This window comes from Sarcophilus harrisii, chromosome 2 (genome assembly GCF_902635505.1).
Source record: "Sarcophilus harrisii chromosome 2, mSarHar1.11, whole genome shotgun sequence".
Lineage (NCBI taxonomy): Eukaryota > Metazoa > Chordata > Mammalia > Dasyuromorphia > Dasyuridae > Sarcophilus > Sarcophilus harrisii.
The window spans coordinates 232329168-232451063 of record NC_045427.1 but is presented as its reverse complement, the minus strand read 5'-3'; the positions used below and the strand labels follow the sequence as shown (position 1 = coordinate 232451063).

The 121896-nt window shown below is 35.4% G+C and overlaps 3 protein-coding genes across 7 annotated transcripts; 1 reads left to right on the top strand and 2 right to left on the bottom strand.

Annotated features, from left to right (window-relative positions):
- Positions 1-1903: 1903 nt before the first annotated feature.
- On the bottom strand, positions 1904-13165 carry CSTF1 (cleavage stimulation factor subunit 1). Of its 3 annotated transcripts, none has more exons than XM_003757671.4 (6): positions 13061-13165; positions 10242-10432; positions 9473-9750; positions 8895-9092; positions 7629-8019; positions 1904-3897 (listed from the first exon to the last, which is right to left on the bottom strand). In XM_003757671.4, the coding sequence occupies exons 2-6, from the start codon at positions 10408-10410 to the stop codon at positions 3638-3640; spliced, it is 1296 nt and encodes a 431-aa protein (XP_003757719.1). In that variant the 5' UTR covers positions 10411-10432; positions 13061-13165; the 3' UTR covers positions 1904-3637. The 3 variants fall into 3 exon arrangements, with proteins under 3 accessions (XP_003757719.1, XP_023350275.1, XP_012395141.1); XM_023494507.2 differs by lacking the exon at positions 13061-13165 and adding an exon at positions 12793-13051; XM_012539687.3 differs by lacking the exon at positions 13061-13165 and adding an exon at positions 11542-11580.
- Positions 13166-13292: 127 nt separating this feature from the next.
- Positions 13293-33248, top strand: AURKA (aurora kinase A). 3 transcript variants are annotated; one of them, XM_003757672.3, is made up of 9 exons: positions 13293-13682; positions 18094-18143; positions 19364-19640; positions 20166-20220; positions 21374-21565; positions 23998-24136; positions 27174-27322; positions 28794-28968; positions 32147-33248. In XM_003757672.3, the coding sequence occupies exons 2-9, from the start codon at positions 18099-18101 to the stop codon at positions 32330-32332; spliced, it is 1218 nt and encodes a 405-aa protein (XP_003757720.1). In that variant the 5' UTR covers positions 13293-13682; positions 18094-18098; the 3' UTR covers positions 32333-33248. The 3 variants fall into 3 exon arrangements, with proteins under 3 accessions (XP_003757720.1, XP_031807519.1, XP_031807520.1); XM_031951659.1 differs by lacking the exon at positions 13293-13682 and adding an exon at positions 13733-14019; XM_031951660.1 differs by lacking the exon at positions 13293-13682 and adding an exon at positions 16417-17202.
- An 11832-nt stretch (positions 33249-45080) lies between these two features.
- Positions 45081-60187, bottom strand: FAM210B (family with sequence similarity 210 member B). Its single transcript, XM_031951657.1, has 3 exons — positions 59647-60187; positions 47113-47285; positions 45081-45698 (listed from the first exon to the last, which is right to left on the bottom strand). The coding sequence occupies exons 1-3, from the start codon at positions 59866-59868 to the stop codon at positions 45482-45484; spliced, it is 612 nt and encodes a 203-aa protein (XP_031807517.1). The 5' UTR covers positions 59869-60187; the 3' UTR covers positions 45081-45481.
- Positions 60188-121896: the final 61709 nt, after the last annotated feature.

Genomic DNA, 121896 nt, shown 5'->3' with positions numbered 1-121896 from the left:
CTACAAGAAATGCTTCAGAGGAAAAAGCGCTTTCCCACAAGATCAATTAAAATACTTAGAAGAGATTAAATAAAGGTTCAAAAAAAGAACTAAAAATGATTTTATCCATGAAAGTGTTAGAAGAAACAATTGGAAAGAAAATCAAGATGCTGGTGGAAAATAGATAAGAATTATAGAAAAAAGAACTGGAACAAGAATTAACAGTCTGACACAAGAAGTAGAAAACAAAGTAAAGTTATCAAAAGTATCTAACCTAAAAAACAGGTCAGCAAGAAATATTAAGAATCATTAGACTACTTGAAAGATATGACATCCTCTTCCTACCTGCAAAAAGAACCTGAACATGCTATTTAAGGAAATTATATTGTGGGGTGGGGGTAGGGAGGAAGAGAACTATAAAGATCTAGAAACAAAGGATCTCCTGGTTACCTCCTAAAAGAAATACCAAAATAAAAACTTGCAGGAATATTATAGCCCAAATCCAGAGTTGTCAGGTCAAAACAAAAACAAAAACCTTAAGTATTATCTCTGTGGTAGCTATGCCCCTTCTCTTGATGCTTGTTTGAGTAGATAAGGATCCTTCAGTCATTGTTGTGAAATTTAGATTTCTTAATCTAATCCCATGGATGAGAGAATAAAAAAGTAATAGTAAAGGTTTATAAAACAATGGCTGGGGAAAGGGAAGGATGGGATTAAGGCAGATATGAAAGAAGAGTACAGAAAGGATGAATGTGGAAACATAGGAAAATGATGGGGGAAAGGGGGGAGGAAACACAGAGCAGGAAAAAAAAAACAGTTTAAATTTCCTGTCATTTTTCACCTATCAAAAAGATGAGAGTAAAGGAGTGGAAAAAAGTTTTCTGTAAAAGCAAGCATTTAATATTAAAAAAACAAAAACAATAACAACAAAACCCAGAAAACTCCAAACCCCAAACAAACCAAGAGAAAGATTAAGAGCATAGTTGGTGGGTTGTCTGTAAAGAGGTAGAAGGCATAAAGAAAGAAGACATTTAAAAACACATTAAGGAGTGTTAGGTGGAAAGCAATATAACCAAATATTCCTCTGCTGAAATTTCCAAAAGCCTCTATGATATAAGTATGACACTGAGTTTTTGGAAGTTATTCTAATTGGATATAAATTGTGATAGGTTCTATACTAAACTGGTGAGAGTTCAGTGTAGGCTTGAGTTATGTGCAACAAAATAGCCTAGCTAACCTCAAAGACTTATTTCTAAAAGTTTGGTCACAATAACCATAAACTCATCTAAAGTATGGAAGAACTTTGTCATCAGTAGAATTTCCCAGCATGGTTTATTATATACATAATAGAGCTGAAAAAGACCATAGGGACTGTCTAGGTAATGTCTTCATTTTATAGAGAACTGAGACTTGATATTATATTTATATAACTTTTCAATATAACATCTCTGGCAAATAAGAAAGATTACAATTCCCATTCACTTCTCCATATTCCCAACCCAAATGCTCTAGCAAAAATATCTATGTTTGGGGCCAGTCTCCTCTACACTTAAAATTTGATACACACATGTAGGTACTAATAATACATATCTAACAAAAATAGTTAAAGTATTAAACAAATCTAGCTTCTACAATATTGGCCAATTGAATTTCTTCAAGGAACTGAGTTCAAAACGGAATCATACAAATGAAACTTATTCTTAGTCTTAAAAAATGTAATATGACAGTAATATCTTGGTTGCATATTATTCAATAGTTGAATGTTAGTATTATGTGGTATAAATCATGATGACACATGCCATAAAATAACTCCTGGTAGTTGTATGACTTCAGAGCATTAATATATTTTAAACTCTTCAGTGAATCTGTATATTTAAAAATATTTTGTGATCAGATTCAACAAAGCACATGAAGCTTCGAGAAGTGCAGACATACGAATCATTTTAATTCAAGAAATTGTATAATTTATGAACCTGAACATTCAAATAAACTTGTTAGATGTTCAATGTGATCATCCAGTTCAAGTATTTATGCCTTAAGAAGTGCAAAAATGAAGATAAATTACATCTTCTCCTTAAAAAATCACCTTGTAAAGCAAAATTTTAAAAATAATTCAGTAGTTCTGGATTCTGATTTTTTTTGCAATATATTTGCTTCAAATCCTTCAGAATATCTATTGATAATAGCTAATTTACATATTTACACACCAAGATTTAAAACAAAACCTTGAGTTATTGAGTTTGAGGACAGAAGGTAGTTTCTTAATGTGTAATCTTTGGGAACTCTATGCCAATCCAAAAACAAGACCTCTGTGATTTTATTGCAACCCTCTATTAGAAATGCTTTAAAACAAAACAGTTTTGTTTGAAATGATTCTCATATGAGCACTTTAGTAGTCTAGAAGTACTACCATATCCAACAAAACTGAATTTAAAACAAAAAGCTATAACATGTTAAATTTATGTAGGGACTTTGTTCTCAAGTTTTAAGTCCTATAAGGTTGTTTGCCTATATTTGTAAAATGCTTTTTGGTCAAAAGCACTTTTCTATGTCCCCACTTTGGTATGTGTCACTTAATATTTGGGACAACCTAAACTGAAGCAATTACTTGGAAGACAGAATAGTGAGGTCAAGATTAGTCTTTTATCTTGTTAATAAAGTTAACTAAATTCAGTAGAAATTATCTTCAAAAGGTTTCAAGAAAAAGAGAGTTGGTTAACTGCACAAATCTTTAAAGATAGGAGGTAGGTATTATGTGCCTCTATGATGAAGATAGTTAAGGTTCATTTGAAAAACAACTGAAAAATATCATTTAAAGGTTTCATGAGGAAGACCAATCAACATTTGTAATTTACAGAGATTAATATAATCTCTAATGCCTAACTTTTACTGTATTCCAGATATTAAAAACATGTTGACATTACAACTTGTAGTCCATGGTCACATACTATAGCCTTATTAAAGATACTACAAAGAAAAGCAAAAACTGCAGATAAAAATTTCACATGGATGGTATTGTTAAAATCTATCTTGGACAAAAATTCGTTGTAATGAAGTAAAAAATGTAACGCTTAGGTATTGCAGATCTGAGTTTTATTACTGGACAATATTTTTCGGTAGAATTGCTATTTTTAAAAGAGGTCTTAAATATGGCACAATTATTTGTTCTCAGAAATGCAGGACCACCAGCGCACCAATGCAGCTAACAAAGTTGTTTTTTCCCTAAAGTAATTCAATGTAACGGGATAATAGTGCATTAGATGACAATTAGGCCAAAAGAAAATTCTTGATGACAGATTTTTCAAGAACTAGAAAAAATGTAAAAATTTTTCCTTATAAAAAGGATTAATTATTGTGAGCAAATGATAAGTACTGTACTTAGTGATGATCACACTGTAATAATCAGTGAATGTGGAACAACTGCATATATATATATATATCAGCATTTCCAACTTTTTCCACCATGATTCTAAATCAAGGTAAAAAAAAATTTTGTACAAATTCAGGAAGGTTCTAGTGTTGGCACCACGATTGCCATAAGATGGTACAATGAATTAAGAAATACTTTAAAAAGTTATATATATATATATATATACTATGTAAAGTAACAGGGCAAATTGGGGAGCAGGAGAGAAAAGAATATTCAAAGAAGGAATCTCTAATCTGTGGTTGATCTCCGATACCAAAAGCGAGCACGGAAGTCATCACTGCAAGTCATGAAGCCAGGGTTGGTGGGAGAATGTACTATACAACGAACAATATTGTTGTGCCCCAGGGAAAGTAAATTTCTTCGTTCAGCTGTTCTCGAGTCCCAGCAGCAAAGACTAATTGTCCTTTCATCAGGAAGTAATACATAATCTTCTGTGTGGTTAAAGACTGCTTGAGTTCTGTGTACTTGTCGTCCACTCAAGCCAGCACCTGTAAAATATTAGACTGTTAAGCTTCTGAAGATGTGTTAAGTTGCCATGAAATAACTTCATACATGATCAAAGCACTAAAGCACTTTAATTCCATAAAAGCTCATCATTTCAAAATTATACATTAGAGTTAATCAGCTCTTTCAATTTCAACTGGCTATTTCAAATATTCTCATAGGGCAAAAGAGTTCAATTACACCCCTACCACCAAAAAATTAGCTATTCATTGTAAAACAACAAACTTTCTTTTAATGATATATAATGATATGATAAACATACATAATCAGAATGCACAATACTAATAATGTACTATAAAAAGAATTGGCCAATTTAAGAAATACTGCACCCTGCTGGCTGAAAAAACTCATGAATAAATACCCAATAAATAAAATGGTCTCAGTACTTTGAAAATATAAAGGATTTTAATGATTATATGGTCATCTATAAAATGAGGATCACAGGATAAATGATTACCAACAACTCAACTAAGAGCCCTATGCAGAAATAGGGCACATTTCTGTGCCCTGCACATATTTTATTAGAAAATAAGCAGAATTAAATACTAAATACTACACTATTATGTGATACAGATGCTAGATGATTATTTCCACTATTCCTCCCCTATTGGTTATTTTGTGATTCAATTCTTTTGAATTATTCTAATTACTTTGTGTTATTTATATCAGTTATTTAATGGTTACTCATACTTTCAGTAAATTTAAGATCATATTTCAATACTTCATGTACTTTCTGGCTTCTGATTGATCCATTATATTTTATAGAAAAGAATAAAAACACTACCAAGTTTTTAAAATGAGTGATGTCATCTTAGACTGAGCAGAATTCAATTCTAATAATGTGTCATAATGGAAAGAGCATTAGCACTGGAGTTAAAAGGATCTAGATTCAAATCCAACTTCTGTTCTGACAGTACACTCTTAACTTTGGGCAATCGCAACCACCTTGGATTTGTTTCCTTAACTTAAAAGAGGAGGCTGGACTAAATCTCTGAAGGGTACCTTGCAGCTCTAAAACTATAATTCTATATGTAATCCTCCCCTCCCTGCCTTTTAACATTAATTTTTTTTCCCTAATGATTTTTTTTTTATTAAAGCTTTTTATTTACAAAACATATGCATGGGTAATTTTCCCACACTGATCCTTGCAAAACCTTCTGTTCCAAATTTTTCCCTCCTTCCCTAGATGGCAGGTAGACCAATACATGTTAAATTTGTTACAATATATTAATATTCATTTCTTAAAAGCTCCATATTCCTTCCTTCCTTCTATACCCTTAACCCTTCCCCTATCCATTGAGATGGTGAACAATATGATATCGATGCAAAATAATGTAATATATATTTCCATATTGATTGTGGGATGGAGGGGAGCAAGGAAAATAAAGTGGTAAACAAAAAGCAAGCGTCAATCTGAGAATTCATTAGGTTCTCTATCTGGAGATGGCGCATTTTTCACTGGTTCTTTGGAACTGTCTTGGATCATTATCTTAATCAGAGTAGTTAGATGATCTAATCAATGGTATTACGGGGTAAAGTGTGCTCCAGTCTAGTTTTGCTATGTTCTAGTTGTGTGGCCTTAGGCAAATCACTTCTGTTTTCTCACTTATACAATGGATATCAATACAACCAGCATGCTCATTATCATCTCTATTATTTAATATTATACTAGATCTATTAGCTGTAGCAACAAAAGAAAAAGAAATTATAGGAATTGGAATTGGCAATAAGGAAGCAAAACTATCACTCTTTGCAGATGCTATGATGATATACTTAGAAAATCCTAGAGAATCAACTAAAAAATTATTTGAAATTATTAACAAATTTTACAAAGTTGCAAGATATAAAAATATTTGGGAGTCTACCTGCCAAGACAAACCCAGAAACTAAATGAACACAACTATAAAGCACTTTTCACACAGATAGATCAACACCTGGAAAAAATATTAATTGCTCATGGACAGGCTGAGCCAATATAATAAAAATGACAGTCCCATCTAATTTATTTATTCAGTGCAATATTAATGAAACTACAGCTGAAAAAAATGACAAAATTAAGCTGGAAGAACCAAAGCTCAAGGATATCAAGGGAATTACTAAGGGAAAAAAATATAAAAAGAGGAGATCTAGCCCCACCAGATCTCAAAACTACATTATAAAGAAGTACTTATCTGATACTAAGAAAGGTGAATCAGGGTACTAGATTAGGTGCAAATTATATTATAGCAAATGACCATAGTAATCTAGTATATGATAAACCCAAAGTTCTAAACTTGTGGAAAAAAACACTTATTTGAAAAAACTAATGGGAAAACTGGGAAACAATATGGCAGAAATTAGGGAATGACCATCATCTCACACCACATACCAAGAAAAGTTCAAAATGAGTACATAATTTACACATAAAGGATATCACCATTAGGAAATTAAGAGAGCATGGAACACTTTCTGTCAGATGTATACACAAGAGAAGAATTTAGGACCAAAGAAAATAAGAGGTCATTACAAAATGTAAAATAAGTAATTTTGATTATATAAAATTAAATCCCCCCCCCCCACAAAACAAAATCATTGTAACCTAAATTGTAAGAAAAGCAGAAAATGGGGGAAATTTTTTTTTTATTTTTTAACAAATCTCTTTGATAAAAGGCAAATATATAGAGAACTGAGTCAAATTTATAAGTCATTTCCCAATTGACAGTCAAAAGATATGAACAGGCAGTTTTCAAAGAAATCAAAGTTACCTATAACCACAAAAAAAATGCTCTAAATCATTACAGAACTGCAAATTAAAACTTTGAGGTGCCACCTGACACCTATCAAATTGGCTAAAATGACAGAAAAGGAAAATGTTGGACATTGGAGGGGAAGTGGGAAAACTGGGACACTAACACACTGCTGGTGGAATTATGAATTGATCCAATTATTCTGGAGAGTGATTTGGAACCAAGCCCCCAAACCTACAAAACTGTACCTTTTGATCCAGCAATACCACTACTAGGTCTATACTCCAAAGACACAAGAAGGGGGGGAAAAAACCTATGTGTTAAAAAAATGTGTGATGGCTAAGAACTATTAAGTGAAGTTAATGTCCATCTATTGGAGGAATGGCTAAACAAGCTGTTTATGTATGATAGCAATGGAATATTTATTGTGTAGAAGAAACAACCAGTAGGATGATCTCAGAAAAACCTAGGAAGCTTTACAAGAACTGATACAAAGTGAACAGAACCAGAAAAACAATTTTATACAGTAATAGCAATATTGTTTGATGAAGAATTGTGAATAATTTGGTTATTTTCAGCAATAGAATCCAAAACAATGCCAAAGAACTAATGATGAAGCATACCATCTGCTTCCAAAGAACTGATATTTGAATTCAAACTGAAGCATACTATTTTTCACTCTTTTTTCCTTTTATTTGAATCATCACTAATGACTAATATAGAAATGTTTTACATGATTGCACATGTATAACATATATTTAACTGCATCTCAGGGAGGGGAGGAAGAGAGTGAGGGAGAGAGGAATAGAATCTGGAATGCAAGATTTTAAATAAATGTTAAAAAGTTTGAAAAAATAAAACGGACATAATACTTCTATCAGGAAACTCACAGGGTTGCTGTGTAGCTCAAGCAAAATAATATGAAAGTATTTTGAAACATTAAAACACATGACAAACATATGGTAGTGATATTATGTATTTGCACATACCTGTATATCTGACTAATGTTCGTCCTGTTGAAATCTCCCATAGTTTAGCTACAGAGTCCTTTCCACTTGAAAGAATGTATTTTGAATTTTTGGAAAAAATTGCAGAGCAGACTTCAGCACCATCATGTGCTTTCTCAAAAGTAGTAATACAACGATTTGAGACACCATCCCATAATTTGATGCAGCCATCTTTACTACCAGTCACATACATGTTGGCACTAGGATTATAATTAACCGAACATATTGCATCAGTGTGTTGATCTTGAGGGTTGCAAGACACAAAACATTGAAATGTATTGATATCATAAAGCCGAAGGGTTGGATGTTGGGTTCCAACAAGTATGAAGTCTCCAGAAGGATGAAATGAGATTGAACGTAACATTTCAGCTTCCTATTAAAGAGAACATTAGACTTATGTGACTAGGTGGCACACAAATGTTAATTATGGGAAATATGTTGCTTTAGAACGAAACTTATTAAACAATTTCTCCCAAGCACTACTGTAGGCAAAGGACTATCCAATTGAGTAAAATTAGGTTGGTAGATATAAAGTATCTTTGGTACAAGATAGTCAAATGTTATGACAGTGAAAAGTGGAATAAGCTTCAAACCTTGACATTCCCACTTAACTAGCTGTGTGATCTTTGACAAGTTATTTCACCTCTCAACTTGTTTCCTTAACCATAAAATAATGAAGTTGGATTAATTTTCTAGGTCCTTTCCAACTCTTAAGTGTATATTCCAAATCTACTTGTTTCCTTACTTGGTCCCATTACTTCCCAAAATTTAAATAGAGTATTGATCACTTTGAAAAGAATTATTGAGTAAACATTATGTTATTTACCTCTTATAATCAATTTCCTGATTAGTCATAAACTGATGTCACCTTTCAGAAAAAGTTTGCTGGTTTCAAATGAACCTATTTTCTGGTCTCTTTGTAGCGAGGAACCCAATTTATAGTTAAGTTTATATAGTACACAGAAGGTGAGTTGAGATGATGGTGATAGAAATAGTATTTTTAAAATGCTAAGGTTCCAGCCTTTCAAAAAATTTTTTTCTTAAGGCTAATTACTGTTCTTATCAATATGAGAAAGTGAAATGCAAATGAATTTCTTTGATATTTTGCTGAACCTGGGTTATAAGGTTGGACACTATGGATGGCTTTTAATTATCTAATCACTTGAGGGGGAAAAAGGACGCCTCTGTCATCAGTGTACTTAATATTTAAATATATGCACCCAAAACAAGTATCAAACATTTTTCAACCTGAATGTATTTGAAGGCTCTTTTGGCAGATGGTTTGGAATAATCAAACAACTTAAGAGTATAGTCCCTTGAACCTGATGCTAGAATTTGCTCCGTTGGGTGGAAAGCTAGACATGTAACTTCATCCACATGATCATATAGAGTTCTGATGACAGGATGATTTTCCATATTCTGCTGGGCAGTCTCATTCATCATTACCTAGAGGCAAAGGGGGAAAAAAAATCATCCAGAAAAGCAGAATGTGTGTGTGTGTGTATATACACATACACAAAGACATATTTAAACAAATTATACAATCTTAAAACATATCTGTGAGGCAATATGATGCAATGTTTATGAATGGCCTTATTTTTATTGGCTTTAGAAGTTAGGAAAACTGGGTTCAAGCTATGTAATCTCAGTAGCAGCAGGGAAGGTATCAGTCTATTTTAGTAAAGGACTTTTAGTAAAAAAAAATTCCTACTATTATAGAATCCTTATATAAATGAAGTAACAACTTTTAGCCAAAAAATAAAAAAAAACATTATTTAAAATGTCTTAAATTATGGCTCCATCTGGTAAAAATATTATGACCATACCTCTATTGGCATAGCACTTTTTGCTAACATTCTTTCTGTATCTAGTATCTTTATTGAAGCATCAGCAGATCCAGTAGCTATTAACTGTCCATCTCTGCTGTAAGTAGCCACACGGCATGGTCCTTTATGAGATGTGACATAGCAAGTTTCGTATTCTGAAGCCTCTGGGGACATGGTCTGAACATCTGCATCAAATTCCAGGTCAATTCCTGTGCCTGGAGCAACTGTATCTGAGCGTCCAATTGCATACTGAACAGCACTATCATCATTTTCCATTCCTGAAAGAGAATATTGAGGGGAAAACATTTATTTCAAAATTTTAAACCTATAGGCTCCCAAACTGCAGGAATAAAAAGGACTATTGGCTGACAACTTAAGGAAATAAGGATAAAAAGAAAACCAAAAATGACAATTAACACACCTGGAGTGAAATTATTTTTTCCTTCTCTAGAGCTCTTCTCTGATATTCTTAGTGACAATGCCCAGTTAATAGTGGGTAGGAGACATTTAGAGCTCAAAATGTCTGCCACCATGATAGTAATACTCTTGAGAAGTGCTTTGCTTTTCTCTAGCCCGTTTTCTTTTGTCCCTTGTTTGGGAATCAGTTACAATGATCACCATCAAATCAAGTTTTAAAAAAGCTACAGGAACTCAGTTTCCACAATATTCTTCGAGAAGTGATATTCTCTTATACCCATTACATAGTTAGAGCAATAAATATACATTCAAATGCACATCTAAAAAACCCACACTCCAATTTGCAAGATACCTAATTTGATGAGATGAAGGAGCTGTTCAGAGGGTGCACACACAGATTGAGGCTTGATTTCATTGATGAGACCATTAGCAATGTTGATATACCCATCATAGAGCAGTTGGCTGATGATCAGTTTATAGAGTTGCTGGCGATCTTTTAAGCTCACTTTTGTCCTGTACATTTTGGTGACAATCACCTTTCACCTGCAAATGAAAAAAGCCAGAAACTGAAAACAAACAAAACACCCCCCCAAAACCAAAATATGATCTTTATTTGTTTCATATACTTAGTTTGTTTTTCTAAATTAAGATAAGCCCTTACACCATTTAAGTAAAGATGAATAACTTCTGTAGTATTGGGTACTTTACTCATCTCAAGGTAATGATAGTTAAAGAGCAGGGATTCCCAAAAAATCAAACTAAACCAAAATCAAAACCTCACCAAACTCTGAAAATTACATTTCAATGTAATTCTTTTCCTTTGTAATCTTTTTTTCCCCCATTTAAAAACATTATTTTGAGAAGTCCTAAAGCTTCACCATACTGCTAACAGGGACTATGACAGAAAATAAGGTTAAGATCCCCCGTTACAGTTACACAGAACAATAGGGAGTTTTGCCTATCCCCTAGGGCAAAGTGTTTACAGGTAGGAAAGCAGTCAGGTTAAGGTACTACTAAGGGGAAGTAAAAAGATATATGAAAGTGGCCACTTTCAGGCAGGAGACCATCTGGGAAAGGCAAAAAAAGATGACATGGGATCATCTCAGACTAGAGGAAAATGGAAAAGACTTTTAGAGGATGAAACAAGGAAGGAGAATAAGTTGACATGGGTTTTAATCTATTAAGAGGGAGAACAAGCTTATTTCTGGGTGGTATTTGGACGGTTTTGCTCATTACTTCTTACTAGTAAGAAAATTATGGCAGGTTTAGGAGTTTTGATTTTGACAACCCTAAGTTGGTATATTTAGAGAGGAAACATTAGATGGCCAGGATCCTAAGATCGTTTAGATCAGAGAATTAAGGCTGGTAGGGATCATAATCATAAGCCTAGAGCTGGAAAAAAAAAATCAAAGGCCATCTAGACCAACTCCCTCATTTTACAGATAAGGAAACTGAGGCCATGGAAAGATTAAGTTACTTGTCCAAGGTCCAGAAGTGACATACAATGGACAAAATAGGGATTTGACAGTCTGAATTCAAATCTACCATTTTTTGTCCTGTGCTAAATTAATTTGGGGTCAGCTAGGTGGTGCAATGGATAGTCTTGGCCTGAAGTCATCTTCCTGAGTGCAATTCTGGCCTCAGACACTTACTGGCTTTGTGACTCTGGACAAGTCACTTAACCCTGTTTGCTTCAGTTTCCTCATCTGTAAAATGAGCTGGAGAAGGAAATGGGAAACCACTCCAGCATCTTTGCCAAGAAAACTCCAAATGAAGTCATGAAGAGTTGGACAGGACTGAAAAAAAAAATGACTGAACAACAAGAAAGCCGAGTTAGGAAGGACCTTTGACAAATGCATCTCAACATAATTATTTTTCTTTGAAATCTTATTTTACCCATTTAAAAACATTATCATGAGAAGTCATAAGCTTCCCTTTGCAGACAAGGAAACATGGCTCTTTTCTGGACCAGCATCATGATTCTCTTTCCTCTCTTGGGTCAGGGTATCTTAAGCCACAGGAAATCACACACCTTACAGGTTACTGTCACAAACTAGTAAGATCTAAGTTCCTTGATAGTGGGACTTTTGTGTTTGTACACTTAGCACAGAGTAAGAATTTAATAGACATCTGTCAGACAACTTTTAAGACCATGGCCCAGAGAGAGGAAAGTAACCTTGGCAAAGGGCTCAGAGGCACCAAGGAGCAGAACTCCTAATTCCCATGTAGGATTTCTATCCCCAGTTCCTTCCCAGTACACAGCGAATATCTGCCAGGCATGATAATGGTAGTGATGGGTAAGAAGGAACTTCAATTCAAATATTAAAATCATAACACACGCCTCCTGTTAACTAAACCGGAGCTTCTTAAAATTTTTCTACTCCTGGACACCTTTTCGCCTGAGAAATTTTTACAAATATATAATTATAATAAGTTGGTTTATAAATCAAACGTTTACTGGTAACAAAATATAAAGAAATTTATTTCTAAAAAATTATCTAGTCTGCACATAAATTTACCATTTATTAAAGGCTAAAACAAACTTGCATACTAATGAAATGGATATACTTGTTTACTTTTACAAAAAGAATTAAATCTTGTCGGAAAATGTGTTACTTTCTTTTACTGTTGCCAAATTTCTCGAGACCCTCACATACGGTTATGGGGTCGCGACCCACAGTTTACCAAACTTTGGACTAAACTACTTCCCTGGGTACGGGCGGGGGAGTCAACGTTAAGTACGGCGAACCTGCATCTGTCGGGATGCGCCAGGGGCCCGACAACAGACGAAGGTTGGGGTGGTTGGTATTTGTTTGGGGCCGCAAGTGAGGCAGGAAGGCGCGACCGTGCCGGGTCCCGGGCAGCTGCCTCCCTAATCTGGCCAAACCCGTAGCAGCCCCTACCTTTCCGCTCTGCGGCCCCCTCGTGTGACCCGTCTCGGAACCACTCTGGAGGACACCGCGGGGGGCCGGTTTCGGGCCTCTCTGGACTCGGGCCTCGGCCCGGACCCTCTCACACACCCGGCCACCCCGGGCCCGGCACGCCCCCTCGTTCGGTTCCCACTTCCAGACAGCGCACGTACGACTCCAGACCCTTTCTCCGGCATCCTGGACCCCCCATACCCCGGCGTTGCAGAAGTTGCGACTCCGGCTCGCGGCTAGGTGCTCATACCTGGTCTCCGGAAACTGGTCCGCCGCCGCCTGGCTAAAGTAGCGCCAAGAACTGAGCTTGTAAAATGGTGGCAAAAGGCTCGAACGAGCCTCCTAGCACCACCCCCACGGCGCATGCGTGCAGGCCGGAGTTCGTGCGCCTCGATACCTATAGGACAAGCCGGGCCGAGTCCCACCCTTTTCCTTTCCTCCGCTTAGGCTGCCATTTTTGGTCCTGGCATGTTTGGTCGTGGTTCGTGACATTGCTCCGGGTTCATCCCGTTAGCAACCGTGGGGACGTTCGGGAGTAAATATTTCCCCATTTAGAGCTCACTAGCAGTCACAATGTTGGAGAGTATGGGAAACCCAGAATCACAGCATGTTAATTAGAAAACTTAGTGATATTGTACCTGGGAACCCTAATGCGTTTATTATACGCCTGCGCAGCGTCTCGGACGTCTATCCGAGGTGGACCAACTCGTGGCCAATAGGAGGAGACGTTTTCGGGACCGCGTCCAATCAGCGCTCGTTCTGCATTGGACGTAAATGTGTATTTAAAAGAGGGACTATTTGAATTCAAACGGTAGAAATTGTCTTATTTCTCCGGCAACCTTCTGAACGGACCAGGCTTAAGGAAGAGGGAGGTTTGTAGCCTCCAGGAGTTTACTCTTTCTGGGGAAAAGTATTTGTTGAGGGAACTGGGATGCATGGAAGAGGAGCGCAGGGTTAGGGAGCCGCGTGGATTTGGGGAAGAGCGTCGGGCCCTTTGAGAGGCTAAAGGCTGGGCTCGGCACAAGGCCTTACGGGCCTTGGGAGCTGTTTTTCTTGAGCGTTTAAAGTGGTGAATCTCCTAAGGCCCTTCTTGTGAGGACGGTGCCGGGAAGGGAGTGTTTAGGGGTGTATGTAAGGGGAGGTGATGGAATTCTATCGAGCATTTATTCAATCCCTGCACTGGGCAAGAAATGACGGGCACCCGGAAAGGTGGGGGAAGGGGTTAAAGCCAAACCCACGGTTTTGCTTTCCAGAATTTATTAGGGTGGGATGAAGACAAGGCTTTCTAGGACTATAAAAGAAAGCAGATGTGCTTCTGGGAAATAGAAGGACTTTTATAAGATAACTTCTTACATATGGGTATCTTATATCCATCGGAAGTTGGCCTTGGTCATACATTATTCCATTTTCATTTTTACCGACCTTGTTCATCAAGTCTACAGATAATCCAATTAACGTTTATTGTGCAAGGCCTTATTTTGGATGTTGAGATGGGGAAAGGGGAGCGCAGAAAAATAACTCTAGGATCCTACCTAGTTTACCACTGTTTGGTTGGTTCTCATTTATTAATACCACATAACACTAGATATTTGAAGCTTTTCAGGCAATTGCTTTATGTGCATTTTATGATTGGGAGGCAAAATACATGTTGCAGTGAATAGAATATCCAAGAACGAGGAGGCTTTGTTTTGACTGTTGCCACTGCCGTTTACTAACTATATGACCAAGGGGAAGACCCTTAATTTTTCTGGGTCTCGATTGGTTTATCTTTAAAATGATGAGATTAAGGTCATTGTCCTCAGAGTTAATTCAGATGAATTCAAATTCTAAAATTTGTTTCTCAAAGCTATTTTGGAGAAATTGGGAGGAAATGGCAGCATTCTGAAATAGAAGATGGATTTGAATATAACAATGTAATTTTTCTTCTTTTATGACAATTAGTAATAATAAATGTTTGACATTTATTATTTATAAGGTACTTTGCATTTAAAATAGATACAGGATTCCATTAGAGTAAGTAAGCGCCTCTATTCTTCCAGTTTACCAGTTCTGTAACCTTGTTGTTATTCCTCTACTTAACATTTTCTATCTCCTCAACAAAAAATTGCCAAATATTGCCATTTTTCTCTTTGTATCATCTCTTGCATTTAAATTTTTCTAAATCAACCACTAGATTAATTCAGTTCCTCATTAACTCTCACTTACATAATTGTAATGGTTTCCTGATTATTACTGACAAGTTTCAGTGCTGCCTTGATTCTTTGTGACCCCATTTGGGAATTTCTTGGCAAAGATGCTGGAGTACTTTGCCATTTCTTCTCTAGCTCTTTTTGCAGATAAGGAAATTGAGGCAAACTGGGTGAAGTGATTTGCCTGGGGTTACACAGCTAGTAATTGTCTGAGGCTGAATTTGAATTCAGGGAGATGCATCTTCCAACTCCACTTTGACACCTGGCTGCCCCAATAATTTCCTATTTACTATGCCTTAAATCCCTCCCCACTCCTGTCATCTAAACCCCTGCCAAAGTAAGTTTTCTTTTCATTTAAGTACAAATCTGCAAATCATATTACTGTTTTACTTGGTCAACTCCAATAACTCTCTATTTGATTTCTAGGAACAAATACAAAGTTTCACTTTTAAAACTTTATAACCATGCCTCAGGATTATCTTTCTAGTCTCATTTGATGTTACTTCCTCTTCCCTCCTCCCCCCTACTCTGGAACCCAACCAAATTAGATTTTGCCACACTTGAAAATCCACATGTTGGTTCCATCTCTGCTTTTATAATTTACTGCCCCTCTGAAATTTACTCCCTTCTTAAGATGCAGCTCAATAACTACTTTCTACATAAAGCCATTTCTACCATCCAGCTTCAAATGTCTTGTTCCCAAACTACTTTGTATATAACTATTTGCATTCCCTTTATATATTTGTATTTTATGAACTTCCTCCTAGAATATAAGCTTCTTGGGAATGGTTATTATGCCATTTTTTTCTATCCCTACTGCTTTGCAGAGTGACTAACCCCTCTCATGATTTCACAGCTGGTGTCATAAAGTGTATTTGAAATTAGGTCTTTCGTGACACAAATCTAGTTGCCTATAGTAATTTACTGAATCTCAAAACTAATTTCTTGGCTCTAGGTTTATTTATTTATTTTTTTGCTAATGTCCATTGTGCCAAACTTACTTTTAAAAAAATTTTTATTTTGATTAACAAAAATTTATTTGTTTTTCATGCCACCTCCAAGATTTCAATGCCACACTTAAGCTGATAATTTTAGAAAAAACAATTCAGATGATAAAAGGCATACATTTTGTGCTTAGTAGGCCTCTAAAATTAAAGAACAGATGTAGCATAGTAGAAAGAGCACTGCATTTGGAACTTGTTTTATGCTCCAGCTTATCCTTGTGTAACCTTAGAATTATTTAACCTTTCTAAGTCTCAATTTCTCTATTTGTAAAATGGGGATGATATTTGTAATGCTTCATTCACAAAGTTTGAGGAGCATATCAAATAATATATGCAAATACTTTATTAATTTCATAGCTCTTCTGTCCATGGAAAATTGATCAGAAAAGCTGATTTCCTAAATCCAGTAATTTGCAAGTTGAGCAAGTATTTGTTCTAAACACATACTAAATAGGTTTTTAATTTAAAGATAATGTTTGAACTTATCTTTGCTGCAAACTATCAAAGTAATATAAAATTTGTGTTAATATAGAGTCATCTTTCAGGTTTATAAGTACTATTTAGGAAAAATAAACTTGACAAATATGGACCATAAAGTGATATTAAAGGATGACTATTCCCTATTTGTGAAATATCAGATATACATGGTATTGGTCTCATGGGTTATAGTGGTAGGACCTAGCATTTTGTGTATTTATATATTTTAAGCAAATGGTGCCTAAAATACAATATTATTAAGTAGTCCTGAAAATAATAAATTCTTGCAAATAATTCTTGTTCTCTCTAAAATTTGGCTTTCACTCCTACCACTATAATGAAACTATATTTTTTAGAGATCTCCATTTACTAAGTCATTTCTCAAACCTCTTAACCTCTTCTTTGTACAATATTTGGCAATCTTAAAGTCTTAAAAGTTTTCTTCCTATACTCTAATACTACCAGCCAAGTTTTTCTTCCTCGGCTTAGTTTTCTTTGCATCCTTTTCTAGTTCCAACTGTATAACTCTTTAACTGTTTGATGAATGTTTCTGTATGGCTGAAACCTAAACTTATTTTGTAATTATTACCTCTATCCATGCATTTTTATAGTGTGAGATTCTTTTCCATCTTCCCCCTAAGGGAATGATCCAGTTTTAGATAGTCTAAATTTCTTGATTGTTCCACAAAGTATCCTGGTTTGTTCCTGCCATCCAGTATAAGGTAAACCCTCTTCTTCCTCCTCTCTTCATGTCTGTATTTCAGGGAGCATCATTAAAGATCCACAGTGATCTTTCTTTTAATTCCTATAGTTTTTATTGTCATAACTTGATAGATATTTAATCATATGCTTACTTTCATGCTTAAGTCCTAACTGCCCACATCCACACATTAAAATTATATTTAACATATATCAACTTCCATTCCATTTACTTTGTTATCTAAGGAGTAGTAGTAGCCTTTTTCTTTATCTGTAAAATGAGAGAATTGTTCTAGATGATCTTTAAAGTCTTGTAGAGCTCTATGAAGTCTATAATTCTAGAATGAAGTAAGAATGAAAATGGAAAAAAATTGAAGATGTACTTGTTCCTAGAAAATATAATTCTGTGTGAAGTAATTAAATTTGGGCATGGGTGAGTGAAGATGTACTTTTAAAATATTAAGATACCTGAAGGAATCCTTAAAATACCTGTATAAAAGGGAAAGTTTCTTCATCATTTACAACTTGAATGTATTTGAAATGATTCCTTATACTCCTAATGGTTTTTACACAACACATACTATCAATGGAATAATTGAGCAACACTATGGTGACTAGTTTTGATTACAACCTTTTTATAAAATTGCATTGTAAATTTAAAATCTGCCACTGTACTATAAAAATTAACTTTTATCATGAAATTATAAAAATAAGCTGTACCATTGCATATTTTATCTCCTTGGGAAATGCTTTTTACACAGTATTCCCTTATGAAGGAGACACATAAAAACTCATATATGTGAGTATAGTGTTGTCATCTCCACTCCTCCCTCCCCTTGATTTGTAAGGCATAGTATATGCTGTGTTTTATATCTCTTCTGTCTCTAAACTTTGACTAAAACTTTCCCCCTCAGGCAACATGGACAAATCTAAAGAAAACAGTGTTTCAGGACCTAGCAACAAGGTAAAACTTTATTAGAACATCAAAACTTTTGCAGTAGCAGTTATGAAACCTCTAGCCACAAAATGATACATAGTAGTGATTCTATTTTGAGCTCTTTCACTTACTAATTCCATTTTAATTGAACTATCTATAGGTTCCTAAAGTTGGAAGTGGTTTTATTTGTCATTGCTTGTGCAGGTCAGCAGATTGGAGGAAAATGTGATGAAGGGTAGAATAGTAGCTTTTCAAGAATAACTTGAACAGTAACTTCTACCCCTTGCTCCCACCCCACCACACCTCATTTTCTTTTAATAATATTTGTAGATTTTATTTTGATTGTTTCCATCTACTGTGCTTCTGGAAATAATATAAATTTGAGAGATCTAAGGAATTCCCAATACAATTCCATTTTCTATGTAATATGATATTTACATGTTCATTAGAGGAAGAACCCTGCATAAGTTCTTATGAACAAACTACATCAATGAAAGGAGAAAAAAGTAATGTATAGTTAATTTTTTAAAACAAGTAAATGAAGTATTAGTCTTAATTTAGATTTAAAAATATGACCCATTTATGTTTTTTTTTTCTTTTTACAATAGAATATGTGTTTGTGTTTATATGTATTCTTGAAATCAGTTCAGGGATAGCAGCTTTTTACAGTATGCAAAGCTAAATTTCTACATAGGAAATTAGAATCATAGAATTTTTAAGTTGGAAATGACTTTTACAGGGTTATTAAACTAATTAATTCCTTGATGGCAGAATTGGGACCAGAACACGGGTCTCCTAATTCATAGGGCAGTATTTTTTTACTATATCATGAATCACCCAGTCTGCAGACAGGGCCAAGAGGATGATAATTACTATCTGATTTCCAAAAAATTTTATTCCTAATCATTTATTTCTCTGGTTAAATTGGAGAAAACTTGAAGCACCATTTTAACATCACAAATGACATTAATTGCTTATTCTCTAATTAGAGCCTCAATTTTTTTCACATAATCAATTTTTACATATACTTCATATTAACCAAAGGAAAACTAAGGGATTTTTTAAAACATCTTTTTCCTATAAAAACAAATTTAAAATATCCAAAATGCAATAGTATACTATCTGTCCTGACAGGACACTTAGTAACAGTGGTATCATTCTCTGCAGAAATTTTTGTTAAATCTGATATGTCTAATTGTCTTAAGTGCATAATTTTAAACTTTCCTTTTCCTTTCTTTACATTAAAGACAACAATTCTACTTGGAGAAGGTCCAAAACGTGTGCCTGTAACTCAGCATATTTCTTCCCAGAATCGGTTACCTGCAAGCAGTGGGCAAGCTCAACGAGTCTTACGTCCTTCAAATACTCTTCTAGTTTCTTCTCAGACACAAAAGAATGTCTCTAGTCACAAAGCAGTTCAGACTCAACAGTCACAGAAGTTACAGCCAGCAGCGGTAATTCCTCCTACATCAAGACCACCAAATAACACTCAAAACACTGAGCAGTCTCAGACAGCAGTGTCTGGTATGTAAAATATTCTTTCTGGTATGTCACAATATTCTTGATTTCTATATTTCCCTATGGCAATTTGTTGTGGAGGAAGTGGTTATAGACATGATTAAAAATTTGTTTTTTAGGGCTAGATTATTTATATATATCTATAACATTCTCTTATCTTTTCCCCCCTTTCCTCAAATCTAGTAACTTTGCTAGAAATCACTTAAATTGGATGACTTTTAAAAAAAATCTCCTAGCTTTATACAGTTAGAAATATAGGCCTGATAATGAAAAGATTCAAGAGCAAAATAGCTTACTCTCTAAATATCCCATGACGCGGATGTTGATCCTAAGATATAGTAGTGGTTTTTCTAAGGCTTTAACTTTGTATTTCTCCTGAACTTCCTTTTTTTCCCTCTGAGGCTCTAACTTTGTTCCTATTGATCCCATTAATCTTAAAAATTCTACATGTAACGAGTAGCAAAAAAAAATTTTAATCTATTAAATTTTTTTTTTTAATGTATTGACTTTTAAAAATTGTTTTATAAATAGCAAGTGCTCCTGGAAAGGGAGAAACACCAAAGCAGAAAAACGAGGAAACAAAAAAGTAAGATTTACTTTTTTTTTTTTTTTTTTTTTTTTTTTTAGGCTAAATGAGTACTGCTGGGGTAATCCATTTTTCTTTAAATGTCTGTTAGTGAATTTGGGGAAGATAATTATTATAATTTGTTTACAAACATAGGTGGCCATCCTATAGGAAATAGGAACTAAATAATGTATAATTTTTTTTATCAAAAAACTATTTAGCTATGATCCAAAATTGTTTTTCCTTCAATAAAGAGTGTGTGTGTGTGTGTGTGTGTGTGTGTGTGTGTGTGTGTGTGAGAGAGAGAGAGAGAGAGAGAGAGAGAGGGAGAGGGAGAGGGAGAAGCAGGGAGGGAGGAGAGAGGGAGGAAAGAGGGTCACAACTGAGTGGAAGATGGATTAGGGAAGAGAGAGACCAGTTAGAGGACATAATTAGAATTAGATTAGTGGAGGTGGGAATGCTTTGGGCCTGAATTACAATTGTAGTTATGTGAATGGAGCAAAAGAGACATAAAAGAGATGTTGTAGAGATAGAAAAGAAAAGATTTGACTACAAAAGGGATATAAGGAGTAAGCACATATCAAAAACATCATGGGACAGCCACAGCTACTTTGGTTAAGTAACTCCTGGGCCTTGATTTCCTCATTTATCAAATACAAAAGTTGGACATTTCAATGACCACTTCTTTCCTCCAGCTCTAAATGGCATAGTTATTTAAGTTAACTTTGGCAATTCTTGCATTATATGATAAACACTGGACTGTGAGAGTCCAGTGCTGAATTCTATCCTTGATTCTGTCAATGACTAGCTGTATAACATTAGCCGAGTTGTTTACCCTCATTTCTAAAAGTTAGGGGTTGGATTCTTTCATGAGGCTCTTTCTAGGTCTCTGATTAAAGCTTTTTAGCTTCTGGCATTAATATAATTATTAGAGTAATTATAAGTACTTGGAAGCTAGAGAAGAATCAATTCTTCTTCTTTGATGTTCATAAGTGGCAATTATTGTTAAAAATCCCTGTTGCTTATGGCAGGCAGGGTTGATAAATAATTTGCCCCTTTAAGATAGTGATATTTTTCATAATGTATAAAATGCATCATGTATGTGCATACCACTTATTTGTAAGAAAGGAGTTTTGTTTCTCTAAATTGAAATATATTTAAATACTCTTTGTAGAAGGCAGTGGGCATTGGATGACTTTGAAATTGGTCGCCCTTTGGGAAAAGGAAAGTTTGGAAATGTTTACTTGGCACGAGAGAAGCAGAGCAAGTTTATCCTGGCTCTTAAAGTACTCTTTAAGGCCCAACTGGAAAAAGCAGGAGTTGAACATCAACTGAGGCGAGAAGTAGAAATACAGTCTCATCTTAGGTAAGTGTTGTAGAATATTGGTAAGAAAAGGAGAGTAAAAAAAATTAATGCATATTCTGTCTTATTCATGGCTCACTAAAAGTTATGGCATGCCTTGACTTATTAAATTACTATTTCTAAAAGTCATGTATAAATCACATTTGTACCTATAGGACTAAGGAATTCACTGAAAATAAAGTGAAGATACTCTTTGATAATGTAAATAATATTGTATGGTCAAGTAGCAACTAGGTATAAAGCAATATTTCCCACTGTATAACATGATGAAGTTCCAGAAAGGCCTGTGACTTAGACATAATGGGTTAAATAAACAAATTAGAGGAAGAATGAAAAAAATTACCTTTCAGATCTATTGTCCCAAATAAACAAAGCAAAGAGAGGATAATAGGAAGGTAAAATGGAAAATTTTAATTGCATGAAATTAAATTTTTTTGCATAAATTAGTACATCTAGAATTAGAAGAGAAGCAAATAACTAGGGGAAAAACCATTACAGCAAATTTCTCTGATAGTGGCCTTCATTTCTAACTAATTCAGATTTGTAAAAAATAAGAGCCATTCCCCAGTTGCTGAGTGGTCAGAGGATATGAAAGGACGGTTTTTGGCCAAACTGTCAGTAGTCTTGTAAAAAATAGAGAAAATGAAAACAAACAACTCTGAGGTTCCGTTTCATACCCATCAAATGTGTAAAGTTAATGCAAAAAATGGAAAATGACAAATGTTGAAGGGGCTGTGGGAAAACATTAATGCTCTGTTGATTGACCTATGGATTAATTTATTTTGGGAAATAATTTGAAATTGCCCCAAAATATACTATTTTATTCAGTATACCAAAGCTATAAAAGAGGAAAGGGACCAATATGTACAAAAATATTTAGAGTACTTCTTTTTATGGTGTCAAAGAATTGGAAACTAATGGTAAGGGTGTGCTCACTAGTTGTGTTAATATGAAGAAATGATGGCATGTGAATGTGGTACAATACTGTTGTAAGAAATGATGGAGATAGTTTTAGTGCATTTTAACTGTATAAATTGCAGAGTAAAGTGAATAGAATCAAGAAAAACCACATTGTAATAACAAACAACTTTGAAACACTTTTAACTGGATTAGTGCAATGACCAATCATGATTCCAGAGGATTCATAATGAAAAATGCTATTCAAATCCTGAGAGAAGTAATGGCTTCAAAGTGCAGATTGACATATTTTTTGGACATGTTTAGTGCCAGAATTTATATTGGCTTTTACTTTTTCAATGGATAAAGAGATGAGGTAGAGTTTTGTTAATTGAAAAAAAAAATTAATACTAAAAGTATGCTACCTTTTAATTGTTTTTAAAAAGCAATTTTGGTTTTTTTTTTTTTAAGGGATATCTAAGAATATATGTCATATCTATTGCAGTCTTAGAGGTTTCATATAGTCTTTCTACCATAAGACTTTTTAAGTATCAAAAGTCATACTAGCAAAAATAATATATCATATTTTTAGCTCTTTTCTTTCTTCTTTTTTTTTTTTTTTATAAAATCAAACATTTATTAATGTAAACTTGAACTCCTTTCTTTGTGATACTAAGCCTCCTTGTGTCCTCAGCATTGTAGTGATGATCCAGAGACCTCATCATAATCTATTCTGGCATGTCAGACATCTGTTGACAACTCATAATACACTAGAGAAGTTCAGTGGTTTATGTTAAAACAAACAAACAAACAAGAAAAGGTCGCTCAAATAATAATAATAAAAAAAAAGTCAACCTCAAAATACAAAACCCCAGACTTGTAGTTATTCCAGACCCACACATTGTGGTTTCATCAACAGTACAGGGCATGTCATTATCCTTGTCATCACAGACTCATCAAATACAGGACAAATAGATTCAAACCAACAGAGAGAGGCATTTTTATTTTGTCAATGCAAGTGTTTTCACTCTGTATTCCTTTTGAAGTTTATTTTCAAGAGGAAAATAGGCAGCTATATATCTATAATATATGTATGTATATATATATATATATATATATACACACACACACACACACATACATACATACACAAGCATGCAAATGAATATATAGAAAGAAAATTAAAACATGATTATATGCCTATAGATACCTATGTACATTTGAAATGTATGTATATTGCACTGTAGAGAATACATATAACTCTTTTTGTATCTTTGTCTACATACAAATATATACTATATGTGGATATATTTGTTTCATATATTCTGCCACAACCTAAATATAGATTATTCAGGAGTGATTTATTTAGCTTATTATTTTCTCAATTTGATGTTTATCTTTTCTAAATACTAAATATTTTCCTAAATAGGATACTAAATTCTGTGTCCTTATTAAAAGGAAAAAATAGCTAATAGTGTGGGGATTCCATTTATTGGTGATACTTTTTTTTTTTGAAGAGTATTTATTCTTTGTTGCAGGCATCCTAATATTTTGAGATTATATGGTTATTTTCATGATGCCACAAGAGTTTACCTAATTCTAGAATATGCACCTCGTGGAGAAGTTTATAGAGAGCTTCAAAAGCTTTCAAAGTTTGATGAACAAAGAACGGCTACTGTAAGTTTTACCTAATTGCCTAAATGACTAAATAATTTCTAAAGTTCCCCCTCCCCCTCCCTTTTAGGTTCTTTAGCAACATAACTTTTATTGTATTAGAATAAACTGCATTTTAAGCTTAGTTACCCCAAAAAAGGTAATTATTTTAGATGAGTAAGCCAAAATAATTTGTGAAGTATTTTAATGTGATAATGGGATTTTCACAGAATTTGAGATGTAAAGGCATTCAGAGATCATCTAGTCCAACTAGTACATCAGCAAAAATCCTCTCCATCAGATAAAAATATTAAGTCTTGACTATGTGTCGGACAATGCTAAGAAGAGAAAACACAAAGAAACAAAAATTAAAAAACTATTTGCCTTCAAGAAGCATACATTCTCATTGGGAATATAAAAAATAAATTAGGCATATACAAAATATAAAAACAGTAGATAAAAATTGAGTGGGGGATAGGGAGAAGGTGGGGAAGTGGAAAGAAGGAAGGAAGTTCCTTAGTGGGGGCACCAGGCAAGGTTTCTTAAAGAAGATGGGACTTGAGTTCAGTCTGGAAGGAAGCCAGGTAATTAAGAGCAAAGGGATGAGGCAGAATATTCTAAATTTGGAGGACTTTCCAAGGTAGTTCATTCTCCTTGAAGAAAACTAATTGGAAGGGAAAAAATTTATAAACTCCAACTGGATCTTTCACCTAGTTACTTTTTTCTGCGTTTCTGGTGACAAGAACAATTTAACCCCCATTCTTACATGAAAAGACCTTCTTATTTATGATACAAGATATTGAGTAATTACAGGTCTTTTTTTCCAGGCTAAATATTCCTAAATCTGGGCAACTAGGTGTCAGGCCTGGAGTCAGGAAGACTCATCCTCCTGAACTCAAATCTGGTCTCAGATATTCAACTAACTTCTGTGACACTTAATCATGTTTACCTCAGTTTCCTTATCTGTAAAATGAGCTGGAGAAGAAAATTGTAAACCACTCCAATATCTTTCCCCAAAAAAACCTCCAAATAGATCACAAAAAATCAGACATGACTGAAAAATGGCTGAGCAACAAACAAAAAATTCTTAAATCTTCCATTGCTAAACCTCTAATTTGAGAATGTTGATTTTTGTTTTGATTTTAAACTAAGGCAAAGTAGTTGCCATAGAAGATTTGGGATCCCCAGAGGCCATCTTGTCCAAACTCTTTCCCCATTTCCCCTCCTAATTTTACATATGAGGAGTAATCAGGGAGCATAAGTGGCTTTCTCCAGGATAGAGAATATAACATATAATATCTCTAGGATATAAATATAAAACAGTCAATAAACATCATGTATTTTGTGTGTTATGTGCTAGGTATACAAAAGCAAAAACATTATTCCTGAACTCAAGGAATTCATATTCTAATGGGGAGACAAAATGCAACTAATTGTGTACTTATATGTATGGTGTAAATGTGAAGTAATCTAAAAGGAAAAGACCTGGCATGGAGGGATGGGGACACCAAAGAAAGGCTATTTACCCAGAAGGCAGGATTAGTTCTGAGTGTTAAAGGAAGCCCAGGGAGATTTAAAAAAAAAAAAAAAAAAAAAAAAAGTAAAGAACATTCTAGCATGAAGGATAGCTGGCACAAAGGCACAGTTATAGGAAACCAAATGTAGGGTATGAAGAAAGATGAGTAGATCAGTGAAATTGGATAATAGAGTATGTAGGAAGAGTAAAGTTATAAGATGACTAGAAAGATATGAAAGGGCCAGATTATCAAGGACTTTAAATGCTAAACAGGAATTTATAGTTGATTCTGATAAGGGAGACATTGAGTTGAATAGGTGGAGTTGACATGGTCACCTGTGTACCTTAGGTATGTAACTTTATGACCTAGGAAGATAATTCTGGCAGCTGAGTAGAGGAGGGACTGAAGTGCTGTGAGACTTAAAGCAGAGAGACCAATCAGAAGGTTAATATGTCAAATTGATTTGCATCTAAATCTTCTGACTCTAAAGATAATAAAATGGCTGCATTGACAGTTTGATCAGAATAATTATAGGGACTTTATTAGAGACTTTCATGTGACGACCACGCTAGCACCCAGGACACCCCAGTATCAGCCGGAGTAAGGATAAGCAAAAATCCGTCTTTATTCTTGGTCTTAGACGCAGGATTGAACAGGATGGAAGCAGAATCTCCGAGACCAGCCTCCCCCTCATCTACCACCAAGAGTGTGTGTTCCTGACTAGCTTTACTCCACCCCTAGTCCCTCCTACAATCCTCTATACACCAGTCATTGAGCCAGTACGGATAGCGAAAAGGACCATTTTCCAAGCATATGCCCATAGAGTATTGTCCAATCAGTAGTTACCCTCAAGTGCTTAGCAGTCATGACCTCAGTGCATCCATTCAATAGTTTCAGCCCTCTGTGCTTTCGTGTGTAAAGTTTTTAATTTAGGAAAAATCAAAGCAGTTTATATAGGTTTCTTTTAATTGAATCTACTCAAAATGAAATCATTTCAAGAAATGATTTGAATGTAAACATATTCATTCAGTCTACCTTACCTAGAAGAGCAAAAATCTACCTTACCTACAAAGTCTCTTTTGAAACAATTCAGAGTTTGTAGAGTTGGGGAATATCTTCTTTGTTTTAAATCTTTGTACAACTTGGCAACAGCCAACTTAAATTTAATTTTGTCCCTGATTTGAAATTTGACAGAGTTCAAAATCCTGTGATGTTAGTAGGGATTGATGGAAATGGACATTTCTCCCAAATTTGGGGAAATATATAATTCTTGATTAATTTCCTGTTACTGCCTTACACTCTCCCTTCCCTTATCAAAGATCAAATGATTCCTAGTACATTTTCCTAATAAATAACATTTAAGAATATGTAAATCATTAACAAAAATTTGGGCCAAGAAGCTTATGGTTAATTTATGATTTTTAATTAGTTTTTTTTTTCAAGATTTTTGAAAATATGTAATATTGAGCTTTTTCACAGAGGAGGTTTCTAAAACTGCTTGACATAATTTAAATATTGACTTTCCCAATGATGTTTTTTATTAGTATATCACAGAGCTGGCAGATGCCTTATCATATTGCCACTCAAAAAAGGTGATTCATCGAGACATTAAGCCAGAGAATTTACTACTTGGATCAGATGGCGAGCTGAAGATTGCAGATTTTGGCTGGTCAGTTCATGCTCCATCATCTAGGTAAGAGTGTTACTTTAAACTGGGCCTTAAACTTGATTTGTTTGGCACAAGACTTCTTTGATTGTGTATGTTCTGGACCTGTGATTTCTTTGGGTGAGACTCCTTAAAGTTGCAGATTTGATAGTTGCTCTCTGGTATGGAGATTTTACATAATGTGTATGTTTTTAGAATGTGAACTTGGAACCCAAGTTTTTCTAAGGCCCTCGTTTTATAAATTACCTACTTCATTTCTCCTTCCTGTGTTTGATTTCTCTTTACTGTGCTGTATTGTTCTTGGTATACTGGGGGATTATTAAATTTTATTATTAAGCTATGTGCCTAGTATCACTATGACAAGGAAGAACATGATCTAACTTGAAAACTTAATGAATAAAATTTTCAGGAAGATAGATATTGTAACAGTCAAACAAAAAATCTTCAAATAGTCAAACTTTGAAGTTGAATAGACTATAACCTCTTAATCATGAAAAGGATATGTGAATTCTTTAGTTCTGTTTTCACTCTGGAAGTACCTCAAACGAGGGATCATTGAATACAATTTGACATTTTTTTAAACAAAGTGGACATAGATTTTAACTTTTCCTAAGCATCCTTTTTTGAGGTAATGATTGGTAAAGCAAATTCTGTTCAAACAACATCATTAGTAGTAACCATTAAGTATGAAGTGCAAAATAAGAGCTGGAGATGACCTTAAACCTTTAGTCGTGTGTGTGTGTGTGTGTGTGTGTGTGTGTGTGTGTGTGTGTGTGTGTGTGTTTTGAAAATATGAAGCATCATTATTTGTAGGAATTGCTTAGTTTAACAACTCTTCCACTGATGCCCATCAGGAATTCATCTAAGATAGAATCTTAAAGAATCTTTCAGGGCACTGGGAAATTAAATGCTTTGCTTGCCATGATTATAGAGCTATTATTCCATATGCAAGACTTGAGCTGAAGTCTTCCTATTCCAAGGCTAGAGCACTGTATTTTATGCCATGTTTCTGTCAACCCTAAATTCTAGGCTAATCCCCTAATTTTATAGATTATAATAGGAGGCCCAAAAAGGTGGCATGATTAACAAGTCATGCAGTTAGCTAGCAGCAGAGCAGAAACTAGAATACAAACTTGTTTGGCATTGAAAAGATAAATGGGCTGGCTTTAGTGTGACCTCATTGTACAATAGATAGCTTATGGTAAAATACTCTCAATGACTGCTATACTCATGTAGTTTTTGGATTTCAAAGTTAAGGCTTTAAAAATCTCTCTTTAAGAGATTGCTCAGTGTTTGGTCAGCTGGTCATTCAAGCTAATTAGCATTCTGTGATACAAGGGAATATATAAAACTTACAACAACATTATTAGGAAACTTGCAAGGTTCATTTGAATTGAGAAATTAAGATATTTTTTTTAGTCTTTATTTTATGACTGTGAATAAGAAAATGGAATTTAGCAATATGACTATTTTTTTTTAACTAATTTCTCAATTATAGGAGGACAACTCTTTGTGGCACACTTGACTATCTACCTCCTGAGATGATTGAAGGCAGAATGCATGATGAAAAGGTGGACCTATGGAGTCTTGGAGTTCTATGCTATGAATTTCTAGTAGGAAAACCTCCTTTTGAGGCAGAAACATATCAAGAAACTTACAGAAGCATTTCAAAGGTAAAACATAACTGAAAAGAGTCCATCACTCAAATTGTAATTTTTTGGTGATATGATTTTTCACTTCACTGTTTAATCAGGTCTGCTAGGACATAGTATATTCTTAAAATGCTTTTTCACCACCATAGATTCATGATACATAACTTCTGCCAATTCTTCTATTCTACATTTTTTCCATTTTTACTTTGTTGACTTGTGATCTCATTCCTTTTTTCTTCTCTTCTCTTCTCTTCACCAATCACATTTTGTTCTCTGCCTGAGCTTCACTCAAAGCAGAGAGGTCTCCCATAAGAAGCCATTCCTTACTTAAGAAGGTTTTACCTTGAGTGCAGCAGTGTTCTTTTTTTAACCTCTTTTAGTACCTTGCTTTTATTTTTTTCATCAGTCCTTGCTTGTGTCTTTTCGTTTTTCCTTTCTGTCTACTGATTAAAGGTGAAAATATTATACTTCAATACACATTCATCCTCTGTAGTTCTCTCTTTGGATATGGATGGAATTTTCTATTCCAAGTTTTTTGGAATTGTCTTGGATCACTGTATAGCAGAGAAGAGCTAAGTTTAGCATGATCATCCCACAATTTTGCTGTTACTATGTACAATGTTCTCCTGGTTTTTCTCAATTTACTCAGCATCAGTTCATGTAAGTATTTCTAGGCTTTTAAAAAATTAGCCTGCTTATCATTACTTATAGAACACTAATATTCTATTACATTCATATGCTATCATTCATTCAGCCATTCCCCAATTCATTCATTTTACAGTTCCTTGCCACCATAAAAAGAGCTGCTGCAAATATTTTTGCACACATGAGTCCTTTCCCCTCTCTTATGTATCCTCTCTTTGGGATACAGATCTAGTAATGAGAGTGCTGGATCAAAGGATATGCACAGTTTAATAGCCCTTTGTGTATAGTTCCAAATTCCTCTCAGTTTACAGCTCCACTAACAGTGGATTAGTGTCTCAAGTTTTTCCATATCTCCTCTAACATTTATCATTATCTTTTCCTATTATCTTAGCCAATTTGATAGCTTTGAATATATGTCAGGGTTGTTTTAATTTTCATTTCTCTGATTTATAGTGATTTAGAGCCTTTTTATATGACTGTAGATGACTTTAATATTTTCATCCGAAAACTGTTCATATTCTTTGACCATTTATCAATTGGGGAATGACTTATATTGTTATAAATTTGAATCAGTTCTTTATATATTTTAAAAATGATATCTTTATCAAAAATACTGGCTATAAAAGTTGTTTCACAGCTTTCTGCTTCTCTTCTAAATTTGGCTGTATTAGTTTTGTTTGGGTAGAACTATTTTAATGTAATCAAAATTATACATTTTGCATTCCATAATATTCTCTAGTACTTCTTTGGCCAGAAATTCTCCCTTTCTTCAAAGATCTGAGAGGTAAACTATTCTTTGCTCTCTTAATTTGCTTATAGTATCCTTATGGATCCATTTGACCTTATTTAGTATAGGGTTTGTATGTCTCATTTCTGCTGTACTATTTTTCAATTTTCTCAGCAATTTTTTTGTCAAATAGTGAGTTCTTATGCCAGAAACTGGAGTCTATGGTTTATCAAACAGCAGATTACTATAGTCATTGACTGTTGTATCTTGTGTACTTAGCCTATTCTGCTGATCTACCACTGTTTCTTAGTACCAAATGGTTTTGATGACTTCTGCTTTATAATAGAGTTTTATGTCTGGTGTAAGTAAGTCATCTTTCTTTGGATTTCTTTTCACTAATTCCTTTGATATTCTTGACCTTTTGTTCTTCCAAATGAATTTTGTTATTATTTTTTCTAGCACTATAGAACAATTTCTTGGCAGTTTGATCGATATGGCACTGAATAAGTAGATTAATGAAGGCATAATTATTATTACCTGTGAGCAGTTGATATTTTTCCAGTTGTTTAGATCTAACTTTATGTGAAGTGTTTTTTGGGGGTTTTTTGCTGAGGCAATTGGGGTTAAATGACTTGTCCAGAATCCCGGAAGTGTTAAGTGTCTAAGATCAGATTTGAACTCTGGTCCTCCTGACTTCTGGGCTGGTGCTCTATCCACTGTGCCACCTAGCTTGCTGATAATTTTAGATAGACTCTACTAATCATTTTAAGGAAAACTCCTTTTATTCCTATGTTCTCTAGTGTTTTTATTTAGAATGGGTGCTATGTTTTGTTAAATGATTTTTCTTTATCTATCGAGATTATTTTTTTCATAACACATTCTTCCTCCTGATGTCATTCTTTGTCTCCAAAGAATCACATTTCCTCAATCTTGTCTCCTGTTTGTGGAACTTTGTGTTGTCTCTGTGGCTTACTTCTCTCTGACCAGTCATATAATCTTTGAGTAGTTCCTTTTGTTGTCATCTGTACTTTGCTTCATATCCATCCACTCTTTTCTGTTCTCATTTTCCTTTCCCTAAGGAGCTTATCACACTGTGTACTTGAATTATGAAAGTAGCCTACTTCGATGGCTTGCTATCTGTCTTTCAAAGAATATTCTTTCTTACATAGAGATCAGATCTTGTTACTCTTTCTCAAAATTTCTGGATTCTGTCTATCTTTTCACCTTCTGAATAAAGGATACTTTTGCCTAGCATTCAGGGACATTCACAACCTGGTGACACTTTGCCTTACCTTGCCTTTACAACTTAATCAACACTTACTTGCCTCCTTAATCAACACTTAATTGCCTCCTTATCCTCTCCTACCTAACCAGACATTGCTCTTTTCTCTAAATGTTTTTTTAATTTAATTTAATTTTCTCTGCACCTTTACTTGTATTATTCTTTACACCAGGAATGCATTTTTTCACAATTTTCATCTGCTGAACTCCTTATATTTAAAACTAATCAAAAATTATCTTCTCCAGAAATCCTTCCCCAAGTTTTCTTTTCTTTTCCCTTTCTTCTTTCAGATGATGTTTAGAAGTAGTGAACTCCCTCTTTAGACCTCATAGTACTTTGTTTTATAAATACAATAAACTTTACAAAAGTTCATAATATTATATAGCACTTTCTGGCATCTTAGCCTTGTACTAGGCTGTAAATTTTTACTATTCTAAATTCTGCTTTATAGAATTGGCACTTTATTCTATATACACTTGTTGATGGTAATTGTTTCTACTATACTCTTTTGAATTGTTGATTCATATGATCTGCTTTTCTTCTAGGTTGAATATAAATTCCCTGACTTTGTAACAGAAGGGGCTAGGGATCTCATTTCAAGACTTTTGAAGCATAATCCTTACCAAAGGCTGACACTAAAGGAGCTCCTTGAACATCCTTGGATCATAGCAAATTCTTCAAAATCACCAAGCAACCAAAAAAGCAAAGAATCAAATAGTGTAAAGTCTTAAGATTCTTAACTTCTGGGAAATTTGAGCCAAGATTACTATATTACCATACAAGAAATGCTACTGAAGTGGGAAGTAGTTTTGAGAAATTGCATTCTCTCTGGGCCATTGAAAGGAAAAAAAAATTAACTTGAATGATCAATACCTTAACTTGTACTCATTCTGTTCTTCAGTTCTGTAAGTTAAGTGAGAAAACTCAACTACACTTAAATGTTCTGAAATAAGACAGTTGAAGGAATAAAAGCAAATAAAAATTCCTGTTGCATATTGGTTCAGTCCTCTGAGGCAGGCTGACACAGAGGAGCTGCCAAAGAGTCTATGTTAAGATGGCCTAGACACAGAATGTTGAATTTGCTGAGAAAGTTGGACTATAATTGTCCTCATCTTGGTGTCTTTTAAAGGACAGTGCAATAACTTTCCAATAACCCTAAGTGTTGTTGTTGTTGTTGTTTTAATTTATTGGGCAGATGAGGCTTTTGTCATGTGGTCTGAATCTGAACAAAACTGGTAAATCTCTATGAACACTGATTTTCTTTTCTATTCTGTTTGAATGTTGACTGTCCTACCAATTTATTAAATAAAGACTTGTTTCAAAGTATATTCTTTGTACTTGATGAATGGAAAAACAAGGATCTCATTAGGATATTTCTTTCTTATAGTGGCAGCCAACAGAAGGTTGTACGTAAAGGTTTGGTATGTTTTATAACTAAGCAAGCCAGGGAAAATGCTCAGGGTTGAAAGTTAACAACATCATTACCTACGTATATTTAGGAATAATGTCTGTTGCAAAGAAAGACTACTGTAACCACTTCCTGAAGTTTTTATAACTGCACTAGAATCATTTGCTAAAGTAATTTACCTTATACCATGATTATAAGTTTTGGTAAAAATATTGACTGACAAAATAAAAGAATTTCAATAAATTTTAATGTTGTTAATTTCACTTGGACTAATGAAGTCAAACTTTTGAACTGAAGTCTTAGCTTTATTATTGATTGTTATCAGTAATGGCAATTAAAGGTTCAATAAAAATTTGGTTACTATTTCTTACTATACCAAACATACATTTTAGTTCTGAAAGGGAATGCTTTCACTGACAAGTTTTATGATTGCTAAATAATTTTGATAAAATGAAATTTGGGCAAAAGTTTAAAGTAGTGGTGTGAAATCTACAAATGGTGACAGGGTCATAGGAAAAAGTGATGGATGATGATCAGTGTGACTCTGCTGAGGTGTCACTGTCAGCAATATGCCAGCTTGCTAGCAAATTTTTTTTGTTGTCATCTTGTCATTTTGTTTGATAGAATGTATTCAAAGAATTGTTAAATGGAAATATTATTATACACTTAACGGTGAATTGTCAGAAAGAACCCAGATAGTAAAGCTAAAGATTACTAAGTCTTGGTCAAGAAGCTAAAAACTTTAGAGGAACTGCTCTAGATTTGGGAAGTAAGTGTCTCCTAGCTAAGGTGTCTTGGTGCCTAAGAATAGGATTTGGGTTTCTATATTGGGTTGGAATATAGGTACCTAATCAGAGGTGGTATATGTCAAATGAGGACAGGGTATTTATTTAGCTGAAGTTGTATAAATCTAAGACTTTAGTCTGAAAAGGGACAGAAAGAAAACTTTGTATATTCTGCTAGCATTAAAAGTAGCTATAGTGTAGAAAAAATTAGTTGAAACATACACAGATAAGAAAATAATAAAAATAAAGATCTAGGAAGAGGCGTCTGTAGTAAAAGTCCATTGCTTCTGATGTCCATATAAATGCCCTGAATTTGTGTTTGAGCAAGATAAGAGTTCTAAAAACAAGAGAAAATAGGAATTCAACTATAACAAGATTGAGTTAACCCTTATCACTAAAAGAAATTAGCATGTTATAGAGGGTGGAGTTCTTGTTCTAGGCATTAAAAGCTAGATTTGAATCCTGCTTCAGTATTTTTATCTATAAAATAAGGAAAATGGCACCTTCATGTTTGTAAGGGTTAAATAAGGCATGCAACATTTTGCAAACTGTCAAGTGTCAAGTGTGAGTTGCTATTATGTGTTACTAAAACAGTTTAGGTTCCAATTCCTGGGAGAAATCTTGAATATAATTAAAGGGATGGTTTGTGAATGAATCTCAGATTTTTCATCTCAAGACCCATTTATACTTAAACTGTGGAGGACCCAAAAAGTTAATGTTTATGTAGGTTATCTCTATTGATATTTACTGTTAGGAATTGAAATGTCTCAGATTTTGGAAATATTGTTGACTTTGCAAACAATTAAAGGTGCATCCAACTGATTTAGCAAATCAATGACTGAAAAACTGACATGGCCTCATCAAGAAAGTCATGCCATGCTAACTTAGTTTCTTTTTTTGACAAGGATATTAGGTCATTACCTACTTTGTAGCAAATAATTTTATGATTTCATTATTAATTGTGGAAAAGATGGAAAGACGTGAACTAAACAATATTATAACGCTCTGGATTTGCAACTGGCTATATAATTGGACCTCAGGCAGCAATTAATGCTTCAGTTAATTTGAAAGGCAGGAACAAACATTTACTTCCTTCCAGTGGATTTGTTAAGTACCTGGGATAGAAAGAAAGTCAAAAATTCCCTGCCCTTAAGAAATTTAACATTTTAATAGGGAAAGACATAAGAAAGTTGAAAAGGAGACTGGGAGAAAAGGTAAGGTGGCGAAATCCCGAAAGTCAGAAGCACACTAGGAGGGCAATGAAGCATCACCAGCCAGGGTCCATATCCAAAATGAATACCCCCATGGAAAGATCTTACCTATGGGAGAATGGGGGCAGTGTGGTTGAAGGATAGTTCTCTAATGTCATATCCCAAGCATCTCTGGTCTTATGCTCTTTAATTTTGGTTGTTTTGTTTCATTAGAATGAGGGGCAATGGGTGAAAATTACAGAGGTGGATTTTGACCCAAAGTAAGGAAAAACTTCCTACCAATTAGGGCTATTTGAAAGTGAAAATTGGCTCTCTTGAGAGGTGGTGAGTTTTCCTCCCTCCTCACTTTGCCCTTACTCCTACCCACAGTTCGCCATTTGAAGTCTTCAAACAAAATAGGGGTATTATGTAGAAGAGATTTCTGTTCAGCTACAGGTTGGATTGCGGCTTCTTAAATCTTATTCATTGCTTATCTTGAGGAATTTCCTTATGTTATGGTTTAGCTCCATGATCCAAATAGAGAGGAAAAGGAGAGAAACAGACATTTTAAATTAAATTAAAATTAATATAGGAGGTAGCTAGGTGGCACAGTGGATAAAGCACCAGGTCTGGGCACAGGAGGACCTGAATTCAAGTCCATCTTTATCTAGTCCAGTACTTGCCTAGCATGTGATACTGGACTTCAACCCTCTCTCCCCCCGCCTCCCCCCCCCCAAAAAAAAAAAAAAAATTAAGCCCAAATCTAATTTTCTGGAGTAATTTACTCCTTCTTAACCCACAACTGCTCAAATCTAACAACTGTTTCAAAAATTATGCTGGATATTAAGGATATGCAAAGCCATGAACAATGCTTTGATATTTATTTTGTTGTGTAGATAACTGCCTTTATATATATATGTGTGTGTGTGTATAGATTAATGTTTATTTCAGAGGAGAAGATCATGAAAAATGTTGGGAATATGGTGCAAGATTAATAATAATGAGGTGAAAATTTTGTAGATTTCACAAAAACCTTAAAGTATTTAAATCATATGGCTCCTTTAACAAGATAAACTGAACACCCCAAATGTGGAGAGTACAAAACAACCATATAAAAAATAACAAACAGAAAATTGCTAGTCATCAATATGGGAATTATTCAAAAATCAGGTGTCTATTCAGAGAGACAAAGGGACTATTACAGGCAAGCTACAAGTCAACAGCAATTTAAAGGTTTAAAATGAGAAGCTATGGTGAACAACTGCAATAGTAAGGCATTAGTGAAAAATGTGAAATGGAAAAAGTAAAATTCCATTTTCCAAAATTCCAAAAAAAAAAAAAGTAAAAACATTAACAGACTATTGCCATCTCTAGGGGAAGATGAAACTGATGGCAGGTGACACTCAGGAGGAGATGAAAAGAATCCCAGAAACTTCCTCAATTCACAATTTAATTACCAAAGAAAGATAGATTAGAATTAAAAGTTACACTCGTTTGAAATGTAGTTATTTATAAACCCTAACAGGAAAATAAGATTATGAGGAATATCACCTCAAAACACTGATGGTGGAGGAAAAATGAGTATCAAGAAATAATGTTTGTGGATCTTTTTATCAATTTAAGGAAAAGTTCATTTATACCTATACTTTCAAGTATTTTTAATAGAAATGAGTTGTACTTTATCAAAAGCTTTTTCTGCACCTATTGATAAAATCATGATTTTTTTTTTTACTATTGTTATATAATATTAACAGATTTCCTTTTGTTAAACCATCCCATCTCTGCATTTCTAAATATTAAGAGAGATTTTACAAAAACATTAAAAATTTTGAGACTGATGGATAGGCAAACAATTTATGAAATAATAAGAGATCAAAGTGAGGTGTAAAATGAATAACTTCAATTACATTAAATTAAAAAGGGTTTGTATAAATGAAACAAGTGTAACCAAGATCAAAAGGAAAGCAGAAAATCCTGTGGAAAAACTTTTTATAGGCAATTTCTCAAATGTTTTATATCCCAGTTATATAAAGAACTTTGTAATGTCTATGAGTCATTCTCCAGTTGATGTGATCAAAGGATATGAAAGGCAGTTTTTAGATAATCAAAATAATTTATAGTCATATGAAAAAGTGCTCTAAATCATTATTGATTAGGGAAATGCAAATTAAAACATATCATTTTACACCTATCAGATTAGCTAAAATGACTAAAGGGGCAAGTGACATGTTGGAAGGGATGTGGAAAAATTGGGACACTAATTCATTGTTGGTGGAATTTGTGAAATGATTAAACCATTTTGTAGAGCAATCTGGAATTATGCCCAGAGTTATTAAGTTGCTTATACCCTTTGATCCGGCAATACTACTTCTAGTTTTATTTATAAAGATGATTAGGGAAGAAGGGAAAGAATCTATGTGTTCTAAAATATTTCTAGCAGCTTTCTTTGTAGTGGCAAAAAACTGGAAATTCTGAGGATGTCGGTAAATTGGGGAATGAATGGATCAACAAATTGTAGTATGTGATTGTGATGGAATATCACTGTTCTGTAAGAAATGAGCTTGATGACCTTAGAAAAACACAAATTTGTATAAAATAATGAAGAATAAAATGAGCAGAACCAAGAGAACATGTAGCTACAGTAATATTAAAAACAACTTAGAGTGACCAAATCATTTTGACTATTATAAACACCTAACGATTATAAAGGATGTGTGAGGGAAAACACTATAGAATTAATAAGTAGGAGTATGTATAAAATAATTTTACATACATACATGTGTGTTTAATAGCTATGGGAGGAGGAAGAAAAAATATTTTACATGATAACTATTATATATTTAAAAGGAATAGCAAGTTGTACATAATAGATTTGCCCTTTCATGTGCAATCATCTTTTTGTGCTATGGAATACTTGTTTTAATCCATAAATTAAAAATAAAGTAACAAGAAGAGAAATTACATCATCTTTGTTCTCATCACTTTAGTATGTTTAGCACTTTCTGCTGCTCTGATCGAAGGACAAAGAAGGGCTCCCAATGTCTCCATTTAAAGAGAGTTCACAGCTCAATCATTGTCTCCCCACTCTCCCCCTTCCCCCGACAGTTACACTCCTTGAACTGTGTTCTACCAAGTCCCAGGTAGGATATATCTTTCCCATCACCCCCAGCTTTTCAGCATATTTTTGTGTGTTGTCTTCTTGTAAGCTCCTTGAGGGCAAGAATTGTCTCTTGTATCCCTAACAATGCTTAACACATAGTAGATGTTTAATAAATGTTTTTTGACTACTGACTATTAAAAATATAGAAGGAATACAAACTCACACTGTACTTTACTGGGAAAAAAATATTTCAATTAATCAAACATCAAATGCCTGCTATGTGCCAGGCACTGTGCTAAGTACTGTGGATACAAAACAAAATACAGTGCTTGCTCTCAAGGAGCTCACAGTGGGTGAGACAGCAAGAAAATAGAAATGTACAAACAAGTTATACATAGATTAAATAATTAACAGAGGGATGGCACTACAATTATGAGGGGGCAGGAAAGGCTTCTTTTAAAAGACGGTATTTTAGTTGGAGCTTACTGAAAGGCAGGGAAGCCAGTAGGCAGAGATGAGGAGGAAGAGCATTCCAGGCATAAGGGGGAGAGAGGACAGCAAGAGAAATTTCCAGAGTGGAGAGATAAAGTAACTTGTTCCTCGAATAGCCAGGAGGCTAGTGTCCTTTTTGAAGTCAATATCCTGGTAATAAAATTGTAATCTAAAAATAATAAGTGTAAAATATACTTTTGGCCAGCCATCTTGGAAGCAAAAAGTATATACTTAATACAATTTAGAGCCATGGCACAAGTATTTCTGGGATTACAGTTACATCATTTCCTGTGGGGAGCCAGCTATAAGTCCTTTGAAAGACCAAAGCAAGGAGAGATCCCTTGGAGAATTTAAGGGGACTTGGTAAGCCACTTTCACTGCTAATAATGCATATCCGAGCTCCCTTGGATTACTGGAGATAAGGTCAAAATGATCAATATATTTTATTTTGTAAACAGAGGATCTTTTAAAAGAAAGTGAAAAACAGGATAAACCTTGACTAAAAGAACAAGGAAACATCACAGCCTTTGGTTATACTTTCTGTGGTTTTCTGGCATTTGAGTAATGTATAACAGAAAAATATAGTGGGATATAAAAGAGAAGCTGTAAGAAATAGTTCCAAGATGTAAACTTGAACTAGCCTGGTCCCATTCATATTTACTTCACTCACTGCTTCATCCAACATTCACACCAATTACTGGCAAGTGGGGCTCAAACAGGGCTAGAGTTAAAGCAATGTCCAAACAAGAGATGGAAGAGTTGAAGCAACATTTTACCAAAGAGAGTGGGGCATAGTAAAAGGGTAAGAAGATTATCACCAGGCTAATTGGGGGAAAGAATTTTTAAAATAGGAAATTTCTGTGTTACTATATGGACAAATTTTGTGTTTAGCTCTGAATTGGGACTTTCCCTTGAAAGAGAACTGGGGCAGCTAAATGCTGCAATGTATAGAGCACCAGCCCTGAAGTCAGGAGGACCCAAGTTCAAATCTGCCTCAGACACTTAACACTTCCTGGCTGTGTGACGTTGGGCAAGTCGTGTAACCCCAATTGCCTCAAGGAAAAAATGAAAGATAAGAACTGGAAAAGAAGAGACCTCAGGGTAGTAAAATAGGAGCACCCACCACCCTCCTTTTCTCCTCTTTCTGGAGCATCAAAATAGAAAGGGAAGAAAATTGGGAGGGTACTCCCAGGATTAATTGAGTATGTCAGACCTAAATCTGTAGGTAAAAGCTAGAAATAGATTTCTTTGTGGATTCTGCCTTGAACTCTGTGTTCTGTGTTAAAAGTTAGCAAGCTTGGGAAAGATTAAGAATTCAGTCCAGTATTACGGGAAATTTCCCCTTCAAACAGTATTTCTGAGATTACAGTCACATCAGTAGTATAGATGGGAGGTGATGAAGGCAGTATCAGGGGAGAGAAGAAGGCATATTTGAGAGATGTTTCAAAGGTGAAATTGTTAAAACAACAACAGAATAGATGGGAGGGTGGGGAGCGTGATATATAGTGAAGAGTCAAAAGATTAAACCTAGGCTGTGAGCCTGAGAAACTGGAAGGATAGTGTTGTTTTAACAAGGAGCGTGGAGTTGAGGGAGGGTTTAAGGGGAAAAGTAATGATTATAGTTTTTAATATGTTGAGTTTAAATGTCTACTGGACATCCAGTTTGAGATATCTAGAAAGCATTTGGAGAAGTAAGATTAGAGATTTCCTGGAGAGGCTGGGCAGTATAGATAGATTTGAGAATCAACAGCATAGAGATGGTATTTAAAAACAGGAGAGTTAATGAAATCACCAAATGAAGTAGTGGTAGAAAGAGAGAAGGATCGAGGATAGAATGCAGCCTAAAAGTCTCTCTTCCCACATGCTGTTTTTCATGTACAAGATAAAATCATACAAGATTCCTTGGTGGATAACAATAAAAACCTTTGTTGGATAGTTAAATGGCTCAATGGATAGAATGCTGTCTGCAATCAAGAAAATTCAGCCTCTGACACTCAGTAGCTGAGTGATGCTGGGCAAATCCCTTAACCTTTGTTTAATTTAATCTATTAGAGAACACTTCCAGTAGCAAACCACTGCAGTATCTCCACCACGGACGCTACAATCCACAGAATCCCAAAGTGTTGGACACAACAGAAGAGTAAACTTAATTGGTAGACACATATTTTGCCACATAGATGTCTCTTGGTGTTTTATAGGTATATTTTCATTGCTAATCTGAAAATGCAGATAATTCCTCTGCTGCCCAGCATTGCTGACTGATATGCATTTTGGTATAAATCATACAATATGTTTTGATAATAAAGTATGCATTTATTTGGAGAGCTAGAGAAGGCAAGTGAGAAGCTACTAATTGTCTTGCTTGCTGTGTCAGCTTCCAGCCTTTATGCCATTTATCAGGGAAGGTTTGGGACTTGCTCACACATGTTCAGTCATGCCATGAAGCTAACAACATGGAGCAGACTGTCTGCCAGCTGTATTCCAGACTTCATTAAGTAAATACCATTATTGTTTCTAATCCTCCCAAGAGTTTTGTACTTTGTAGATGATATACATTACTTAAATTCTTAATAGGTCTTGTATGCCAATTATCTTTACAGATTTTGTTATGCTTGTGAAGGGCTTGCTACTTTTAAACCTGAAGAAAAAAACCTCTTTATTTCTACCTAAGAAACTCATAAACTTTTTTTTAATGGAATAGTTCATTAGGAATAAGACATGCTTATTTCTTGTGTCCTAATACAGTGCCTGGCACATAGTATGCATTTAGTAAATGCTTTTTTACTCATGTTGACATTATCAGTTGTTTTACACTGTAATAACATGGATCTTATTACATGCTGTCTAAAGTTCCTATGATTTGGAGATAACTATAATGTCAATGAATTACTATTTTTGCTTAAAAAATGTATGAGGACATAATTCCAAATCTATACATGTGGTGATATCAAAGCTATCATCAGTTATCTGCAAAAAATCCACCAGAAACTTGGAAGTTAGATGTAGAAATTGTTTTATTCTTTTTCCTCAAAGTCCAGAATAGTGATTAATATATATATATATATATATATGTATATATATGAGAGCAACATATTTGTTGAGTAATTGATTTGATAATTGAACCTGATGATTCATAGTGTAATGATTAAGGAAGAATATCACAATGTGGAAATTCTCCCATTTGAAGTAACCTTTTTGTCTTCAGATTTTCATATAAGATGCACTGTGAGGCATCCAGGTAGCACAGTGGAGCCAAGATTAGCCCTAGAATCAGGAGAATTTAAGTTGAAATTCTGCCTCAGACACTTATTAGGTATGTGACCCTGGGCAACTCAAGTCATCCCTATTGTTTCAAAAAGAAAGGAAAAGAGAGGGAAAGAAGGGAGAGAGGAGAGAGAGACAGATAGATATACACACACCCAGAGATAGAGAGAGAGAGGGGAAGGGAAGAAGAAAGAAAAGAAGAAAAGAAAAATGGTGCTGTATGGTTTAGTGAATGAGGAGCTGGACTTGAAAGTAGGCAGACCTGGATTCAGGTCTTGCTTTTGGCACATCCTAGATACATACTAACCTTGACCTTTTACTTGCCAGAAAACTTTCTAAAACGTTAAGTTGTAGAAAAACCTACAATGACAGATAGGAGGAATTTTCTCATTTAGGACTTCCCTATACTAATGAACTCACAGGTCCAGTCCCTACCTCTAACACAATTCTTTAAGAAAAATTTTATTTTTTTGCAAAGCAGTTGGGGTTAAGTGACTTGCCTAGGGTCACACAGCTAGTACATATTAAGTATCTGAGATTGGATTTGAACTTGGAGGACTGACTTCTGGGCCCATGCTCTACCTACTTCGCCATTTAAGCTATCCCTCAGCAAAGGCTAAAAAATTGAAAGAGACTTTAAGAGGACATCTAGTCCAATCCTCTCATTTTACAGAAGAGAAAACTGAGGTCCAGAGAGTTTAAATGACATCTCCTAGTTGTAAGCAGCTGAGCCAAGATTCCAACTCAGGTCTCCTATATGGATATCCAGCCCTTTTTAAATATTTGTGTATAGGACACATAGGCTTTCATAAGAATTAAATTATTTTTGGAGGCTAACTCCAAACTTTCCAGATAAGAAAACAGACAGATTCTAATAAAACATTTTATTATAATTCTGCAACACTCCTAGTACAATATAGTTTCTTTTTTGCTACTGCTTTTTAAGTCAAACAATTATTAAGATGAAAAATATTCTCATTACACAAAATATGCCTTACAAAAATGCCTTCTCTATACATATTTCAAAGAGTTTATACATCCTATTTTCCCCAAAAGACATAATTGACTGGATGAAATTTTTTTAAAAAAACAGCTTAGTTTGTTCTTACAAGCAGACTGAATTTTAGTTTAGTTTTTTTTTTCATTATTTCCTTCAAAACCAACTATGAAAATATAAAATTTTACATTGAGCAAGTTAATTTCTATAACTAAAGTACAATTTCCCCTCAGAGTCCAAAGCCTTTTGATTACTCGTTCTACTTGTTGACTATAGAAAGGAGAATTAAAATTCAATGGAATGGTGGCTTAGACAGTAATATGGCAGTAAACTTGGTGAGATAATATTATAATCACCACTGCAATTAAGAGTTTTCTTCTTCATTTACTCAGATCTTCACCTGATGTCTCACAGTGATGTGAAGATGGTCTTGGCTTTCTGAAGGCTGGGTCAGTGGAGTACCAATCCAGCTGAAAATCCTTGAGTGTGAATCTGAAGATTAAACCTGACTGAATATAGTCATCACTGATGGGTGGATTACCAAGTGTTTCATTTTTCAGCCATAAAAATTCACACAACAGTTTTTCAAAGCATGCAGCAAAATTGTGCTTTCCATTAGTAGAGGCTGTAACTACCACATTGATGGGTTCTGAAGCACAATATACCACAATAGAATTTATGCTGTATTTGAAAAATAAAATACTTTATTTCACATTCTTACCAGAGCTTCACAACAATCCTTAACATTAGAATCAGGCCTGTAGTTGATGCAAAAATTTTGTTATTTTAAACCTACTATTTTCTTTGTTTTGTGGCCAAAAAAAAAAAAAAAAAAAAAAAAAAATACTGTGCATTAATCGATGCAGCTTGGTCCTTCAAGGTATTTTAAAATTCCAGTCCTTCTTCAAGCATCTGAATATTTGAAAGTAGTACAGCAGGTAAAATGGGAATGGAATGAAAGGCTAGAAAGTACAATTTCACTAATTATGCTAATACATTCCCCTTTTGTGGTGACAGGCAAAACCAAGTCTTTAAGGGGGAGTTTGAGGCATCTGCTCTACAAAAGAAAATGTCTAATTCTCAAAGTTTTAAACTATTTAAAAAATTATCCATTTTAGTGGACCTACTTTTAGAACAAGAACAATTCCCTGAAATCCAGAATGCCAAGTATCTATTGCCATTTAAGATCCCTCAGTGCAAGATACATTGTTTTAAAGAAAAGTCATCTAACTCTTCATAATGGTTCTTTCAGCAATAATAAGAGCTAAGGTTTGCAAAATATAAAAATTTATAAATCTAGCAAGCTAATTTTTATATCTAAAGTACAATTTCCCTTCAGAGTCTAAAGTTTTCTCATTATTTGTTTTGTAGATTTCATGGATACTCGTCTTCTTTAGGAGTTTGCTACTATTATATTTTGCAGATGAGGAAACTGAGAGTGAAAAAGCTTAAGTGACTTGACTTGCTCAGGATCATGTAGCTAAGTGTCTAAAGTGGGCTTTGAAATTCAGATGATGACTCATTGTACCACCTAGCTGCAAAATGAGAACTTACCTAAACATTGACAAGAACAACGTTCAAAGCAAATGTCATGGTCAAATTCTCATTTACAACTTTGTGAGGTTGTTTTTCCATTTGGTCATGTATTAATGTTGAAAAGCCCCTGGGACATAAAACTCAAAACTGTTAAAAGTTCAATTCCAGCAAAACCAGATAAGCTTATGATCCCTTTAATTTCAGGGTTTCTATAAACGATGCTCAATGGCCCTATATTGCCATAGCTCCTATTGAAAAAATGCTTTCCTAAGTTTGCCTGAATAAAAAAATGCAATAGCAGCTGGGCCAAGATCCACCAGAAAACTTAATTAAAGGAAGGCAGCATCCTGAAATGTTTACATTCCAAGGTGCTCTGTTGGAAATCAGTGCAAACATTACCAGGAACTGTTTTTTAAATGTTCCAAAACAGAACTAATGAGTGTCACCAAAGTGTGACTGCTAATTTGGATCCTGATTATATGGTGTCAAGCCTCAAATTTGCCTTCATTAATCATAGAAGTGCAGCTGTTCTGCACAAACAATATTCCACATTTATCCACAGGCAATCTGCCAAGTATCAGAGAAGACAGGATTTCTAAAAGTAAGCTTCAATCACTGTTTTTTTGAACTCACTCAGAGATCAGCTGCTTTTCCCTTCTTCAGTCTTGCAGACTCATCAATCTCCTTCCAAAAGCAACATTGAGTTATCTGGTGGTTCTATTTGAGGATTAGGTTTTTTTTTTTTTTTTTTTAAAGTTTTGCTGACATTATAGGAGGTATAAATATTCACTCAATCACAGAATATCAGAATCAGAAAGAAACTCAGAAATCATCTAGTCCAGAAGCCAGAGAGGTGACTTGTTCTGGGTCATAACCTGGGTTCCTGATTTAGCAAAGTCATTGAATCTCAGTCAGGCAGTCTTTGAGTGGGTGTATTTCTTTTATATCAAATTCTTATTATCCAGTGTCAAGTGGAGATTCGTTTTTCAAGTACAGCTGTTTAAAACTAGGGATGGTAATGATACACACACACACACACACACACACACACACACGCAAACAAAATGCTTAAGAGTTAAGACACAAGTTTGTATGTTGTGTTTATGAATCAAGGCTTGCTCCCTGGAGCCTTAAAAAAACCCATCTTCCGAAAGTACCTGACAACTAGTGGCAGAGAAAATAAAGTGATGCTAATCCTTACTGGAGCAAACAGTTTGTGAACAGCGTAAGCCATCACAAATGTACTAGTGCCAGCGACAACTTTAGAATTGTAAAGCGATTCTGCAAAGCCGAGTTTGTAGAGAAAGGAAGTTATGTCCACACCACTGGAAAAAGAAAAAGATAAAAAAATGTAATTATCACAGCAGGGCCCTAAGTCTTTGGGAATTATACTTATTATTAGAAGTTACTTAACTGTGGGAGAAAGAATTTCCTGCAGTGCTAAGTGGTGAGAAGAGCCAGGTGAGCAAAAACTAAGCTAGTCAGCATGAATTCAGTTTATACATATGCTTATGTGAGAGGTGCTTTCATTTTAACAGTATATATGAATAGAGTAAGTTTCCAATATAAAGCACCTTGATTATATTATCCTATTTATGCCCCACAATAACACTCTGAAAAAGAGTGCAGGGATATTATCCGTGCTTATAGTTGAAAAATGTGAGATTCAAATGGAATCTAGATCTTATAGCTACAGACTGGAAGTTAAGAGAAGCATTAGAGAGGAAATATGAGAAAATGCACATCTGGAAATAGAGAGCAAACATCTGGATGGGAGTTGGTTGAGTGGGGGAGTGATGTGGAGCAAGTACACTTGCACTATGTCAAGTCCACATCTGGTAGAAATGTGGGATGCAGAGTAGACTTGGAATCAAAGAACCCAGGTTCAGATTCTGGCTGGTTCTGCTTCCTATGTTGCCCAGGGCCAAATCAACATCTTAGGGTCTCAGTGTTTCCCTTTATAAAAGGAAGGAAATAATTTGGATGACTTCTAAGGCTTCTTCCAACCAATATTGAAGATGGTGATGATAACAGCAGCTTTAATATATGTATATATGTACACACATATATCTTTGAGGTTTGCAAAATACTTTAAATATATTACTTCACTTGATCCTCACAACAACCATGTGAGACAAATGCTATTATAGGCAGTCAATAAGCATTTATTAAGCACTCAGTGTGCAAAGTATTGGGGATATAAAGAAAAGAAAAAGACATGGTCTTTGCCCCTTAAGGAGGTCATATTCTAATAAGGGAAACAGCATGTAACTAATTTTATATATATATATATGTGTGTGTGTATGCTACATATACACACATTGACATATATACATATATATTAAAGAATGATAAATAATATCTAAATAACAAACTTAAATCGTTGGATCCTACATAAGACCTGCCCTCATGTCCATGCTCTTTTTCCTATACTGTGAAAAAATAGTCAAAAGTCACTGGTAGCTTTAAATATTTAAATAACCTGGGGGTGGAAGGGGAAGGGGTGGGTAGAAGTAGGCTTGAGATTTTGGTTGTTACGAAATTCTATTTAGCATCTTCTTTACATTTTATGATCTCAGAGAATTTCCTGGACTAAGAGGTTAAGGAGCTTGTGCAGGGCCTCAGAAGTATGTATGTCAGAGAAGGAAACTTTAACTGATGTCTTCCTGACTGCACAGTTAAGTCACTATCCATTTGTCTCTCTTCCTGATGAAATTCTTAAAGACCAAAGAGCCATACCTTGAAACAACCAAGTAGAATATTCCTAAAGATATTAATGATATCCCAATATGCAAGCAAACAGCCACGGCTCCATATTCTTTAAAAACCTTTCTCAGCTGTTGGTGCTTGCTTTGTTTGCTCTCATCCCCCGTGCTGGCATCTGGGAGTGCTTTCTCTGTTTTCTTTGGATCCTGTATGCAAATAGGAAAAAGATTAGAAATAAAAAAAAATTAGTAATAATATCTGACCCCACATAGAGGGCTTTGGGATGCATTATCTCATTTGATTCTCACAAAAATTCTGAGAAATATCAAAGCAGGAATATTGTGGAAAAACCCTGGACTGAGAATCAGAGAAGATCAAGGTTCTGGTTCCATCTTTACTAATTTAATAGTTTTATCTAACATTTATATAGAACTTACTATGGGTCAGGTACTGTGCTAAGTGCTTTAATAATAATAAAAATAGCTAACATTTATGGGTAAATTATGGTATCTATATTATATTTACATAGTATATACATTTTAAATAGAGCTTACTATGTGCTAGGCATTGTGCTATTTTCCGATTATTATCTTATTTAATCCTCATAACGACCCTGGAAGGTAGGTGCAATTATTAAACTCATTTTACAGATGAGAAAACTGAGGTAAATATAAGTTAAGTGACTTGCCTGGGATCACCCATATAGTAAGTGTCTCAGGCTGCATCTGATGTCAGGTCTTCCTGATTTCAGGGTTAGTACTATATTCACTATGCCACCTGAATCCACCTAGCTTATGGCATGTAACCCACAATTAAAGCTATAAATAAATTTTCCATTTATACCAAAACATTCAGAGAAATACTTTTTTATGGTAGTAAAAATTAGAAACAAAGTAGATATTCATTAAGTGGGAAATGATTAAACAAATTGTGGTATGAGAATGTAATGGGTTATTACTAAGAAATGATTATCTCGGGGGAAAATGGTAAGACTGGCATAAATTGATGGAAAGTCAAAATGTAGAACCAGGAAAATAATATACATAATGTAAGTGAAAAGAACATCCTCCCTCCCAAGCTGAATACTGTGTGGGTATAATGGTCAAGTTTGATTCCTAAAAAAGCCACTTCCTTTCTTCTTTGAAAAATGGGAGATTCAGACCATAGATCACTACAGGATTTGAGAAATTCTCTTCCTACTGCTTTCTTTTTTATTTATCCCAAGGTATAGTTTGATATGGAGAGGAAAGAGAAAGGGATATATTTAAAATTAAAGATGATTGAAAACAAAAGATGCTAACACATTATTGAAGAAAGAATTCTGCTTTATGAATTTATAGTTGGGGCATCCCCAAAAGCCAAGGAAATGGAGAAAATATCAAATTGAGAGATGAAATATAGAATATATTTATTATAAAATATTTATTAAGAGTATACTATGTGTCAGGCACTGTGGATCTCACAACCTAAAGGAAGAGACAAACAAGGAAATCCATATGTACAAATAAGCTATATAGAGTATAAATAAGAAGTATTTGTGATAAAAAGCAATAGAATTAAGAGAAGTTGAGAAAGGCTTTCTGCAGAAAACGGGATTTTAGATGGGAATAGAGGGAAGTGAGGAAGCCAAGAGGAAGAGAAGAGAAGGGAGAACATGCCCAGTGCCAAGAAATGGAGTATCTTGTTCCTGTAGTAACAAGGAGGCCAGCATCACTGAACAGAATTCCTCAAGGAGTGTGAGGAGGGAGAATACTGATATAAAATGTACGAAAACTGTTAAGGTGGCAGGGACTGAGCTATGAAGGGCTTTGAACACCAAACACAGGGTTTTTTATTTGCTTCTGTAGCTGATAGGGAGCCACAGGAGTTTCAGAATTGAATAAGAGGATGATAAAGTCAAACTGTGTTTTAGAAAAGTCATTTTGTCGGTTGAACAGAGGACGGACTGGAGGGGGGAGATGTGACCTAGATCCAGCAGTGGTCTAAGTATGAGGTGAGAACTAGACTAGATTGCCACAGTCAGAGGAAAGAAGGGGCCATATTGGAGAGATGTCACAAAGATAAAATAGGCTTTGAACATGGGGTGGGAGAGAAAGTGAAGAGCAAGAATGCATCCAGTGTGAGCCTGAGGATTTGAGAGGGTGATAACCCCTCACCAGCAACAGCAGCAGCAATACTGTAAAAATAATCAACCTGAACTCTGATCAACAAAATTACCAACCATGACTCCAAAAGACTCATGATGAAACATACTAACCACCATACTGACCACTTTAAAGGAGTCAGAGTGAAGATTAACATTTCCTCCTCTCTCTGTTTCTCTGTCTTTCTGTCTCTCCGTTTGTCTCTCCATCTATCTTTTTCTTGCTAATATAGGAATGTATTTTGTCTGTATTTATTTGTAATAGGTTATTTTGCATTTTCAATGAGTGGTGGAGGTGAAGGTGGGAGGGAGAATTCAGAATTAAAAATAAAACTGAATTTAAAAATTAAAAAAAATTGATAAGTAAAAGATATAGGCTTATTATTGAGAATAATATATCAGTTATCAAAAAAACTTCTTGGAACCCAGCAGGATTGGGGAGTGAGCTGGGGACCAGCTACCATTGCCTACTGCTTCCCTTGTTGCAAGTTAGTCCAGGAGCAGTGTTATTCTTTTAGAATAAGAAAAGATTCCTTTATTCAATGATTCTCAAGAGAATTGGGGGTGCTCCCAAGTGAAACCATCTCCTCCCCCAATACAAAATCTAGAGCAAGCTTTATACTATTAATTCAGTTCTTTATCCCTCCTTTCAAGGCTTGGATTGGTCTAGGTTGGATTTACAATTATAGATAGATCAGTTCACAGTCCAAATTACAATTGGTTGGTTTGCAATCTGAGTTACAATTGGTTAGATTTACAATCCTTTTTATTCATCCATTCCATATGTCAAAAGGCTTGTGCCCTGTCATGTAGTCTATCTGGTGTGGGTTAGTTCAGGCCCTTTTATCAGAAAATTTGTTGTTTAGCTAGTTCCTTGACTCATGTGGTGACTGGCTGGAGATAGTTTAACTTCTCATACTCTTCACACCAGGCAAAACTGGAGGAAATTGAACCTTTCTTGAAATATAGAATTTCTATATATTCCTGATAAATGTAGCCCCAGAGCTGAATACAGGATTAAAGAAACATTAAAAAGTCAACATAATGAGCAATAATAAGAGACTAAACAAGGATAAATTACTTGCATTTTCAAACGGAGAGAAGATACTGGTGTTTCTCAGAACTCTATAGTTATATCAGAGGTCATAATTAGATAGAGGCTGTAGGAGTTGTTCTGCTATGTTTTGATAATCCTAAATGAAAAATGGAAAGTGAGGGGAAGAAACATACAGGAAAGAGAGAAAAAGGAAGAGAAAATATGTAGGAAATTATCATGCATAATTGGAATGCAAAGTAGAAATCTAAACAAAAATTGAGGAAGGGTTGGGTGAATAGGTAATATTTAGATCTCACTCTAACATGAAGTGGTTAAAGAATGGAAGAACACACACACACACACACACACACACACACACACACACACACACACACACACAATTGAATATAGAAATCCATTTAACTCCAGAAGGAAATAGAAGAAAAATAGGAGATGAAAAAGGAGGAAATAAGGAGAAGGGTAAACTAAGGGAAAGATTAATTCTAAGCAAAACAAACAAATCTGCTTTATAAAGAGGGGAAGGAAACAAATAGAAAGAAAAATCAAGATAATAGACAATCAATAATCATAACAATGAATGTGAATGGGCTGAATGAACCCAGTGGTTTATAAAAAACACTTGACATAAAAAGAAGTACACAAAGTTAAAATAAGGAGAAAAATCTGTCCTGCTTCAGCTGAAGTAGAAAAAGATAAGGATAACAAGCATGATCTTAGATTAAAAAAAACCCAGTAAAACCAGACTGAATTAAAAGGGAAAAAACTACATTTTACTAAAAAGTAACAGATAAAGAATTAATACCAATATTAGATGTATACATGTCAAGTGGCATAACATTTAAATACTTTTAAAAACTAAATTATATGGAGAAATAGACAACAAAACTGTTATAATGAGAGTCCCAGGTATAAATATAATTAAAAAAAGTTAATAAATTGAAAACAATTTTTATAATTTTGACAGACCCTTGGAGATTAATGAATAAGAATAAAAAGAAGCATACACATGTTTTAGATATGCAAGACGCTTAAAAAACTGACCTCTTATTTGGTCATAAAAGCTTCACAAATAAATGTGGAAAAGAAGAAATATTAAATATATCTTTTGTGTATCACAATATTATAAAAATTATATTTTAAAAAGGCTATTAAAATTAAATGAATAATAAATAACAATCCTAAAAATGGGTTAGCTAAAGAACAATTTCAACAACTAATCATTTTATTAAGGATAATAGGAATGAAAAAACATAAAAATTTAAGGATGAAGCTAAAGTAAAATTCTAAGGTGAAAATTTATATCTCAGAAAAGTTATCATACAAATTTAATATCAAAACAAAAGTTCTGATAATCAAAGAAGACACTAATAAAATTGAAATTAAAAAAAATAAGACTCAATGAATTTAAAAACTAAAAATAGCTTGTTTTTTGAAGGCTTTTCCCCACTCCTACTCTCAAATAGATAAAACATTAGATAACTTGATTTTTTTAAAAAAGGGAAAAAACAAATTACTAGTATCAAATATTTTAAAAGTACACAATGAAAACATTTATCAAGAACTATTTCACCAAATTTATTTTTCAATAAAACTGACAATTAAATGAGATGGATGAATATTTACAAAAATATAAATGCCCAACTTAACAAAACAAGATGCTATCACAGAAAATGAACTTGAACAAGCCATAAATGAACCCTCAAAGTAAAAAAAAACAAAAACAAAAAACCAACCAAAAAACCAAAACCAAAAAGTCCTTCAAGTCCAGATGGATTTAGAAGGGAATTCTATCAAACCTTTAAAGAATAAGTATTTGATTTGGAAAAACCAATTTCAAATTCCTTCTATGATATAAATATGGTCTGAATATATAAACTGGGGAGAGTCAAAACAGAGAAAGAAAACAATAGACCAATATCCCTAATGAATAATCAATGAAAATAAAAAAATATATATTATTAATTATCATATAATGGATTACATAACATTTAGTTTTCTTTGATTATCCATCGTACACATACATGTGTATATATATATATGTAGTTATACATACATACACATACACACATACATAAATACATACATATACAAATCTATATATAAAAGCAAGGAGTGGAGCTAAGAAGGATGAGGTCTTAGTTTTATTTCCATTAAACAAGATGATCAAATGTTATAGACATTTGGATATTTATATTACTTTCCCCTCCCCAGAGTGCTTCCTGGCATTTCATCTCCTTTCTCCATGCTTTTGCAGACAGTGGTCTCCCAAGCCTAGAATGAGTCCACTCTTCACCTCTACTTCTCAGAATCTAAAACTTCTTATAAGATTCCACTTGGGTGCCATCTCCCAATTCCCTTAGCTGTTAGTGCTTTCTCTTTTTTGACATTACTGTTTTACAAGATGTAGCTCAAATGAGATGATAAGCTCCTGTTTTTTTTTTTAATAACCCTAGCATTTAGCACAGTGGCACAGCAGGTGTTTAATGAAATGAGTTATTATAGTCTTGTAGAATTTCTGGGTAAAAAAAGATTATAGAGCATGAAGTATGTATAAATCAAGATGGTGGAAAGGATGACTGTTGTGCAAATGATCTAGACATGCCTTCTCTCTTAGTTGTGTTTGAAGAAAAATGTCTGCTTCCTCATCTACAAACTTTGCATGGACCAATTAATTTGGCATTTTGATGGGAGGAAAGGGGATAGAGCTAGATATTTGTCCTATACCATATATACTATATACATCTCACATACCTTTCAAGTACCTAATGAACTGTCCTGCTTTTTAGCCTTCTTGGGCTGTATTAGAGTGTATATAGAGTGATTTTTTTTTTGTGATATCTCCATTTGGAGTTTCCTTCCTTTCCTCCCTCCCTCTCCTCTTTCCTTTCCTTCCTTCTCTTTTTTCCCTTATTATTTCCCTTTCTCCTTTCTTTCCTCCTTCCCTTCCTCCTTCTCTCCTTCCTTTCCTTCTTCCTTCTTGCCTTTAGTTTTATTAAACCTTTTTATTTTCAAAACATATGCATGGATAGTTTTCAACATTTATCCTTGCAAAACTTTCTGTTTCCCCCATTCCCTCCCTTAGACGGTATGTAATCCAATATATGTTAAACACGTGCAGTTCTTCTATACATATTTCCACAAATATCATGCAGTACAAGAAAAATCAAATTAAAAAGGAAAAAACGGGAAAGAAAACAAAATGCAAGCAAACAACAACAAAAAGAGTGAAAATGCTATGTTGTGGTCCACACTCAGTGCCCACAGGCCTCTCTTTGGGTGTAGATGGCTGTCTTTATCACTGCACAATTAGAACTGGTTTGAACCATCTCATTGATCTTCTTCTTGTTGCTCTGTACAATGATCTCCTGGTTCTTCTCATTTCACTCAGCATCAGTTTATGTAAGTCTCTCCAGCCTCTCTGAAATCATCTTGCTGGTCATTTCTTACAGAATAATATTGCACAACATTCATATACTACAACTTATTCAGCCATTCTCCAACTGATGGCCATCCATTCAGTTTCCAGTTTCTATCCACCACAAAGAAGGCTACCACAAACATTTTGCCCAAGTGGGTCCCTTTCTCTTTATGATCTCTTTGAGATACAAGTGAGATATTCTTTCAATTCCTTAGCTAGCCTTTAATTACTGAATAAGTGTTGTCTCAGACAAACTGAGACCCAGAAAAGACTTTAGCTTAAAAAGGCCAAAGTTTCCCACATATCTAAGATCACTTTCAGTCATCCTAATCCATATTTAGCCACTGGACCTAGATGGCTCTGGAGGAGTGCAATTGATGACTTTGTCCATCACTCCCTCACTTAAATCCAATTCATTTGCAAGTCAAGATATCATCCTTCAGAAATTATTAATTGTCATCAAGAATTAAGGATCAATAACAATACCAACTCCATCACCAAAAGTATCAAAGACCCTATCTGTCCCTAATATGTGATTTCCTAATCTTCTATTTGAGTTTGATAACACTGGTCTCTACATTATTTTCAGTTCTTTATTTCATTCCTTTTTCTTACCCCCTCTCCTCCTTCCCTATTGCTTCTGACTTACTCTAGCCTCCATTTATGCTTCCAGACTATGATTTAAGGAGGGAGCAGCCTGAGAGTAAAGGGTCTCAGGTACATATTATGACAGTTTATGTACTCACACGCTTTACTCCAGAATAAGAATTGTCAAAATTTCTGAAAAGAAAATTCTTTAGCAGGAACCACTTCTGTCTTCATTATAGTCTCATAGTGCCCAGATTGAGTACAGAGTGTTTTATAATTTATATTTGAGTCACCAGGCACAGTGCCTAACATATAGGCTCTTAAGAAATAACTTGATCACTTGATCGACTATTGTTAAGCAATGAATCAGAATTTGGGGACTTCAAAGGATCTTAAACACCATCTAACCAAATCTTTTAACAGGAGAAAACAGACCTACAACAATAAAAGGTATCAATAATGGCTAGAAAATGGCAAAGCTTCTGGGCCTAGAACCTAGCAACCAGTAGGTGATCCAAAGAGTACCTGATAATGGTGGAAGACAAAAATATTATCACAGGGGTAGGTTTTAATAATATATGTTTTGTGTGAATAATTAGGAGTATGTGAGATATGAACAGTTAACAGAGCAACAGCAATGGTGGGAATAAAAGTATTCTGAGTCCAGAACTACTGAGTCTCTCATAATTCACAACTCTCCATTATGTTCCAGTCTTGGATAGTATCAACTAAACTTTTTACCATATATTTTAAATTCTAAATCAGGCTATGTTAAAGAGAAGTTGTGTTATTCACCTTAAAGTTCATACAAAAGGGGATTTCATTTCTTTAGGGGATGGTGCAAAATGCAATAGGAGTGAGTTAAATGACAAGTTATGCTAACACAGAAGATAGTTTCAGAATAGAGTCTCCTGTCTTAATGAAGATAAGGGCCATTTTTCTTCTGAGTCTGCTTAAATGAAGGGAAGATATATCAAAGGTTTCTCTGTTGGTAAAGAAACATGCTAAAATAGATCTCCCAAAAGAATCAAAACTTGGATCCCTTTTTCTTTTTCAATAGTATTTTATTTTTCCAAATGCATGTAAAAATAGTTTTCAACATCCACTTTTGTAAGACTTTGTGTTCCAAATTTTCTCTCTCCCTTACCTTTCCTCTTTCCAAGACAGCAATCTGAAATAGTTTAAACATGTACAATCCTTTTACATATATACATATATTTCCACATTTGTCATGTTGTACAAGAAAAATCAGACAAAAATATTTCAATCTACATTTAGTCTCCACAATTCTCTTTCTAGATGAGGATGGTATTTTCCATCCCAAATCTATTGGAATTTCGACTACTTTTTCTTAAGAATTCTTTTAGTACTTTGCTATAGATGCCAAAGTAGAATTTAATTAAACTAATTAAAATTAAACTGTCCCTCCATTCCAAAATTCACTCTGCAGTTTAATTTGAGGACATTTCAAATATAATGTACTAATGTCAATATAGGATGCCTTCTAACATACCACATTTCTCAAAAAAGACCTTGAAAAAGAAAGCCATGCATATATACCTATACACAGCAAAAAAAAAAAGTCATACCCATTTTAGTCATACAATTTTTATAAAAGTTAGATTTCTGGAGAAAAGTGCTAACATGATATTTAGGGCACCAAAGACTTTTTCTTCCTTTGATATTTCACTATAGAATTGACACAATTTTGATACATGATGTTCTGGTTATCCCAAGGGATTGTTATTTCAGTCCCTACAAATCAAGAGCAAGGCTTTTAAAATTCAAGAAGGATGACAGACAACTTGATGGTTTACAGCAGGGGTTCTTAACCTTTTTTTGTATGTAAGGGACCTCTGTGATTATTTGATGAAAACCAAAGACATTTTATTGGAATAATTTTTATTTTTAACTCTGGGAAATCCTGGATTTTATTTAAAGATGAATGAAAATAGAAATGTTATCTTTTTTCCTTACCTAAATCCATGGACCCTCTAAAAATCTATTTATAGCTTCCCAGGGAATACAAAAAGCCCTCAGGTTAAGAAACTCTGATTTTGAGGAAAGAGATTTTTTAAAAATCCTATTTATTTTTCCTCTTCAATCTTCTAATAGGCATTTAATATTGGCAAAGACAGAACGTTAGATGGTATTCATTACAATAGAGTTGTTTAGTCTATTTTTTTCCTCTTACATTTTATGCAATTTTTCTCAGGACCAAACAAAAACTATATAAGGCAAACAACATTTAGAATTTAGATGAAATTAACTCTGTATTCTCTCAATTCCTTATTACTTCAAACTTGGTTTCCAAAGCTTTGTTTAAACTAATTATTCATTCATTGAACTGAATACATGTCAGGTCTTATGCTAAAGTTAGACTTTGTGCCATTATCCTGTGTTAGATATCTGGAGAGAATCTATCTGGAAATACAATTTGTTCAGCATCAGGGCTTAAAATTGGAAGAAACTTCAGAGGTCATCTAGTCCAATATCCTCATCTTAGAGCTGAGCAAATGGGCGTAGGAAACTTAAAATGACTTGTTTAGAAATATATAGGTACTAAGTAGAAGAATCAGGATCAAATCTAGATACCAAGTCTAAAAAAGCAACTCTCCCCCCTTGTCTCACACTTCTCTACTCCTGTTTAGAAACTAAAAGGAAGCACTAGGGGGTGTGGAGCATTCTCCCCATCTCCTTCTGTTATTCCACAGCTCTAAGATGGGCAAAGATATTCTGAGAAGTAGCTGCATTGGGGAGTTGGATTTTGTGATGTAAAACAAACAGATCAGTTTTCCCTTGCAGGAGGTGCAAGAGTTGGAGGAAGGATGAGAAGGCTGGGTAACCATCACAGTAGCCATGCTAATGCACAGGGAGAAGCTGAAAAGACCTCCCAGTGCACATGTGCCCAAAGGTCTCTTATTCAGCAGCCATAGTGAGGGTAGTTTCAGGATAGGGAAAGTACTAACAACAATTTCTAATAATATTTATAAAGTATGTTAACATCTAGAAAGTCCTTTAAACACATCATTTAATATGGGCCTTAGGACAACTCCATACAGTGGAAACTGGGGATCAGAGAGGATAAGGGTCTTTCTTGTGATCATACAGCTAGGAATCATCAGCAATGGGATTTGAATCCAAGTCTGGCTCCGTTCTCATTATATTATGTCTCCCCCACTTCCCTGATTAAGAGTATAGCAGCTGCTCTGGCTCTGCTGGGAGTGTGTTTTTGGAGATCTGACTCAATTCCTTGATTTCATTCATATCCCAGACAGGCACTCTTCAGTATGGACTCTATATTCTGTATTTACTAGTTAAAGCTCTTTTTCTCTTCTAAATAAAGGGAAGATTTGTTTTATATGTCTGAGAGAGTCAGTCGCAAAGTGGATGGGGGTTGTGCAGAGAGAAAGAAAAAAAAAAGGCGGTAGGAAGATGGGGGAAGGGAGGGGAGACAGAGGGAAGGACAGAGGGAGGGAGAAAGAGAGAAGGGAGGAGAGAAAGAGAGATCAAGAAAGACAAAGAGAGAGTGAAAAAGAGAGAGGGAGAAGAAAGAGGGAGAGAGAAAGGGAGAGGGGGAGAGAGAGAGGGGGAGAGAGAAAGGAAAAGGAAGAGGGAGAGAACATACCAGGGAGCTGTATTATCTAGAGCCAAATCTCTCTGTCACAGCCCTCTCAAATGTCCAGGGCTTCAGAGATAGGCAGGTGTTATCAGGAACTTTCAGGCTCTCATTTATCCTTCCCCCCTTTTTCTACATAAGTAGGGAATGTACAGATGGGAAATGAACAACTTAAAAACACTTACTCTGTGTTCCCAACAGTTTGTTCTGAAATCAAGGACAGTATCTCATGAAAGTTTCAAAACAAGCTCTTTTCCCTTTGGTTCCCCACACAAAAAATAATGATTCTTTGAGGTTGATTAGATACCAAAAGCCCTTTTCAACTCAAATTCTGGCAGGTGGATCCATTCCAATAGTAGGCCTGGGGGTTCAGAGCAGACCACAGGGTCATTAGCACAGTCTGTTCAGTTTGTGTATCAGAAGAAGGCATAGCAGAGAATTTAGTTGAGGACTGGAACTAAAACACAGATTTCCTGACTCAGAAGGTAATTCTGGGCAAGCGTTTACTATTCCCATGCTCTGTTCTGAAAGATCTCAGAATCAGTGAAGAGGAGAACAATACTATTATACATTTATTGATACAGTGTTTTAAAGTCTACAAAATACTTTTCTCAAAATAACCCCATGAGATAGGAAGTAAAAGTAAAAAGTAAAATATTACTGTGACTGTAGAGGAAGAAATTGAAGGTCTCAGAAAATAAATCACTTATTCAGGTGTTAAACAGCGGATAAGTGGAAAGTGTTGAAACTCCCCCCCCCCCTTTTTTTTTTCCCGGCTTTCTCCTGATTAGGAACTTTTACTCTTAATCTTTCCATGACCCTTAGTTGAATTCTGTCTGATGCCTTCCTTGATCCTGACCCTGACTAGGGACTCCCTCCATCTCTCCTTCATATTTATCTCATTTTTTTTTTATATCAAAAGTTATTTGGATCCTGATGAGGCCTCCACTATATTAGCTCCAAAAGAACAGGGTCTGAGGTGAAATCTTTTAATGAGGCATCTAATGCATAGAGAAGGGAAGACACTTGATGATGTCACTTAACTGTTTCCCTCAGTTTCCTCAATCATAAAATGGGGGTAAATAACAACCTAATTACTAGCTGACTGGCACGGCTGATGTGAAAAAATCAGTAAAGTGCCACCGGCACTAGATTCCCTTCTCCTTAAAGTACTAAGAACATAGTAAGGGCCTAATAAATACAAGTTTAAAGGCATTGGCTTTTTAAGTCCAGTGCTTTTTTTTTTAACCATAGGCTTTGAACAGTCCCCCCCGAAGAGTCGACCCCCTACCCTTTCCTTCAGAGGCAGCTATATAGAGCAAGGATAGAGGGAAGAGTCTGGAATCAAGAGAATGCCAATTGTAAGTCAACTTTAGAAACCCAGTTAGCTGTGTGATCCTGAGCAAGTTATTATATTGTCTTCCTCAGTTGCCTCATCTGTAAAATGTGAACAACAGTCCCTACCTCACGGGGGTGTTGTGGGAACCAATAATACATGCTAACTTCTTTCTTTCCTTTCCTCGGTTCCGTCCCCAAACAGCGGATACAAGGTAGCACAAGATGTTGCCTCTCTCTCGCGTCCCTAAGCAGTGAAGGGCGGGGAAGAGGGAAGCGGGGAGCGGGGATGTGCAAGCCCCTCCGGAGGCGCCGGAGGGATGGAGAGGGGCCGGGCGCACAGACGGACTTCTGCGGGGGGAGGGAACGGAGAGGGCCCGCGCGCCTGGGACAGGCGAGGGTCTCACCTGGGGGCCGGGGGGGCTGCCGCTGCCGCCGCCAATGCTGCTCCGGCCGCCCCCGGTTCCGAGAAGGCTTCTCTGAGCGTGCCCCGGGCTAGGCCCGAGCGGGAGCGGGAAGCGCGGGGCCGGGGGGGCGGCGGCCCCGAGAGGGCTGACCAGCAGGCGCCCCAGGCGGAGTCGAAGCCCGGCGGCCCCCCGGCCCGCGACCACCGCCAGCAGCCAGACCATGGTGTGCGCCCGCAGGGTCAGGGCGAGCCGGAGAGTTAGGGGCCCACCTCCTGCCCAGCTCCGCTCCGCCCCGTCACTCTGGGCCCTTTCTCTCCTTTTCCCTCCCGGGAACCGGGCCGAGGGGTGGTTCCCAGCAGTCCCCTCCTCCCCCTTAAAGAGACCGTGCCTTCTCCGGCTCACTGGGTTGGGGGTAAACGCAGGAGGCCTTGGGGGCCCGCGCGGGCTGAGCAAGGTCCCTCCGCAGAGACTTAGCAACTTTCAAAATGGGTAGTCTTGGACGGAGGTGAGGAGAACGGGACTCTCTTCATGGAGCCTTAGGACTAGAACAATGCCAGGTGGGGCGCAAAGAACCCCCAGCTTTGGCTGTGTGTCCGATCTTGTCTGACCCAATTGGGGTTCTCTTGGCAAAAATCCTGGCGCTTTCCCTTCTCCCCCCCATTAAGCAATTGGGGAGCCTGGGCTGGCAGAAATCCGGTGACGTGTCCAGGATCACACAGTCAGGACATGTCTGAGGCCAGATTTAAACGCCGGAAGAGGAGCTTCCCTGGCTCCAGCCCCAGACCGAGTTTTATCCGGTCAGGCACGTCTCAACTTTCTGTCCCCGTTTCCTTTTCTGTAGGGTGGGGGGGAGGAACGGGGATAGAGGTCCCTTCTGTATCTACACTCTGTGGCCTTAAAGTCGGAGGTCTGGGGGTGGAAGGAACCTGAGAGTCTTATCTTCTCCAAAACGTTCATTTTGCTGATCCACTGATCACACTGAGAGTAAGCATCAGGGCTGGCCTTCAAACTCAATCAGGACTCGTGACTTCCAAACTCAGTACTTTTTAAAATAATTATACTGTGTTTGTCACCCGAAAGAAATTCGGAAGGCACGAGTTCAAATTCCGTGGAATCCCTGGCCAGCTGTGTGATCCTGGGCAAGTCACTTAATTTCTCTTTGCCCCAGTTGCCTCATCTGTAAAATGGTGATAATAATATCACCAACTTTCCAAAATTGTCATCAAATGAGATGATACACTGCTTGGCATATAGTAAACACCATATAAATGTTAGATTATTATTATCATTTTAAGGCATTTAGAATTGATGAAACTTAAATTCAACACCAATTTTATAAAAGTATGTTTCTTCTTTTCTTCTCCACACACTGGCAGATTGTGTTCTCAAATGAGTTACTTCTATTCCCCTTATGGTCCTACTGGTAATTCTAGCTGTGGTGGATTATTATTTATCATTTAAAAAAAATTTAATAGCCTTTTATTTACAGGTTATATGTATGGGTAACTTTACAGCATTGACAATTGCCAAACTTATTGTTCCAATTTTTCCCTTCTTATCCTCCACCCTCTCCCCCAGATGGCAGGATGACCAGCAGATGTTAAATATATTAAAATTATTTATCATTTGTTAATGTTGGTTTAAATTTAGATATATGAAGCTAGAAAATTGTCTGACCCAAAAAGTTTACTGTAGAGATCAAGTGGACCTCAGAAATCTCCAGGGAAGCCAGATGGTTGTAAAGAATACTTACATGCCACTTTCTAGCCACATAAAGCCAGATTCAAACAATAGTAATAAGTGATAAATAATCCACATCATACACTAGCTTGTAAACTATAATCATTCTTGTTAAGCCATGTCTGATTTTTTGTGTCTTTACTTTCGCAAAAAGTCAGGCGTTTTCTTGGCAAAGATACTGGAGTGCTTTGTCATTTCCTTCTCCAGGTCCCCATTTAGCACTTGAGGAAACTGAGGTAAGCAGAAGTTAAGTCTCTTTGCCCAAGGTTACCCAGCTAATAAATGTCTGAGACTTAGTTTGAGCTCAGGTGCTATTGACTTCATGCCCAGCCACCTAACTGCTACCATCAGTCTATTTCCTCTTAGCAACCAACCAACCGACTCAATTCTTTAGCAAAAAAAAAAAAGTTTATTCAAATTATAGTAAACATAGTAATTACAAAGTATTTCCCCCACTCCCCAAACTGGGAACACATTTTCCCTCAAATAAGCAAGAATCTGTTGGGGTCAAGATTATATTGTGAGGAACAAATGTAGGGAACTTTCAAGGCTGAGGCAGTTGAACTCCAGTATTATTTCTTTTTTCTGAAGGGATTCACGATATTTCCCATTGTCCCAGAGTGGGTGAAAGATGAATAAGTACACTCCTCTTTTTAGTACTGTTATGCCAAAGTCCCCTTTTAATGGGGTGACCAGTTCCCCCAATTGTCCTATTTTGTAATTCTGCTTTAGGTTATAACCGTCCCCTCTTAATGTTTGAGATAAAGGTTTTATAGACATTCCTTAATGTTTGACAAGATAAAGGTTTATCCATTTCAGATGTCATTAGAATATCAGTAATGTCATTGTCCTTGTTATTCCATAAAAAGCTTGCTGCCCCGAATTCAGGGCTAGACTCTTTGAGATGAGAGTCTCGTCTAGCCCTGGGATCAACATGGATCCATTGGTCCCAGTATCTCTCTCCATTTAATAAATCATTGAATTGGTCTCTAATCTCTGTCTTGCTCAGTTTCTTCGGCATTACAGTACCTCTTTTGGATAAGTCAGTATGCTGCTGTTTTGGCTCAAACGGGTTGCTTGGCTCCTCATTGGGTTGGGCTACTAGTGGGCTTTGCCACTGGAGCAGCTGCTGCCAGAAAGGACTGGGCTAGTTATGTGATTTAACCTATTCTACTCCCTGAGCTCAGTTTTTAATGAATGTAGTTGAGTGCTCAGAGATATTGAGGAAAGACTAGTACCTCTGGTGTGAGAGTTGCAGAGCTTTTTTCAGGACTGCTTTCTGCCTTTGGTGTTTACTTGCTACCCAACTCTCACCTGTGGCTGTAAGAAGCTGTCACATGTGCAGCAGCCACACCCAATAACCATTTTGGCAGACAGGCTAAACTAGTTTGAGGGGCCTTAAGCCCATTAGTTTGTTGGGGAAAAGTATCTACTCAAACATGTGAAGACTTCCCTAGTGCAACAGGCCGATGTGCACAATTTGTTCCAATGGATTGTGAAGCAGTGGAAGCAGGTGCTGTGGAGCTTGGTTAGACATAGAGGATGCGAAAGAATTCCAAGTCATTGCCAGATGTCTGACTTGGGCAACTCTAAGTCAGACTTAGATATGACTTAAATCCAGTTTAGCACAAGTCAAAAGATGTAGCTCATAACATTTCACCATTTTTACCCACTTCAAAGTCCTGTGGTGATGGGCAAGTGAAAAAGCAGCAAACGTGGATACAATATCTGTAGTCACAACTCTGTACACAGGTGGCTTATGCCACAGGATCATCTTCTCACTGGATTGAAGTAGCCTCTTGTGTGTCTGAACAGACTTTGTTTTTTTTTAAGGACCTCATCGCTCACTTCCTGATGTGAGGGAGTGGAAAAGGTGCCCTAAAATTGTCCACTTCACCTAACCTGATTTTGGCTTACTTTATGTAGTAGGCAGGGGGTCTCACCTGCAGTCATAATATAAAAAAAAAAAAAAAGTATAAAAACTTTTGTAAAGATGATTCCTCTCACCATTGGTACTTGGACTGTGTACACATTTATGTACAACACAAAATTCAGTAGACCTGAAAAATGAACAGCTCTTGTAATAACAAGAGAACTTAGCAGGTATAACATTCAAATGGCAACCTTGAGTGAAATAAGGCTGGCAAATGAAGGGTGAAGTCAGAGCTGAGTACAAGTTTTTCTGGAGTAGCCAGAGTGAAAGGGAACACCATGAAGCTAGGTTTTGCAATCAAAACTAATCTAGTCAATAAGTTTGTATGCTTCCCAAAAGGAGTAAATGACAATCTTATTATTACAAGGTGATTGCTCCTTGCAGGAAAGTACCGTGTCACTATCATCAGTGATTATGCTCACACTATGATGAACCTTGATGATGTCAAAGAAAAATCTTATGAATATCTGAAGGCTTTCATCATCAAAGAAGATAAGACAGAGTAGGCACTGGACTAATACACATAGTGGAGAGTCTTTGGGAGGAATGAAGTTGCAAATAGCAACAGCAGCAGTCACTAGTGAAGACTTGTGCATTTCATGACCACATTGCCAACACAATTTAACAGTTATCCAAATGCAATAAAACTTTGTAGATGCACTCTCATAGCAAATATAGGCAGTGAATAGATGATATCATTGTAAGGAGAAGAGACAGACAAGATGTGAGATTGATGAAAGTGATCTATGGAGCAAGTGCTAGACAGATCATATATTTTTCCCCTCTAAGATAAACATTTTCATTCATCAAAAGCGTGACCCTCAAGACAAGACAACTATCATGAGACTTATTGTTAGTAGATTAGATCCCTTCTCCTTTTTTTTTATAATTATAGTAACTTTTTTATTGACAGAATACATGCCAGGGTAATTTTTTTTACAACATTATCCCTTGCACTCACTTCTGTTCCGATTTTTCCCTCCCACCCTTCACCCCCTCCCCTGGATGGCAAGCAGTCCTATATATGTTGAATATATCCTAGTATATCCTAGATACAATGTATGTGTGCAGATCCAAACAGTTTTCTTGTTGCACAGAGAGAATTGGATTCAGAAGGTAGAAATAACCCGGGAAGAAAAACAAAAATGCAAACAGTTTACATTCATTTCCCAGTGTTTTTTCTTTGGGCGTAGCTGCTTCTGTCTATCATTGATCAATTGAAACTGAATTAGGTCTCTTTGTCAAAGAAATCCGCTTCCATCAGATTACATCTTCATACAGTATCGTTGTTGACGTATACAATGATCTCTTGAGAACCCTTCTCCTTGAATGAACAATTTGTTGCTAACTTGGAATGAAAATTGAGCCAACACATGATTGGCAACAAGGGAGCAGAAAGAAATGGAGTGAACAGCTTTCAGAGATTTGGTGTACAGCACTGTATTTACTCAGCTGGGCCAGAATTCTTACAAACATCAAAGTTGGTCTGACAAAAATGATGGAAAAATTCAGAAACTGTTAAATAATAAAATGAGAACTCCGTGGGATTTACCAGCAGGATAGTTTGTCCATCTTTCAGAAGGCATTATTTACCTTCATCAAAATTAAATTGAAAGCGAAGTTTTTAGAGAGATGGAAAATTTTTAGCTCAGCAAGGAGGCAGATGAAATTCACTTTTACTCTGATAGTAACTATCCAAAGTGCTTTTATGATGTCCTGACAGATTTATGGTGCATCTCAATTACACATACTGATGAAGTTATATTAATTATTTTTTTTTATTTAATAGCCTTTTATTTACAGGGTAAATATTTATTTACATGGGTAACTTTACAGCATTAACAATTGCCAAACCTCTTGTTCCAATTTTTCACCTTTTACCCCCCCACCCCCTCCCCTAGATGGCAGGATGACCAGTAGATGTTAAATATATTAAAATATAAATTAGATACACAATAAGTATACATGACCAAAACATTATTTTGCTGTACAAAAAGAATCAGACTCTGAAATATTGTACAATTAGCTTGTGAAGGAAATCAAAAATGCAGGTGTACATAAATATAGGGATTGGGAATTCAATGTAATGGTTTTTAGTCATCTACCAGAGTTCTTTTTCTGTATAGCTAGTTCAGTTCTTTTCTGCTCCATTAGAAATGATTTGGTTGATCTCGTTGCTGAGGATGGCCAGGTCCATCAGAACTGGTCATCATATAGTATTGTTGTTGAAGTATATAATGATCTCCTGGTCCTGCTCATTTCACTCAGCATCAGTTCGTGTAAGTCTCTCCAGGCCTTTCTGAAATCATCCTGTTGGTCATTTCTTACAGAACAGTAATATTCCATAATATTCATATACCACAATTTATTCAGCCATTCTCCAACTGATGGACATCCATTCAGTTTCCAGTTTTTAGCCACTACAAAAAGGGCTGCCACAAACATTCGTGCACATACAGGTCCCTTTCCCTTCTTTATAATCTCTTTGGGATATAATCCCAGTAGTAACACTGCTGGATCAAAGGGTATGCACAGTTTGATAACTTTTTGAGCATAGATCCAAACTACTCTCCAAAATGGTTGGATTCGTTCACAACTCCACCAACAATGCATCAATGTCCCAGTTTTCCCGCATCCCCTCCAACAATCATCATTATTTTTTCCTGTCATCTTAGCCAATCTGACAGGTATGTAGTGGTATCTTAGAGTTGTCTTAATTTGCATTTCTCTGATTAATAATGACTTGGAGCATCTTTTCATATGACTAGAAATAGTTTCAATTTTGAAGTCATATTAATTAGATAAGGACATGATCCCAGAGATATGGGCTGAACATTTCCATGGCATTCTCAACAGATCAGGGTGAAGTCAATCCTTCTCTAGCTGAAATTTCCACTGAAGAAGAGGTTTTGAATGCCCTTAGGCTCCTCTCATGTGGCAAACCACCTGGTACTGATATTACGCAGATGAGATTTATAAGGCAGGGGGTCCATTACTCAAAATTTAGCTGAAATCTGGGTTGTATGGGAAAAGGAAGTTACTCTCCAGTAATTCAAGGATGCTTCTATTTTCCACATCCATAAAGGAAAAGAAAACAAGTTTCATGACAATCAGAGTACTGGGTAGGGTGACTCTCTCTTACTCATTGCTGGCAAGATTCTTTCCAGAGTTTTCTTTAATCATTTGATTCTTCACCTGGTAGATGATCATCTGCTTCAGAGCCAGTATGGTTTTAAAAAAGGCCAAGGAAGGTGATATGGTGTTTGCTTCCTGATAACTCCAGGAGAGTGCCAGAGAGAGACCAGAAATGCCTCTGGTCTATTCAGAGGTTTTTACACAGTTTGTCAATCTGATCAAGGCTTTTGATACTTTCAGTCATGAGAGCTGGTGGAAGATCATGGCTAAATTTAGTTGCCCAAGAAGTTCATCAGTATTACACTCCAATTCCATGATTATACTGGTATGAATTCTGGATAATGGAAAATGCTCTCAGGCTTTTCTAGTCACCAATGGAGTGAAGTAGATTTTGTGCTTTAAGCAATGTTGTTAGATATTTTCAATGAGGGTGAAAATGGCATCAAGGTCAGCTACTGCATAGTGGTAAATTATTTAACTTGAAAAGGCTACAAGCCAAGACTACAGTAGAAGGATAGTGGGTACACTAATTTTTTTTTTTTTTTTTGGTTTGTTTGCAGATGATTGTGCACTCAATGAAGCTCCTGAGGCTGAAATATAAGAGTATGAATCAATTCTGTCACTTGTGCTAATTTTGGTTTCACAATTAACAGTAAGAAAACAGAAGTCCTTAACTAGTCAGCACCATCCCTATATGGAACCACCAGTTACAGCAAATAGAGAAATTATGAATGCTATGAATAAGTTCACTTACCTTGGCAGTATACTTTTCAGGGATATATACATAGAGGATGAGGTTGTTGCTTTTATTGCTAGAGCTAGCTCAGTGTTTGGGAAATTCTGAAGGAAAATGAGCTATTAGATTGCCTGCCAAACTGAATATTTACGAACCATTGGGTTGACCTTATTGTTTATGCATATGAAATATGGACAGTATACCAGTACCATGCCAGGAAAATGACTCTCTTCCATTTGACTTAGGAAGGTTCTGAAGTTCATTTGATAAGAAAAAGTACTAGATATAGAGATCCTTTTTTGAGCTAAACTGCCAAGCATTCAAATGCTACTGCAGAGGGCACAACTCTAGCTGCCACATTGTTTGAATGCCAAACATATATTTGCCTAAAAGACTATTTTATGGAGAACTCACCAAGGCAAGAACTCACATGGATGTCAGGAGAAGTGATGCAAAATCTCTCTGAAGGACTTTGGAATCAATTGTGATATTCAGGACACACTGACACAGGACTACCCAGCATGATTTGCCCAAATCAAAGAGGCACTGTGCTTTATATGCAAAGCAGAATTGCAGTGTCTCGAAAGAGATAAGAGGTGCACATATTTAGGGACATCTCCATATGGACTATTTGTGCCTGACTTATTGTGTCTTCTAAGCTCACACAATTTTGATCAGCCACAATTAGACACACTGTACTTTGATTCTGACACAATGATGTCATTTTGGTCCTCTTCAAGAATGAAGCATAACTACCAAACTACTAATTGGGTGATAAAGTGCTCTTGTGTGCTTTCAGCTAAACTAAGATTTAGAGTCTGATTAATAAAAGGCTTTCCTCTTTGCCTCCTTCAAAGCTTCAGCTATAAAATTTTTGAGTCCTGTGACTCCTTATTACTTCCAGGATCAAATATGAAGCAGTTATTTCAAAACAAAGCATGACTAAGTTTTTCACTAGCTTTCTGTCCTTCAGGCAAGGAATGCCCTCCCTCATCATCTCTATCTCTTGGCTTCGTTCCTTTTGAAGCTAAAATTTCACCTTTTGGTGCCCGAACAGGAACATAAGAAACACAAGAAATAAAGAAGCAGCACTTGAGAGCTGTTCATGATTAGGAAACTCCCAGAGTTCTTTTGGTAACCTGCGGGGAAGGGAAGGGAGAAGAGACCCGGTAAGACTTTTTTAGCTGGGGTAATTAAATGGGCCAATTCATCAAAAGGCCAAACCAGGAGACTAATGAGAGACTTAAATGCCTGTTCTGACTATAGTCCTCTTCTTTATTTGAAAGTTTGCCTCCATGACATCACACAAGATTCAATACCTGCTATAGTGCTGTTTGCATTTTCTAGCATGCAGGCTCAGATAATCACTAATGCACAAATTTATTGACCATGCTGTGTGTGTGTGTGTGTGTGTGTGTGTGTGTGTGTATGTGTGTAATAATTGCTTTTCCATAAAACAAGAAATGGGGAATTATTAAGGACCGTGCCTGGGTGAAGGGGCAGGCCAATTCTCCAACAGCCTCCAGTTGTGAATCCTAACTAACACTTGAAGAAGTTGCAAAGCCGCCTTCTCAGATGTTCCTTGTGGATTGGGAATGAAATAAATTGGAGGCAAGAGGGAAGAGGAGAGAGGTCAGAGAATGCAACTGCCTCTCAGTCTCCTTGTATCATCATCATCCTCTCACATGAAGAGATCATTTCTACAGGTCTGAATTAGACCTCCAGCAGCCACTGGCAGGTGGCTCCTGTATCATAACAACCTTTTACAGGAAGGTTTTCCCAATCCCTCTCTTTGGGATATAAGACCAATAGAAACCCTGCTGGGTCAAAGGCTATGCACAGTTTGATAACTTTTTGAGCATAGTTCCAAATTGCTCTCCAGAATGGTTGGATCCATTCACAGTTCCACCAGCAATGTATCAGTGTCCCAGTTTCCCCATATCCCCTCCAACATTTGTCATTTTCTTTTTCTGTTATCTTAGCCAATCTGAGAGGTGTGTAGTGGTATCTCAGAGTTGTCTTAATTTGCATTTCTCTGAGCAACAGTGATTTAGAGCATCTTTTCATATAATTAGAAATGGTTTTAATTTCTTTATCTGAAAACTGTCTGTTCATATCTTTTGATTGCTGACTTCTTCACATGTAATTGAGCAATTTAAATCTTACACCATCCTGAAGGTATAGAATGTTTATTTTGAATCTAAAGGCCGTCCCTATATATTTCAATGTTTCAGTCTTTTCACCCCCAAACCTTTAACCTTTGCTAAAGTCTCACTAGAGTATCCTATTACAGAAGCAAAAACTGATATTCAGAAGGGGGAAAGTGATGAAGATTGGTCAGGATCAGCTGGGATCACTCAGGAAAAGAATTTCTGGAAGCACTGTTTCTCAGTTAAGGCAGATTTTAATGTGAATGACAATGTGGGCTTATTCCTTAATGGACAAGCAGCAAGCTAGACAAAGGTTCCCATATTTATACCAGTTTCTGGATCAGGTGTCACAGGCTGAATTAGCAGTTAACCACAAGGAATAGAAAAACAAGATGTGGTTGGCAACCTAGCCAGGTAAGCTTGAGTGGTGCTATGTTTCAAAGAATATGAAAACATGGCTAGTCATATATGTCCTAAGTCTTAAAAAATGACAAAGCTTTTATTCTTGTTGGGCAAATTTTCCACAGGACAGGGTTCAAGGCAAGGGCTAAGCTGATGCTTGGCCCCTTGAACACATTTATTTTGTGGTAGAGCCAGGACCAGGACCAGGAGCAGAAAGACTCACTCCCATTCTATTTTAAGATCCCTAAAAATGTAAATATATTGGCCCCCTTTGTAAAGTTGGGGAAAAAATGGGCAGGATTTAATGGTTTTTTTCCTCCTCTGCCCCTGCCCCTGCGCCATCATAAAATATTAGATCTAGTAGAGATTTAGAGACCCTCTAGTCTAATCCTTTAATTTTAAAGAGGAAGAATTAGGTCTAGGGAAGAGCAATAGCTAAGGTTAGTGGCAGAAGGGGCACCAAGGAGTTCCAGGGTAGTACTCATGCCATGCTACCATAATGCCTCCTACTCCATCAGTCTCAATTCTCAGTACAGCGTTACAGAGTTCAGTTCTGCTTTTCCATCCATACTTAGTTGTTACTTCTCAAAGAAATATAAAGAATAGACAACTAAGCTGATTCGCAGTGTCCTCTGGATGTCCTGTTTTCCTAAACTAGAAGCTATGTGGTTCCACTCACGGAAGGCTGCTTTGGAACTGTGGGAAAAAACAAGTTTCTTTATCCCTGGGAAGCCAACAAGTAAACAAAACAAATCTAAAACAGAACTTTGATTGAGGATTGTGGATAGGGGGCCTTGTCTTTTTCTTTTAAGCTATGTAGTGATCTTGACCCTTTTTCCTGTCAAGATTTTAGAGATACCCTTTTTTTTTCTCCAAAGTTAAGACCCAAACAAGCAAATTGTGCCCTGAGTTTAGCAAAATAACAATCCTTTGCGCTCATCTTCTGGATGATCTCAGCCATAGCAAAATCCCAGAAATATTTCAAGTCATGAAGTCCTGTTTTTAATCAAACTTGGTACATTATCGCTATTACCCCTCATTGTCAGGGCTACTGTTCATTGCTTAGCCTTAGATATGTGATAAGATTTTCCCACACTGCCTCAGGTCTTTCTCTTCCACTCCCCATTAGGGGTACACATTAATGAGATGGATGTGTTTGTTTATTTTTACATAAAGAATTAAATCTTATTGGAATATTTGGTGCCTTTTACTTTTACTAAGTTTTTTTTTTTGCCACCCTCACATTCAGTTACATGTGTGACGAGACCCACAATTTAAGAAGCTTTGATCTAACTGCCTTCCCCTGAATCAACCCTCCTCTCCATACAGAGGTTTGCAGTGGCATTCTTTTTAGTAGAAACAGCAACAGTAGCAAGATGAGATTGACATAAAAAAATAGAAGAAAAAAATAAACTTGAAGATTTGCTAAATATGTAAAACAAGCCCTATTTGTGTGATAAGTTTTAAAATTAAGGATGTGGGTTGGAATTCTGCCTTTGTTCTTATAGTCTGTGTGATCTTGAAAAAAAAAATAACTTTCTCAGTTTCTTTATATATAAATTGAGGGGATTAGACTAGAAGGATTAGAAAGTGGTTTCTAAGTTTTAAATCCTAAGTATTTATGATTTAGCTATACTGTTTATTAGTTGTACGGGATTGGGAGCAATTTTTTTTCTCTCTGAGCCTGAGTTTTCTCATCTATATAATGAGGATAACACTTGGTCAGTCTCTTTTTTTGGGAGGGGTTATAATAAAAAAAGCCCTTTATAATCCTCAAAGCATTATAGAAATGTGAATTATTATTTTTTTCAAAGGTGATTTCCTAAAGGCTGAGACCAAAGCTAACTTAAAAACTTTGTGTCAGTCTCAAATTTTATCACAGTATTCCATATTATATATATTGGGTGCTTAATGTTTGCTGATGTGAACGAAGTAGATAACTGTTTTCTGGATTTAAGTATGCAATGAAGACCAAGGAGACTTGTAGGGTAGGGGAGTTTTATTGGAAGAACTGGAAAAGAGAGGTGGAATTAACTATAATGATCTTTCTCCCCCCCCCCCAAAAAAAGAAGAAGGGAATAAGTATTTATAATTTCACTATATGTCAGACACTGTGCTGATTTTTTTTTTTTACAATAAATATTATTTCATTGGAAGCTCATAACAACTCTGAGAGGTGGGTGTAATTATAACCCCTATTTTACAGTTGAGGTAAATAGATACTAAGTGATTTGCCCAGGATCACATATCTAATTAATTTCTAAGTTTAGATGGATTATTAAAACATTTTTACAAAATCATACAAAAAGGAAAATTCAGAAGGAATCACAGACAAGAAGGAGAGTTTTGAAATTAATGGATAAAATTATTATTATGTTGTTGTTCAGTTATTTTCAGTTGTATCTGAACCTTTGTGATCCTATTTGGAGGTTTTTCTTGGCAAAAACCCTGGAGTTGTTTGCTATTTCCTTTTCCAGCTCATTTAGATGCTGAAATTGAGGCAAGTAGGGTTAAGTGACTTGCTCAGGGTCACACAGCTTCAGACCCAGTACTCTATCCACTGCCCCACCTACCTGTTCCAGTATAGAGTTGTAAAGTCTGCTTTTCACCTTAAAAAAAAAAAAAAAATGATTGGAATGTTTAAGGATTACCAGATGGGGACAGCAGAGAGTAACACTTTGAATCTTGGCTGGAAATTGAGAGGAATTGTAGAGAATTTCCCAGCTCAAAGGACATAGAAGATCTTGCTTAGAACACACCAAATAACAGAAATATTAAAGCAGGAGGGAACCTTAGAAATTGAGTCTAATTGTCATGTAACACAAATTCTAATAAGGAAGAAAAAGAGTGATTTTCTGAAGAGATAAAAACAGAGAATATTTTGCCAATTAGCATAAATTTTAGGATCATAATATAGAAGTTGCAAGCAAGTGTAGGGGTTAAGAGGTTTTTTTTTCTTTCATTTCATTGGTTTTATTATTTGGTGTTCAGGGTAATTTTTTTTTCCAAATAGTATTTTATTTTACCAAATCCATGTAAAGATAATTTTCAATATTCATTTTTATAAATCCTTGTGTTCCAAATTTTTGTCTCCCCCTCCCTTACCTCTTTCTCTCCAAGACAGCAAGAAATCTGATATAGGTTAAATATGTGCAATTCCTTTAAACATATTTTCATATTTATTGTGTTGTGCAAGAAAAATCAGATCAAAAGGGAAAAATCCATGAGAAAGAAAAAAGAAACAAGCAAGCAAACAATGAAAAAAAAAATGAAAACACTGCTTTGATCCATATTCAGTCTCTATAGTTTTTTCTCTGGATGAAAATTCCACTCCAATGTCTATTGTAATTGCCTTGAATCATGACACTGTTGGGAAGGGCCAAGTCCATCACAGTTGATCTTCACATAATCTCGTAACTGTGTTACTCCTGATTCTGCTCATTTCACTCAGCATCAGTTCATGTAAGTCTCTCCAGGCTTTTCTGAAATCAGTCTGTTGATCATTTCTTACAGACAACAATATTCCATTACATTCACATACCATAACTTATTCAGCCATTCCCCAAATGATAGACACCCACTTTATTTCCAGTTCCTTGCCACCACGAAAAGAGCTGCTAAAAACATTTTTTTTGGCACATGTAGGTCCTTTCCCCTCTTTTATGATCTCTTTGGGATATACACCCAGTAAAGACACTGCCGGATTCAAAGGGCATGCATGGTTTACAGCCCTTTGGGCATAGTTCCAAATTGTTCTCAAAGTCATTTCTTTTAGAGATTTGTCCAACCAAAGCTTTACTGACCTGACTCATGGAAAGGAAGGAAAGATTTTATTGGAATTTCTGAGAGAACAACCACAAATCTAATTTGTGGAAGAATCTCTTGGGATCAAATCCTTTGGTAGTCTTTATGATATATTAATTTCCTCTAATTAACCCTTTGTGCCTTCTTTAAACTGTAACCTTGTAGTTTTATAAGTATAGGATTTTGCAAACTTGGTATTTTAATTTGTAACAATCTGGTGATTTATTTGTTCTAATTTAATTTGTTCAATCTTGAAGGAAATATGAGATTGTCTCTCATTTCAAACTTTTCAATCCTAAAAGAATCTATGAGATTGCAATGTGAAAAGGAATTAATTTTGCTGATTCTCTGATGTAAAATTCCCCAAAAAGACACCTTAGAAGCCCTGATCAGGGCTTAAGGTTAATTTTTGAGCTATGAATCTATGCTTAAGCATAATAAAACCTAAATTTTAATTTCTGAAATTTCTGTATTGTGATAGATTTATTCAGCAACAGTTATCTAGCAAATGAACTCAGTGGAAAATATTCTTCTGGTAACACAAGAAACAGAGAATGAAAAGAAAAGCATGGTCCTTTAAGAATAGAATCAGATTTTCCTTGTGCAGCATGATAGAAGAATTACATAAGTTTAACATATTGGATTATTTGCTGCCTAGGGGAGGAGCAAAGGAAAAGGGAGAAACATTTGGAACAAAAGGTTTTGCAAGGGTGAATGTTGAAAACTATCTTTGCATGTATTTTTAAAATAAAAAGTTATTATTTAAAAAAAGAACAGAATCAGAATTACTAAAGTTTAGAATGAGTTGAGGTTGGGTAGAAAAGAAAAGGAAAACAGAAGGTTATTTTTTCTTTTTAACTTATATTGGGGAAAGGGGGCAGCTAGGTGGCTAACAAGTTGGGCCTGGGATCAAGAAGACTCTTCTTCCTGAGTTCAAAGCCAGCCTTGATATTTACCAGCTATGTGATCCTGGGCAAATCATTTAACCCTGCTCACCTCAATTTCCTCATCTGTAAAATGAGCTGGAGAAGGTAATGGCAAACCATTCCAGTATCTTTGCCAAGAAAATTTCAAATGGGGTCATGAAGAGTTGGACCACAAGAGAAACGACTGATCAAGAATATACTTTCCACTTGGGTGACTCAGGCCAATTCCAATAGACTTGTGAGGGAGAGAGCCATCTGCATCCAGAGAGAGCTGTGGGGACTGAGTGTAGATCACAATACAGTATTTTCACCTCTTTTGTTGTTGTTTGTTTGATTTTTTTCTTTTTTCCTTTTTGATCTGATTTTTAATGTGTAGTATTCTATACAATGTGGAAATATGTATAGAACTGCACATATTTAACCTATATTGGGTTACTTGATGTCTAGAAGAGGAGTTGGGGAGAAGAGGGAGAAAAATTTGGAATATAAAGTTTTGCAAGGCTAAATGTTGAAAACAATCTTTGCATATATTTTGAAAATGAAAAAGCTATTATAAGAAATTAAAAAAAAAAACACACCCTCTACAATATCCTTCTCTGAGGCTCCATCAGTTATATGGAGGCGACTTTAAGTTCTGGAAGCTTTTAATAATGGAGCATTCTACTAAGTGTACTAAAAGCTTTAAATATGACCCTGGCAACAGATCAAGTTGGTTGGCCCAAGAACCATCTTATGGGGAACTACAGCACCTATTGGTTTTGGCTATGTCAAATCATGAACAAAGGAAATATTTAAAATGGATCCCAAATCTCTCTGCCCTCTTTTTACTACTGAAGTAATGATGGCAGATTGGTAAGAGAAGGAACAGAGGATGCAAAGATTCATGCAGTTTTTAAAACTTTGATTAACTTTAATTTGGATATTGGTGTTTTAATTGTTAAATTCTTATTCAATACTCCAAACTGGACTTATTGATGGAGGAGCTAAATCACATCACTCATGACATTTCTGCTAAAATCAAAACTAGAAGAAAGAAGGAAGTTACAGTTAAATGCTCACAAGTATTCCTTGAAGAGGCAAAGAAAGGAGTTGGTAAATTGGGTTTTATTGCATTTCCAAAGACAATAAGAAACATTATCTCAAGGGAAATTTGGTCATTACATTTTACCATTATAATGTTTTTAAATTAAATTCATTCTTATGAACAAAAATTGATTTTCTTTCCCTTCTAACTTCCCCTCATTGAAAAAGAAAAGCAATACCCTTGTAATAAATATGCACAAACAAACTTTATTGAAAAAAGATCATCATGAAAATAATTGTAGCTCATCTACTAATATTGGTTGCTGAGAATGAAGTGGTAGAGATATTCTTCAGATGATTTTGTAAAATCCTCCAAATTAAATCAACATCCACTCCTATAAATTGGGAAATTATATTAATTAAGGACACAAAATAAATTCATAAGCCTCCAAAAATGCATTTAACATGCTTAGCTACTCTTCTTACCCTTATCAAAGTAGGTAATTTATGCTGAAAATAAATTTAAAAAACTAACTGTTTAGTCTGACATTTAAGAAACTCCTAAATCAGCCCAACCTATGTTTGCAGCCTCATTTTACATTATTCTCTTTTAATTACATGTTACTTGATCTTTTGGTTTCTGTGCTATGTACATATTCCCTTCTTGTTGATCTCTTAAAATCCTTTTTTCTTTTTTTTTTTTTTTTTTGAATCTCATCTAGGGCAGCTCCCCTTTCATGAAGCCTTCCCGACTTCTTAGGGATGAGTGATCTCTTAAATGACCTTACTTTTATTTAATCTGTGTTTATAGTATTCCCTCCCTTGCTATCCTCTCTCCAGCTGTAAAATGTAAGCTAAATGAGTTCAAGAAATATCTCATTTTTATATTTGTATTTCCTTAGGGAATGAAGATGAACAACAATAATTTGTATTTGCAGTACAGTGTCTTGAAATAGAAGCCATTTAACAAATGTTTGTTGAATTGGACTGAAACAAATTCTGACTATTTAAAAAAAAAAAAGATTTGAGTCAGCCCTACCTCAATCACTGTCAGCTAGGTAGTAGAAATAAATAAAATGACAGGCCTGGAGTTCTTTTCCTAAGTTCAAATCGGCTTCAAATACTTACCAGCCGTGTGATCCTGGGCAAGTCATTTAAAGCTGTTTGCCTCAGTTTTCTCATCTGTGCAGGTGAAGGAAATGGCAAACCATACCAGTATCTTTGCCAAGAAAATCCCAGATGGAGTCACAAGTATGATTACTTGAATGATTAAGCAGCAGCAGCAGCAGCAGCAACTCAATCATTTGTATAAGGCTTAAAAATAAAAGTAATTGAATTGAAAATGTGTTTAATTTAAAATTGTCTTAATAGCTACCTCATGCAGCCAATTGACTTTAATTTGAGAACCAGATGGTGCCTCAGGCAGGTAGGAGAGCCTGGCCTTGATATCTGGGTTCTAATTGTAATTTGTAACTTTTTTTTAAAAACCAAATCCTGATCCTGAAGGTTTTGATAGATTGTCAAAGGGAATTGAGTTTTTGTTTGGAAGTGGAATATTTTCTACTGTTGCTAGGTCACTCTACCTCAAAATAAATCAGGAGACCAGGTATTAAGGCTCCCTTCCAAAGTTATTGTTATTATGTCCTCACATAAAAGGTGTCCTAGGCCTTTCCATTCCAAATTTAATTGCCTGCTTTATGCTAGTTAGGATACTTTCTGCTGATACTTACCACTGGGGGAAAAGGATTCCTGTGGTGTTTATGACAGGCTGCCCAAAGAAAATAGAAAACTGCATTAATTAGGGCAGATTAAAACAACAGATGTATTTACTGTGCCTTGTTCCAGTACCTGAACAGTTTTTATTCTAGTGTAGAATCAACTGTTAATTTTAAATAAGTCAATCTGTACCGTTTGAAGTAGCAACAGAATGTACCCAAATGAGAGGTAGGTCACACTCTTCTTGTTTCTCTCTTCCCACTCACTAAATGTTTTTCTTTCTTTTTTTAAATAAACTAACAACACATATCAAGTGGGGTTATTAGTATGATGCAATTGAATAGAAAGAGCTGAATTTGAAGTCAGAAGCCCTAGAATCAGAAATCTGACTCTTCTACCTTTTATTCATGTGGGAAAATGTGAAAGGCAGTATGGAGAAATGAATACCCTAGATAACCTAGGAGTCAGGAAGATTTGGATTCGCGTACTGCCACTGGTACATATTGGCTGTGTGACCTTTTATACCTTTTCTGTAAAATGTGGAGGATGATCTCTAAAGTCTTTTTAAATTCTAAAATCCTATGATCTTGCTATTAATATTACTAGACTGAATAGTTGCTGTTGGAAAAAGATGTAAGATACTGGTATTTGCCTTTCTGTTTTGTTCTTTCAGGTCTCATGTAGATAATCCACTAATTGATTAATCATTGTATCTTTCTGTTAGAAATCTGTTGCTCTATTGCCATTTAATATCAGGTCTACATGGTATAGAATCTCAAAAAAATAGCATTTATCTATAATGCATTAGGTTTGAAAAATACTTTGCAAGTAAGAGATATCTTTTTTGATCCTTACAACAACCCTGGGAAGTAGATGTTGTTGTTATCCTCACTTTAAAATTGAGGAAACTGAGGTAGTTAGAAATTAAGTGACTTTTCCACATTTATATAGCTAGTAAGTGTCTGAGACTAGATTTGGGCTTGAGGCTTTTTGACTCCAAATTCAGTGCTTTAGACACTTCACTACCTAATTGTCTCTACAATGTGTTGTAGAATTTATTGGGATAAGGGTTGGCCAGACAGGGAGAGTCAGGAGCTCAGCTCTTGCCACTAGGATTCTAATGATACCTTATGAAACCAAAGCATAAAATTAACAAGCATTTATTAAGTGCTTAGTATGTGTAATCATTGTGATAAGTGCTGGGGTTAAAAAGACAAAAATAAATGCAAAAATGTGTATATATGTATATATACATATTCATATAAAAGCACATATATCCGCATTACCTACATGTATATGTACATATGTGTGTATATAGAAATATATATACGTATAGCAATATATATGCATATGTAATGTATATATGTATCATTATGAGTGGAACTAAGATAAGGGACTAAGGGCTCTTGTGAGTAGAAACAATGAACTGAATTTAAGTATAGAGATTGTGAAGGGAGGGGAGTTAGATCCAAGTAGATGTGACTGTGTGGGAAAGTCCTGAGGTATAGAGAGACCGGACAATGCTGAGAGAACAACAAAAGGTTTAGGAAGAATCTGGGGGCATCAGAAAAGGCTTAATGCAGAGACTGACTCTTAAATGAAATCTTGAAGGAAACCAGGGATTCCAAGAAGCAGAGGTAAAGAGAGAGCTCATTACTTTGGGGTGCAGCTCGCTAATGACACATGAGGAATAGTGTGCAGCTTAGCCGGATTACCCATTCCATGGAGATGAGAAATATACATGAAGATTAAAAAGGCAGGAAGGCGCCGGTTTAAAGAAATTTTAAATGCCCAGCAGAGGGGTTTATATTTGATGCTAGTAGTACTAAGGAGCCATTGGAATTGACCAAGTAGAGAGGTCACACATGATTAGGTCTGTCTTTTAAGAAGTTTGCTCTGGTTACCGTGAGGAAGATGGATTGCTACAGAGGTTTGAGGTAGGGAGGAGAAATAGTTTTAGAATTAAAAGAGACCTTAGAAGTTATTTAGTCCAACAGATGAGGGAACTGAGGCCCAGATAATATAAATGATTGGTCATGGAGATACAGATAAGAAGCACAAATGGGGTTCACACTGAGACTTCCTTCTTCCAAAAAACGAGCCTTTCTTCTTTGCATTGCTCTAGGTGGTTCTCATGCTTTCTTATCTGATGTTTTGAGAATATGGTATATTTTAAAGAGATGCCACCTGATGGCTGAACATGGCATTTCTGTACAGCAGCTGGAAAAACTTGTAGTTTGTAAGTTTGTGTCCAAGGTGTTTTATTCTGATCATTTCCCTCTACTGCTCTAGTCAGTGAGTGTCAGTTTGTTTAAGGAGAGAGAGAGAGACAGAGAGAGACAGAGATAGACAGACAGAGACAGACAGAGAGACAGACACAGAGAGACAGGTCTTCCTGATTCCACTCCCATTGCTTAATCCATTGCACCACCTAGCTCCAGATGGTTGTGTGATTTCACTTGTACAGGGAATTCACAGTTGAGAAAATTCTTCTTACCAAACCAGTATGGCCAATAATTTGCCACTTATTAGTGTAGTGCCTGGTACTGCACTGGGAGGTTAATAATTGTTTATTGATTGATTTTTTTATTGTCTTAAGAGATTTACCTAGAGCACTTAGAAATTAAATGACTCACAAAACCAGTATTTGTCTAGAGGCAGGAAACGATCTTTTTATTCACTATTCTACACTGTTTTTCATATTCTTTCATACTTAGGAGTAAACAGTGGGAACAAGTACCCTTTACAAATGTCCTCAGTTGGGTTTAAAAACAATCTCAGCCATCTCTAAATAAACTTATTAGAAATAAACCAGATTGGCTACTCTTATGGATTCATCAACCATTCTAGCTATTTCCTTTGACTGGTGATCCTCTCCTACATCCCTCCCTCAGAGGAAAGGGTGAAGAAAGCACAGGTAGACAAAAATATCTAGAATGACTGATGAATATCAAATGAATTTCTCTACCAACCCCATATGCATCCTTTTCTAGCTTACTTCTGTGTATGAATTTAAAAGGTACCTGGGACCTATTTGCCCTAGACTGGTACATTTGTAAAAATGTGACCAGGTAAAACATCATACTTTTCCCAATTACAGTTGCCTGTTTGATCTAGTTTGTAGTTTTGGACTGGGCTGGTTTTGGGGGGACTGCTACATGATCAAAATGGATAGCTGAGAAATTGGACAGAAATGAATCTGGTTAGAAGAATATACATCCTTGTATCCTCTTCACACATATGTACCACTGGGTACGGGTGTATTTTCTTTTTTTTTAAAACATGGTAGTAATATATATTAAATCCAATGTATGTATACATATTTATTCAATTATTGTGCTGCACAAAAAAGAGAAGCAAAATAAAATGCAAGCAAACAACAACAAAAAGAGTGAAAATGCTATATTGTGAACCACACTCAGTTCCCACAGGCCTCTCTCTCTGGCTGTAGATGACTCTCTTTATTGCTGGACAATTTGGAACTGGTTTGAATCATCTCATTGTTGAAGAGAGCCACATCCATCAGAATCGATCATCATATAGTCTTGTTGTTGCCATGTACAATGATCGGTCCTGCTCGTTTCACTCAGCATCAGTTCCTGTAAGTCTCTCCAGTACTCTCTGAAGTCATCCTGCTGGTCATTTCTTACAGAACAATAATATTCCATAACATTCATATACCACAACTTATTCAGCCATTCTCCAACTGATGGGCATCCACCCAGTTTCTCCAGTTTCTGGCCACTACAGAGAGGGCTGTCACAAACATTTTTGCACATATGTGGATATATTTTCAATAAACACTGTAGTTGGATTTGGGTAGTCAGAGATGTTGTTTCTCTTATTTGAATCCCAGATCTGGGCTAATTCACTCTCTTAATACTTTTACCTCTGGGTTATTTGCATGCATTTTGTTTACATCATTCATTAATTCATTCACTTATCCAATAAATTTGAGTATTTTGAATATTCTATTAAAAACTGAATTTGGTGGGAGACATGAGGTTGTACCAGATGTGATCCCTGGCCTTGAGAAACTTACAGGAAAGCGGGGAAAGGGGAACAGGTGCACAGACGCCTGTAATACAAATCAGTGTGATAGTATTTATAAGTTATGAAATTCTAGAGGTTATCTAATCAAACTGTGCTTTTTACAGATGAGGAAACTGAGTTCTAGACAGATGTGATTTGCCCATAATCTCTTATTTGCAAGTAAAACTTATTCGTGAGCTCAGATTTCCTGACTGAAAACCCTGCACCACCTTTATTATTCAAGTTAGTCTCAATTCTCTGTTACTCTGGTGGTTCTAGAGGGATCAGCTAGAATCAATTAGGGGAAATTACCGTGGGCAGATTATGATTCAACATAAGAATCACTAAAATTACAAGACAATTTCCAAGAGAAATTTAGGCTAAAAAAAAACTCCTCTTCCAGGTTTTATCCATATATCATGTTCCTTCACACAGGAAGTCACCAAAGTCTTGGAACTGGTCTGAATCATCTCATTGTTGAAGAGAGCCACGTCCATCAGAAATGTCATCATCTGGGCCATCAGCATTCTTTACTGACTTGGTTCTTCCTATATGGATTAAGTAGGCTGATATCTTTTGAGTGTTCATGGATCTTACAGGAGGCAGTGGACAGATATGGAGCCAGAAATGCTGGTTTGAATTCTGGCTTTGCAATGTATTGGCTGTGTGACCTTAAGCAAATCACATAATCTCTCTGTGTCACAATTTCCTCATTTGTAAAATGAGAAGGTTGGACTTCAGCATCTTCCCTAAATCCACATCCTATTGTCTTAGTGTTTTGTGGTTGGATGAGAACAGTACAATAACTTCCAGAAAATGTTGCTCCTAGGGAACATCACCATAGGGATGTTATCTTCAGTTTCACTCTTTTTTTTTTTTTAATAGAATGAGTGAATAAACAATATTTACTAATTATCATATATAATTAGTATTATATGCCAAGTGCTTGAGGATATGAATAGAAAAATAGAGAGTCTCTGCCCTCAAGAAATTCACACTTAATTGGAGAAGATAATATATCAAAGAATTCACTGGTGGGGCAAGTGGAAAGGTCCAGTGGTGGTATAGGTGCAGCAAGGGTCCTCATGGTCCATTTATAGGTCAGATGGCAGTGCCCCATTGTCTTCAGGGCCTAAGTCAGGGGACAAAGTTTGGAGCATCTCTGGCAGGGCATCTAGTCAGACCTGATGGTTCTGCATCTCACTGGAGAGATTATAATCAGTGCCTATGATTTAGAGCTGGGAGCTTAGAGATCACCAACCTAGCTCAACCCTCTCATTTTACGTAAAAGGGATTCCTCCAAAATTAAGTAGAAGCAAGGCTGGCATTTGAACTCAGGCCTTTTGGTTCTAAATTCACTGCTACTTTCATTACCTCATGATGAAGAAATACTCTATAATAAGTGCTGCCTAAATGGATGACCTCAGAGAATCATAAGGTAATGGATTTAGAGCTGAAGGGCCTCCTAGAGATTTTCCAGGTCTAATTCTCATTTTACAGATGAGAGAACTGAGGTTCAGGGAGACTGAGGGATTTGCTCAAGATTACACAGCTATGTTAGGATAGGAACCCAGGCCCAATGCTTTTAAATCCAGTAGTTTTTCTCTTGCTGAGAAAGCGGAGGTATCCAGAGTCCAATAGAGGATATTCCAGATGGTGGGATCTGGATGTTGTCTCTGGTTCTTTGCAACTCTGATTTTATGATACTTTATTACACAATTATTAAGTTATCTACTGTCTATAAGGCAGTTAACTGGTGCCATAGTGCACAGAACCCTGGCCTTGGAATCAGGAAGATTCATCCCTTTTTACCTCAGTTTTCCTATCTGTAAAATGAGCTAGAGAAGGAAATGACAAATCATTCTAATATTTTTGCCAAGAAAACTTCAAATGGGGCCATGAAGAGTCAGACATGACTGAAGTGACTGAATAACATTATTTATAAGACTTTTCTAGGACCAGGAATACAAAGCAAAAATAAAATAGTGCAGGTCCTCAAGTATCTTACATTCTGCTAACTAGAGAGATACAATATATAGACATGCTAAGTAAGCATATACTTAAAGTAAGTAAAAAGCAATTAGGGAGAAAACAGTTACTTAGAAGCTCCACAATGGTTTTTCCTAGGAAGTGACACATGGCCTAAACTTTGAAGAAAGCCAAGGAATCTAGGAGACAGTAAGGAAGAAGTGCATTTTGGACATTGGAGGGACAACCTATAAAAAGATATGAAGATAGGAGACAATCCCACACATGTGAATAGTAAGTAGGCCACAGTATTTGTCTGTTTTAGAGATGGGAAGTAAAGTAAACACCTAAAAAGAAAGAACATACCAAGGTCAGTTTTCAATTGTGAAAAGAACCTAAATATCAAAGTGAAAGATAATTCAAGCACTGAACACTTTAATAATAATGCCAATTCTTCCGTGAATGAGGGACTGTGTTGCATATTCATAAGAGTGGATGACCAATATGACATTTTCTCAGATAATTAATTGTGCATCATGAATATAATTGAATAAAGGCTATAAGAGAACAGAACATGATAATGAACTTTCTTTCTAAGAGAAGCAAGGAAAAAATTCATTAAAGTGAATTGTGTTTTTTTAAATAGGAGAGCTAGTTGCCTAGCAGGATGGGAGCCATGTAATCAGATCTTGTCTCTGAGCTAAATTCTTCAACCTTTCTGAAATCAGACTATTTATATTCCATTTTTAAAAAGTTTGCTTAAACTTTATTAGTTTCTGTTAGTACAAAGTAAATTAAATAACCAAGTGCTGAAAAACACATAGGTGACTTGGATAGTTTAAAAGAAATATGGTTTCTTTTTTTCAGTAGTGGTGTTTTCCTTAAACACACACACACACACACACACACACACGTATAACATCACAACTATTTCTATACTTAAGCAACTTCTTAATCTAAGGGACCAGGTAGGAAGGGAAAGGAATGTGGAGGGAAGGGAGAAAATGGACTCTGACATCTGCCAACTTCAACTTCACATGTATAATGGAATAAACTGCCTGCCTTTTTTTCCCCACTAATTAAAAAAAAAAAAAAAAATATATATATATATATATATATATATATATATATATATATATATATATATATATTGATTTTGCTTTCTTTCTTAATGGATGGGAGAGAAGTTGGAGGGAGGAAGAGAATTTGGAATGCAAAAGAAAAAAAATGAATGTTAAAAACAAATTTTAAAAAAAGTGTTAAAAACAAACAAACAAACAAAAAAAAAGCAGAGAGGATGCTGCCACTCATGCAGAAAGTTCAGGGCTGGTTTTGGGAGGCTCTTTGTAGTGCCATTTACTTATGGTCACCAGAGCCAGGTCACAGATGATTGTGTCACATGAGCAACCTGGAAAGTTCTTGAGTGCTCTGAGTATTCTGAAATAACTGTCATGTCATAGGGTGAATAAGATCCCAGCAAAGGCCATGTCCCTGATAGCAATCCCTGGACCCTAGGGAGAACTACCTTGTCCTTAAGTGAACCCTTCTTGAATTCCTTGCATTGACAGGGTTATCTTGACCCTTTAATTACTGTACACAAATGGAAGGCCAGGTTTGGATGTCAGACCCTTCCTCCATCCTAGGTCATTCCTTTACAATAAAAGGTCTCCCTTTTCCTTTTGGTAATTGCCAGTTCATTAGGAACTTGGTCCACAAGTGTGACAAAAAGCTTTTGCTCCTTGGCTGGAAAATGGCCTAAATTCTTCCTGGAAAACTCCCCACCTTCACGACTTCTTGAATCTCATCACATAATTGCATGATTCAACTTCCTGAAAAAGAAACAGGACAACCAATGATCTGGGTTTCATTTTGGATGAGTAACATCTCTGTCTGCCTCAGTTTATTCAACTGTAAATCGTGGATAATAACAGCATCTACCTCCCAGGCTTGTTGTGAAAATCAAATGAGACGATAATTGTGAAAAGCACTACGATGCATGAAACATAATGCTTTATAAATGCTTTCCCCCCTTTCCTCACTGGGGAACATATGTGTTTGGAGCCATAGAAATGAAGACTTTCTATAAAGGGATAAAGGAGTTGAGATCTTCATCAGAGGAGGGAAGTCTCTGCTCTTATGAAAACATAGATAACTTGCAAAGTAGTATAATAGTTAAGGAGAAGGAGATGTAGTGAATTGGAGTCTTCCTCAATGTCATAAATTAGTAATCAGTTATGACAGAAGACCTGAGTTGGAATCATAGGATTTAGAGCTAAAAGAAACCCTAAAAGTCACCTCATCTAACCTTCCCCCTCTTTTTTAATAAGTGAGAACATATATAGATACAAATATAAAAATATACATATATTTAAATATCTATGGTATATAGGGAGGAATGTTGACTTGAGATTTTGTCAAGTTTAGTTGATTTGTTACTGTTTTTTAATACCTTCTCATTTTACTTTCATTTAATTTTACTTCATTTTGTATTAGTTCACATAAATCTTCTCAAGTTTTTCCTGAAGCCATCACTTTTTTTTTTTTTTTTTAAGTTTGTCACTTTCCCAATGGACTCTTTTTTTTTTTTTTTTTCCTTTAATTTAATAGCCTTTTATTTACAGGATATATACATGGGTAACTTTACAGCATTAACAATTGCCAAACCTCTTGTTCCAATTTTTCACCTCTTTCCCCCCCCCCACCCCCTTCCCTAGATGAAGCCATCACTTTCAGGGTAATGTGTGTGTGTATATGTGTGTGTGTGTGTGTGTGTGTGTGTGTGTGTGTGTGTATTCTTATGGAACAATAGATTCCATCATAGTCATATACCACAACTTATTTCCCCATTGATAGGCATCTCTTTAGTTGATAATTCCTTGCCATCAAAAAAAAAAAGGAGCTGTTATAAATATTTTTACACATATGAGTCCTTTCCCCTTTCTTTGATCTTTTGAGGATACACACCTAGAATGGTCAGACCAATTCACTTGCTTTAGTATACTTTTCTCCCCACTCTCCAGCATTTATCACTTTCTTTTTCTGACATGTTAGCTAATCTGATAGATGTGAGGTGATACTTTAGGATTGTTTTGATTTGCTTTTCTCTAATCAAAAGTGATTTAGAGCATTTTTTATGGTGCTAACAGTTTTTCATTTTAAACCACATTACTTCAACTGGTGAGGTTGAATGTTTTGAAAACAAATCAGACATTTTCAATTTATGCAAATAATATTCTTCTAGTCCCTAGAATTCAGTGTCTGATGTTTTTCTCATCTGGTGCATCTGATATAGAGGGGAGAGAAATAAAAAGTGATACAAATGTTGCAGAATTATGCTGAACAATGTTGCAGTGAAACTTCAAAAAAGTACTTCAAAGAAAAAAAGTTCGAGTTTATTCCTAGGAATGATACCTTTGGTGAAAGCTAGAAAGACTTAGGGCCATATGAAGTACTAGGGATATGAGTGGGATGAAAGGTGTAGGATTTGTAGGATAGCATAGGACCATCACTCTCACTTCACCTGTCAATACTAAATTTCAACTTCTTATTTTTATGTTACAAGATAATAGTATTGAATTCTGTTTGCCAGGGAGCATACATATACACTGGTTGCCTAAATATAATGGCATCTTATCTATGATATGGAATAGGTATCTGGTATTTGTTCTACCTCTCTCCAAGGAAGACCTTTATTTCCATCTTTGTGGGGATCATTAGGGAAAGTTGGACTGGCCACTTGTTTTTTCTCTTTTATCTCCAAGAGAGAGAGATCAGAGGGGTATGCTGGTAAATGTTTAATAATTGGCTAGGGAAGATGGAAAGTATGTGTGCCACATTTTAAAGTTTAATCTGCATTATTCATATTTTCTTCATAACTTTCTTAATTATAGACAATAAACAAAACAATAAATCAAGTCTTGATTAGTTTGCAGCTTTCTGAAGTGTAAATACTCACACTGAAAATTTAATGTTTTTTTTCTCGCAGGTTTAAGTTGGCTCTCATATGCCGCTGGTATTGGACTAGAATTATATCTATAAACCATATCTCAAATATTAGTAATCAAGGGATACAAGATGTTCAAAATAAAAGTTATTTCCCTATTTGTTTTCTAAGAGATAGTATAGTAAACGCTTCCACATCATGGGGTTTAGGGAAATGGAGTCCTTGTGAGCTGGAAAATCTGTGTAAATATTTCTATCCCTCTTTTCATACCAGAGAAGTCTGATTTTTTTTCTTTTATGGGATGCTTATAGTACCTTATTGAAAAAAAACTTGGATTGATATTATACAATACTATATATATAATATATATATATTTTTTCATTTCTGAGTTTCTAAAAAAATTGTTTTTGTTGTGTTGTCTGCTGGTCTTTGTATATTGTCTGTGGCTTACACAAAATTCCCCCCAAATTCCCACTTAATTTCTTATGCCAACCTACAATATTTTAGAACCATAATGAAGAGTCATGATGTAGAAGGGATAATTGTAATGCTTAATTTATATTTAATATTTTAACTTCTTACAACCAATACTGGTCATATAGAAGATAATCTTAAATAACTAGTAAATCTCTTTATCAAAGTAAGCAGTAAACAGAAGTCTGGGAAACTACTCAGATTAATCTATACAGATTAAATTAGAACAAGCAACACATAGTTTTGAATGTGTTCTTTAGTTGAGAATGAGATAAAATTTTGAAGTCTGCCTTTAGCAGTCTGTAGGATTGTAAATATTGGAAGTCAAGGGAAATTTGCAGATCTGAAGCAGCCTGAATCCTTCTCTAAATCCTTCAGCCATCAAAAAAATACTCTTTAAGCAGCCTTATGTGTTGCTCAGGATACTCGTAGCCAATCACAAGTCTCATCTTCTTTCAGATTTGGGCAGAAGGGGATAGGGAAACTGAGGTCAAACTATATTAGGTACCCAAGGTTGAATAGCAAGTAAGTGGAAGAGGCTGGACTCAAGCCTGTCTTCTGATTCCAAATCTGGTACAGTTTTCCACTACATGATGTTTCCACAACACTCATCTGTTTCTTGAAACAAAGCCCAAGTTCTGGACATATGCTAAAGTGACTAATTTTGGGAACCACATAATAACACCACCTACAATTATGATAGCTACCATTTAAATAATGCTTTAAGGTTTATGAAGCACTTTATATACATTTTGACGAATTATTTTGGAACAGAAAAATAGGACTGGGAATTGAGCAGGTTTGTTGTTGTTGTTGTTGTTGTGTGTGTGTGTGTGTGTGTGTGTTGGAGGGAAGAGGGGACTGTGAAACTAGAGAAGGAACTTTTTCTGAGAAGAAATCCTTGGTTCTCAGTTACCAAGGGAACAGATGTTATTAATTCACCTCAGAGTCAATAGCCACTTTGTTGAATCTGTGTGAGTTGCTTTTCTAGACATATGGAGAGAACTGTACTAGAAAAACCGAATAAAGATAGCCAGTTGTTATTGAAAATGCTTGTTGTACCCAGTAGCCACTGGTTCTTCTTTGTCATTCACTGTAAATTCATGTTACTCTTCAGCTGGGTCCTCACTACTGTTGGGCAATTTTTTATGTGCATCTGAGTCATTACCTTCTTGGATCTTCAGATCCTGAATTCTACTCTCCCTACCCTTTTTAGCTAATAATGCCTCCTTCTTCTATTTTACTGTGATTATGGTCATCAGATGCGAGCTCTTTTCTCTAACTTAAAACCAAAAAAACCCAACCAAACAAAAAAAAAACTATAGTCATCCTTACACATTCTCCCCAGATTATGGTCTGAAAAAAGGTCATTTGACCAACCTAAGGTCTCAGTTTCCTCATTTAGTGTTGGATTTGATGACCTCTCAGATTCTTTCTAGCCCTAGATCTGTTTTCTTATCATGTTATGATCCTCTGATCTTATGATCCTTTCTCCCTTCTGGGGTCAGGGAATTGATGTCTCTTCCTATGAATTCAAGTTTGATTCAATTCATATCAATTCAATTTACAGAATCACAAATCTCAAAATTGGAAGGAACCTCAGATACTACCCAATCCCAACCTAATTAATAAGACTGGACTTTATATCCTATTGGACAAGTGGTAATTCAGGCTTTGCTTGAAAACTTGGAACAAGATGAAATTTACTCTCAATCCAGGCAGCCTGTTTCATTTTTGGAAAGCACTGATTGTGAGGAAGTCTTCTTCCTGAACAGCTTAAATTTATTTCTGCAAATTTCATCCGATGCTGCTAGGTTTGCCCTCTGAGTTAAAGAGGATAAGCCTAGTCTTTCTTCTATTTGAGAACTCTTCAAATACTTGAACACAGCTATTCTTTTTCTCTACCCCATGCCTCCTTCTCCCCAAGCTAAAGATTCTGAGTTCTTTCCATTCATCCTCATGTATCTCATAGTTACTCAATGGTATCATTCTGGTTCTTCTCAGGACATTTTCCAGTTTATCAACTTTCTTCCTAAAATATGATGAACCAAACTGAACGAACACTCCAGATATGGTCTGAGCAAACTGCTCACCTCTTGTTTCTTTTTTATTCATTTTAGACATAACTACAAAACCAAATAAACCCAAAAGATCATTTCTACACATATAGCAGAACATGAGAGGATTTGGTATAAAACAACAAATTTGCATTTCATGAAAACTTATAAAATACCTATGTAATAGATCCTATTGTAAATAAAATAAAATTTAAAAATAAAGCCTATGAAGTCAGAAGAACCTGAGCTCAAATCTGGCCTCAGACACTTAACATTTCCTAATTGTGTGACCCTGGGCAAGTCATTTAACCCCAATTGCCTCAGCAATAGATATAGTCTATGTAAAACCTATGTAATGAATGCTACATGTTGTTTTCAAAGCTACCTAATTTTTCCTTCTAGGTTTTCTTTCATTCTCTGTTGTGTACTTTTTATGTTATTTTTCCCTCTCCTTCTTTCCCCCCAGAAAAGATTACAATTAAACTTGAATATATATATGTATATACATATATACATACATATCCATAAATATACACACATACATACTATGTAAACTTCTATTTGTCAGTTTTTTTCTCTGGAGGTAGATAACATCTTCCTTCATAAGTCCAAGTCTTTTCTTGTTTTTCTAAATCAATCAGCTCATCATTTCTTATATCACAGCAGTATTCCATCACAATCATGTGTCACAGTTTAGCCATTCCTAAGTTGAGGAGCATCTATTATTTTATTTAATTAGATAGGTTTACCTCCTTATTTCTTGAAGCTACTGCCTTCTTTAACACAATCTAGGACTGAATTAAACTTTCTTGAGCGCATTTGTATTGGGCTTGTGGTCTATTAAAAACTCACATCTTTTTCAGAAGCCGAAACACTCCTTATATTTAGAAAGCTGATTTTTCTTTTTGGAATGCTGGTGTAAAACTTCCAAAGGACTCCTATTGAATTTCATCATATTCCATTTGTTCTAGTGGTCTATCTAGCCTGTCAAAATCTGAATCCTGATTATCATCCAGTATTCTGGTTGTCTCTAGCAGATTTATATCATCTGTAAACATGATCAACATGTTAGCTATGCTTTTATCTAAATTACTGATTTAAAAAAAAATCTTACACAGAACCCATCTAAGCCCAAATTCCCAGGACCCTCCACTGGAGTTATCCTTTCAGTTGACATGGGGACATAACTCTACTTTTTGTCTGTCCCTTCAACCTATCCTTACTCCACCTAATTAGGCTATCTATTATCTAAGCACATCCATCTTGTGGAGTGTGAGGCACTTTAGTGAATGCTTTTTGTAAAATTTACACTTAGTTCAGTAGAAAGAATGCTGAATATGTAGTTAGAGGATCTCTATTCAAACCCTGACTCTTCTATTTATTACTTGCATGACTCCTGGGCAAAGCAATTCATGTTTTGGATATCACTACTTTGGGTATCATGCCTTTCTTATCTTAGACATCAATTCTCTCTTACCCACTTTTATTCTCAATCATTCTCGACAAAGAAAACAGAAACAAAATAAGGACTGAACACCTTGACTTTCTCTCTCATCATTATGAGTGCCCCATTCATTTTAAAAATCATACATTTCTTTTTTGAGCTTACTCTTTTACTCAATTTAGGTAAAATTCCATTTTTGTCCTCCTTACCTTTTCTTGCCAGCCTCAGCAGACATTATTTCTCCAAGACTGTGTCACACCTCTATACTCATCTGCACTTACTGGTCCATAATTCTATATTCTGTAAATCTTTTAAAAATCAAAGTTGATAGGTGAATCCTCTATACATTCACATCAGTATCTTTAAACAACTCCCCCTTTTTAAAGGTTCTCCATTCCTCCTTTCCTGATCTCTTCTAATGAATTTATGTTTATGTTTCAGTTCAATAAAACAAATTTTTCTTATGTGCTTTCCATGCACCAGAAATTATGAGACACAACATTTAAATGGTAGTCTTTAATAAATACTTGTTGATTGTTCATAAGATTTAGAGCTGGAGGGGCCCCCAGAGGCCTTTTATTTTGTAGATGAGGAAACTGAGAATTGATAGTTAATGTTGAATGTCACACATTGATAGTAGGCCTTGGAAAATGCATTTGAATACAGAACTTCTTTCTTCAAGATCATTGCTCCTCCTATTGTATCATGTTTGATAATTAGATTCAAAATGATTAGTATAGATAAGTGTGGATGAGATAGGAGGTTGATCTGGCAATAAGACTTGTAGCTGAGCTATGATTATGTGAACAGAGAAACGGAGATGAATCTGTGAAATATTGTAAAGACAAAATTTATGGTTTTTGACAAATGAATGATCATTAGGGGTGGTAAAGAAGGAATCAGCAAAGATAATTTTAAGATTTGGAACATGGGAGATTTGACAAGGCTAAACCCTCTCTGTGAAAACAAAGTCACTGTTCTCCAAGAAAAGTAGGTTTGAACAGAGTTGTAGCTAGTATGTTAACTCATGAGTAAAACTTCACAAAACACTACTGGGACAAGCAGCATGAAAAATGCCCTCAAATCAGTCTTTTCAGACAAATTCAGCTGTAGGAGAGATAAGGCTTATATAATATAGAGACAATTTATAGAATTATATATATGTATGATATATAAAAAGATATGTAAAAAAGAGATTTAAAAATATACCATAAAAATAATATGAATCTTTTTTTAGAGATGGAATAAAGGAAGATCTAAGATGTGGTAGGGGGAAAGAAAAAGCACAAAACTAGCTTTGTAGTTTAATTATTCTTGCTAATTGAGTCCTAAATTTAAATGTTACTATAGTGATAAAGGAGTGTGAGTGCTGTACATTCTAAATTTTCATGATCTGGGACAGAGCCCTGATCACCTTCTCTAGTTAAAGTTCTTCTATAATGTCAGTTAACTTTTGACTTTTCCTAAGGATTCTAATAAGACCTCTTAGGAATCTTCCCTGCCCCCCCCCCCCCATCTTCAGTGCATGTCACATCAATAGATGCTCAATAAACATTTAAAGAATGGTTAGATCAGTTAGATTGGCACTTGTTGGAGATCCTTTGCAACTTTGAAAGATTTTCCAACATTGATTGGAGTGTAAGATCATTTTTTCTTTTATTATGCAAACAAACAGGATTTACTTCCAACTTGATATTTATATTATTTATATAATTATTTCTTATATTTTATATTATGCATATAATATTGTGTATAATATATTTATAGCATACTCCAGGTGGGAGTTGGGATATTTTCCCCTTGTGAGCATGGACAATGAAATGAAGGTTTACAATAGAGTTGCTAAACTCCAAAAGACATCAGAAAGCTCTGTTCTAATTTTTAGCTCTGTTACTATGTGGAGGTCATTACAGAAAACTGCTTGGGAGCGTAAGCAATTATTGGACAATCTTTAGTAATATGTTTTGAGTGCTATCTGGCACACAGCCAGGAGGTGGCAATGTTGGCTCTCCTAGTACTTTGGCGTTAGCGAACGCAAACCTTAAGGGAGATGGGTGAATTGATCCATTTTCAGTATGACAGCTTAAGACAGAAACATATGTAAATGAATTTTTAATAAGTCATTACTATAGCTGAGTCACTAATCATCTTTATTAATAACTTTGCCAGAAATTATTATAGACTTTGGATAATATAGAAGACAATGTACATGATGCTTCAAAAAAATTTATTTACTTAAACAATTCTCAATCACAATATGGGTCTACAACTTATATTAGACATCTGGGTGAAAATAAAAAAAATCAATACACGTTTTCTTTTTCTTTTTTTTTTTTAATTTAAAGTATCAGCTCTGAACATGGAGTCTTTCATATAGTAGGTACCCATGCAATTGAGAACTAGCACCCAAACAAAATGTTGGATTGAATTCTTCAATTCTCATCCATATTTTTACTGCCCATCAGAAAGTGACCATAAAGTGTGTATTAGACAATTCAAAAGACAACTCTGAAGGACAAGAATATCTAGGAGGTGTTAGATAAAGCTCTTCAAATACGGTACCATAAAGACAAACATAATAGTTTAGAACAAGAACTATATCACTGTTAAAAAAAAAAAAAAAGAACCCCTTCTTATTTTGACAAGGAAACCATTTCTCAACCCCCAAACACTCCAAATATTGTCCTTACCCCTTTTTCCCCCCAAGTAATAGCTGTGTACTGGGGAAGAAAAATTAGAAAATTATTATTATTATTATTGTTTTTTCTGTGGGAAGGCTAGGTTGAGATGTTAGGAGGTAGGGTAATGGGTTATAGGAAGTTATTATTATATTAAATATTTATTTATTACATATATTATAAGAAAGGAATTCAAGTTTGTATTAAGATTGTATTTACCACCCAGAAAGTTGTTTGAGGATAATTGTGTATAAAAACCTGCAAAGGAGAAAAAGATCAGACTATAAATTCAGGGAAATGAACACCAAAAGAATTATAACTAGAGTAGGGTGGTCTTTGTTTTAGGATTTTGAGATTTGGGGCATGGAAAATAATAAATAATGATTTAAAAGATGATATATTTTAGAATTTGTTAATTTATTAAATGAAATAGGCAGCTAGATGGCTAGGCAGCTAAGAAATCTAGAGCTTCTTAAACTTTCTCTATTCACGAGCCCCTTTTGCTTGAGAAATTTTTAGAAGACCCATGTATGTAAGTCTATAAAATGGGTATGCAAATCAAACATTTACTAAAAATAAATCATAAAGAAATTTATTTTAAAAATTTCTTTGGTCTACATCTAATTTTACCATTTTCTAAAGATGAAAGCAAATTTGCATATTAATGAAATGGATGTGCTTGTATATTTTTACATAAAGAATTAAATCTTGACCGAATATTTGATACTGCTAAATGTAGAACATTCATAAACCTTTTACTATTGCTAAATTTTTCGGGACCCCCACATTCAGTTACTTGACTCCATATGGGATTATAACCCACAATTTAAGAAGCTTTGGCCTAGTAGAACAATACATCTAAAATAAGGAAATATTCTAGAATGTCTGTTTTGCCTAAAGGACACCTTACTTGGATCTTTGCTTCATGGGGCTGGTATATTGTCTTGGGATTTCCAATCCACTCAAATGAATTTTTCTTAAATATTACTTTTATATCATGAATCACTTAGGTAAATTGGAGGTATACTTCAAAGTGCTTTCCTGAGGCACCAAAATCATTATTTACTGTTCTGTTAAAAAGTTCAGGGTGAATGCACAAGAATTTATTATTCTGTATTGGGACTGCATGGGGCCGGGTGGCTAAAACTTAAATTTATGAATCTCAAAGCCTGAGGCTACTTGAGTTTTATATGAAAATAGAACAGCTGACCCATACTTGTATTTTGAATGATTTCATTGATCTCATCCCTAAACTTTCTAATAACCTCCCCAAGCTCTACATCCCTCTAATTTATTTTATGTTGTATTGTGTTGTTTAATTAGCTGTGTCTGTGTTATGTTTTCCTACAAGACTGAAAGAAAGCTCATTTGAGGACAGGGAAGGAGTCTTTGCTAATCTTTTTGCCTTCCTCTCTGCATAGCAGTAGTCTACACAAAGTGAAGGTTTAACAAATATGTGCTTGTACATATACATTAGCAGCATTTTTTCCTTGTGTTGCTCCAGAGTAATAAAACACCCTGGTAGAAGCATTGTCTTTCCTTATGCCAGTCTTCCTTAATATCACAGTACTGGAAGATGGTTTCAGCTAGGAAGTAATCAATGTGCATTGACATGCTGCTAGGAAACAATTATTCTGTTTTAAATAAATGTCCCTGACTATAGCAAGATGAGATATGCAAGACAGAGAAGAGACTGACTTCTCTTTGACATTTCACATTTTCAAGATGCTTTTTTTCTCCAGCTCTGTCATTGATTTCTGAAAGAGGCATTAAAAGCTATCTTGATTCTAAACACCTGATATAATTAAACATATTGGCTGGTCCCTGAGGCTTGAAAAACAAAGTTAGAAAAAGCTATGCATAGAAGGGAGATGAGGTACTTGCTTTTCACTCATTCATATATATATATATATATATATATTTTTTTTTTTTAAGAGTAACCCACAAACTATAGCTGGATCTTTATAAAGAGACATTGAAATTAGTTATGATCACATACCAAGTTTTATTGTGTCAATTACATACATATATTTTTTTCCTATGGGAGAGAATTAAGATTTTTTTCAGAAGCCTGATTGGTTTTCTTGTGAAAATTGCTTTATTTTTTACAACTGTGGCATAAAGGAAAGAAGCCAGGACCTGGAATGAACAGATCTGAGATCTAGCCCCACTTCCACCTTGTAGTAATCAGATAATCATGGGCAAATTACTCCCCTTGTCAATTCTGCAACAAGAAAGGATAAGATTATTTCAAATCTGGGGCAACAGATATGTGGATAAACTTCAGGTGATCCATGGACTTGGATGGGAAAATATTACAATTTTTTTTCAATATTTCAATACAATTGGTTTTCTTTGTAATCTTATGTGTCTTGTTTTGTGCACTTTAAGAGCATTTTAAGAAGGGTCCTAGATTTCATCAGACGACAAAAGGATCTGTACCACCTCTCCCCCCCCAAAATTAAGGAACCCTTGGATTGGATAATTTCTACAATCACTCTCTAACTTTAATAATCTATGATTTGTGTATGACATTTAATATCATGGGCTCAGTTAACTCAGCTGTAAAATGGAGATAATAATGCTTTCACTCCTTACCTCATGGGGCAGTTATAAGCTCACAAACCAGGATGAATCATTCTTAGTTTGAGCAAATAGTGAAGAGGAAGAAAAAAAAAGTAGCATTTGGATTCCAAGATGTTCAATTTCTATGCATAAAATGGTTTTGAACTAGATTAAAGCTTTTTAAACTATGGATTGTAACCTTTTATGGAGTATTAGGTCCATATAACTGAATTTGTGCATCTGAATTGGGGGTCATGAAAAATTTAGCAACAGTAATATTCTACATCCTGTGATGTCAAATATTCTGCTGAAGTTTAATTCTTTATGTAAAAATAAAAAAGCACATCCATTTTATTAGTGTGCAAACTTGCTTTCTTCTTTAATAAACAGCAATATTATATGTATACAAAAGAATTATTTTAAAATAAATTTCTTTATGATTTATTATCAACATATGTTTGATTTGTTTACCTATTTTATATATCTGTACACTCAGGCTCACATAAAAATTTCTCAGGTGAAAAGTGGTTATGATTGGAAAAATTCTAAGAAGCCCTGAACTAGATGAATTAAATTCTCTTCCAGTTCTCTATCTGTGAACAATTCATCTTTAAAATATATATTTTTAAAATTTAGATAATTGTTCACCTGGTACATAGGAATGAATTCTGGATTTATAATTAGGAGACCCGAGGCCTAGTCTTGACTCTGCCATTAATTTATTGTGTAATTTTGGGGGTAGACATTTCTCTTCACTGGGTTTTGGGATTTTTTGTCTATAAAATGAAAGAATTAGATTATTTCCAAGTTCACTTGTAGTTCTGACATTCTGTGAATTTATTGTAGACACATAAGTAAATGGTTCTCATTTGCCTATTTACTTTGGGATTCTACTAATATTATGATAATAAATTGGTATAATAAATTGGTATAGTTATCAAGTCACCTCATTTTTAACCAGAGGCAGCTAGGTGACACTATAGTATACAGAGCTCTGGGCTTGATAATATCATCTTTAACTTTCTTCTTGAAAATGGGTCTCTCACAGAGAATAGGTTAAAAGCAGAGAGGTTTGTCCATCATACCGTTAGTAACTATTAAAGATGGAGTCTGAATCCAGGTTCTTCACCTTCTGAATCAGTATTTTTTTTTTTTCTACTCTGACTGCTGGTTCCTGGACCAAGGCTGTGCTTCCTATTCTTCCATCTCTCCTTCTAAGCCTCCTCTAAAACATCTCTATTTCCATTGAAAGCATTGACATCTTTCTGGTCATCCAAATTTTTCATGTTGGAGACATCTTTAACTTTTCATTCTCCTTGCCTTTCCTCTCTCCTTCCTTCCCATTTAATCAGTTATCAAGTCTTGTTAGTTTTACTGACACAACATTCCTTTAATCTGTTTCTTTATACTCATACACCATCACCCTAATCTAAAAAAGAAAAATTATTTACCCCTTTATCATTTTTTGCTTGTGCTTTTGTAATATCTTTTCACTGTATACATTTTGAGCTAGAGGAGACTTCATCAGTCTTAATCCAGTCTTTTAATTTTACATGTGAAGTAACTAAGGCCTTGTACAGCTAAGCAACAGACAATAAGTAACAAAGTCTGGATTTCAATCCAGATCCTCTGACTCCAAATCTAGTGCTCCTTCCAGCCTACCCACTACCTATTTAATTTAAATTTCTTGTCTTCTTTATCCATTCTGCTTGTAATTGCTAAAATAAATAAAATTAAATAAAAATAAAAAAAAATAAGTTAAACCACATTTGACCATTTCACTTCTCTGCTGAAGAATTTTCATTGACTTCTTGTATCTAGGACAAGGTACAAACTCTTCAAGTTTAAAGGTCTTCACAATCTAGCTTTAATTTACCATTCCAGTTTTATTACTTTGTTTTTTGTCACCTCATTTTTAACCAGAGGCAGCTAGGTGACACTATAGTATACAGAGCTCTGGGCTTGATGTCAGGAAGAATTCAAATATGATCTCAGACACTGTTATGTAGTTATGTGACTCTGGGTAAACTGCTTAACCACTATCTGCCTCAGTTTCCTCAACTGTAAAATGGGGATCATAATACACTTACTTCACAAGACTATTGTAGAATCAAGTGAGATTATAACTGAAAAGCTTAGAACAATGACTCATACATAGAAGGCACTTAATTAGATGCTTGTTCCCTCTTCCTTTCTTCTCCTCCCCTCTATTTGACCCTAGCTGGCCAACTTGCTGTTTTCTCCACTAGATATTCAATCTCCCACCTCCAGGCCTTTGCATAGATTTTCTACTGAGATCAATTGACTTTTGTGTGATGTACTTCACCTTGGCCTCTGAAATTTCTTCCTTTTAAAACCTCATCTCAGGTACTATCTCCTATGGGAAGAATTGAGGGACCCTCCTCAACCCTGATCACTGCATGATGTGACTTGATGTGACTTCAGAGTGGGATGGCAAGAAAAGCAAGATGCCTTCCCTACTTCCTTTGCCCAGAGTAATGAGTGTATCTCAGTTGTGGGTATTGCTAACAAGACACATTACAATTCATGTGTTTCTGTTAATTCCTCTTATCTCAAATCAGATTAATAAAAGATTAATAAATTAAATTAATTTTATATAATATAGTATAATATATACACTATATTGTATATTATAATAATTATAATAATATAATATATTATAATATAATACAATATATATATATAATAATAAATTAGATTAATAAAATAAAAATAAAAAAATTATAGGGAAACTTGAATTACATTCTGTCCTACCTATCAGGAGGTGGGGGGGACAGTATCTTGGGGGAGCTTATAATGGTAGTGACTCCAGAGTCACTTTGTTCTGCCACCTAGAGCTACCACATCCTGGCACCAACAACTCCAGCCCCTAGGCACTGCCCTCTGTTGCACCCTGCAAATCCAAGGAGGGTTTAGGTGCCCTGGTAGTGTGTACTGTGGCATTGTGAGGTAGAGAGCCATCCATCCTCTGTCCTTGGTGAACCTACTCTTCTCTGTAATGGTTATAGAAACTTATTAACTGTGTAATCTTATGCAAGTTCTCTTATCTCTGTTTGCCCTGGTTTCCTGATGTGTATAATGGTACCATTTCCCAGGGTTGTTGTTGGGAGGTCAAAATAATACAATGATTGTAAAACGCTTGACACAGTGACTACATGTGCTGAGTACTATATTATTATTATTATTATTATTATTATTTCTTTACTTGAATATCTTCCATACCTTATAATTCTAAGGTGGCTTTAAAATGTCAAAAGTAATAAGATAAATGGTTTTTATATGTGATAAATTGGAAATGCAATAATACATCTAAAGCTTATTGTTTGTATTATTATTGTGTTTCTAAATCTCCATTGTAAAATTTGAGAGATCATTTTAAACTAGAAATGCTTTTTAGAAAAAACTTCCCTTTTACTTTGTTTGCTGTTACATATGAGTTGGGCTTTTAAAAGAATGTGATGAAAAAAATTGAACATTTGAAAATTTTTTCATTTGAAAATCTTGGCTATTATGAAAGTATATAAATTGGTTTAAAGATGTAGCTTCAAAATATTAATGATGAGTCAACTATTAGTTATTTGTTATATTTCTGAAGCCCCAGAATATGGGTAGTTTTAATTTATAAGGATCCAAAAAAAATGTTAACTGTTAAAAAACATCAGGAAAGATTTTTAAGACTTCGTTGTGACTAGTGAAATTTTGCAAATAGCAATAAAATTCGTGGAACTATAATTTGTCATTGTTTTGAATTGATTATGGGAATGGTTGTTTGAATAGTCATGGAGTCTATAGTAGAAAATGGTATGTGCTACAGTCAGAGAACTGCCAAAGATGGGACATGTATATCTGGGAAAGGTTTTGGAGATGGCGTCAGACTAAGCCTCAGTAGGATCTCAGACTATTATCCATTGTGTTGTGTCCTTATGGAAAAGGAAAATTCCCCACCTGTTTAATCTTGAGCTTTTACTTTCAATACCCTGAAACTATAATTTATGCCTGAAATCAAACAAAGCTAAGGGAGTTCTCCCTCCTTAACATACATTGTTATAACTATGTGCCTCTCACTTTTTTTTGATAGCAAATTTCTATAAACAAGAAGTTATATTAGCAATAAATTTATTAAACTATAGATTGATACAGAAATAACTCTGAGTTACTATAACAGGATACATATCTTACAATTTTTAGTTAAATGTGAAATCAAATTATATAAGGATAATATTCTCCTATAGGGAAAATGAATAGGTAATAAGACAAGGTAATAAGACAAAGATGTAATGTAGAAATTTTCTAGTTAAATGGAATAGTAAATTTTGTGAAAGCAACAAGATTAGACTGCTTTATCTAAGAGCTATATATAGGTGTATATGATTGGCTTCCAAATTTATTTATCATGGAAATTCCAGTTTTGAGTATGTTTTAGTAATATTTTTCTCAAAATTGGATAAAAGATCTGCTAATTAAGGATTAATTGGATTTTACACATAAATTGTATTGATAATGGTAAAGAAAGTGAAATTATTTTCCCACTATTAAATTGTCTGGTAATTTGAAAAAGCTGAAGAGTTCATTTTATGGTAAAATCCTCACAAATTTTAAAAAAGATTTTTATATCAGATATAGGACTTAGGTAAGGATAGATACAGCAAAGAGCATATAAACTAAAATTCTCTGAAGTTTCAAAATTGGAGAACCAAATCTAAGTGATAGTACTAAATTATATTGAGTACTAGAGAAGCAGATCGCCCTTTAGAGTTATTCTGAGAATAAAACCTATTGTCCCCCCCCCAAAAAAAAAAAGATATTTAAGACTAGGCAACTATCTGAGACATCTGAGACTGAAAATATGCTGGTTAAATGGATATTGAGGATGGGTTTCTAGAATATAAGAGACTTCATGGTAATTAATATTGGTGATAACTGTTGTATTGCTTTGGTCTTTTGTTTCAAGATATTTATCTTTTCTTGGTTACTTTGGTGACATAAATCTCCCTTCTCAGAACCAGTCTATAGTGAATCCTCTAAGTAGTTTGACCTGTACCAGACTTAATGTCATTATGCCTTATCTGGGAATTGTGTGATTAACTTTATTGCATTGTTTTGATGCAAGGAGTTTTCTCACATTATACATCTCAAGCAACTCATATGTCTTTTTCTTGGTAAGCTCCCCTCCTGCTTTTCTTCTGGCAAGCAAACAATTAGCTACCTGGGACACATTTTTCTGATAGGTTCCCTGAAGGAACTACCCCCTGAGCAGCAACGTGTTCTGGTAAAACCAGAATTTTGTGGCATCTTGGCTTTTATTTGCCTCTCCTTGATTGATTGTAAGGGATGGGATTCTTTCAGACTCTTTGGTCAAAAAAGGGAAATATCAAACTATTTTGGAGATACCCTGTTTCTCCAGCCAAAGTTCAGCAAATAGGTTGTACCTGAGCTTGGTGCAACAATAATCTTTTATGCTCTGTTTGATCTTACCCTCTGACAAATGCTTTGACCAGCACCACTGGTTCCTCATTGAGGGAGCTCCCCCTATTTTCTAGGGATCTGAGAATCAATCCATAAAATCTCTTGACATGCTCACTTTTAAAACAGCTAAGTGAACCAAACAAGGTACTACTCACCATGCTATCTCTGGTTCTGTACTCCACTGTGAGACAATCAACCTGGAGACTGTTGCCCCAGGACCTAGGAATGCCTGCATTGTCTATGCATGACCCTTCCATGAGAACTGCTACTCAAGAATGATTGTGTCATGGTCCAGCCCACTAATAGTTTTCCATGTATATAATAACCCCTGGCTTTGTCCTACCATATTAAGCCTTTCTGCTCAGGAGGGGTAGCTTTGGCTTGCAAGGATTTTCCTCACTTTGAAATTAAACTTTTGTTTGATCCATGACTCTCCTGTCTCTAGCTTGCTCTTTTTAGTTCCAGCTACCTACAGGTTGGAGGCCAGTTACAGTTTGATTGGCAGCTGGAAACATAAAGACAAAAATGAAAGACAGACACTCCCCTTAGTAGAAAATCCTGCTCAGAGTTGGTCCTTAATGTTGATTGAATTTAATCAAATTTGACCCAAGGTGGTGTTGTGGAAAGAGCACTGAATTTAGAATCATGAGTCCAGACATACTCTTTAAAACTACTATTATCTTTCCTTTAAAGTATGTGACTTGAAAGATCAACTGAGTGCTTGGTGCATCAGTTTTCCCATCTGTAAGATTAGAATATATTTTAAACAGAACCTCTTTCTCAGAATTCTCAGTGTATCATAGTCAAAATAACATCTATTAACAATTAGATAATGTTTTTCCTCTTTAACTAGATAGTAAATGCTTGTAGGACTTGCCTTATACTACTGTATCTGCATAGTGCTTATCCCAAAGCAAATCACAGGTGCTTAAAAAGTAAAAATAATAATTTATAAAGTTACTTTTTCATAACATCCCCATGAAATAGATATTGCAAACAAACATTTTGATCCTCATTTTATAGATGAAGAAGTCCAGGTCCAGAGAAATGAAACCTATTGCCCACAGTCACATAGCCAGGAAATGTTGAAGTCCCATTTTAATTCAGGTCTTCTGACTCCCAATTAATGCAATACTGCCTCCAAGTATTTGTTGATTAATTTATTAACCAGTCTCACAAAAAGCTTATCCATATTTTGAGAGCAAGCCTCTGTTAACAGGGTTTGCTATTTGTAGACTTAACCATAGGCCAAGTAAAAGTGTTTTCCAAAGAAGTCTCCTGAAAACAGGATTATGTAAGGATGATCATTTGGAGTACAGCCTGTACAATTAAGTTAAATATAGATTCATTTCCTATAGTAGATATATCATTTTTCCCATCAGTGGTAAACATAGATCTGCTTTTAAAGGTAGCTGTCAGGCACTGGATTTTATAATTCCTTTTCAAAATGATAAATTTCAATCACACAGCTGAGATATTCTGGCCAGCGTCACACATAATGTGATTGAAAATCAGAGGGAAAAAGAAGTCCTCACAAGTAACATTCTCCCCACCTCCTTAATCAATGCTCCTTTTTAATCAGGGGAACCCATTTTTCTTTTTCTACTTCTGTCATCACAACTAAAGATGTCCTGATCTTTGTGCAATTGGCATTTGGGGAACTGGTGAGAGAATATGTGCTCAGCACTGTCACATCTTTATTCCTGCTGACACTGAATTAGTAATTTCAACTTCATACTACGAAGACTTTATATTATGTAGCAAGTATTCTCTGGACCACTTCCTAAATTCAGACAGTCTATGTATTCTTCTCAGAGTTCTAGGGGTGCTCCTTGAGTAGTTTGGAGTATCTTTTCTAATATTGTCTATTCAAGCCCCAAGAAGTATATTTTCCCCTACTATTAGCCACCCCAAATTTCTGGCATGATAGTTCCATTTAACAATTCAACACTGATCAGCTCTTACAAAGAGAAGATATTTATCTTGCTTATAGCATGAACAAAAGTAAAAGTATTTTACCCATCACTTCAGGGGTATATTCTTCCCTATCCTACCTCAGTATCTAAGGAAGAGTAGAATTGAATTTAGTTCAGATTTTCCACACCAAGTTCACACTCAAATGCACCATCATCAGCAAATGAAACTTTGCTTAGGTCTCAGGTAGGTTGAATTCTGCAGACTTTGCTTAGGTTCTGTTTTAGGTAGGTTGAATTCTGATGGTTGCCACTTGTTCCCTTGTGCATCAACTCTAGACCGGTTGCAAAACTCATTCTAAGACCCTTGATACTAGGATCCTGTGAAGTTTGTTCTCTTAATCTTTTGAAGCTCACAAAATCAGAATCTTTAATCTGTTGACCTAAAATAGACAAGAATAAATGCAGAGACATAGCACAAGGACATGTGTCATGGAACCACAGGTCCACCTCAGAAGAGAGAAGAGCCAAGGCTCTGATACAGCACTGCTGCTCACTGGATGCCATCAGTATAGTAAAATCAAAAGAGAGCAACCAAAGAACATAATGGAGGCTGACTAAGACTTTTGATGGTACCAGCAATTTGGGGTCTACAATTGCAGCCATTGAAAGAGGCTGCTATTCAATGCACACTTAGCAGACTAGAATCAGCAAAAGGCCATCTACACATTTTCTGTTTTTTTAAAGCACCTCCATTATACACTGTAATAGTTCTTTCACAAGCAGAATCCTCAGCTACTCCCACTGACTTAATGCATACTTAGGAAGGTTCATTACAAATTATAATTTAAAAAGCTGCTCAGCCATGTATCTCATAGACAAACTGTTCTCCTGTGTTAGGTGATAAGGTCTTTACAGCAATTTTGGCTTTAAAAGGGATGATGCATCTGTGTCAGAAAGGGATGATGAGAAGAAAGTTAGCTTTATTGAAAACAAGTTTAGTTCAGAGAGATTCCCGTGAAATTTTGTCAAATTTGGAATAGACTGACCTGTCATTCATTTACCTTTCATAAACTGTAGTCTGTCATAAAGACTCGTCCCATCTTTTTTCCTTTTGACTTAATTTCTTCCTACTCAGATTTGAAGAAATTACAGCTTTGTCTAGAACAACAATAGCTCTTTCATTGCTCAAAGGGGTGGGGACAACATGACATGGGTCATACAGAAAAATTACACTCTGGGAGATCTAAAGTTTTCATTGGGTCCACTGTAATTCAGAATTATCAAGGCTTGCAAAAAATTTGTGTTTTTCCTTTTGGAAGTATAGACTACTGATAGAAGATATAGACTGAGTTGTGAAAAAGGTATCCCTGAAAGAAGAAATGTCTTTGACCAATGCAGACCTGCACCTTTTCTTTTAGTCTTAAATAGTTACATAGAGTACTGAGACAATATGGGACTTGCCTAGGATTACATAGCCACAAAGTGCCAGAGGCAGATTTTTTAAAAGAATAGTATTCTATATTTTCCAATTACATGTAAAGACAATTTTAAACATTCATTTAAAAAGAATTGAGTTTCAAATATTCTCTCTGTGTTCCTCTCCCTCCCTAAAAAACGCAAGCATTTTAAATAGCTTATATATATGCACTCATATAAAAAATATTTTTCCATTGCATCCAGGGCCATGGTCCTCTTAGAGAACAAAGGGTAAACAACATCAATTTCCATATTAGTCATGTTGTGAAACAAGAAACAGAGTAAAAGAAAAAAAAAACAACAAAAAAAAGTAGACAGTGAAAATAGTATGCTTTGGTCCAGCATTCATACCATCAGTTCTTTCTTTGGAAGTATTCTATTACCTTCATATACCATAATTTGTTCAGCCATTCCTCTATTGATAAGCATCCCCTTGATTTTAATTCTTGGTCATCACAAAAAGATTTGCTATAAATATTTTTAAAAATAATGTTCTTCTTCCTTTCAGAGGCAGATTTTAAACCAAGTTCTTTTGATTCTGAGACTACTTTTTTATTCATTATGGCACATCACCTCACATATCTCTATTATAGTTTCTGAGTTTTTAGGTGTGAAATGTAAAGACTAGGTTTCTGCTGTGTAGTCTGTAGCGTACAAATGAGCTAGAATCTTGTTACAAGGAATTAATTGATTAGTTAATTCAATCAATCAACAGGCATTTTAAAGTGTGTCCTATGCTTAAGGCACTATTTTTAGATACTGTAAATACAACATTAAAAATGAACCAGTCCCTGTCCATAAGTATCTTATATTATATGGAGTAGATAATTTATATATATAAATTATCTACTCCATATAATATATATATGTAAGAAGATGCAGATGGCTCTCTCCATCATAAGTTTAGTACCTTTCTACCTTTCTAGACTTCTTATATATCACTCTTTTCTGTAAATTCTGGTCACACTGGCCCACTTCACATATAACGCTCTATCTCCTTTGTCTTTGTGTTTTGACTGTCCTCCAAGCCTGGGATGCTCTCTTATATTTCATTTTCCTCTTAGGGATCCCTCATAGGTCAGCTAAAATGTCAGCCTTTCTTGGGCATGTAGATGCCAGAAACTTCCCCTTCAAAGCTACTTTATATCTACTTTGTATATTTTGTATATATTTAAATACCTAGTTTATATGAGCAAATGAATAAATAAAACATTTATTAAGGACAAACTGCAAAATGCCAAACATTGTGTTAAACACTGGAGATATAAACAGCTAAGACACTCCCTGATCTCACATTCTGATGAGGAAGACACATATGGAAGTTTTCCTCTGTAAGTGAGATGGAAAAGTCCCTTAGTCCTTAGGGTACAGTGGCAAAGTAGAAATCACTGTTTCTTTAATTATTTCCACTGAAAATCATATCAACTTTTGATGTTGGACTATTTAACAATGCCAAGGACTTTAGCTGTTGTCAGAGAGAGAGAGAGAGAGAGAGAGAGAAGAGAGAGAGAGAAAAGAGAGGAAGAGAGGAGAGGGGGAAGGGGAAGGGGAGGAGGGGAGGGGGAGAAGGAGAGAGGGAGAGAGGGAGAGGAGTCAACTTAGTATTTATAGCTTAGATAATGTTTCAGTTCCTGTCAGAAAGGGGAGTAGGACCATTCTTGGCTAGATAGCGACTTCTAAAGATGGCACAGGCAGGGAGAGAGATAACAATTCTACTATGGTAGTTTTGGACAAGTTTTGGACAAGGACAAAGTTTGGACACTTTGGAGTCAGAGTAGTGGGAGCTTGGATCATTGTTTTTCTTTTCTATCCTTCATTGTGTCACAATAGTATATAAGACTCAAGTCCCAGTATTAATGGCAAAGAAGGGAAGGAGGGTGCTGCCCAACAGTTGATTCAGCTAATCCGGCTTGCCTGACTTGGTGGAAGTTGCTGGTTCCTTCTTTATGGGAATTGTTTCCTTAATTATGGCTGTGAGATCTCTGTTTACTAGTTTGATGAGGAAGATTCCCCCCCTCCCAACTTACCTGTTATGATCCCTCCCCTTAATAATTGTAGGGGCTGGGGCTGAAGGTTGGTTCAGTGGCTAGAGATACAAAAACCATTCCCAATGCTCGAAGTAGTCCTCAAAGTGTAGTCCAAAGAATTGTTGGGGTCTCTGAAACCCTTTCAGAGGGTCTACAAATTCAGAATTATTTTTTATTTCTAATATAGTAAATAGCTAGAAATATAACCCATGTGAACAAAAACTCTTTGAACAAATCCTCAATAGTTTTTTTTAAACAACATGAAGATACTGAGAACAAAAGTTTGAGAACCACTGCTGGGGTTCAAGGTCCCGAGTTGTGCTCATCAGAGACTAATGATGACAGTGGTAAACTCAATGGTTGTGGTCTGATCCATCCATCACATGCTACTTCCAATATCTCCCAATAGAGCGTCCAGCTGCTTCAGTTAGACTGACCTGTTTGCTGGGGGGGATATTTTCTCCTTGGATCATGGCTGTGAGGGCAGGGCTGGAAGTAAGACCATTTTCTGAAGGATACTGTGCATATCTGCTTGCTGATGACAGGTTGTCAGCAGCTGTTGCTGGTAGTGATAAGAAAGATGGGTGTTACTTGATGCCCGCCCTAGATAATGGCCTGGGGGCATTTTTTTGAGGGCGTGGGGTTGTACTGATATTCTCAAGATTCCTGGATGTAAAGTTCCAGGCTGTCTCTACTAGAGTGGGAAACAAGAAAGTCCTCAAGTAGGATGAGATCAGCTGGATTTGATCACAATTCTGAAGGAAATGAGGGATTCTAAGAAGGGAAAGTAAAGAGAGAGAGTATGTAATCTTTGCGAAGGCATAGAGGCAGGAGACAGATTGTTGTGTATGAAATACAGAAAGCCCGGTTTGGCTAATCTCAAGTGTGTTTCAAGAAAAGTAATGTTAATAAGGCTGAAAAGAAGCTAGGTTTTGAAGGGCTTAAATGTAAAACAGGGTATTTTTTTATTTGATCCTGGAAGCATAATAGGGAAATGACTCAGAAATTCCCAGAAAGACAAACTATGACTATTGTATTTTGTTCATGTTCTAAAGCTTTTTCTAAAGTAAGAAAATTGACTAAATTCAAAAAACCCTTATGTGCATAAATGATCTTTTTTATGTTGGGGGAAAAAAATCCCAATTTAAAGTCCAAACCTCCATACATTTGAGTGGGGCTCGGTGTAATGAATTCTGTCTCTTAGGCAACCAGGAAAACCAGATGCCATTGTGTGCTAAGTACCTGGAACATCCTCAAAGGAAAGGTTTTGAATTATAGGTGGTAAGCCTTTAGCTGTGGGGCAGATCAGTTCAATTCAATACACCAATTCAATAATTTTTTAAAGACCTATTGCATAGCAAGCCTTGAGCTGGCACTGGGTGAGTGGGGAATAAAATTTAGATAATATTAATAAAAATATCTATCACTTAAATAGAGCTTTAAAATTTGTGAAGCACTTTACAGAGACCTCATTTGATCTTTACATCAACTCTGTGAAGGATGCACTATTATTGTTATCCATATTTTACTGCTATGAGAGGTGAAGTATCAGGTTATGTATCAAGTTTCTGAAGCAAGATTTGAAATCAGATCTCTCAGATGCCAAGTCCAGTATTCTGATCACTTAACTAATATCATACAGTCTCTTTACTCAAGATACTTAAATTCTAAAAAGGAGATTAGAGATAAGCAGACCAGTCCAGGGTCACACATCCATAAAATGTTAAAGGCTAAATTTAGACAGATGCTGTTTTTATTTCTCCACCTAGCAGTCAGCTAGTACTGAGAATCAAATATTAAAGTATGAGCAATTACAAATATTGAAAATGGACAAATATTACATATGAAATTTTTTGTTGATTGTTTAGATTTAATAAAGTGATAGAAAAATATTAATAATACATATTAAACTTCAAAGTGTGCTGTGTGTGCATTTTTTTTAGGGAGAGCAAGTTGTAAAATATTTACCATCACCTTTTTGGATGGAACAAATATTCTTTGTTGTTAAAACCATAGCCCAACCCCCTAGGAAAAATGGGTTTGAGAACTTAAAATAACCTAGCAATCCCAAACCCCTTTTGCATACTTAAAAGACCCTTGTCTTCTTCTCTCCTGCATAATAACTGCAGCAGAAATCTCATGAAAGACTGCTGTTTTCCTGCCCTCATCTTTGATGAATTTCCTTAACAAATAGTTGCAAATATGTCATATAAGGAAGCAAATTAACCTGTTTGTTGTTTTCTGTCAATCCTATAAAAAGCCCTATGTCCTTTTGTTTGGGGCCATGCCATTTGGATGCTAATCCTGTATGGCCAAAAGTAGACTTTAATAAATTCTCTCATTAAAAATTAATATTTCTCAACTTGTATCTATAGCTTGATACAACATTGTGAACAAGGACTATTTTGTTTTGTTCTTTTTTTTTTTTTTTTTTTTTTTTTTTTTTTTTTTTTTGCATTTGTAGCACCTGTTCCAGTCTAAAAAGTTCTTATTCATTGTTCAATGGATGTGTGAAGGCATGAGCTAGGGATGCCTTGGGACTAAAGGAGAAAGAAGCAACTGTTTCTTCCCCTCTTTCTTGCCTTCATCATCTCTCTTCCACCCCCTTAGATTGGGGAGTTGATGGTTATAGTTTTCCTATATAAGAGAGCCAACCTTCTGCATAGGATTGGTTGAGTGAAAGCTGAGGAACAGACCCAAGAATTATCATTGTGGGAGTGAAGGGAGTGAAAAAAGGGAAAAAAAGGATATTAAGGGCATAGAGAATGATTTGAGTCAATGAGAAAATGTGTATAAAATACACATTTTTAGCTTTTATTAGCTTTTATTTTTAAAAACAGTAGAACATGTTATATTTAGTGACATAAAGTGTGGTCCAGTTTAGTTAGATTTAAATATAGATACATAAGAGAGTGAATAAAACTTACTGATCGTGTCAGGGTGCCCCTAACCGGACTTGTTCCTTTTTCTAATGGGTTGATAGAACTAGATATATGTATAAGACAATTAACTCTCAAAAAAGTCTGCCCTTAATCAAGATGAATCATGATAATAATCTACAATGGAAGATAATATTAAAAAAAACCCAACAACTTTTCCTTCAGAATATGTTCTCTGATAATTTGAGGAGGAAGAAAATTTCTTCACTAATTCATTTTGACTTAGGCTAGTAAAATTTAAATGATAGTAAAACGTAAAAAAAAAAAATAAAATAAAAAAAATAAAAAAATTAAATGATAGTAAAATAACTCTCTACAGTCTTGGTTTTTGACCTTATCATTCAATTGAAATAACTCGAGTTAACCAATGATCTTTTAATTTTTAAATTTAACGAACTTTCTCAATCCTCATCTTTCTTGACCCTTCTATAGGCCTTAACATTATTGGTTGCCAGTCTTCTTTTCTGTACCTTCATTCATGTCATATTTACTAACCTTCCATGTTCTGAGATTACCCATCAAGGGCCTCTTTTCTTCTTTTGGTGATCTCATCAGCTCCCATGGTTTCTTTATGTAGAAGACTGTCAATTCTATATATACAGCTATAACATTCCTCTTAACTTCCAGAGATACCATTTATTGGATATCTACCCTCTTATTAAATGTTTTATACTAAATTTCCTGTAAAAATTTTAAAACTCAACAAATTGAAAAGTGAACTTATTATTTTTTTCTCTCCCCAAATCTCCTCTAATTCTCCTATTACTAAAAAGATATCATCAATTTGATAGTCACCCAGACTCACAACCTTTTTAAACTCCTCATTCTTTCTCCTTGTTCCCTCTTCCCATTCAAAGTGTTTCTGAGTTCTGACAATTCTACCTTTATAATATCTCTAGTATAAGCCCCCTTCTCTCTGGGTACTGCCACCATATTGATTCAGATTATCGTCAACTCATGATTGGACTACTGAACAGCCTGTTGGTTGGTCTCAGTTAAGACTAAAAGAGATTAAGAGAGTTATAAATTTTATAAGATTATAATTATAATTTAGAAGTTTTAAGACATAGCTAGTAAATGGTCAAGGTAGGATTGATCCGTGGTCCTTCTGACTCCAAGTCCAAGATTCTCTTTATTGATAGGCTTATTATCTCTTGCCTGGGAATAGGTAGGTGGTACAATGGTTAAAGCATTGGGTTTGTAGTCTAGATTAAAGAATTGAGTTCAAATACAGCCTCAACACTTACTAGCTGGGTGATCCTGGGTAAGTCATTTAGCCCACCTTGTCTCAGTTTCCTTATTCGTAAATGAGCTGGAGAAAGAAATGGCTAGTCACTCTAGTTCTCTTGCCAAGAAACTGCAAATGGGGTCATGCAGACTCAGACTTGACTGAAATGTCACAATAACAAAAACAACATGAGATTCCTTTTGATCTTTCCTGTCTTACTGCTTTTCTTTTTCTTCTTCTTTTTTTTTTTAAGTATTTCCTCTACGCTATTTGGAGTTGTTTTTTGTTCTATCTTCTCTCTCTTTTTAAAAATAGCTTTTTATTTTTCTAAATACATACAAAGATAGTTGTCAACATTCATCTTTGCAAAACCTTGTGTTCCAGATTTTTCTCCCTCCTTCCTCCTCATCCCCTGCCATAAGCAGCAAGAATCCAATATAGGTTAAATATGTGCAATTCTTCTGAACACATTTCCATGTTTGTCATGCTAGACAAGAAAAATCAGGGGGAAAGGGGAAACTACAAAAGGGGAAAAACACAAAAAAGAAAAAAAAAAACTCAACCAAGCAACAATAATCCCCCCAAAGGTGAAAACACTATACTTTGATCCACATTTTTTTTTTTTTTTCTCTCTGGATGCAGATGACTTTTTACTTCACAAGTTTATTGGAATTGCATTGTTGTTCTATCTTCTCAACCAATAATCAGTTACTAGTTAGATGCTTTGATTACAGCTTAAGAAATACATTTGGAATCCCTTCTCCCTTTAGTTTCTATGCTAGTTGTTTCTTAGCAATAATGACTTGGGGAAAGACGTTTTATCTGTGCAACTCTGTTTCTTCATCTATATTCTCTGATCTGCCCATCTCACAAAGTTTCTGTAAAAATTACTCTTTCAAAGCTGTAAAATATAAGATATCCTTTCTAAAGCTGCCAAGGAAAAAATCTTCCATATGCATCAAGCTGGCCATGTCATCTCTCTGCTTAAGCCTTTGAAGGCTCCCTGTATACACTTGGTCATTCAGAAACCTCTGCAATCTGGCACTATGATACTTTTCTGGCCTTGATTCATCTTATTCCCCTTTACACATTCTATGTTGTACCCAAATTTGTTTGTTCTCTAACCCTTAAAGATGTACCACATGCTCATGGACGCAATAACCCTTTGCTCAAGTCTAGAATGTCTTCTCTATCCCTTTACTGGGTGAATTATAGAATGTAGACATCTCTCAGATTTCTCTCCTTTCTGTTCTTCTGATGCTATAACCACTTTAGTTCAGTCCTTCATCCCCTCATTTTGTTCATTTCCAAAACTTTCTGCCTGTACTCCATCCATCAGCCTGATGCTTCTTATACTCCTCTTCTTGTAATCTTCAACCCTGCCCCCAGGACTATACATAGATTATGAGAGGAGAGTTTTTCTTACCCAGAATGAGTTACTTCCTCATGTGTTGCCTTCCTCAATCAATATGTAAGCCCTTTAAGGACAAGGACTGTTTTGTTTTCTTTCATCTGTATATTTAGTACTTAGCACAGTACTAGGCAAATAGTGTGTACATAACAAATACTTCTTCATTCATTTATAATACAGCCAGACTTCTAAAAAGAATATCTTCTACACAGCTGCCAAAATGATACGTGGTTCAGATCTGATCATGTTGCTCCTCTGCTCAAAGAGCCTTGGTGGCTCCCTAATATCTTTATGTTAAAATACAAAGCCCATTTTGGGGCAATAAAATATTTTGCAATTTATCTCTAGTCTATCTTTCCACACTGATTCTATATAACTTTCCCTCACACACTCTATATATGCAGCCTAAGTGGTCTGCTTATTCTTTGTACAGGACATTCTATCTACCAATTAATCATGCCTCTGTACTGAATGTTCCCAGTTCCTAATTGCTCTGCCTTAGTTTGTAATGCCCCTTTCCTGTCAATGCAAGTGCTACCTCCTTCAAAATACCTTTCCCAATTGCTTCCTTATTTTGGGGGTTTTTGAAAAGCGTAACCTATAATTGAGAGACAATGAATGAGCCAGCCTCCGAATCTGGAGATCAAGGTTCACATTTTACCTCGGATATGTATTGGCTGTGTGATCCTGCCAAGCTACTCAATCTCTCAGTGCCCCAGTCATCTTTCTAAAATCACAAATTTCAGAGAAAATGTTGCTTTATGGTGGGAGAAAGAGTTCTTCCCTTGAAACGTCCTATATTAATGAAATCTTAGGGCTTATTGAAAATCCTGTATTCTTGTGCTTGAGACCATATTGTTTCCCTTAGCAGAGTGTAAAGCTCTCTAAATTTAGTGCTTAACACAGTGCCCATATGTAAAAGACACTTAATATGTGTTCAATTCATAATAGGTACTTAGTAAAAGTTTGATGTTTTATTGCCTTTGTAAAGGAACTCTTGCCCTCATTCTGCCACTTTTTCTTCACTGAGGCATCAAAGTAGGTCTTTAGTGGACAGCAGATCTAATAAGTATGAGTATAGGGCATAGAGTATATTATTCATGAGTTAGGAGAGACAGTCTGAGGTCTATAGGTAGATTCCAGGGAGTCTGGGAACTTAAAAAAACCCTATATATTTCGATTTAAATGATTTTTCCTTAAAATTGATTTTCTTTTTATTTTGTGCATTTATAAAAATTATTCTGAAAAAAGGTTAATAGACCTCACAAGACTTTAGAGGAGTATAGAATACAAATAAGTTAAGGACCCTGGGATTATACATAAAGAATAATTGTAGGCAAGGACACAGTAAAAGGAACATCAATAATGGGTAATAGTATAAGATGTAGATTGGTTACCAAAATCAAAACATCAAACATACCATTAGTAAGAAGCTACCAACTTCTATAACAAAATATCAATGAAGGTGATATTAGTTGAGTTGGTTGGCCAATTGTGACTGAGTGTAGGAATATGGGATATAGATATGGGAATAAGTATAAAATATGGAGCTCGAAGTACTAGATAGTGATTGTACTACTATAGACATGGATATGAAATATTGAGTATGGAGCATTGAGAAGGGTGTAGAATATTGCTACAGGTAGTATTTTGTATGGTAAAAAGAATTTTAGAAAAGAACAAATAATTGGGGGATAGTTTGTCCATTGTCCAACACTACTGAGATATATTAGTGCTTTTGTAGCTAGAGAATCATGGAATCATGAAATGACAGAACAAGAAAAGACTTTAAAGGTCATCAAGTCCAAATAGTCAATGTTTTAATCTAGGCAACATTTTAAAAGTTTAAAAAATTAAACCGAGACTTGTACTCAGTGATGAAAAAGACACAAAATTTGGGTAAGGCATTGTTCATGTATTCATGGAGTGAATGAGAGATAGCAATATTATAATGTGATGAACACATTAGGTGGGTAAAGGACTATGTAAGGTCTGAGAGAGAAGACAACATTTACAGGGAAGATTTCAAGGAGGAGGTGATCCTTGACAAGGGTTTTAAAAGTTAGGCAGTAATTCAAAAGGCAAAGAAAAAAGGGAAGATATAGAGAAAATCGCAAGGCAGAATATCCAAAGTCAGAATGGTTCAGGAATGTTCAGTTTGACTGGAGTTCAGGAAGGGTAGTAATACGAAAAAAAGCTTGTGTTTAAGTAGTGTTAATTCGTGAGTGGTCTTGGATGCTAGATAGTTACTTGGACTTTACTCAGCAGGCAAATGGAAGCCACTGAATATTTTTGAATTGTTGAGTGTTGTGATTGAAATCAGAATATGTAAAGCTTAAAAGTTTTTAGTCTCTTTCTGCCCCTATACCTTTAAAGACTTCTGCTGCTTGGCTTCTAGTGTTCATTTAACAGAACTACTTAACTTGACATGAGATACAAAAAACATGAAATGTTCATAACAGCATTTGGGTAAAATGACAGTTTTAAACTTCAATCACAATGGAAGTTGCAGAGGAGTGCATAAATGAGAAACTGAAGTCAGCTATGATTCAAAAACTTTGATCAGAATCTAAGTGAATGGAACTGGTTTCTGGCCTTGGCATTTTTTTCCCCTTGAAGGTTTTGAACAATTAAGTTTTCTTTTCAGTTCCAAACTTTTCAGAGAATTGCTACCCCAGTAATCAAAACATCAATTTTAATGTCTAACAAGACACCTGGTACATACATGCATAATAATGAACCTGGTGTATGCCAAAAATGGTTCTTTATTAATAAATGATATATCTCCAATATAACTCTCAAGACTACCTTCCTTTTTAGTCAAGCGTGTATATAGTAAGTTCATCTGCCTTTACCAATGAGTCACTTTGGGAATGAATTTGAAGTTGAATAAAATTTGGGAACCAAACTATGTACCATGTCATTTTAATTGGAAATTGAAACTGAAAAGTCGCAGTTCTGGAAATAGATGTCTGTCATCATTAAATTTCTTGGTAATTATTTTTGGCAATTTCCATTTTCCCTTCTGTGGGAGAAGCCTATATTAGTATAGAATAGTAGAAAAAGTATCCAACTTGAGGTCAGATCTTCTTCATTAGCCACTATTCAATCTTGAGTGAATCACTTCATTGCTCTGAGGCTCCAAAGCTTTAAAATGGGGATAAAAATCTCAGCTCTTTTTATGTAATAGTATTGTCAGGAGAATCTGAGGCAAATGACACCTATTTAAAAATACTAGGGTAGCTAGGTAACATCGTGACTAGTGCTGGGCCTGAAGTCAGGAAAATTTATCTTCCTGAATTCAAATCATAGACACTAGCTGTGCGATCCTGGGCAAGTCACTTAACTCTGTTTACTTCAGTTTCCTCATCTGTAAAATGAGCAAGAGAAGGAAATGTAAATCACTCCAGTATCTCTGCCAAGAAAGGTCCATTAGAGTCACAAAGATGAAAATGACTGGAAAAAAAAACATTAAAAATGCTACTGCTAATAATGTCATTCCCATTGAGGCCACATGCTAACAGTTTGGACAAGCCGAGAGCCCCATGTCTTTTGTTTGTGTCTTATCTGATCTTTTCCTTTGTCTGACAATGGAGATTTAGGTGTCATTTATATCTTTGTGTTTCCATTTTGTCAACTTTACTAGGGATGGGAAATGCCAAATGTGCAAAGACATGCAAAAATCCTTTTTTCCCTTAATTTTAATATTGTATTCTTTCTCTAATTACATCAAAAAAAAATTTAACCTTTTTTTTTGGTTTACAATTTTGAGGTCTAAATTCTTTCCCACCCTTCTTCCTCTCCCTATTTATTGAGAAGGCAAGCAATTCGATAAAGATTATTCATGTGCAGTCATGCAAAACATATTTCTATATTAGTCATGTTATGAAAAAGAACAGACAAAAAAAACAACAGGGAAAATAAAAAAAAAACAACTCAGTATACTTTGATTAAAAAATACCTCTTGATGGACATTTTGGATAAGGCAAAGATCTTTATGGTTTTCTGGATGGATTAAGAGTTGATTGCCTAGTAATCATTCAGATTGTAAATTTTCATTCTAATGTTGAGATTTCTTCCTCTCCCTTACAAGCATGGCTGTTCTTATTCACACCTGCCTTCCTACCCTTCTTTCTATACAATTTTTCCTTCCCCCCAACAACTCCCAAACAGAATAACAACAACAACAACAACAAAACCTCTTCACCCTGGAAGCTTACACCAACTTGGAGCTTCACACACTAGAAATACTTTCCGCAATCTCTTCTTCTGATTGGTCAGTCTGTCCCAGACTATCCATTTTAAGGCATCTTCATTTCTCTCCAGTTGTTTTTTTTGGCTTTCCCAGTCCTTCTCTAAAATGCTGCCTTAAAAGGTATCTTCAGGTTTCTTCTTCTCTTTCAACTCATTTTTATGTTGTTTCCCCCCATTAGAATATCAGCTTCTTGAGAGTAGGGCTGTCTTTTTCTATTTCCAGTTCTTAGCATAGTGTCTAGCATATTAGGTGATTACTAAAATGTTAGCTGACTGGTTTTTCTGGAAAGCCTTTCTTTTTCTTCTTTTTTTAGTTTTATCCATCCTTTGAGGCCCTAATTCAAATTCCATTTCTTTTGAGAAACACCTCTCTAACCACTCCAGCCTTTGTTCTTTTCTCTCCTCTTTGCTTTTCCTATTTTTATTCTTTAATATGAAATGAAGCCCTTATTTATACATTGTTTTACTGTTGCTTTGTCTGCATGGTTGTATCTACCCACTTAAAAGTTACTCTCTGAAAGTTGGGACAACTATTTTATACTCCTCTTAAACAGTATTTTTAATCTTTTTTCCAATTGTGTTTGATTTTTCATGACCCCTTTTGGGGTTTTCTTGGCAAAGATACTGGAGTGTTTTTCCATTTCCTTCTTTAGATCATTTTGCAGATGAGTAAGTTGAGACAAAAAGGTTGAATGACTTGTTTGAGATCATACAGCTAGTAAATATCTGAGGTGGAATTTGAACTTTGGTCTTCCTGACTCCAGGTCCTGGAACTCTTATCTACTGTATCACCTGTCTCTTGGACTGTATCCATTCCTAATTCAGTATCTTATACATATAAATATTTGATTATTTCAAAAGTTTTTTTTTTTTTAATTGCTTAGTCTGCTTGCTGAGACAGGTTATATTATAGATGGAAGGGACCTTAAAGACCATCAGTTCCAACTGCTTTATTTTATACATGAGGAAACTTAGAAGTAAACTGATTTGTCTAGTGTTACTCAGAAGGTTGGTGAGAGAGCTAGTTTGACAATCCATGTTTCTCAAATTTTGGCTCAATATTTCTTCTTATACCTTCAGATGCAAAGATGATTGAATTAGTTAAACCAGGTAGATATGATCTTGAAAGAACTTTCCTAGATATTTCTAATTATTTCCACAAAAGGTGCTGTAGAGACATTGTCAAATTAAAAAAAAAATCAATGAGGAAGGATTATTAATCATGGTTTGAGGAGATCTAGAGTTTCTCCTTTTTTCCATAGTCCTCATTCAAAATTTAGTCTTTTAAAGACAGTGAATCAACTCTCTTCAATCTTGGTCAGACCCTACCCAACTTTAGGTTCTATTCAGTTTGGAGTGGGGATATATTCTTTGATTAGATAGTCCAAGACTGAGGGTAATTTATTTTAAAAAATTTTCTTTATTAATTTATTTTTTCTAGTTATTCATAAATATTAACTTTTAAAATATGCATTTCTTTATGAATCATGTAGGAAAGAAAAATCAGAACAAAAGGGAAAAAACCATGAGAGGAAAAAAACAAATAAAAAAGAACTGAACATAGCATGTGTTGATTTACATTTAATTTCTGTAGTTTTCTTTCTGGATGCAGATGATATTTTCTACACAAAGTTTATTGAGATTTCCTTGGATGACTGAACTGCTGAGAAGAATCAAATCTTTCATAGTTGATCACTGCAAAATTTTATTGTTACTGTGTACAATATATTCTTGGTTCTGTTTATTTGCTTATCATCAGTTTGTGTAAATCTTTCCAAGCCTTTATAAAATAAGCTTGTTCGCATTTTTTTTAATAGAACAATAATTATCCATTACCTTCAAATACCACAACTTATTTAATCATCCCCCAATTGATGGGCTTCTATTCATTTCCAATTCTTTGCTACCACAAAAAGTATTGCTACAAACATTTTTGCACATGTGGGTCCTTTTCCTTCCTTTAGGATTTACCTGGGATGCAGACCCTAATAGTGTCACTGCTGAGTCAAAAGGTGTGCATAGTTTTTTTTTTTTTTTTTTTTTTTTAACCCTTTGGGCATAGTTCCAGATTGCTCTCCCGGATGGTTGGATCATTTCACAACTCCACTAACAATGCATTAGTGATCCCATTTTCCCACATCCCCTCCAACATTTGTCATTAATTTTTCCTGTCATCTTAGTTTGAGAGGTGTGAAGTGGTATCTCAGAGTTATTTTAATTTGCATTTCTCTAATCAATAGTGATTTAGAGCCTTTTTTCATATGACTATAGATGGCTTTAGTTTCTTCATCTGAAAATTGCCTGTTCATATTCTTTGGCAATTTATTGATTTGGGAATGACTTGTATTCTTAAATTTGACACAATTCTTTATATATTTTAGAAATGAGACCTTTATCAGAAACACTGGCTGTAAAAAAAAAAAAAAAAAAATTTCCCCTAGCTTTGTAGTTCCCTTTTAATTTTGTTTGTGTTGGTTTTGTTTGTGTAAAACCTTTTTAATTTAATGTAATCAAAATTGTCCATTTTGCATTTCATAAAGTTTTCTAGTTCTTTTTTGGTCATAAATTCCTCACTTCTCCAAAGATCTGATAAGTAAATTATTTCTTGCTCTCCTAATTTGTTGGGAGTAATTTAGGAGCTAAGAAATCTATTATTACATGGCATACCTTCACATAAAATACATGCTTGTAGAGGCAACATGACTGAAAATTGTTATCATAAGGCTGGAAAACTGTAAAATGCATGAGATATAATCATGGAATCACAGATTTCTCTCAAGTGATCCAGTTTCATGGTATGCTATGACCTTTGAAGTATTGCATGCAACACATTCTACAATGATAGTATGACACATTATTAATAAAAACCTGAAAGTATGTTAAAACCTCACTAATAAAAATATAAAATAAAATAATAAGATTTTATCTTTGATACTGTTTCAGGAATACCACTAGAATTAAATTAAAAAATTATTACAAACTGCCCAAACTCCTGTTTGTAATAGATTTTCTAATAAAAAATGAAATTGGAGGGGGGAAAAGAAGGGAAGTTGCTTTTGTATTTCCATTTTTTAGTGTAAACATAAAATTCCTTCTTCTTCCTTACCAATCTTAGTAACAAACTCATTTACAAACTTCAAGATCTAAGAATCACAGGTTTTGAGTTGAGAACTAAATCGAATGCACTTAGACATTAGAATAAGGCAATGTCATTCAATATAGCTTTCTGTTTTTGTTTTACCCCATTACTAGACACGGAGCTTAATAAGATCAAGAATCATGTCTTATCTAAACTTTCTATATCCCTTAAGAGCAGAACACAGTGCACTAAATAGGGCAGGCACTTTAGTAAATGCTTATTGAATTTAATGGCATTGAACCATTAGTGAGTCACAGAATGGTAGCAGGACATCTTCCTCTTCCTTCTGCCCTATAAAAGGCCAGCATGACAGTGACTGAAATATTTTGGAGGGGCTCTATTTCAAAGAGTTACCTATAGGGGAAATGGAATGTCATAAAGGACACTGGGCTTGAAAACACGAATTTGAGTCTGGAGTCTAACAATAGTTAGGTACATGGGAATGAACAAATTAGCACATTTTTCTAAGCCTCAGTTTCTTTATCTGTAAATGAGCATTATCATATTTTCACTATCTATTTTATGGGGCTGTTGTGAAGCAAGCACTTTGTAAAATGTAGACTTAAATGATTTTAGAGTTAGAAGTACAGGGGTTCTAGAACCAGCTAATAGAGTTCTGATTTTCAATGTATTTAAAGTTCAGAAATTTGCAAATGTTATAAATCAGATTGAGTTATTGCTTTGTTGATTATAAGACAAGTATTGGGAAAATGCTAATAATGCAGATTAAACTTGGGGGTGGGGAGGACCATGAGGTAAACGCTTGAGAAACTCCTTGAAGGGAAGAAATTCTCCTTGAATTCTCAGAGAAACTCTCCCCTGAGAAAGACCCAATCTCCACCCTCTATTGAGTTGAAGATTAGTCCAGGAACACTCATTCAATTGGAAATCTATTCAACTGGAAGATTTCTGTCTAACTTCAACTCAAACTGCTCCCAGTCCCCAGTCAAGATAAAACAAGTTTCTGCTCACTCAATTCTTTGCAGAGGCCCAAAGCAGGAATATGCCAGGCCAAGGGACCTCTCCTTGGCATAGCTGCCTGCAAGGACCCCCTGCCTACTGAGAAAACACCCTTTTCTCAGTGTTAACTTCTCTTTATCTCTCTGCTAGGATTCTCTACACCTCTTGTTTATCTTTCTGCCAGGACTCCTCTTCTAGACCTTTACTTTTTCTGTCAGGACCTTGTCACTGAGGAAGTCAGCCTAGCAAAAGGAGACTTCTCAGGGCCAACAATAAACTTCTTTTTGACAGTCTAACTTTTAGGTTTCATAAATTCTTTTATGAAGGACCTGTGCCAACCAGAAGGGGTTCCCACAACTCTCTGCTCTGTGCCAAACCTTATCATTGGTTCCCTGAATGGGAATTGAGGGAATCCAAACCTCATCATTAGCATTTTTCCATTACTTTCTAAAGTCTAGATAATCAATAAAACAATAAATCAAGCTCTGATTTATAGCATTTGCCAATTTCTGAACTTTAAATACACTGAAAATTCAGCAATCAGATCTTTATTAGGTGGTTCTAGCATTTTGGGAGGGAGTGACTTTCAAGGATGTCTAAAGTGATCTAGAAGTTTTCTATTTAGTCTAAAGACTTTGATTGATTGACACTAGAGATATACAGCTACAGATGTTTGGGTTTTTCTCA

Coding starts and splice junctions, on each gene's coding strand:
- AURKA (XM_031951659.1), top strand. Junction 18,144..19,363: donor TTTCAGGACCTAGCAACAAG/GTAAAACTTTAT, acceptor TTTACATTAAAG/ACAACAATTCTACTTGGAGA. Junction 24,137..27,173: donor ATGAACAAAGAACGGCTACT/GTAAGTTTTACC, acceptor GTTTTTTATTAG/TATATCACAGAGCTGGCAGA.
- FAM210B (XM_031951657.1), bottom strand. CDS start 59,868: ATGGTCTGGCTGCTGGCGGTGGTCGCGGGCCGGGGGGCCGCCGGGCTT. Junction 47,286..59,646: donor GCAGCCCCCCCGGCCCCCAG/GTGAGACCCTCG, acceptor ATTTGCATACAG/GATCCAAAGAAAACAGAGAA. Junction 45,699..47,112: donor TTCTACTTGGTTGTTTCAAG/GTATGGCTCTTT, acceptor TTCTTTTTCCAG/TGGTGTGGACATAACTTCCT.
- CSTF1 (XM_003757671.4), bottom strand. CDS start 10,410: ATGTACAGGACAAAAGTGAGCTTAAAAGATCGCCAGCAACTCTATAAA. Junction 9,751..10,241: donor CCTTCATCTCATCAAATTAG/GTATCTTGCAAA, acceptor ATTCTCTTTCAG/GAATGGAAAATGATGATAGT. Junction 3,898..7,628: donor AACATTAGTCAGATATACAG/GTATGTGCAAAT, acceptor AATATTTTACAG/GTGCTGGCTTGAGTGGACGA.